Source organism: Chaetodon auriga, chromosome 13 (assembly GCF_051107435.1).
Source record: "Chaetodon auriga isolate fChaAug3 chromosome 13, fChaAug3.hap1, whole genome shotgun sequence".
Classification (NCBI taxonomy): domain Eukaryota; kingdom Metazoa; phylum Chordata; class Actinopteri; order Chaetodontiformes; family Chaetodontidae; genus Chaetodon; species Chaetodon auriga.
In genome coordinates this window covers 6,481,199-6,589,314 of record NC_135086.1, presented here as the reverse complement: position 1 = coordinate 6,589,314, position 108,116 = coordinate 6,481,199, and the positions used below count along the sequence as shown (strand labels likewise).

Sequence of the window (108,116 nt, the reverse complement as noted above, 5' to 3'; positions counted from 1 at the left end):
ACACACACACACACACACACACACACACACACACACACACACAGCCAGCCAGCCATTGAACCTGGTATACTGATAACAGCAACAACAGGCCTCTCTGCTCTGCAGGGAGAGACAGTCTCATTCATATGTATCGCTTGATGTGTTTGGGAATCTCTGTCACTTGTTGGACGGCTTGAAAAGACCAAGCTGACATTTGGAGGGTATATTTTAATACATCACTCGAGGAAGGCAAAGGGAAGCGCTGTGTCAATGCATTGGCAGCCGTGTTCACATTGTCTGTGGCGTGCGGCTGAGTTTTAGTGGGAGAATGACACCAGTGATCCTCTATGCTGAAACATAAAACACAGCAGCCCTGGTCCAACCAGGTTCACGTTTTCCTCTTGAGGTGAACGACTGTTGTGTCTTTAACTCAACAAAACGCTCAAAGTGAAATTGATTTTCTTGTGAATTGTCAGCAGCAGATACGATCACACAGAGCAGCATTAGCATTCATTTGGAGCTGTGTCTTTGTCCAACATTGCCTCTCCTCTCAGCTCTGAGGGGGTAGCTAAATGTTCACGCTAACTTAGCGTAGCGTACAGTGGGGTTTTTTTTAGAGCTTTTCCACTGAAACAGATTTCTGCTGTCGTCCCGCATCCAGCATGGAAACACATCAACCAGTGCAAAGTGAAGGCTTATACATGAAACTGTATGTCATGGTAAATTATTCCCTGAGTCACAGTGGTCAAACACAGCTACACCTCACACAGATGGTCCCTCCACCTTTTTAAACATGGTGGAGGGACCAGTAAGAAAACAAAGGTCTGCCTACTTTAAACATAAATGCAAATCTATAAGTAGAAGATTCCACCTTGTTTTATACAGAGGATGGACGAACAATATACACATACTTTGTGTGTAAGACAACCTCACCTGGCGCACGCACACACACACGCACACACACAAGAATGCATACAGTAGCCTACACACTCAGTGGCACAATGCAGCCCTTTAGGGATCAATTACTGCTCACTCACGTCTTTATCATCTCAAAGCCTTGACTATGAATATCTCCCCAAACCGACCAGATGCGCGCACACACACACACACTCTCTCTCACACTCTCTCTCACACACACACACACACACACACACACACCAAGGCTGTAAGCCCTTTTTGATAGTTGAGATGTATAAGCTTCTTTTCAAAGTGTCCTGTCAGAGAGCGCTATCTCCTGCAACAGCTACCCAAACGGCACAATAGCCTTTATTGTAATGACTGACAGAGAGAATCCCATCTGTATTGTGTGTGTGTGTGTGTGTGTGTGGTTTTCTTCTCCTCATACCGGTTTACCTGTTGAATTTTCAGGACCTCTCAATGCACCTGAGACCAGCTCTATGGAGGAGTGATCGAACCTTGAAGTGTGCACACACACACACACACACAGAGAGCCGCGTCTTCAGCTCTCTCTTTGTCTTCCTGTCCAGATGCTCCACCATTTGTTCGTCTTTCTCTGGATGAAACTTCATGAAGGCCAGTTTATTCAGCACCAAGCGCAAACTTCATCCACATCTGACAGTCAGAACAGAGCAAAGCAATGGAAACAGATGTGAGGGCAGGCGTGCAGTATGTTTTGTCAGCATCTGGATTTTACCCAGAATGTAACAACATGTTTTAATTAGGGACACAAAAAAGCTGCTTGATACAGGGACGTTTTTCCTCGTGTAGACTCAACAGATGAAAATGCATCTGATTTAAATTTACATCTCTGCATAACAATACTGACAAATCTGTTGGAAATGACTGCTCTCAGAACGCCACCATGGGTTTGACTATTGTACGGTTTACACAGTCCATGTTCATTCACCCCCAGAATGACCAATATCCTAACTGTGCAGAGGTTAGCTGTACGATAGCTAGCAAGAAATGAAACAACCATGTGTCTGTGTTTGTGTTCAGCAGCCTCTGACTGAACTCACCAGAAACTCCCGTTCTGCTGATATTTCCAGTCGTTTCTTCTCTTTTTCCTCTCGTGTTTGGACGTTTACAAAGCGCAAATCTTTCGCTCAAGCTTCGCCGTCTTTGCCTCAGTTCCCGGCATCTCCACCGGCCCCTTTAGTAAAACGCTCAACTTTACAGCAGAAAGACTTCACAGCCTGGTACAAACATTATTTTGGTCTCTACAGCCAATTTCCTGTTCATGACAACTGTACAGAGGAGCATTTCTGTAGAATTCACCTGTTTAAATTATATTAAGGCCTAAAGTTGTGCATAATTAAGGGCATGGTTATTTGGAGCTAGCTAGCTGCTTGGTTTCAGCAACCAGGCTTCACTCTAACACCTTGTCTGGTGTAAATAAACGCCAAATAACCTACAAAAGAGGTTTTGGAGTGTAACTATTAAGAGAACAAATGGACTTCAACTGGCACTACACTAACATTTTACCTTGTCTTTTGATCTTAGGGTTACATGATGACTAACGAGCTGATATATATTCGTCACTGTACATCTGCTTGTTCCTTACACCTTGATTTGATTGGATAGTGGGTCATCAGGCTATAAATTATGCTGATAGTTTAAAAAAAAGAATTACATTTGGTTTTCCGCCCAGCAGTCCTGATAAACTGAACAGAGGACATGTTATGTTTTCTTTTCGAGGGATCTGAACTGGTGACATCAGGGCACCGGCGCTGCGCCAGATCTCCATGAATCCACCCAGAGCTTTGAGCATGCTTAAGCAATCATGACCTGGCATAAGGTCCATGTACGTAATCAATTATTCATTTGGAAGGTGGGGGAAAGTCGGCCCATCTGCTGAGGGGAGCAGTCCTGGCTGAGTTATTGAGCTGTGGGCCGTCTGCTGTTTAATAATGGTCCAGCTATGCGTTGCTCTGCAGCAGGGACCAGTCGCACTCAATCAATTTCAAATCACTGCATTTTGAGACGTAAACCAATACGACAACTGACAAATAACAGCAGAGTCTTCGCTCGCTTCCACTCTGGTACCGACTGAAGATTTTCTAACATGATGCAATCCTGAGGAAAGTTTTTCTTTCTTTAAGGCAACGACCACAGAACTGTGGGCCAATCATGTGCTTTCAGAAGCTTTTCTCTCATCCCGCCTCGTTAATGAAGCAGCTGAAAAGATGATGGACGCTTAATTTAGGAAAAAGTTCTTCGAAGACGAGAACCGTGTGTTAGCATTACTCCTCATTTGTTCACTCTCACAAAAAACTGCAGTGACCTGCTGCTCATATCGCTCACACTGAATCTGATTAACAGGCTTTCCTGAGCCAGTGACACACTAATCTTGAACCTGGAGGTATCAGACTGTGATTTATAGACATGGAAAAGCACATCCAAGAGGAAATAATCACTGTGATCCTGTTTAAGTCGTTGATTGGGTTTGTGTAGAATTCTGAACAACATATCAGATAAGAAAATGATGATTCCATATGTTGATAAAATAAAATCTCTAGAGCAGATACACTCAGAGTAGAGTAGCATTATGCTGGTGCTGCTGGTGGTGGTACTGGTGGTGGTACTGGTGGTGGTACTGGTGCTGGTGGTGGTGGTGTTGTGTATGCTTTATCTCACCAGGTGATCAGCTACAGGCTGCTTTAACTCCTGGCCTGTTTAAAGAGGCTTTAAGGAGACCTGAGCACAACAGAAAGACCGTAAATAAACGAGCAAACACTTCATTTAACAGGTGAAAATCAAACATTTGACAGTGTGTCACAGAGCTTTACAATGTGTCGTACCTTCATTTTATATTCAAATTAACATTAGGACATAAATAGCTTCTATTTCATCAAGCACATGTACTTCCAGCCGTAAGGTGGAGATCTGAACTGGGGTCAGTGATGCAGGAGGAAAAGAGATCAGCTGCTCAACTCTTTGTCTACTCAAGTGTTAAAAATGGTACTGTGCTGCCATCCAGTGGTCAGTTGGCTAACATACACCAAAAGCTGTTATTAGCCGGGTAAAAGTGAATTTTTAAGACATATTAACGACACAGTTAGTCCACTCTCTAGGCTGAGACAGTGTCCTTTGGATGAACTCTTAGTGCTCCATACTGCTTCATGTATTTCATCCTTTAACTTGTGTATAATAGGATACTTGATGTCTCTGGTAACAAATTGGTCTTTTGACACTGATTATTTGTGAGCCCGTCAATTGTTTTGCTTTTTGTGGTTAAAACAAGGATTAGTAACTCAGAGAAAGCTGAATATGTAGACCAATGGAGTTCCTCATCAGTTCATTATTATATTACCTCCATAGCTCTTCACTGGCAAACACCATCACTTCCTGCTCTGTCAACACATCATTCAATATGCATGAAACATTTCAAGAATCGGTTTGATTACATACACTTAGTATTCGGTAGTGTTTCCTTTTACTTACTTGACTTTTACTCGTTTCTCATGAGGCCAAGACAGAGGAACAGAGTTTGAAAGTAGGTCTTAAAATACACCCACAGGCCCACCTCCTGTTGACTCAAATGACATCAATCAGAAGCTTTTACTGACATGAACTGTGACCGATGACCCACTGGAACTGTGATGAAGTGAATTATGAGTGAAATAATCAAAAAAAAAAAAAAAAAAGTTGGGAAAATGACAAAGTGGACGTCCTGACCGACTTTCCAACATTACCATGAAATCTGTGGAGCGGTCAAAAAATTAGCTTTAATGGTTTCAACCCAGCTGTCTGTAAACTTCAACTATAAGCAACACGCTTATGAAAACACTTCTGCTGAGTCAGCTGACGTCTCACACAGCGAGTGAATTTAAACAGGCCTGAAAAACCTGATGTTTTACCTCACGGTGATCCAGGTCATCGTTTCATAGCTGCTTTAATGGGACAAAGACCACATCTGGTCCACAGCAGCACAGCAGTAAATCAGATTGTCTAGTGTTGCAGAAATCCAGCTGTAACCACTGACCTCCTCAATTCAACCGCGGCCAACCAGTAAAGATGAATAAAAAACAATTGAATCCTACTGTAGCAAAGCTTTACTGAATCATGATCAGGTAGTCCAGAAAAATAATAAAAGTTTATATAAAATTGCATTTGAGACGTCACAATCTGTGTTTTTCCAGTTCGATCAGTAAAACGTTTCTTACTTCGTTTGTAATTAGAAAACACCTCAAAGCTGAAATCTCCTCAGAGTGTAGTAACAATACTGCCGACATACTTTTCAAAAAAATATATAGAAATCTACTTCATATCTACAGGCAGCTGATGCCATTATACTGACAACACATTACGACTGTGCGCTACAACACTTTTGGACAACATGTCATATCTGAACATTACACTGAGTAGTAGCATAAATAACCGTCACTGCTAAGAAGACATTGTAAAACAGTCTCGTTAAAGACCGAAAATGAAATCAACATCATTGTGAAAAAACTACAGATGTGTAGTGAGAACGTGTGTGAGGGTCCAGACTTAAAAAAAAAAAAAAAAGAAGATATACTTCATTAACAGCTCAGAAATGTTAGACTTAGGCCTCAATTTCACATGTACAAAATCAGCTTTTTAAGATATTTCACAAGCTTTCCTCCACTTATCAATCAGCAAATGTGAATTTAACTCTCAGGGATGTTTCATATGTGGCGTCTCCAGCATTCTCCGATGACACTAATTGAATACATTCATTTCCATAAGGCAGGGGAGTCACTACAGCATGTTAATTACAGGAGCCGTGTTCTGTAACAGGGTCAAATCACAGTCAGGTAATCCAAAAAATGGAGACAGCGGTCGTCTCCAGCTCACTTAAAAAGATTCAACAGCGCTGAGCTGCTTCTAGTTTTCCCTTTCACATTAAATCACCGATTTAGGAGCTAAGATTAATGTAAAAAAAGACTCGAGGGCCATGATGAGAGTTTAAAGAGGGGCAGAACACAGAGGATGCAAACTAACTTTCCCAATGATGCTGGTGCCAAAATGTGTCGATTCAAAAGAACTGAGACGGGAAATGAAAAAATCACAAGGAGCAGGATAATAAAAACACGAGTTGAAAACCCAAAGTGGTCCCCTCGATGAAAAGATCCTTTCAAGGTCCAGTGTTGAAAAGATAATCCAGCGTTTTCATCTCCAGTGGCTGCCAGTCGAGTGTCACATGTAGTATTGATCGAGTTTAAAAAAAGGTTTGTAGTGTGCTGCGAGGACAGAACAGCCTCATCGTGTTCAGAGTCCAGCTGTTTTTATCTCTCACAATCAACATTTTAAGTCAGTCTTTCTTTTATCTGCCTTTCCTGTTGATAGATCTTCCTTTCAGTCCTTCGTCCAGTGTTCTTCAGCAGCTCGACGTGCTGTGTGATCTGTGTGTGCAGAGAAGCTCAGGGCAGCAGGGATCCAGTGGTGTGAATTACCAGTGAGAAAACAGCAAGTGACAAAAAAAAAAAAAAAAAAAGAGGAGGAAAGCAGCACTAAAAGAGACAACCTACCCTTTAACGTCAGCGGTGGATGCTTTCACGCAACGTACCTTAACAGTGTCGTGAGATTTTAGTGCGTCAGCCCAGACTTCACCTCTGCAACGAGACTTTTCATCACTCTCCGTGTACGCAGAGGTGGTGCAGACGTTAGAGGCCGAGGTTTGGTTGACTGGATGGATGACGTGAATGGCAGGTGACTGACAGTGAGCTCAAACAGGAAGTTATGTGTTCCTAAAAATGTTAATGCTGGTGCTGTTTGACGAAAACTAGGCTGTGTCTGTGATCACGTTGCTACTATTTTCCTGTGCAGTTCAACCTGTTCGTGTGTACGTGGTGCTGCGTAAGCTGCCTCTTCCCTGGTTCCGCTTTCCTCTTAGCCCAGCTCGCTCGTGTGTGGATGGGTGAAGGGGGGTGGAGCGGTCAGGGAGACTCGCGCTGTGACGGCTGCTCCTCACGTCTCCATCAGAGCTCAGTGGTTAGGAGACCTCTGGGTTTGGCTCCATCCTCCGAGGCTGGCTGCTGAGCCACAGTGCTGCGGGACACAGGAGTGGCAAAATGACTGAGATAGAGACGCCTGAACTCACTGCACACTTTCACGCTGACTGAGAAGTTGTGAAATACACTGCTTTAAAAAGAATGAATTCTTTCAATCTGTAGTGACTAGCATTGTTTTGCAGAAACACTGTCGAAGCCTCAGAGCGAGTTCATGGCCGAGCAAGAATTACAAGCAGTTCACCTAAAACTCGTACTGGGATTTCAGCTAAAGGAGGCATTTTCCTGCTCGGCCAGCAGGGGTCAGTAGACGACCAGGCTCGCTTTGAAAACAACCTGGAAGTGCTTTGAGTTCTCAAGAAGTTTACCTGGTGGCGGTGATACGTGTGTGAGCGAGGTGGGGGAGGGCTGGGGTGAGAGCTGCCCCCCCATCTGCAGGGAGAACAGGGTTGACCTTAGCAGGGGTGTCAAGGTCGAGCAGGCCGTTAGTAAAGACGCCAGGAGGCTGCATTAGGAGGGGATGAGGGAGAAGGAAGGAGGTCAGTCTCTACGGAGCCTCTACATCAGCCGAGCTGAACAGCAGCTATGCAAGGGCAGAAGCCTTGCATCACCAGGACAGTGGACACATTAATTATAATACACATACATTTCATAAGGACCTGTGGGAAGAAAGTCAGACAGACAGACAGACAGACAGACAGACAGACAGCCAGCCAGCCAGCCAGCCAGCCAGACAGACAGAGACAGAGACAGACAGACAGACAGACAGACAGACAGACTGACTGACTGCTGACCAGGAGAGAGTCAGACACACTGATCACTCACAGCAGTTGTAGGAATGATCCAGCGAGGTGTGATGGCGGGTTTGGGCTGCTGCACTGGTGGTAGCTGGAAGACAATGAAGAAAATGTTGTTACACATAGATCAGACTAACTCCTGGAGGGGTGGGGGGGCATTCACCCGCCTTTGAGCCCAGAGTGCTGACACAGGTTTGCTTCCACAGACCACAGGGGGAGGCTTGTGACTGCAAGTCTAGTAAACACACCACTGCTTAACCAAAGTATTAAAGGACCAAACTAAGCTTCATTGTCACTTCATCTTCTCTCACATTAAACATTAAATTCCCATCTCTAATAGAAATGCCTGTATGCTAAATCCTGGCAGTATTGGAACCACGTTCACACTCGTTTTGGGCTCCAGACATGGGTTTGACGTCTGAGGGTGAGTCAGTGATGTACTGTTGCAGTCTAGTTGGGTGGTTGGAGTGAGTCTGTGTTGAGTCAAGGTTGGCGGTTTACTGTCTACAAAGGTCAACACTTCTTTCCCAGTGTTCTTCAGCAAGTCCATAAAGCCTGTACTTTAGTAAAAGTGCTTACAAAAAGACATTTTCAAGAGTTGACTAAATTCCAAAATGCCGCCGGAGGTCACCGTGTGCGGTCGACTGACACTTACAACAGGAGTTGGATCAGTGAAATCGATCAGGTTGTCGGACAGCGGCGCGATGGTTTTCAGGTCAGCTTCCTCTGATTTCACCTGCAGAATGACACAAACACTCTTTACCAGAACATACAAAGAAAGAAACCTGCACAAGTCCCCATCAGTCTCAGCAAATCAAGAGGAGCCACACATTTTTAATAAGCGCAAAGCTCTCAGGTTTGAGAGTTACTGTCCGTGATGGTGGAAAATCAAACAGAGCAACATTTGTTTTTGTGCCTTCAAACAACATCCAACACATTACACATGCAGATATTCCTTCCACGGTAACAAATGTAAATGCACCACAATAAGTCATTTAACTGTTAATAATCACGTTACCTTTGGTGGCATGCCTTCGCCAGCAGACTCCGAGTGCATCTTGGGAACAGAGGGGTTTAAATCTTCAGCTAGCCTCTCGGCACTGAAGAACGGAGCAAGGGAAAAAATAAATCCTCACACAGACATTAACAGGAATGTATTTCCAGCTCCTCGTCCTTGAAATAGAGCAGCGTAAAAAGCATATTTCACTGGTACATTTATTGGTCCATTTTCCTCATTCGCGATTCGAGGAATTCCTTTATTACCTCAGTCCTTCACACAGCCCAAGGTAGTCTCTTCAAATTGCTTGTTTTGTGCAACCGAGAACCCTCAAGGTATTTTTACATCCGTGTTAAACATAGAAAAGTTTGATTCTTGCTGGATGAGATTAGTTAAATTACTAATTGATGATCAAAATTGTTCTGGATTAATGTTTTGTGACTGATAGATGAGAAGGAAACCAGCCTGGATACGACGTGCATTTACTGCATCGATGAGCCTGAGGCCAGCTGTGTGGTCAAGCCTCTGCGTGTGCGTCTGTATGTTTGTCTCATCCTACTGTAAACACGTACAGAGCGAGGACGCCAGCAGTAACCAGGCAGAAGTCAAGTCATGTGACTCAACACACACACACACACACACACACACACACACACACACACACACACACACACACAGTTCAAATATGCCAACAGATGTCAGCAGAGACTACAAAGAACAAGCAACACCTTTACCTCCAGTGGATCACTGTGAAATGTGTGTGTGTGTGTGTGTGTGTGTGTGTGTATTTGTTTTATGTTCAGTTTGGGGGAATGTCGGCCTACGTAAGTGTTTGGAAGATGAAATGATTAATGAGGACAGAACTGCAGAGCTGAAGAACTGTGTGCACCCCTGTATTTACTCCCTAAACCCCATCTTTACACCCCTACTTTTAACCATCCTCCTTTACTCATTTCTTCTTCAGATCGGATTGGTCGAGGCCTGATCGTTCCTTCCTGCTCTCAGGATCCTCACAGCTGAAGTAGGTTAAGTAAACACTCATTACATAAGACGTGTTTAAAGTTAAAGGCACAGTGGACTACAATCGATTCACTGCACCCTAATCTGGGCAGTATGGTATCTGATCAGTTACAAAACTTCTGTTCGACTTAAATAACAGTATGTGAAGGAGTCCATGATGACGCACAGCCTTGTTTTGAATAAAATGTGGATAATTTTCAATAAATTCATCGTTTGAATTACAGAAATTCAAATTCTGCTGCTACTGTCAGACATTTCCTCCTCTGCTAATCCGTTCTCCCTCTTTCTCTCTCTGGTTCTCAGCCACAGTGGGAATAATGAACACACACAGAACCTCGTGGTGAAATTATAGTATGTGGTAAAAGTCAAAAGTACACAGGAAAGCACTGAGTTCACACAGACTGACCTGGCCCCTGCTGATGAGGCCAGTGAGGCCGGCTTGAGCAGGTCCCAGGAGTCCTGGATGTCAGGGCGAGTGCTAACGGACAGAGATGAGTTACTGCCCATTCGCCCAGTGCGAACCTTTAACCTGGAAACACACAGTTGGTTTTGTCCAAGTCAAAAGATATTGATATTATTAATATTTATTGTGAGAAACAGCATTAACCAGACCCAAGGTGGCTCATTCTCCCCTTATCATCCTCAACCACTGACCGCCTCTGACACGAGGCGGCGTCATGGGCGTGTCAATCTGTGACGCCTCGCTTGTAAGGATGAGCTGCAGGTGATGTAATGTTGTGAACTATGCTAATGCTCCTCATGAATATTCAAATAGTTAATCAGCTCTAGAGGCAGGGAGCGCTGCGACTGGCTGAGACAATGTGTTGACAGTTGGCATGACTCAGGAAGGAGGAGGAGGAGGGAAAAGACCCAATTTCAAGACAATGGAGCACGAGTGACAAGGTCTTTTCTCCTGTCTATGTCTGCTCACTGCTGACTGTTTAAACAGGACATATTAGCATTTTCGTTAGCATTTCTAACACTTCAGTTAGCACCTTAAAACACTGGTTATTACAGTGCGTGGTCATACCTGACAGAAGCATCCTGGACGTTACAGTTTTTATCTCCGACCACTACGACGTGTTCGTCCAGAGGTCCCTGCACAGCAGAACAGAGAGGTAAGCGGGGACTAACACAGCCATGCATCTGCATCTCATTTGATCCAGAATAACATCGCAACTGTGACATTAACATGGAAAAATTAATGCAGCTGAGACACTTTGAGTGATACGGTCTGGGGGTTAAATGAGCAGCTACACCTTTCAAAGTAAGAGCGCTAAACAGTCTGACTGAGGAGTGTCTTTGCACTTGCTTCTCTTCCCTCTTGTCCAGCTGTGTGTGTTCTGTTCCTCACCTTGAGGGCAGCAGCCTCGGCCTGTGCTTTCAGGATGTTGCTCTTCAGATCCTCTGGGGTGCGCAGTGGAGTGACAACTGGGCTACTACTGCCTGTGCTGCTCAGACCACACTTCTCTGTGAGCTTCACCATGTCCTCCTGTTGGAGCATCCAACATCACGTCCAACACTTTTAGAGTTATTACCACTCAACAAACTAGACCACATGCGAGGACACCCTGACTGCAATCTCTCTATGCTGAGGCAAATACTACATGTGTCTCCTGCTAAAAGTTTTCAATTGTTTTTCTTTTTTTAGGGTCTGGGGTAAAAGCAGAGATTTACAGGAGGACTGTATATGAACAATCACCCACCTGATTGTTTAAGGCCATATTGACATTGATGTTATTTCTTGGAGAAGCAAGAAGTGGACTGCTTTCCAACGCCAGCTGCTTCAGACGAGCCGCTGCTTCTGGAGAGACACAACGTTCAACTTAAATACACACCCACACACCTGCATTGTCATCCTTCAGTCCAGTACATGCATACATATTTAACAGTATAATTTTAAAGTGAGGTTTATTATGTGCCCCTTTTCAGTGTAATGCTCTTGAAATTCTCTTTTGTTTACTTGTCATGAGCAACATGAACCACATAATCAGCTCTGGGGGTTGACTGACGCAATGCAAGTGACACAATTGTTGGAAATCACTGGAAAATGAGAGCAGAGGCAGTGAAAATGTATATGATGTGAATAAGGAGAGTGAGTCTGAGTGGCTTGACACGCTGTCACCATACCGTATAAATCTGACAAATACACTTTCATGCATACTAGGGATATTTACACAAGCTTGATTCCACAAAAGTTGGGACGCTGTGTAAAACAAAATGAATCGTTTGCAAAGAAACTGTTTGTACCAACAACAATTTGAAAGTGTTCCTGAGCCTCTGTGGTAACATCCTTTACTCTTGGGGTGGGGAATCAGTGTTATGCAGACAAGTCTTGTGGTGAGCGAGCTGAGAGCTAAGAGGCTGAAACCTCATTCAGAAGGAGAGTTTGTGAAGGAGGAGCGTTTTGCTGCTGTGGAGATGCTAGCACTGGACAATGTAAAATTGTTCCAGAGTGTCAGTTTGTCTGTGTGATTTGATTCAATATATTGTCTCTGCGGTACGTTTGTTGGGTTTTCAGCAGCCTCACCATTGAGGCTGAGAGGGTCCTCCCCGCTGACACTGGGGGTGGCATAGGCGTTGCTGGGCCTGGCCTCGTCTGTAGCTGTGACCGTGGGAACGACAGGAGGCCTGAGGACATCATCGATGCAGGTCTCCATCAGGTCAGCAACCATAGGCATACTAGAGACAGAAGAGAAGAACATCAGATCAAGATGGGGTTTAAATGTAGTTCTGTGTCAAGATAAATACAAAAAGACACAATGGAGGAGATAATGAAGTGTTTAACCAAAATTACAGCAAAATGTAGGATTATACAGCTGTACAACTTACCTGTAGCATCCACAAGGTATGAATAGACTCTGCAAGGATGGCAAAACTGGCCCATGACGATATATCAGAAGACAATTTGTAATAATGTCTCATAAACAAGCAACACAATTACAATAAAACAAATAAAAAAAAATAAAACGCTACTGTATTCAGAAAAACACATCTGAAAATGGAAGATTTGTGGTTTATGTTTCTGCCAGATTGCTATGAGAGCTGTGTGTCCAAAGAGGGAAGCCCTAAAATAAATAACTTTGCTGAAAGGACTTCTCAAGTGGTAAAGAAGCATGTGGAAATAAGTCGTCAAAGCAAGCAATAACTTCTCTGGGAAATAATATCCTCTGAATCTGAAGCAACCTGAAGGAAAACCTCTGATACATGGATTTTGGGAGAAGCCTGTCCAGCAGCCTAGTAATTACCTCATATTACTGTAGCCTGAGGACACAGTCAAACATGTGAAGTATATATTACTATATGCTGCCTGGAGAGAACAGGAACCAAAGCACGACATACACAAAGACGTGAAGAGGAGAACAATGCTTAGCCTGAGGAGTCGCAAACAAAATGTATATAAACACTCCCACATGTTCAGTAATCCATGGAGGAAAAGGTGAGGGTGTATCCAACCTTTGTGTGGGCAATAAACATAAAGAGGAACGGACAAGAAGAGGAAATAAAGCTTAGACAGACACACCAAGGACGTACAGACTCTTGCCAACCAAACACTAAATAGCCATTAGATGCTCAGCTGTCTCATCTTGAGCATTTGCTGTTCAACTGCTCTGTTTTTTTATTTAACATGAGGAATGAATGCATTTCCATCAACACGCACAAAGAAAACTCCATCACACGCACAGCTGAAAGGTTTCATTGGGAAACCTCCAGTGATAAATACTTTCCCAGTGGTTAAAGCGTTAATATCTTGTCATGTTTAATCGTAAAAAGTGTGCACATTTCTTTTGTTACTGTGCTTCACATTCAGCAGCAACAACTTACCAACCCACGAGGTTGTGGCTAACGCTTTCAAATCAGATTTATTCTGTGTTCAGGAACGATGACAGCAAAAGAAGATCTCAGCAGAAATATCAGTACATTTTCTGTACTGAACAAGAGTCAGAATGTCATGGATACAGTGAATATACTGTAGTGTAAAAAACATAAACAAAACATAAAGCTACATACTCTTCTGTGTCAAAGAGGAATCCTGTATTTATTCTCTGAAATGATTCAGTTCAGAAAGGTAGACATCCTTTGGTCAGTTATGCTGTAAACATTTAACTAAGAAATAATATTACAGAATCATCTTCATTGGTTGAATTGTGCAAGACACAGTTGTACAGTGGCATAGTCTGAGGTGTAGGTTGATGGTTGGGTCATTTCAGAGTAACCCTCCCAAATGTGCACTAAAAGTGGACTAAAAACCAAAAATTTACATTCGATTTTGATTCAGTTTTAAACATTTAAATGGAATAATGCTTGTTTGATCAGTCAGTTGGATGAGAAGGTCACTATCAATTTACTTTGAGAGTATGAAGTCCAGGATGTGTTTGGTATTGCTCAACACTGGAAGCAGGGACAAACTGCTAACTTTCAACAAAAGGAAAAAATGCATCGGCGCTTTTAAAGATGTGTTCGACGCACAAGAAACAATGTGCACATATTTTTCTCCCGCTTCTATTTCTTTGTGCTGAGCTAGGCTAATGACCTCTGAGACAAATCTACAAAGCTGAAAAAGATACTGACCTTCTTAACCAACTACCTTTAATAGACAGACCAGCAGATGCATGAAATGTGCAGGGCAGATTAAATACAACACAGAGAAAATCATATTTTCTAATATAAAAATCATCTGATGGAATTCAAACTTAAGTAATACAGCAACAATGTTGGAGATATTATAAAAAACTAACATAAACATAAAACTATTTTTGAGAGACTGACAATGGGAGCAGAGGAGGACTTATTGAAACCCTGCAGGAACTATGTGACTTATTGTTTCCTTGCAGAGTCGAGAGTGGAACTGAATTCCTAAGCCTCACATTGATACCATCTCAGCCCAGCCGGCCAGTTTCACCTTGAGGTTAAGAGTGAGGCACGGAGGAAAGGGGAGAGCAGAGACTGAACAAGAGGGACAAAGTGAAACAAAAATGGAGAAACAGAAATGCAGGGACTGACTGAAACACTGAGAAGGAAAGGGCAGTATCGAGTGTGACAGCAAGCTTGGAGAGGTATCGGTCTGTGAGGGGAGGCACTTTGAGCGGTTTGTTTTAAGGAATGTTTCAGTTAATAAGGAATCTTTGCATTCACGACAAATGTGTCCTTCCAACACCGGACGGTTTTCATGGGCGAGTCCCTGCTGAGCCATTCCCATTTACTAGAGTGCTGTCAGCTCCTCGGATCTGTCCAGCTCTCTGTCGGGAGCTTTGATGAGACATGAGCAGGGAGGATGGAGGAAAGAGGAGACCTGGAGAGAACAGGGTGGAGGAGGGGATGGCGACAAACAGGAGGGGGATGTGAAGACATGGGAAGTGAGTGAGAGTGTAGGTAAACCAGACGCGAGACTGGAGGGGGACAGGAAGGGAAGCACTGAATGAAAACAGCAAGGAGGAGAGGGAGACTGTATGCAAACGCATGAGGGAGGGAAAGATAACAGCGAGAAACAGCTAGTTTAACACAAGTATAAAGAACAGCAGAGAAGGGAATTGAGGCAGCTCATAACAAGTCTGAAAGAGAGAGAGAGCTTAATTTGTTTAAACATAATTCACTGCATACGGCTGCACAGAGGCCAACTTTATGGTCTGCTCCTGCACGTATGAAAAACAGGGTTCCTTGAGGATTTTCTACAGTTGTGCTAAGAGCTCCATTTATCAGAGGACATTGTCTGTTCATTTTAAACTGCAGCCTGGCAAAGGAAATTATGCTGATCACAATAATGAAAATGTTATTTTAGTGCACATAAAAATAATAAAATAAGGGGTTTATGGTCGTGATGGGCCCGGCAGTGTCAGGATGCTGAATAAGCCATGTAACTTAGAGCTACACTGTACGCTAGCGTGCATTTAAGTGTCTATGACAAGTGTTGTGACACGAACACTTGAGTTAAGTGAAGTGGACTGGATGTCTCTGGAGCGTCAGTGACCTGGCTTTGCACCTCTAGCGACTGAGGTCTGATGGCTTATGTCAAATCCATGTTTATATATTCAGTCCTGGAGGTCCTGAGCCGGAAGCTTTTATTCATGGTGACAGCTCCACCGGGAGTATGAGAGGCAGGGGAGCATGCAGTTTCTCAGTGCCTCAGAAAAACAGTTACTAACTTTATGATCGTTGACTGTATTTTTCCATATACTCTCTTGTTAGCGAGGGAGAATGAAATGTGATGAATTCCAGTGGCACTGATCTAAGATTATCATCTACTCTCTCTTGTGATAATGTTACAGAGAAGTGGAGGAGCTTACAGGAAGGAGAGGCAAGGTTCAGGGAGAAGGCAACAGATACAGACGCTACACGACATCTTAAAAGAAGGGGAGAGAATACAGCTCTATGGCTGGGTAACATAGTAAAGGAACAATACAAGAACACGGCCATTACAGGAAACATGGCACTCTTAAAAATTAATAAATTCACTGACTTTTCTAAACTATCTGTCACTCATGCCAGTGATGAACATGTTAACATATGAAATTTGGATAATACTGTCACCATCAGGGCATCCAGTCATAACTTAACATGTATGGTCAAAAGGCTTAAGAAAATCCAGTACTCATTCTCTTGTGTGCTGCTAAAGCTGGAGGATGATGGACACAGAGGTAGAGTAGACTGACTGCTCATGTTATCAGGAGAACCGCTGAGGGTTAAAGTGCTCCATGCAAAATCAACAGAGACATCCTACTAAAAGCAAGGGAGTATGTGTGGGAGGCGAAAGGGAAGAGCACCAGGGATTAGTCTGAGGTATTAGTGATCCAGCAACGTCTCTTTCAAAGCATCTTCCTCATGTCCACTGAGTCAGTCCTAACTGTAAACTGTTGGTTTGACAGCAAAACAAGAACTCCGGGGTCATCTCAGTGTAACTTCTGTGCTGATAAAAAACACAAGAACCCGTCGAAAAAAAGCCTCAAGAACACTGAACTACCACAGAGCAATGGGGCCTGAACCTGGGAGGTCTTGTTTGTGAATCAAGCGTACACCCACAGTGACCCACTGGTTCATGGACTACCATTTTGAAGCCTCACGTTTGGCATTACGACCACCACTATCTTTGTTTTTTTGAGTCAGAAGTGACCATATTTGGACGAGAAGGTGGAGCTGGAGAGGATACGCATGGTAGTTTGCCACGACTCTATCCTGATTGGATCTGACTGAGAAGACAAGGTAGCCACGCCCTAAAGCATACCCTCCTTTATTGTCTATTTTATTCACTGTCAGACCCTGAAGCTGTCAATTCTGTATTATTCAGTCTATGTGGTGAATTTAATCTTGCTTAAACACATTTAAAATGGACACTAACTGAAAAGCAAAAATATCAAAAGGCCCTGCTGTAACGCGGAAAATGAATAGAGTGCATTTTAAAGGACATTGTGAAAAAATAATCAGTATTTGCATCCTTTAGGATTTCCCAGTCAACAGTCAGAAAGAGGATACAGTAAACTTAGTGTGATAGGTCATCGCTATCTACGTGCTGGCTCTAAGGTCATGTCTGTGCATCCTGTTTTAAAGTGAAACAGATGAGGAAAAAAAGAAAAGGGGCTTCCACTCTTCAGAAACGATGAGCAATCCTCTTATTACAACTGACCAGAAATTTACTGTAGAAACAGGATCAGCCTGAGCTGTAAATCTGAATGAGCTTTGTTCTCCGGAAGCCAGAGCAGGCAAGTAATGCTTTGTGTGTCACCACAAACAAATCTGTAATTTCCTTTGGTAACACTAAGTCTGTAGCATCACTACGAATGTTGGCTATTCGCTGATTGGCAAACAAACTTCCACTCATCTCTGAATATTCTTATTATATCTTATCAACTATTTTACCGTTTAGAGGATAAAAAAGGGTTTATAGAGGAGCAGGTGGTTCACAGGATGCACAGCACGACATTAGATGACTGAAAATGAAGACACCTAAGCACTAGTATGCACCAAAGCCTTGAGCAGAACAGATCCAGCTGAAATCATAGATGCCAAACACCACAAATCATCACATCATTTCCTGCACCGATTAGGTTGGCATTTCATGCTGCTCGAAAGTGGACAGACAGCGAATCACAGGAGACAATTCCATCGCAAGAAAACCCTTTTCCAAAGCCAAAATCAGAAAGCCTGCCGCTGCGCAGCGACTGATTGGTTAAAGCCAGGGCGATGGCAAAGTTCAGTGTTTGATCGTACCTACCTGGTCTGCCTCCACACAACACCAATTTGTCCTCAGTACATGTTAATACTGGAACACACAGGGGGACATTACAGGTTTATGGAGGAGGGTGCATATGTATTTGTATGCATGGGTAAATTTGCTTGTTCATTCACAAAAACAAGCCTGACGCAACAAATGAAAATGCATCCACAAATAAGAGATTCTATATAGAAAAAATACACACAGAACACATTTATAGACACGGCTCAGAGTTAGCAACTCAGACTGAGGAGCGAGAGGCAAAAAGTACAAAATGAAAGAGCAGAAATAAGCCTTGAGATACAAAACAAAAAAGAATACAAAGCTAATATGGGTGCTACTGCTAATACTCAACTGGAGCATTAGCAGTTTTTGTTCATGTCTGCCTCTTCATCTGTTTACTCTCTCTGCTGGCTATCCACTATTAGTCTGCTACTCGTCTAACTGCAGTCCATCTCTCTTCACTTTCAATCTGCCACTAGCCTGAATACTGTACTGCTGCTTTACAGTCTTGCGGTATGTGCTACACTCCACTAACCCACATAAGTAAATCTCTCTTTAAGGCCATCATGTTTCTAAGAACACCACCACGTATACATTACAAGTACATAACCTGTATTTTATGCACACTCACAAAACAGAGCAGGAACTTGAGAAAAGGGAAACAGACCAGCCAAACATGCAAAGGACATGCAGGCATAAATAGAAAAATGCACACAGAAATACTTTCTGTCTTCTTTCCTCCTTCTTTGCTGGCTTTCCTGCTCACAGCAAGCCAGGGTCAGTGGATAAGCCATGTTAAGCCACTCTCATGGCATTAGACCATGAAAAACACACTTAGCCATCCACCCACTTCTCTCAGCGGCCAACAGGGATCAGTCGGCCCGCCCCAGCCTTTCCTAACCTGGTCTCGTCTCCCTGATCATCAGTGAGCAGCTGTAAACCGACACTGGGATATAGCATGAAGAATGTAGGCAGAAAACTGAAATCATCCAGGTACCAACCTCCTCTTTTCACCTCCAGGACTCCTGGGCAGAGCCTCGATTTCCATTGGTGCACAGGCAGAGGCAGCTACTGGGCTGACCACAGGCACGGCAGTCCAGGCACCTCTACTAGAGGGAACCTGAAGGGGAAGAAAGAGAAATTATACGTTAGAGAGAAGGGATGGCAGAGGTGTAGAGACAGAAATGAGGAAGGATGAGATTGAATGGGATTCAGAATGTTGAGAAAAGGAAAACAATCACCTTTCTATCATTAAACTTTTCATTTTAAGACAGTTTTGTCAAAGTAATATACTGTAATATTCTAAGCCGTATCAAGTCATACAAATGAACTCTTTGTTTTCTATGGGAAAGAGCTGCTGGTCTTGTAATCTTGCCCAACTCTGACTTCAAGGACAGTGTAAGGTGTATTGTTTCCCTGCATAATGCAGGAGGGATTTACACACACACAGCTGTGTTGCTCCTCACCTTGTTGTCTTTGCCGGAGCTGACTCCGTTGCCTGAGGAAAGAACCCTGAGGAAAGAAATAAATTGAGATTTTATTCAAACAACAAACATCCTTTGAAGAATTCTTACTACTGTACATGGATTTATGCTGTAAGTAACTGAACTGGATTTCAGTGTCGCCTGAACACTTAAGAAATAAACCAGGGACCATTACAATCTCCCACAATGCTTTTCACAGAGCACATTACTCATGTAAATTTGGCTGAGCGGCCACCACGGTTGGCCAATTACACAAGGAAGTGTGTAATTTGTGTGACACATGAACCACATCTTGGGGCAATGCAGACGTACAATTTGGCTGAATTTATGACAATACTTTTTCCATTATGCTCTTTTTAAATCTGCCAGGTTATCCATGCGCCAATTCACAAATCCCCATCCCTGTTTAATACGACAATGCTACATCTTTTCAGCAAAGCTTTTAATACTTGCTTCAACAGAACCTGCACTGTCAGTGTCGGCCTGTCCAATCAGGTGTGCTTAAAAGTTGCAGGAGTGTTTGTCATCACCATGCTTCGAATCAACTGGTCCCATGACAGCTTAAAACTACGGCTGACATCATGTCTTGAGCCCACACACATATCCCTATAACAAAAGGCTACCTCTGTAACAAGATTACAGTCAAGGCTTACGAATGAATTAAGACTGTGTGTGTGTGTGTGTGTGTGTGTGTGTGTGTGTGTGTGTGTGTGTGAGTCACAGCTCTTTAAGCAACAGTGCCTGATAATTGTAGATACATATAAAATTAAGCGTTCTTCATTGCAAGCCCTTCGTTGTTGTTATTTATCACAAATGAGACACAAAGACACGATTTAAACAAAATTACACAACAGCAGTACTACAACAACTGAAACAACAAGAGCACAGATAAAGTAATTTCATCAGGCAACGGCACAATCGCATTGTTTAAATATCAGTGTACTCACTCCTGGGGATGAAAGTGTCCTGTAAGAACAAGAAGAAGAACAGACAGTAAGCGTTATGTTCAGATTCTGAAACATAAGCAAACACACAAAGAGTGCAAGGATGTGCACATGTTTACATCATGTAAGATGGCTGTATATTCACACGCGCCGTGTGACTGTGTGAGTGCCGTCCTCACCTCTGTTCTGCATGGTCCTTCTGGAGTAACGGCGGCTGGGCCTCCTCTCAAAGGAGGCTGACCTCCTTGCTTTATTGGCCTTGGTTGTCTGATACTCTGTCTTTCCACTGGTCACACAAACAAACACAAACACTTTTACACATGCAAGGCCCTGTATCTGTTTCCAGACTCTAAACAATGCTAACCTTGATCAACACAGGCCAAACTATTAAATACAATCTTGGATAAATCCCATTGTCCCAAAAACAAAAGGCACAGCGGTGACCCTCGCTGAACTCTGGATCCATTCAAGCGATAACCTTCTATTAACAACAAACCCTGTAACCTCCGTGTTAAACCAACATTACTGCCAATGCTTACCCAACTGGGTAATGTTTAAACACACATAGAAGGGAACTCGGTGGCTACTGCGGTATGTGGACACTGAGCGCCTGTCTTGTACCACTGCAAGTATCTGTGTGTACACATATGGGTTTTATGTATATACAGAATGATACAGTGCGTCAAACTAGGATTATCTCTGTTGATATGTTCACACACATGGCACAAAACAAACACATGGCTCTCTAAATTTGTTGCGCTTAACTCAGCAGCAGCAGCCCCTCCCCCAAAGTCTTCTTTTTAAGCAAGCCCAGCTGCATTTGTTCCCCAGACCCATTTCAACTGCCTTTCTCTTCCAGCTAGAAGTCTCTGGCGCTCAGGATGTGCAGCAAACAACACAATGGACACCGACATTTTATAAATTTTATATTTGTAGTTAATTTAGATAAAAATGAAGAGATTTGTTGATTTGTTTATCCTGTTAATTAGTGGGTTGAAAAAAATCATAATTTCGTCTAGTAAAAAAATCTATGCAGGGGTGAATATTTCTGTCGGCACTGTAAAAACCTTTACTTGTCCAGCACAGGACTTGGTCAAATGCTCTTACTGTTGCCATGGAAATTGCATGAAATATATTTTGCAAATCTGAAATTGCAATTACTACCCTTGTACATCACTCTCAAAGCATCCTCAAGCCTTTATTCTGCCAGCCGTCTGTTACCTGTATCTGAAGCGTGATCCCATGCGTATGAATCCAGAGCGAGAGGCGTTCTTCTGTACCGGTCCTCGCAGCCTAAAGAAAGCGTGGTGCTCCACAGCACACTTCCACAGGTGCTTACAGGCCTTGGGGTGGTCCATCCTGAACACAAAGGTGTGCTCCTGTTCTTTGCCCTGGGGAGGATCGGTCTGAGGTCAGAGGATAAGTTCTCAACACACTGATATTCAATATGCACTTTACAAAGTGGACAGGTCCTATCAGACCTATCAGAGTGTTTGTGCCATGCTTCATCCATTAGTTATCAAATTCAACTCTTTGTCATTCTGAAGTCTTGCTCCCAGCCAACATGTTTTCACAAAAACAAAGCTCATGTGCTAGTTCTTCACTGTGGAAGGAGACAAATATGTGAAGAATGAACGGCTGCTCTGCAGTGTGTGTAGATGCTGCCTCATTAATCTGATTTCTCATCGCGGCCTAGATGGAGGCCTGCCTGGCACCACAGCCGGATGAAAAACTTGGAGATTCTTTGGAGTTCTTTGCTCCGTTTCCGTCTTCTCATTGGTTTTCAGGCGTTCCTCTTCTACAGAGAGTACCATGCTCTAAGAGCACTGACAGTTTGCTGATGCAAACCTCTGATTTATTCAAAGTGCATGTGAAACGCTTGCATCTGTGATCTCATGCAATATAGCAAAACTCTTCAAAATCTCCCACGCTCTGATTGTTAGGGGGTTGGGTCTTCACCAAAATAGTAAAAACAACACACACATTTAACTCTCAAACAGAGAGACAGAAGCATGCACACGCTCACAGACGAACTGATTATTCTTGGAGTGACATTCAACTAAACACCTGTTTTTGGACATTTTGTTTAACAAATGATTGTGACTATTTCAGTTCCTCTGTCCTCTATTTTCAAAGCAATTACCCCTGATTCACAGCCAGCCAGCTCTTTGCTTTCATCTCTGATGCTCCTACTGTCTGTGTGTGTGTGTGTGTGTGTGTGTGTGTGTGCGTGTATGACAAACAAGCATCTCAATAGAGAATTCAGAATCCGAGTGCATACAGTTAACTCCTGTGGTGACAGAACAAGCCTACAGTATATAACTGTTTAGGACAGAGTTGAGAGGGGGAGAACTGTGTGTGTGTGTGTGTGTGTGTGTGTGTGTAGGAGAATGGTGCATACCAGAAATACCAGAGGGGGTGGGCTTCTTTATTAACCTCACTCACAGACCTCCAGGATGGACATAAACAGACTCTCTCATATACACTAGCCTCTGGGTAGTACTATACTAAGTCTTGTTTCATTTTGAGTTGGAACTAAACTCTTTTTGGGCTTGGGCACCACTTCAAACGAAGGTTTTAAGAGGAATATTTCTTGTTTGTACAATTTATTTTAAGAGATTTCGAAGAAATGGCTCTCATGATCTACTTGAGTTTGGAAATAATTCTGTTTTTTTTCTTGTCACCAAATGGCAGCATTAGGACCCCTTTATGATGGGGTCAGTTCATTTTAAAAGCTTTAACAATTTACAGTTTTAAATATCGAATATTTTGCACTTCAGACACACACGTTTAGGTTGGTTGTGGACGACAGATGCAAACAGCTTGCTGCACAATCAACACACTAAAGCTGTGTATTTAGAAATAATTTGCCATATTTTGCAAAGGATTGTGTGACTGGAACACAGTAAGCATGTAGACACATGTGAAGCTGACAGTGCGGTGGGGTTGATTTGAGACGTTTCTGTGCACATTTTAATACCTTTTTTTGCCATGAAACTGTTGCTTATTGGAATCCATTGTTGCCTGACTGCACCTGCAATCCTCCACAATGCTAGAGACTCAGAGTCTGGTATTTAGACTGGGTCAGTGATATAACTGTTATCGTGAGGATTCACGGTGGTGGAGAGAATGTGTGCTCTGCATTTTCAACATTCCACTGTATGGCAAGTATCTGAGTGCGTGTGCTCACCTGTTCATCATCCTCCACTACCACAAGGGTCAGTTTGCTCTTCTTGAAATCCAGACAAGTGATCTTAGGCCTACAACAGTTGAAAAAACAAAACAAACAAAAACACTCATGAGTAAATCCAACACAGACACACAAAGAGGAAGCAGTAATGAAAAGTCAAAGGTGGCGTTTAAGTAAATATCTCAGTGAATCAGGATATAGACAAACACACCAGAAGAAGAGCCCGATCTTGGTTTGTCCTTCGAACACCAGAACTCCAGTCGGTGTCAAACCCAGACTGTACTCATTACCATCTCTTGCCTGCGGGGGAGACATGGAAAGAAAGACCCTTCAACGTATTTATGTTCTTATGCACATTCCTTCCACTTTCACTTCCTATTCAGACTACATGGTATGTGCTACTGAGAGAGACGAGCGTCATTTACCTTGACCATATGCATGTCCACCCCGTACATTTCTAGCCACTTGGCTTTATTCAGGTAGTTAATTTCAGCTTGGGCTGGTGTCTGGCCTCTGAAGGAGATAAGGGAAAAAGGGAGGAGGAAGAGAAACAGAACAGAGAGAAGTGTTCTCATAATCAAAAACATAACTGCAGCTCCATGCTGAAACAAAAGAGATGAAAAAGGTGTATTGATGAAGTGTTGTCTGTAATGGTTCCACCAGAAGCCCACAAAGACAACAGGATGAAGCATATCCAAATATTTTCACAGGATATCTGTGGCCATTTTTAAATGCATTCTTCCTCATAGATATTCAGTTTAATACAAGCAGCAGAGTAGTTATGGTGAAATTCTTACCTGCACTCCTTCCATGCATTGTATATCGCCAGCTCCACCTCCTCTGTCTGGTTGGGGATGAAGCGAAATTCTGTTACCAGGTCCAGACTGTGGTCTAACGGGTCGCAATCACCGAGCTCAGCTGAAAACACACAGACACACAGACTCATGAGTTCATGCTGTGAGCGACACAGATTCACCAGACGGACTGCATGAAGCTGCACAGGTGTATCTAATAAACTGCTAATTCAGTGTACAGTTCAACTGAAGACTTAAAACGTTCTTAAAATACTACTTTAGGGTTCACTAAGACCTTGACCTACAACCCCTGGAAGAGAGCCTGGTGGTGTGGTTGCAGGTAACCCTAATGGACAAAATAACAAACAAACCCTCGGTCCATGCCCCAGCACACAAAACACTGAGGAGTGTTAGGTCAAGGACTGATGGGTATCTGACCTCCCTCTGGACAGGAGGTCACAGATTTTATCAGGTGAAAAAAAAGAAGATCAAGGCAGGAAAAAAAAGCAAATATCACTTAGTAAAAAAGTGACTACTCTGCTGAAAACAAGACAAGGTGGAAAAAAAGAAAAATCTTATCTCTGGCACTGTACAGAAATAGGACAGAGACTGAAAAGCCTTGGTTCTGATTACATTTTGCTGTGTTTGGGAGATAGGAGAATCTAGGCCTTCACTGTTCAGCTAGTCCAGCTGTGAGCAAAGCCTCAGGATATAAAGGAGAGAAAAGATAATCTTATCCTATCCCTATCCCAGTAAATGTCAGTGGACCAACAAAATATTTCTGAAAACGAGAAAATGAAGAGAGCAAGCTCCACTGAAGGAAAGAGAGAAAACAGAGAGGCTGCTGGATTAGGGGGCCCCTGAAGAGGATGGAACACTAATGAGCTGGCATTTACCCCACAGTGACTCTGTGTGTGTGATTGTGTGTGTGTGTCTGTGTGTCCATGGGTTTGTGCACGCAATCCCATCCCATAAACGTCTCTAATGACTCAGTCTTTGTTTGTCTGAAGCAGCACTCTTTACACTGCTCTTCCATTTTTAAGAATTAAAAACAATAATGTGTGTAGTTTAAAAACATATGGGCTCTTTGGCATTGAACATTTGATAGAGGAAAAAGGCCAATCAATTTCTTTTCTACTACTGTATGTCGCTATGGAAACATCAACTGCCCTGAAGTGGATGCCTATTGTAAACTGCCATGGCCATAGACAGGAAAAGAACACCACGTACACCTTTCCCCAACAGCATCCCTCAGCTTCTCCAGTTGCCCGCACCACCTCAGCTGGCTCCTCTTAATGCAGACGAGCAAAGGCTAAATTCAAGAGTTTTCTCCTGAATGTAGTAACGGCTACGTGTCTGCAATCTCATTCATTCTGCAGCTATCCAAAGCTGCACAGCTCGTTCTTCTGCAGTCTTATTGCGGTGGAGGGTTTATGTGCATCAGTGGGCATGGCAGCAATTTTGCCAGAGGCGTCACTCAAAGAAGATGGTGATTCGCAACGACAGCCATGACTGGTTCAAAAAGATCAATGAAAACTCTTCTGGACACAAGGTTCCACTCCTGCGGCCGGGCTTGTGAGTACGTGGTTCTGTCTGGTGAATGCCTTGTTGAGACACAACTCAACTGAGACGTGGGGACATTACTTTATGAGTTTACTAGTTAAAAGATAAGTTTAAGGACTGGGAGCAATGGCTGTTGGGAATTCGGGAGGGTTGTAATGGATTTAAGGTATTCACTGCAGATTGAACATGACCAGGCTTCTTGGTATGACAGTGTACTACGCTCCAGCCTACTTTTGCCATTTAAGCCTTGTGTGCATTGAACTCAATACTCAGCTCTGCAAAGCAGTGAGCACTGCAGGGCTGGACGGTTGGACTTTGGGGTACTTGCCTTGTAGCGAGAAGGCAGCCAACTCCACCGCTGTGTCAAATGGGCACTCTAACCTGAAAATACAAACATGTTAAGAGTCAGCCACAACAAAATCAATGAAGCTGTAACTCTGCCATAGATCACTAAAACCCGCCTACGCCCTTCACAGAGACCTGGTTTCTACCACCTCCTGTTATTATTCAAAAAATGGTCCTTTGTGGTAAAAACTTACTCTTAAATTCCCAGTCCACTTACTGACTGCTGGTAATAATTCTGTTCTGTTCACCAACATGTAATCCTGTAAGCCTCTTACAGTAACATGGCCATGACAACCAACACAACAAATGGATTCATGCTTGGAGGGTTAACAGGAAGGATGAGGAAAGGCAGAGCATTATACCGTCTTTGTCAAGAAACTTCAATGGTAGTGGGTGAAATAATAGGTTAAATAACAAGACAAGGACAATTTATCGTGACAAACACAGCACTCAACACTAAGCACTGTTAAGGGGCCGGTAAAATGCTGACCAGCAATGAGAGGGCAATGTGTCACTGGGGTGGGTGGGGGGGCTATGGGCCCCTTACGAGAAAAGGGTGAAACCATGTTTTTGGGAATTTTCTAGTAATGTAGATAAAGGCTGTTTGTTGTTAAAGGCTTCGATTATCCACTGGCAAACTGTTAACTGTCACAATATGTAACTGATAAGCCACCGACAGGTCTCTTTAATAATAACTAAACTATTAACTATCCGTCTGTCTGGCTTTCTCACTGGACATTTATTTGGACTACCAAGATTAATAGGACATAGCACAAGCATAGAACTCCATCAAGGTGGACAGCAGGTAAGTTAATTGCAGGAAAATGACTCACTTGCCACTGAGGATGTCTTGCTTTAACTGCAACACAAATAGATATCTGGAAGAAAAAACAAACAATATAGTTGAATATTGGTGATGAAACTTTGGCAGTTTTATGGAACATGATACAGAAACAAGCACTGATGCCAAACTGGGAGCATGATTCAGACCACAATGCTTTAAACCTTGATTTATGTGAGTGAGATAAAGTAACCCTGCAGGAACCCGTCAATTCTTGATTTTGTACATAAAACAGACAAATTTCCTCCAGCAGAAGACACAAGTTTCCTTGACTTTTCTTTGAGCTATATGAGATGAACAGATTTCCAAAACAAACCACCCTCACAGCTCCAGGGCACCGGGCAAAGTTCATGGCTTAACTCACCTGGTGAGCTCCTCGTGCAGGTTGTTCGGTTCTGATGAGTAAAACTTTACTCTCATGTGAAGGCAGTACGGTGGACCAACTGAAAGACAGATCAACATGACAGCTGAGTGAATGACATCAAGTTTAACAATGATCAAAATACAGGGGGATAATGTACTAAACTCAACGATGCACCACATTCACATCCTTACACTCATGCAAACACAGGGTTTCGTTCCTGACAAAAACAGAATTATAAATCAGTGCACTGTGTCAGAGTCTACAGGTCGTTTCTAAAGGATGTTTTGTAGTATGTATATGCAGGTTTGGTAGGAGGAAAGACATGGGAAGAGAGAGAGCCTCTGTATACTTACTTTTCACTTGCTTTTTGATACTTTTTGTAACATCAAGCCAGTGCTGAAACAACACAAAGGTGATAAATTAAAACACACAGCAGATTCAAGAATGTAGTGTTAAAAACAGATCAAAGCCAACAGCAATATGCTTTAAATACAGTCTTTTTCCTCCTTTCTGTGAGTTAATGAAAGGTTGAATGCTGGGAAGTCCTTTTGTCAAAACGCACACAGACACACAAACACTGAAGTGTGTGTTCTGCTCTGTGCTGTAATTCTTCTTGGAAGTTCAGGCTCTGTGAGGCATGAAAAATGTCAAGGAGAGGTGGTAGTGGTGTGTGTGCATGAGTAAGTTAGAGAGAGAGAGATAACAGAGGAACTCACAGCACTCTCTGGTCGCCTCTCCCCCACATTCCTTATTACAGCCCTCCCTCCCTCCCTCTGACGCTCTACCTCCACCCCTCTCCTCGGTGTCCCTCCCTTCAGTTACATCTTTCCTCTCCCTCCTTCCATGGCCTTCACAAAGTATCAGGCTGAAGGAACAGTGTCAGCGGCGGACCAATGACTTAAAACGGTTCGTCTCAGAGTGCAGTCTGACTCCCAGAGCTGACAAAAGTCCCATAACCAATCCCTTTAGCCCATTCACTGGAAGGGAAAAGTCCCAGCCTCAAGCCTTCCTGCAAATGTGTGAATAGTGATTTGGACTGGAATCTGACGCCTGGCTGTGAACAACAGCTGAGACGAAGACGCATAAAATTCAATGCAGTAGATATTGGGATTAATTACAACTGCTTGTATCAGCAATCGTATATTGTCATTAACTGTTTCCACATTGCAACCCACAGAATCGCACTGAAGCAAAACTTAAAAAGTCAAAATACTTAGAGACTACTGTCTGTCCCCATTCTTACCGGCACTTGCGCGGAGTCCATGAAGCGCAGTCCGAAGTAGTCTTTCTCAACGATGTCCAGATGGTACATGATCTGGTCAAACAGCTCGTCACCTTTGGCTTTTTTCTAATCAGGGAACAAAGACAGGGCTTACATATCTGAGTGACAAACTGTCTCACCTAGAATCACAAAGAAAACATCCTGTTGTGAACTACGTTCATACTCACAAGATAAGAAAGTAAAAGTGAGTCTCAGGATGATAAATACATCAAGAGTCCTGAAGAAACCGTCATTCAAACGCTCAGGTTTCATTACAACACAGGAATCTGCAAGTCAGTGTGACTATGTTTCTCATGCTGACAGCTGTGGATGCTTAATGTGTGGACTGGTCTTTACTCCCATCATGAATGAGGCCTTCCATAAGAACCCAAAATGTTTGGAAGCTCTATGTGTGAGGCTGCTGGTAACTTAAATTAAGTTGGGCTGCAACTAACAATGATTATTAACAATGAGGAATGATAAACAGTCCACAACCCAAAGATGTTTACCATAATGTATGACAAAGAAATGCATCAAATCCTCACACTGAAGAAGCTGGAACAAGCTAGTATTTTGGATTATAAAATGATGATTACTGATAATCAAACCAGTCTGTGCTGCTCTAAAATCTAGTCTTATGAAAGATATTCAGTTATTTTTAAGTATGCATCGGATTTTTCTGAAAAAGTTCACAGGACCAAAAGATCATTTTCTCCTCTCTTCTCTAAATATTGCCTGGTTTAAGTGTACATGATTTGTGTTTTCTGGATATGAATGCAGAGATATGAAAAGGCATTACCATGCAGTACTCCAGCTTTGAAATACTGTATGTTACCCTTTCTGACAAGGCCGTACCAGTTACTGCTTGTGTTCTGCCTGGGACTGGGAGATCTCTCTCTCACATGAACACACACACACACACACACACACACACACACACACACACACACACACACACACACACACACACACACACACACACACACACACACACACAGATCCAACTTCCAAACCCCACCGTGAGGCACAGCGACAGGGCTGCCATGGTAACGGGGGTTGAAGTGCCCCAGACGCTGAGGAGCTGAGTGAACTGGGGTGGCAGGATACATCATGTGATCAACTGGCTGTGGTCCTTCACTGTGTTAGGAAAAGACACCATCCAAGACCAGTCTGCAGCTGAATGTTTTGTTTTTTTTTTTGCTCCATCTTGTCTGTTCAAACAATAATTTCTTCATTTTCACCAGTCTTCATTTCCTCATAAGCATTAAAAGCACGTTACAGAGCCACCACATTTATAATATTACTGCCCCTTTGGGCTATTGTGTGAAACATCAACACGTCACCATATAGGATAGAGGTAAGTGAGCATGGCATTCATGTGACTGGTCTGTTAGTAGTCGAGTCCAAAAAGTCAGTAAATAACTGGGGTGTAAGGATCTTTTTTTCTTTACATTTAATGATACACAAACCATTGCAACAACTAACCACTGTAGCTCTTACAATGGCCATGCTGCCAGGTCAACAATGACAATTCTAATAACAACACTACAAACAAGTACCCAATCATTCAGCTCAGAGTCTTGTCTTAAACCTCAGAGGTTGATTTTACAACCAATGTACAAAACTGTACTGAAATCAGGGACAGATCACAGCGGTTAAAGAAGGAGAGGAGCAAGGGGGCTCTAGAAAATTCCCTGTCCCCCCTCACACACACCCCAAGAGAGCTCCTGGGCAGCTCAGGGAGGCTGGCCCCATGCTAGCTGGCAGAGCTGACAAGGCATACCGCACCCCTACAGTACCCAGGGAGAGAGTACAAAGGACTCATTGTGTGTGTGTGTGTGTGTGTGTGTGTGTGTGTGTGTGTGTGTGTGTGTGTGTGTGTGTGTGTGTTGCACCCAAGGCCTTGTTGTACTGCCTGCAGCATTGTTTGGCTGTTTGCAGTCTTTCTGCCTGCCTGTGAGCATACAGTTCTGTCTCTCAGATGCTGCCATAATGTTTAAGTTACAGCCGAGGTACTCAGTGGATGCTCTCATCTACAGCAGTTTGCATGTCCACTAAACTAAATGCCATAGTAATACAACCCTACTATGCTGCAATAGATAAGTAAAAGAAATCTGTCTGTCCTCAGTGATGCATCAATTTTTTTTGCCAATTAATGTAATGAAGTCACAGTAAAAGACAAAAAGTGCCCACATGTCCCAGAAGGTCATCAGCTCCACAGCTTGGTTTGAGTTATTGTAGACTGGCCAGAAGTTGAAAATGTTATGATGTTCGGTTCAGTATACTTCAGTAGGCCTGACTCCATCATGGCTGCACCGTGCACAGCAATGTCACATCTATCAATAAAAAAGTGCTGTTTGTATTTACCTGAAGTGTGAAAATTAGCAAGAGTTGCAAAGTTAAAAAAGGGATGAGGTATCTAAACATAACACAAAATAAAAACTGTGTCCTTCAAACTGTTATTCTATTACTGCATGTTATTTCCAACTTGCTGTACTATAACCAAAAGAAGGATTTACTTTGTGTAAATAAAGCACGCATGTGCTTAACTTCTTCTCTGGGCTACAAATCTACAGCGAGAGAAAAGGCAGTGGGAGGAGGTGACAGTGTGGGTGGCTGTAGGGTGGGGAGTGGGGGGTGAAAGATAAAGAGAAAAGACGGAGAAGTAAATACATTTAAAGGAAGGAATGTGAATCATAAGGCTGTGTGGAATTATGTATGGACATGGATGCTGCCAAACAGAGGTATCCCAAGGAGACAGCTTTGGGTGGCCTTACATACGAGGGACACACACACACAGCTGGAAGCCAGTAAAGCATGTGAATGAGCCCTATTCAGTTAGACTGTGGTTGTCTATTTACAACCACCTTTTCTAAACAGAAAAACAAACTGCGCCATTAAGCAGGGGGTCCCCCAAATATCTGTCAGCCGACAGTCTTTTTAAATGACGACCGAATTGTGTTAAACCTGCTTTATAGTTGCACTCATCAATTCCTGGAGGCTTTAACACCGTATGCTACGCTTAAAGCAAATAAAGACTTCCAGCAAAGGGCAGCAATGTGCTATGTTTAGCTTTTTCTCAGATTCTGTTTGACTAAACGATAAGTCTTGCTGCAACACAGATGGAGGGAAACTGTAATGTTCCCCTGCACACCTGCTCGGCTTGCTGCCTCACTTTCAGAGGGTTTGTCCGTGTCTATGTTCACATGTTCGTCCGCTAAAAGTTCAGTTTCCCGTGTTACCCAGCTAGCAGAGTATTTAGAAGATTTCAGACACAACAGCATAGCAAAAATGCCAGTTATTTCCCCAACTGGGCCCTGCTGCAAGGAGGCAAAAGCATTTCAATTTCCTAGAAACCAGCATCTCTTGTATTAAATCCTCTTCCCAACTCAGCATTATTACCTCTAAACTTTTAAAAGACATACTGTCCACTGTCAGTCCCTGCAGCTTATCAATTATTACCTGCTCCTTGGCCCCTTTTCCTTCTTATTTCAAACATGCAATCCTGCAATCCATTTTAAAGAAACCTAATCTTGACCTGCTCACCTTCAGCAATTAAAGTCCATTTCTAAAATATCTTTCTTACCTAAGGTGATACTGACATAGTACTGACATACAAAGTGCCAGTGACAAATGACTTAGTCCTTGCTGCACATAAAGGAGAAAGCTCCATTTTGGTCCAGCTAGACTTGGGTGTGGACTTGGACTTCTACAGCCTCTTGAAACCCTAACCCTAAACGTGTTGTTGGAAATTCCTCATCTTGTGTTTCCCATACTGCTGTTATGCTGACGACACCCTGTTTTGTGTCCTGTTACTGTCCACTAATCATAGCAGCTTAACCCAGGTTACCAATTTGCTATTTTGGATATTAACTGCTGGACTTCTCAAAACTTCCTCAAACTTAAAGATGACCAAACAGAAATTATGGTGTTTGCCACACCCACTTCTTTCAGTCAGTCAGTCAGTCAGTCTGCAATCTTCGAGCCCTGTCACATTACATTAAGCCAACTGCAAGAAATTTGGGTGTTTTATTGGGTTCCAAACATAAGAGAACAAGAGAGAGAAACAGCCCAAGCAGACAACATTCCACTAGAAGAAAGACTGAATGAGAATACGAGTCCAGCCTCTTTGGCATGGATTATATGTTAATGATTTGGCAGGCATTACACACGGACCCAAAAATGTGTGACATCACATGTGAGACAAGCTGAATTAAACACATTCATGCATTCTTGCTCAACAAGCTGATCAGGAATTCGAAATGCCTGACTCTCTAAGAAAAGAAGAAAGGAGAACTAAAAAGCAACAAAGAACTTTGTAGAAAGCCAACAAAATTTGAAATTCAAACTAACAAGACCCTCTTCAACAGGTCTTCCCTGTATGCCAGATGGCTAGATTTCAAGATAAGGTTGAGTCATACAGGACAGTTAGATACTAGACTGGCCTCACTGGAATGCTGCAGTTTGACAAATGGAATGTGAGTGGAAAGACAAAGTAGAAGAAATTGTGAGCCTGGCAAAATTTAAGATCCCATGGAGGGGAAACATCCAGTTATTCTTGCTCTCAGCTCTAAATTTATAGTCCCTAAATTGTTAAATTACACTAAAACATGATATTACATTTGTATTACGTTTCTCCCGGCAGATGGTGTTTGTCTAAAAGGAGCTGATGCAGAGAAACAAATAACATTGAAAGAAGAGAAAGAGAAAGAGAGGCAGGACAGAAAAGAGAGGAAGAAGTGGAGAGAGTGAAGCTCTGCTCTGTGTTGGTGACGAGCCCAACGTGTCATGTGATGCTGTCATGTGATTGTGTTCACCAGAGAGGATCATGGAATTACAGGTGATCAGCAACAGTACTCCACACACACGCACACACATACGCACACGCACGCACACACAAACACACATGCGCACACACACAGGCTTAAAATTACTGCTCTACTGACACAAGCACACAGTAGCCACTGGTGCATCGCTTTTCACATAAACACTGTTGGTTATAGTTAACGTCCATTTGACTGCGATTTGTAAGGAAGTCTAATCCATTTGCTAGGCACTAACTGTCCTCTTAACAACACCAGAGAAGTATGCACACTTGAGAAACCAGCAGAGACATCCATTAAAGGTTTACCTGCATGTTCAAAAAAATACCGTCTGGTTCAGGTGTGGTCTTTGTCTCTGTGTTTAACATAAAAATAAGTCTTGCTATTTAGAGTTATTAAGAGAGAGTTGGTGGGCATGACAATTTAAAACAAACAAACACAAAAAAACACCTGAAACATAACTCTTTTTCATTCTAATGCCCCATGCTTTCCCTTCTGTAAGACCACTGGTGTCAGCACTGGCCGAGGTCTTAGCCTTAGCCTTGACTGAATTCATTAAACTGTACACCTATATACTCCATCTTCTTGTACAGCTACAAAAAGTTCTACATGCTTTCTAAGGCGCTGCAACCCTCAGAGTTAAATGCTAATTCATAACTGTCCTTCCAAATGCTGTGACACCCCACTGCTCCCTACAATCAAGCATAGAAAAGTGCACAATTTCCAAAACGATGGCTGGAGGTCAACAAGCATCTGGTTGGTGAACATCCCTGCTACAGCACAATGAACACTCACAATCTGAAACACTCAAACTGTAGCGAGCCTCCTTACCGGCAGGTCGACACTGACGTCTGTCCCGTCCAGTAAGGAAACGCGGCAGGTGATGATGGACTTGGCGTCCCCGGCTGCAGGGATGTGTGTCGTGGCACGCTGGGCCTCCCTTAACCGGGTTTTCTCAGTATGTTTCCGGATGGAGCGTCGCCCCAGCGTCCTGCGCAGGAAACTCAGCATGATGGGGGAGGGGGAGGGTTACACTACCACACCTGTGAGAGAAGAGGTAGATAGTAACACACAAGAGATCAGTGTATTTCTAAACTGTATAGACCTTCAGAATTTAAAAATGGTGTCTTCCAATGAAGAATTTAAAGCGCAGGGTTGTCAGGGGGACAGCAGAAAGTGTTTTCCTGTGTCATAAACTGTCGTTATATTACATTGTTTTGTGCAGACTGCTGTAATGTGATCTGGCAGGATGCTAGTGTTCCACCATGAATATCTGACATTAACTGAAAACGGTGAGCCTGTGATCTGGCAGGTGCGCCATATTTGTTTGTATTATCATATATAATTGTAGTTAACAATAGCAAATAATGTTTCTAATATTCTAGGTCCAGACGAGGGAAATAGTTACTTCTTTTAAAACATTTGGTTATATTAACTAAATAACGATCGTTTGACTGGCAACGACCTGTCTGTAGGCAGACAGTTGACGTACAGGTGACTAAGTTAGCTAAATGTTGGCTAACAATGATAGCTTTCATCAGCTAGCAAGTCACAAATCGAATATAGCTACTTAGCTAGGTTACGTACACGGATATCACTTTTTACAAGATAATTCAACTGAGGAAAGGGAGAATTGATAACATTTATCCAGTTAACGCTGAATTATCGTTGTTATCTCAGTTACATTAGCAACAATAACGGTAAAGGTAACGGTTAGCTGTAGTTCTTTAACGTTAACGTTATTCGAAACAAGCTAACCCAACATCAAATACGGATAAAAATGTCTTAAAACGTCGGATAAAAATAATTATGTTACTGTGTGACGCTATTCAATGAAATAAAAGAAATGAATAAGAAATTTGAGATTGAACTTTCACATTAGCTAAATGAATTTGAAAAAGTTAACTTAAGCTAACGTGAGTCGCCTTTTAAATGTATAAAACTTGCTCGCTATTTGTGGTTTCGGGTCAGAAAACGAACCGCCGAGGTGGACCGGGCTGTCAAAACCCCTGACACAGTCTGAAATGTACAAACACGCTCGAAAATGTGCGAGACATCTGCTGAAATAACGTTGAGAAATTACAGGAATAATTTAACCCTTAGTCTCACAATTATAAACAGTTAAGGCCCGAAGTACCTGGGGTAAGCAAGAGCAACAGGTGTGCGCTTGTTAATCCTACAAGAGCTAGCCGTTAGCAACAAACGCACGCAATACAGAAGACTCCGACCTCACAAGCGTGCCTCTTACAGCAAAACAAACGCCGCCTTTAGCTCTGAAAGCTGGATCCGACATACACTTGCTCCGCAGCCACTTGTGGATCCGCGGAGGTCTGGATGAGGGGATACTTACAGAAACCTCCTCGTATGAATTCACGGTGAAAGCACGTCCGCTTGCATTGTAGACCACTAAACAGCAACCTCGCACACTCCCATGGTTTGTAACTTGTGTTTATTTCTTTTGTTTTTTTCCACCTCGCTACCACTGCGGGGTAATTTTCTCTCCCAGATCCCAACAAAAAGTAGGAGGCAAAGCTCTGCACCGGATGTGACGTCAGGATAAATCCCTAACAAAAACTTGATTAGCATTTTTAAAGCGACAAACCTATTATTATTTTGTTTAGCTGCCATACGTAAATTATTCTTTTTTTCCCCCCTAGTTTTCTTTTCATATCCAAAAGATCAATACTTAATCATAGTTGCATTTGCTGTTTATGTTCGAAAAATTCTACTTATTGTATCATTTGTTAATACAAGGCCAGAGAAAATAAGGCTGCTATGCTGTTTTACATTCACAATATGAAGTGAAATATACAAATAATCGTACACTGGTGAAATACTTTTGTCATTTAAAATTTCCAGTGTTAAGAGGACTGGCCTCCTCATTCATTTTCTGATTTCAAACCTTGCAGAGTGCTCCATCACTGTTTGGCAGCAGCACCCTCTGGTGGTTAGTTTGGGAATAATAGTTTACAAATGTGGCCAGAGACCAACAGACCTGTTTGACCCGTGGCTCATTTAGGGTACCGTGGTAGCACAGTGTGTACAGATGCAGTATTTAAGAGTAGTGAGCCTCCTGCTCATGTCAACAAGTATTTTAAATGCTTTAAGTGTTATTTTGAGGAACAGGGACGTTGCTTTCAAATTCATCCTGACCTCTCTCAACTTAATTTCAAAGATGAAATTCATCAAAATCTAAGATGTTTCACTGAAGCACATCACTGCTCCCAGTTCTTACAAAGCTTCGCCAACAATAAATCCCCAAATTTGATTCGTTATGGGTGCTACTGTTTCTATAAACAAGCCGTATATTTGTCTGCAGCAAGAATGGATTATCACTAAAACTGGCAAAGTGGCAGATACAGCGTGTATGAACTTTAACTCTGCAAACTGTCTGGTTGCACTGCCTCAAAAATGTGCCTACGCTGTGCCAAACGATACGAGTAATCTCATCCTAATGTAAACCTACCGTTTGCTGTTATAACCCAGCTGCACTCCACATCTATACACATGGACGCGTTCAAGCGGGCCTCCTTGAATAGTTGTAGACCTACAATGAGCACTGATATACCTCAGCAAGCACAGCGACTGCCTATAGATAAGCTTGAAATGTAGCATTTAAATCTTTTTCTTTTGATGCTGCAGTTACACCGGTTTTAAAACTGTGCTTTTGGTCCTTATCGTTACAGAAAGTACAGTAGATGCATCTTTGTTTCCACTTTGGGGCTTTTATGCGCAGTAATAGCTCCCATTGTGGCCCCTGTTTTGATAATATCATTATAAAAGGAGATGATTAGATACAAAGTACTTTATTCTATCAAATTATCTGGCATTATCATAAATCTTCAGAGCTGTTTATTCAGTGGTTTGTTTCCTTAGAAAATCCTTCCTGCAGTATTTTTTCTTCTTTGAAAGCTTCCTTAGTCTCAGTGTGGTTACAGATTTAGCAGTTTGGCTACCTCGTGTGACTAATGGCTTCACTCTGGTTAAATCATGAAAAATCCAAAAAAAAAACTAAAAATGAGTGATCCTTGTGGAGGTCTGGCACCGGTGCCGCCCTTTTCATCCGCTCACTCTAACATTGCCCAACCTCACTTTTACAGTGTGGAAAAGCAAAGGTGATCTGAAGCCACGTCTCCATGCTTTGACAGACAAGCTTTAATTGTTCACAATCAAGCTTATAGACATGTCCAAAGCACCGTAAAACCACGATACCAGAAAGAAACAAGCAACTGAGGACAAAGGTTTTTATAACACAGGTAGGAGTTAACCAAGGGTATGATACGGTAAAACATTTCTCATTGTCTTGTGTTTCATTATATATACACTCGCTGTTATAGATTGCGCTTCAAATAAAACAAAAGTTTTGAAATAGCAGTCTTGAAATACACACCATTTGTGTCACATTTGAATCATCCAAAAGGAGGGGGAAAAAAAATCAAAAATAAAATAAAAACAAAATCTTTCTGATCACAAATGATTTTCCCTTTTATTTTAAAGATTTTTTTTCATATACAACATTGTATTTACATGGTCTAGTATTATTTACACAAAATTAACAAGTGGCACTGTGTAGTTAGGAGTTCTTTTCTTTTTTCTTGTTCCCTACTGGTCTTATTTTTAAACAAAATAAAAATGACAAATTAAAAAAAAAAAAAAAAAAAAAAGAACAACTTATTTTAACAATGCTTTATGTCTCCAACTTTTTTTTTTTTCAGTAGCACTACCTGCCACTCAGCCTTCTACAAAGTGCTGTCCTTTCCCTACCCGACTAGAGCTGTTTTCATCTTTACAAAAATACAACTAACCCGAGCCCTCCCCGTGTCTGGTCCCCTCCAAACTACCTTTGATCAGTACCCTAAACGCACAGACAGTACCAATTATGTGTCAACAACGAAACGCTTTGAACGCACAGACAGCTCACTGCTGGACACTTTGTGCAGATGGAAACTCTGGCAGCCCTGATTGATCAATTATTAACTTTTCAGTGCAGGGCCCATGTTTTATTTTCTTGTTAGGAAATTGTCAAGGTTTTGTGAACTTGTCATTGACGCCACTTTATGAGGAGGCCTTAAGCGTTAATTAAGTTTGATTTGGTGGTAATTTGATGTGGCTGGCCCTGCTGCTGAATACAAAAACTGGTGATAAGAAGCCACTGGGGGGGCTGAATGGCGTTTTTGTTCTTCTGATTAGAAGCTCACGCATGCAGGGTCTGCAATGAATTTCTAACTGTCAATAAAACAAAGTTGAAACCACATATTCAGTCAGTCATTCACTGGCTAGATTCACTTTGTCCTACTGTGGAGAACGAGCTTGATACTGCACTACAGTGCCCATGGTACTCTGCTCAGATGTGTCATTTGCCTTGAGGCCATGCAGAGAGAGTGGGATCCATGTATAATGATCCAAAAGAGAGGCATCTGGGCAAGAACAATGAGAAGAATGGACTGTGGATGTTGCGTGGGCTCTGCTCAAATGACTGATGTTGCCTGAGAGAAGGATTTAGGCAGATTTTGGGAAAGGGCCGCAATACAGGAGAGATAAAAAAAAAAAAAAAGAAGAAGAAGAGAGTGAAGAGGAAAGCTGTTTCTAGGCTCTTCTTGATCCCACCTCTCCGTGTGGCTAAAGTATGACTCAGCTGAAATATTTCACAGGCAAAGATTCAGGAAAAAAAAAAAAAAAAAAACCTCTCCGAGAAGGCTCTATCTGCGTTTCTTCAGAAAAAACTTGAGATCAGGTTAGATTAGGTTTGTGGCTTTATGGCACAACCTTTCATTCCAGTTAATGGACAAGCAGGCTTCGACCAGACAGCTAACCAACTATATGTTAGAAATGGGGGGGGGAGAAAAAGACTGAAATCCGAGTACACACACACACTCTCACACACTCACAGCAGTAGGTTTTTTTCCAGCAGAATCCATGGAAGGAGCCAATGGCAGCAGGTACTGAAGCAGCCGATAAGAAAAATATTATGAAGAGGCTGCGCTTCATCCCGTGCCGCTAACGTAAGGAACAATGGCAGCTTAGCCTGTACCGAGACCAATAAACAAAGGGACTCAACAAGCAACCTGATGCTGGGTTTTGTGAATTAAAAATACAAGCCGTCACTTCGTCTCTCATCACGCGTTAACATGTCATCTTAAAATGAAGTACCACCGGGAAAGATCAGCTAAAAAAAAGGGAAAGTTGGTTGAATGTTCTGTTTGTGCTGCTTCTCTGAACTCTGAGCCGTGTTCTCTGGCAGCCAATCAGACAGATTCAGAGAGACAACGATACAGCAAAGGTTGGTTTAAAGCCCCGCTCCAGTGACCTCTGAACCCCACTGAAACTTTAAAAAACATAACGGACTAAATGAGGAAATTTATCACAAGTAACTAGTCTTACTGAGTTTGATGCCGGGTCATGCGATTGCTCAGACGAAGATCCGACGGTCTCAACTGAAAATGTGATCAGCTCCCGTTTAGAGGGCAGAAACGTGGGGAGGTCAGCGGAGGGAGCCTTCAAAGTTTCTACCATTCACACTAAAGGTCGAGATCAGCTCACTGTCAATTCGGCAAACAGTCTGTGTGTGAAACCTTGGGGAGAAACTGAACACTGATTGCATAAAAACTCCAGCAGCTTTCAACATCTCAACAACCAACGACCGACCTCTGACCACCATTTCTTTCTCAGGTTCGAACGCACCGACCTGTGTGAAGCAAGCAAGACACGTAAGGGTTGCACAAAGCTGATGGACATTTGCTTCAAGTTGTCCTGCTCAGGGGAGCCAATCTAAGGGGAGCCACAGTGCTTCACATGCAGCGGGGCTTTGTGGTCAGTGTCTGGCTCAAGGACACTTCAGCTGGGACCCTTCGCCGCCCGCTCCGTCAGCTGCAAGCGGCCTGCAGGTTTGACTCAACTATTAAATTAACTGCACATGAATTTGAAGGAAAAAAAATGAACTGACCTCCGCCTTGTTTCTTAGCTTCATCAGCCGTGACGGCTGGGAAATAGCTTAGATTGTAACTCAGTGAGGCCGTGTGTGTACTGGGGCCTCTTTCCATGACGCCGCATTCATTTCCCTGTGTCGAATTAATTCTGCAATGTTTGGTGTGAATCATCGCTCACTGCTCATCGTGTCTTACAGTGAGAGGTCTGCAGTCGTGGAGTAGTCGCAGAAGTGAAAGCGAGGTGCCCAGTAAACACAGGCCCTGAGGATTGTAAACCAGTTATGTTCTTCACCACGCCAAACAATGGCCGCTTCAGAGCGCGTGTGTCTGCAAGCTCAAAAACACAGCACAAAGCAGGATAAAGAATACAACTCGCCACAGCATTGAACAAGAGGTGAGACACAAAGTGCTTTCAGCCGTCCATCTGTCAGTCTGTGCTGTCAGACACGTAGACAAGAAAGCTGAGAAAGATAAAACCAAGTACAATAAATTAAATCACTGTTTTTTTTCCCCACAAAAAGCAAAAGAAATCAAGAAGTAGTTAGAAGAAGAGGAATCGCACTACTTGACTACCTAAGATTTAATCAGGAAAGCATGAAGCTCTAGATCCATACAAACAAACGTACAAGTTTTTTTTTGTTCAGTGGACAGGGTTCGACACAAACTAAAACACAATAAATACTCTTTCTGAGGAACAAAAGATAAGGTATATCTCTTTATCAGCTAAAAGGACACTAAAAAAAAGGCAGGTCCGTCTGGCAGACTCGCTCAGAAGGGGACAGGGCGACCCTTTGGGGGAAGTAAAACAGGGGGAAAAGCTTTCCATGGAGGGGGGCAGCCCTTCCCCTTCGTACTTATGGCACTACAGCAATTCCCCATCCACGTTTTATTCTCGCGTACTTTTATCTTTTCATTCTTTGAATACTTTTTTCTTTACCCTGAACATACAATATCCCCTAATGGTACCTATTCAACACAGCTGGATGTCTTTTTTTATTCTAGCTTGTCCATGATTTTCACGTTTGTTTGTTCGTTTGTCTTTTTTTCCGTTTTTTTGTTTGTTTTTTTTTGTCAGCATAAAGTGCAACAGTGCTTTTGTTCTCTTCTCCGGCCGCCTGGCCTCCTCCGGGCGACCCCTGACCACCCGTCAAAAGTCACGGGTTTGCGGGGTCGGGGTCAGGGTTCACGCTGGTCTCGCTGGTCACGCTGGTGGCGCTCGCGACGCTCGGCTCCTCCGCTTCCTCCTCCTCCTCCTCCTCCTCTTCGTCCTCTTCCTCTTCCTCCCCCTCTTCCGTCACTTCTCCCACATCCAGCACTTCCACCTCTTCGTCGTCATCGTCCTCTTCGTCCAGACCTCCCTCAAGCAACTCCACCACGGCCGCCTCCCCCTCCTCCATCGCCGCCGTCTCGCCTCCTTCACCTGCTTTCTGCTGCTCTTTCTTCTCCCCCTCCCGCTCCTCGTCCACCTTTTCTCTCTGCTGGTAGATGGCGGTCTTGAGTGGTTTGACCAGGCCCTCCTCGTAGACCTTCAGGATGGCCTCGCACACGAAGCGATACTGGCTCTGGTGGACAGATAGAGAGAGAGTTTAGAGGATGCTCTGAAGTGGCCGGCGCAGCTGGACAGACAGATCCGTGTGTTACGTACAGGCGTCTGGATCATCATGGCCCTCTGGTCTCTCATGGTCCTGACGATGTCTAGAGGATACACTGGCTGGCCGCACTCCATTAGACACAGCGCTGTCTCCATGGTGATCAGAACCCCTGTCCGACCAATCCCCGCACTGGAAACGATGGAAGAGTTTAGATAAACAACACACAGAGCAGCTGGGTTCACCAAACACTTCCCAGTAAGAGGAACCGTACCTGCAGTGTACCACCATGGGCTGGTCCTGTCCGGCCCGTTTGGTCCGAACCAGAGCCACGAAGTCCAGGAAGTCAGTGGAGTCATCGGGAACGCCGTGGTCTGGCCAGGCCAGGTACTGAATCTGGGTGAGCTCTCTCTGCTGCTCACTCTGAACACACACAGGAAGGGAAAAGAAGACATCTTTATCATTTAAGGCGTCAGGAACGAGTCACTCTCACCTCAGTCAAGACCTGAACTTCCTGAGTCATTAATTATTCTCAGATATCACTCAGAACCGGCTCAAAACAAGCTCTTGTGTTTCATGTGGGCGACCTGCTAGCATGTTTCATGGAGCTCTGTGTCCTCGGGGGAGACTGCACAGAGCCCTGTTTGTGTAATTGTGGCCTTTAAACATGTTATGAAACAGGTGGTGTGAATAACAAACAGCGGTCTTATTTCTTCCTCTCCGCTCGACCGCTTGGTATTTCACCTCGCTCGTTCCCATTTCATGAAACACCACAATATACTCTGTGGCCGTCCTACACAAACGTGAATTTTACGGCGCAGTCGAACTCTAAATTAAGACACGTCACACTTCCTCTTTTGTTCATTCAAAACGGAAAGAAAAGGCAGACACACGGGATGCTGCAGCGAGCTGATGTGATCAGAAAACAAGAGTCAGCGAGGTTTAAAGCCAGCAGGGACACGATGACAGCTCTCTCACACACACACACACACACACACACACACACACACACACACACACACACACACACACACACACATATTTTGGCTCCCTGCATCGCCATGGTAACACACCTATCTCCATAGCAACAATCACAGGCAGAGGAGAATGCTAATTGCCTCCTCCTACAGCCACAGAGGCCATGATACACGAGCAACACACAGAGAGAAAGTCATGAGGGAGCAGCAGCTGGTCCTCCATTTAAAGTTCACTTTCAGTGCCAGCGCGTCGGATGACCTTTCACACACGTCACAGCGGAAACACACGATGACATGGCAGCATTGTGCATCCGCAAACTAACAAAAAGCCTTCAGTTTGGGTGAAAATAAAAGTTGGTGTAAGTCCGACCGTGAGCATCGACACAGAAGACGACTCGCTCACACTCTCCTCCTCTATCATCGTCCCACTCTCCGCTCCTCTCTTCCTCTCTTCGGTGTCTCTGCTCTCGCTCTCTCGACTGACTGGGGTGGTTGGGGTTGTCATGGCAACCATATCCCAATACGCGGCCCGCATGCAGCGAGCGGGATCCAGAAAAAGAACAGCCCACACTGGTCACTATGGCAACACACCTCCTCGGGGTCCTCGGCGGCTCGTCCTTCCTGAGACGCTGGTCCCTCTGTTCCACTGGACCCAGCGTCTCTCTGTGCCTCCTCTCGAACCCGCTCTGGTTATCACACACTTTCTCTCTTTCACTGGCTTCACCTTCACTCTCCTGTTCCTGTTCTCTGTGTGTGTGTGTGTGTGTGTGTGTGTGTGTGTGTGTGTTTTTACCTGTGTGTGCATCAGAGTCATCTCCCGGACCAGGAAGGCGGAGTTGCCCTCTTCATTGTGGCACGTTACTGTGAAGTCCCCGTAGGTGGCGCTGCTGTCTGGATTGGGCCAGTACTGGTGACACTTCACCTACAAACACACACAAAAACTCTTACGTTCACTCCTGAACATCGGATTCTCAGGTCGGGGGTCAGAGGTCAGGCTCTGCGACGGGCTTCACTCTTAAGTTAGCCATCTGTTCTTTGCTACTAAGACACATACATACAATACATACATACATAGAACTCCTCTACTTACCCGCCCCCTCTCGACCTGTGTAGTCAGCATGACCACCATAGACGAGCCCTGCTCCCATGTCATTTGCCAGAAGTCCGGGCAGGTGTTGGGCAGCGGGCCCTGGCACGCTATGTAGCGGTTGATCAGACTGGAGGCTGGAATCTCCATCTACAGACAGAGAGACACCCACAGAGACGTCAGGCGGCAAGGACGCCACTTTACAGCTTCTCTTCCTTATTGATGTGCTTTATGTCTTTTCAGCCGTGCGGGGAGCTAAATGTTCGCAGGTTTTGCTAAAACACTTCAACTTACAAGGTCAGACACGGTAACATATCATAAGTTTCAAGTCGGAATCGAAAGCCATCACATAACAGCAACGCTACAGCAGCACAAGCTTAAATAAACAGAGGGATATATTAATCATGCATCTTGTTTCAACTTCCTAAGAGCACTGCTTTCAATAGAATTTTTTGTTGACACAAAAGAAAATCAGCTAACTTTAGGATGTCGAGGAGATTCTTCTCATGTCAATAAAAACATTTCCAGGGATACTTTTTTCCTCACAGTGGGACACAAAAGAGAGAAAACGCCTCAGAAATCTAATGTAATCACCAACAGACCATCAGTCTCTGGAAATTGTCATCAATGCCAAACGCTTGTGGGATGAATATCTGAACACTTCACATGCAGAGCAAACAGGAATGAACTGACACTGAAGGTCTCGTCATTTTTAGCAACCGTGGGTAATGTCACACTGACAATAGGCAGCAGGATGCGTTCAATCTAATAAAACGTCACATTCATGAGAAAATGTATTAGTGGATGTAAAGGGCTAATTAGACGAGTGAGAAGCGGGGGCGAGTGTCCTTCACACTCACAATTATCATTAATTAAACCGCAGAGATAAACGATCATTCAACTACAAAACACTTTTCTTCCTTCGTGTCATTATTTTCCAACTCGCTGATGTTTTCAGGGAGCGACTCGATCCGTAATGTTCAAAACAGCCATTACAGGGTATTTACATAACAAAGGCCTAAGCTAGACTTTCAAAGACGGAGGAGCCAGTCACGTTACGGGAGTCTCAAAAAGGGCTTAAACTATTAAAAAAGAAAGGTTCGCTCCAAAAAGCCCACCCTCCAAACATCCACACGCTCGCTTAACCAGCCCTGACTTTAACTCGGTGACCCAAGAACGAGCAAAACATTAACTCATAAATGTCATACGCTTGTAAAACTGACGTGGTTAATTCCTTATGGCCACCGCAGTGTTTCAACATGTGTTCTGATGGTTAGCAAAAGACCACCCACCACGCCTCAAATGAGGAAAACACAGAGATACTGATGCAGAGATGAAAGAGAGAAATGAGGAGGAACCAGCTCACATTGATGTAATTTGCATTGATGTAGTCATCTGTGCTTTTCAGAATGACCCGCGTGGCATCGTCTGCAGGGGGAGAGGAAACGACAACGAGAGGGAGTCAGATCACATTCAGACAAAGAGAGAGAATCATTGACAAAGCAAGGAAGGAAACATTTCGAAAGGGGGAGAGAAACAGGTTGAAGAGACAGAGAGTGTGTGTGTGACGGGGGGAACAAACGGTTAACGTTAGCACAACACACGAGCCGTGCGCGCTCACGTACAGGGAGAGATGTCTCTGTAGCGATTTTTGGAAACGTTCTGAGGTAATTTGGCACACAGCATGGTCATCCCCGGCCTCTTCCTGTACAGTTGCTGTAAGAAAACGAACACAAATTTCTATCAAAGTTGTGATAACAGGGAGAAGATCAGTCAATGCCTCTTTGTGTATGTAAATACGCAAATGTTTCAAATGCAGGAAAATACGCTGTGACTTTGTGTGCATTTATGTGTGTGTGTGTGTGTGTGTGCGTGTTTAAGATTCTTCTTCAGCACAAGCACAACACACAGCTTCAACAGGAAACTGTTAAGTGGTTACGATAAAGGACAGGAAGTTCAAGGAATGCGAAGGAGGAAAGAAATGTGTGACAAATGCTCAACACCCATCGATCAATCAAACACTCCTGACTGTAACCTGTAATTCCACAAGTTTGCGTGTGTGTCCGTGTGAGCAGAGAGGCGCAGTGTCTGTTCATGTGTGTGTTCTATTTCCCCTCACATCAAACTGTGCCAGTATGGCTCCACTGCTCAGGCTTTCCTTCAGTGCGACCATGGAGTCCCTCAAAGCATGCTGGTCTAGCTGGCCGGGGTCCTGAGGGGACTTCTCAGGGATGTACTGGAAATCTGGCTCCGAGTCCGCCTTCTCCTCCACCACGTCATAGATGGCTGGACGGGACGGGGAAGAAATATGTCACAGTTTACATACACACCAGCTGTTTATCTTTAGGTTAATTATGAAGAAAGAAAACATGCCACTGCACTGCACCATGGGAAAATATTATTCATCTATGTGCAAATGTTTATATGCCTACATTTCATAAAGACAGCACACTGGAACAATGGGGATTGACAGGCATTCAATACATTGATGCAATCTTATATCTGCTCTGATGTAACAGAGGATAGAATGCATAAATCCCTCTTTGACCCACTTAAAATTCCAAGAATTTCCATGTTTCATCATCTTTAAAAGCTCTCCTCCCACTTTGTCGACGCTGATTAAAAGGAAATGCTTTGCCATCTCTATTTTATGCACGGTGAATGCATACAGCTGAGACCTACGGAAAGCAAGACGTACGACTTCACACATGCGATCTGCTTTAAAATGATTAAAGCGAGAGAAAAGTAAGCAGCTCAGAAAAGAACAGACGAGAAGAAGCGAAACTGGAGACCAGATGTGTAGCTGTTAATCTTCAGGAGTGGGCGGCACCAGCTGTCTGAATGTTGTACTTCGCCTGGTTATCACTTAAGAGTTTGCTAAGTGGAGATTCATGCATCACTAAATTAAAACAGGTTGCACCACACAAAGCAGTTCTTACGTAAAGATTAGCCGTTATTAAAAATAGTTACACCCAGCAACTGCCAGATATAACTGTAACGGCTGAACCAACTGGCTCATATGACCTGATCCATGACAAACTTTCAGGCTAAAGTCACATGATGACAACTGAGCTATCTCCATGATAACAGAGCAAACCAGCTACGGCACCTAGCAAGGCAGCGGAGACCCGGCCTGCGTGCATGATGCTGTATTGAATGTCCAAAAAGCAGTTTCTATGTGTTTCTCCATTACAAAGCAAACCATTGTTTCACATTAACCCAGCTCTACAGACTGTATTCAAGCAGCCCTGTTATTCACACTTTATGATTTCTCTCATTTTTTATATACTGTGGGCTCGAGCATCATCATCTACAGTGACACACCTCACATCCTTACACCATCAGGCACTGAGAATAAGAGCCTGCCCGGTGTTTTTAAACGCAGTCTATCCTCCAGAGCCTCTTTCCTGATACAGACCAGACAGACTAATAACTAAGAGCACGGTCGATGGCAACTGTAAAACACCACATCGGAGATCTAAATTTGGACAATCGGCTCTCTCCATAGCTGGCTGTCAGCTCTGGAACACATTAACAAGTGAAATCAAATTAATTCCTCATGTAAAATCTTTTCCAACAAAGGCTAATCAAGTGCTGGCCAAAAGCAGGCCAAGAGCTGCACCATTTTTATCTAACTGTGTTCTACTTGCTAAGACTTTTTTCAGTGGTTTATTTTTTGGTTATTTCTGTACAATGCACCGTGTGTGTATTGGTGTACTGTGCTGTTTGTGTTTCCGTATTTGTAGTGTATTGTGATTTTATGATATTTCAATTTCACTGTACATAAAGCCTCTATAAAAAAATCTACATTTAGGATTCTCTGCTAAGTCTCATGCATTGCTTGGCCCCCTAAAACTGTTATTTCTGGAAGCTGTGTCTCAACTTGTGACACGACAGCGACTTCCTGTTTACACCATTGATTGCTCTTGATTGGACAGCACCAGAGATGTTTCCTGACAGCTGACTTCCACGAGGTCTCCAGCAGCAGAGACATTCCTCAGCATCCCAGCAATCCAACACAGTCTATCAATATCAGCAGTGAATATAACCCTCGGTGTGACTTTGGTCACACTTTCTTTGAAAGATAAGACTGACGCGACACTGTGTAACTATAACCATGACCAAATCTTTATAAAGGTTTACGACCGATGGGAACAACTCACCATTCGGCCTGACCAATAGGATGAGCTCCCCGGAGTGGCTCTCACAGCTGGCCTTGATGAACATGACCACCTGATCGTGGGTGTGGTCAGAGATGTCCCGTCCATTAATTAAGACCACCTGGTCGCCCTCGTTAAGGCGAGGCACACACAGGTCAGCCTGACGAGGGACAGACAGGCAGAGAAAGAAGAGAAGGAGAGATAAATGAGCGGGAGTTCTGAAAGTTTGGTAACAAAATGTTTCTAATGGGAGACAAAATGTCTAAAATAGTGGCCATTTGTGAAGCTGGGTTTGTTTTATTGTTGGAGGAAAGAACAGTTATAGTCATCTGCTGAGGATATGGAGCAGCTGTTGACTTACTGATGTTCCCGGAGCCACTCGAGACACAATGATGGGCATCTTCTGGTCCGCTCCACCCTGCAGACACACAGACATAAACGTAGGCAAGATCAGTTAGCAGCCCAAAGCTGGAGGGGTTAACCTTTGAGGAGTATCTCATGATGCATGCAGACTATTTGTGCCAAGAGTTTTGATCACTTGGCGTGACAAAAAAGGAAGAAAAGATGTATGAAGGATGAGCCAAGGGAAAAAAAAAGATAGGAATGTGAACAGACTTTTCCTCATTGTTATCAGCCCTAACCTTGACGTTGAAGCCGAAACGTCCGTGTTCGTCAGGCCTCATCTTGATCAGGACCAGATTATCGTGAGGGACGACTCCGTTTAGCTGTGACGGCAAAGTTGGACACAGATACATCAAATTCACCGCTTTGTTCACGGCGCGCTGTGTGTTTTTTCATGTTTGATAAGTATTGATTACTGAACACTCATTACTAATATACAGTGTTACTGTCTGGTGCTGCCATACTGACCGTGGTCTTATCAGCATTGACCGGAACATCGTACATCTCGTTGAGGTGGTTGTCCAGGAGGCTCTGCTGGGAGTGGGCCTGGATGATCTGGCTCAGGGTCTTCCTGCTCAGCTGCTTGGGGGGCAGGGCTGGAGGCTGGCTGTCTACCCCCTCTGGAGACCTGAGGGAGGCAAGGAGAGAGAGGGAGAGCCAGGGACAGAGAGAAGGAGACAGAAATAAAGAAAGGGGGTTAGGGTTAGGAGGTCAGAGTTAGGTTTCTGATGCAAAAAATGATGATGATATATTAACATTCTGCATAATCACACTTACACAGTAAAGAGCAAAACACTTCATTTCATTACAATTGCTATTTAACCTGGCCTTTTAACGATGGCGGGAAAACAAAGGCACAAAGCAAAAGACACAACAATGGCCAAGCTGAAGATTGTCCTGTTTGTTTGCTGGAAGAGGAAAATGAGACGAACGGGGAAAAACAGATAAAGGGAAGTGAGAGAGATAAAGATTGCAAGAGACAGAGAGGCTTAATAGCACTGTGTTAGTCACAATGCATTAACCTCAATAAAAGGGCTGCAAGAGGAAAGAAAACACCCACCCCCTCCCTCCATCATCCTGACAATAAAAGGCAGTCAGTGCGTACGAGGAAAAAACACGGTCAGTCAGGTAAGGCTTTCAGCAGCATCATGGCTCGCTCTCTGGGGGGTAAAGGCGAGTCATTTCACTCTATGCCTGTATCCATGAGTGTGTGTGTGTGAGGTTGTGTGCAGGCACTCCTTAGGGGCGAGAGCACCAGTCAAAGAGCATTTCCTTTGTTTTGGCTGCTGCTACTGGTGCCACTTTGTGTCTTAAATACACACACTGAAACTAACATTTATTATGGGTCAAAGCCAGGTCAGGCTTTCAGAAGGAGGGCAGAGCACAGCAGGCATGAGCCAAGACTGCACATCCTCCTACGTTACTGTGTTTCCTCAACACGACACAGATGAGTGAAATGGATACGCAAGTACCGTCAGACCTCACCACAACTTAGCTCGGGCCCTGGGATAAGGAGATTTAAACCTTGTCTGCACCGGACATAACTAAGCCCTGGTTTTCAGTTTGAAAGCCTGACAGAGGACAGAGCTAAATTAATGTGCGCAGTGACAGACGAATCGCATGTGGGCACACGAAAAGACCAAGTCTAAAAACAAGCTTCTGTAAACCACATATTCAGTGCACACCCCAGAGTTTTTTGAGCAAAATTATTTTTTCAAAGCCAGCTTTTGCTTTGCATGTGTGAAGAAACAGGCCTGATTATAGCATACAAAGTAATATATCATAACATACCATACTGTTGCATGCAATGTTGTGTTAAAGCATATTGTATAATTGTACCTCCTTGGTCCCTGACAGTGCTGTCAAGGAAATAAAGACACTGCATTTTAAAAACCACCACTGTAATGCATCGCGGTCAGCTAAACAGATCATTTTCACTCTACACAACTAAAAACAGAATATTATAGAGAGAGCATCCCAGGGGTTATGGCTTTGTTGTATGGCTTATGTGTGGAACTAACACAACATATAACTGCGGCCTGTGGGACAAAAAGCAGATTCTAATTTAGTTTTTATTGGAGGAAAATCTTGGGAGGAACATTGGGAAAATTTGGATTATGGGCCTGAGCAAAGTGATGGACCTGACAATACTGGAGGAGGCATTTCGGAGCAACTGAAGCTAAGAGAGATGATAGAAAACATGAGTTTATTTCTTTTCACAATAACTTAACTTTTAGAAATTGGAACCAGTCAACTATTTGCTGAATATTTGCAGCCCAGTGTTAATATCTGGGATTAGGATGGTCCAGCCAACACCCAGATCTGAGCTTGTGAGGGATTTCATTTCTCATCCTTGGCTTTTTCAAGGCCCAAATAAAGGATAAACTAATCTTCTCTATGGAGTGGTAAAATGATTTTGGCAAGAAAATTGGGAGACTGGGATCTTGGGACGCTGACATTTGCTGAAAAACTGACAAAACATTCACTTTCACCAAGTTTCCTCTATCTGCCATTGAGTGCTTGTGCAAACGAACTCTATTTACAGACAGCTATCAGCTCAAGACATCATGTACCAGTTTAATCTGACTCATCCCAACACTGTGGTGAATAGTATTTGTGCTAAAAGCTTAATGCAGTTTTGAGAGCAGCTGCATGTCGATGATCGACTGTACAATGATAACACGCACACATGAGGAGAATGATGCCATAACGCATCACATGTGCGCAAATTATGTAAAAACATTGTCAAAAGGTACTTCTGGTCAAACAAATCTGACAACAGGCTGACAGAGAAAAGGTGAAATGCTGAAAAAAACACCAAACTGCACACTCATATAAATACATATTTTAGTAGTTTTGCTTAAAAGTGAAAGTTCGTGGGTATTGAAAACATGACTGACACGATGCACAATAAATAATATGCATGGATAATGTGTGTGTTGTCTGAGGAAGAGAGAGCAGGTGATTATGTCATCTTTTGGCTTTGGAACAGAGCGATGAGCCAACAACTTGGCGTGCGCTTGTCTGTGGGTGTGTGTATATGTGTGTGTGTGTGTGTGTGTGTGTGTGTGTGTGTGTAGCTTTGTAGGCAGCGGAACTACCACTGTAATGTTACTTAACCACTCTGATCTCCAACTGAGAAATGTTCCATCCCTCCATCTCTATTCTCTCTCTCTTTCACACACACACACACACACACACACACACACACACACTCTTCTGCCTCAGTCAAATCACACACACTGAAGCACAAACCGATCCAGGCCAACAGCACATGTGTGCATCTTAGACTAATGGCTCATTTCCAGCTCGATATAGCAAAATCCTCCAGCTGGACAATCAAACATAATTCCATAATATTTTAAGCATTTATCAAGTGGCTTTAAGTTTGTTTATATATGTATATATACATTCAGGATTATCATTCAGAACAAACAGTCACTGACTGAACATTATTAGATCCTTTAGCATCGCGCTAGCTCGTCCACCAAGCACTGCTGAGCGAGTGAGCAAGAGGGCTAAGCACTTGGTTTGCAGTTCAAAAAGTATTTCCACCTTACATCCCACCAGGTTTATGATCAATTAGCAATCAAATACCAATGTGCTGAAGGCCGTGCTGTAACATTTTGGAAGTTGAGAATGTGTGAACTGAAGTTTAGTCAAAGACGGATTCCAAAAATCAGTGTTTTCTGCAGATACACAAACTCACAGGCTTTCAGGCCTCGAAACAGAAACGTGGAACTTTATTGTCGAAGTTAAAAGGAATTCACCATATAGTTTATAGTTTGTGACACACAGACGCACTAATTCCTAGTTCAGCCCTGTTGTACAAGCTCTCCGCCCTGCTACGCGCTATAAACACATTTTACAGGCTGTTTTTCAAAGGGTTCATCTCTTCAATGGGGCCGGCTAAGTGACACTGGGAGAGGGTGTGAACTGTTGGGAGAAGCCACAGACACAGACAGACATTTAAAAACCAGTCAACTCAGCAGCGGAGTCAGACAGAGTGGCACTAACACCGATGAGTAAAATTAAACTGCAAAATTAAAGGGCGGCTGTTTTGGAGCGGTGCTTTATTTATGAGGCAGTTCATTTACAGTGAAATCTATCTCCCTGCCACCGAGTCAAAGGTTGATCGTGTTTGTTTTTTTTTTTTTCCCCAAAGAGAAAGAGCTTTAAAAGAAGGAGGGCGGGACGTGTGTGCATCAAAAGCAAGAGTAAAGAAACGTTTCCATGACAGTCGGAGCGTCATCCAAGACTTACGGCGTGGAGTCCAAGCTGATGCTGTTGGCCTGTGTGGACGATGCTGACTTGTGATTGGAGGAGAAGACGGGGAGGCTGGGTGAAGCGTGGATCACGTGATCGACCAGGTGGCCAACAGACGACGGGCGTAGTCGCGTGCCCTCTTGTACAAACAGCGAGTTCCTGATGAGCACACGCAAAGACACTTAATGTTAACGGGCTGGGAATCAAACCTCAAATGTTCCGGGGAGAACTGAAATGTGTGCAGTTCATTTGCTGTCAATACAGTAATTTTAACATCCCTCACCGTCTTGATTATCATTACATTTACATTTCCACTGCCTTCATTGAAATGAAGCTGAACTGAATCTCAGCCTGGTGTGAAGCCTGACTCACTGATTGGGCGTCCCGGGCGGCGAGCGAGTGGGCAGGCTCTGGGTCTCCAGTCTCTCATCTGATAGGCTGTTCCTGCTGACTGACTCCCAGTCAGTTCCACCCAGCAACTTCCTGGCCAAGGGCTTGCTGGGAGATCTGCGCAGACCAAAGCATTAATTGGACTGTGGCCAGAATAAAAACAATACAACATTAAAGTTCCCTTGGAGGCTCGTAATGGTTAGATTCAACCTAACCCAGGAAGACACGGCGATTACCTGGCAAATACTCTGTCCTTGATGCCTTTCTCCTTTCCATACTGCACAGACTGCACCTCCGTCCGCCCGCTACAGACAGAGAAAACACAAACAACAGTCAGCTGACTGTCTTAAACTTTAACTGAAATGAAACAGGCTGAAAATCTTTAACTTTAGCAAGGTTTCACTCGGCATGAAGTGACACACTGGAATGGAATAACAGGAATGTACAGTTTGTTCTTGAATAAAAGAGCTATTTCTCTTAAATCTTTCTGAAAAAGTCTCCCTTAAAAAGAAGAAATCAGTTAAAAATAACAACAGTATTAAGAGTTAGGCATGTGCCAGCCAGTAACAAGTGCATACCAATATATTCAATATGGATATTTCATCAGCTGGTACACTGCTAATTACATGTTAACAACAGAAACTCACAATTCATAACTGTATCCTTATTGGAAGTCAGTCAGTATCTTACAGAAAGGGCGATAACACCCCCCCCCCCCCCCCCACACACACACACACACCATCAAGCCAAACATCAGATCAAAGCTCACTCACGTTGCATCACTGCTGCTCAATAATACATCACAAGACCTCAGACTCTCAGTTCATCTCTCACTCATATTTCAGAGAAAAGGGAAATAAAAAAGTTCCAAGTGAAGTGACACTAAGCTGTCACAAGACAATGGCATAATATAGTACTGGGTAAAATCTTTGTAGAAGTCATTGTATTTCAATATGTCAATCCTCTTTCCGACTCTAAAGCACGAGGTTCTGAATGTAAAGAATATCACCAATGAACCGGCGTCTGTGACTTGCACATGGACATAAACACACAAAGTATTCCTTCAAAACTCAAAAGAATGGCTGCAAGGCCAAACACAACAGTTGTTTTTTCCCTCTTTTTATGAGGTAAACCCTGAATAATTAAACTGTGGTGTTCTTTGGGAAGGTAGCACGAGAGGCACCCGCTAGCCTTCCAGTTTTTCGGCCTCTTAACCCAAAATGAAACAACTGCATCGACATCCAAACAAACCTCTGCTTCTGTTGATGTTTGAAGTATGACTACTGCTGAGAGTCAGAGAAGGAAATACAGACAACGCATCAACAAGTCTGACCAACGAGTGAGTGTACGTGTGTGTACAGAGATTCCCTGTGTGCTCTGTGGGTTCTCTCCACGTTCCTCTGAGTCTGTATCTGTGTCTGCGTTCTCTTGTTCTCACCAGTATCTGAATTTTGAGCCCAGAGTGAAGTAGTGAGCGAAGAAGTTCTTCTGCGGTGGGATGGGCCGCTCCAGCCTGAAGAAGGTGTGGTGCTCCACACAGGCCTTCCACAGGTTTTTACAGGCCCGATAGTTCACCATGTTGAAACCCAGCAGCGTTTCCCGGGTCTCAGTCTGTTCACAGAGAGGAGAAAACGGTTAGTGGGCCACTGAATAACACGTTGGTATTCAGCATGAGAGGTCACAGTGGGTGACCAGTAGGCGGTCAGTTTCTAAATTCAGCAGTGATGAAAGTAAAGATAGATACATGCAGTAAAGACAGGCAGTGGGTACATTTATCCAAATGATAGTAAAATATAATAAACCACAACATTTTTTGTCAGATGAACTCAAGATAGCTATTTCAATTGTTTGTCCGTTACTTTTAGCTAACTGTTTCAAATGTCTATCCGTTACCTTTAGCTAAATGTTTATCTGTTACCTTTAGCTAACTGTTTTACCTTTAGCTAACTGTTTCAACTGTTTATCTGTTACCTGTAGGTAACTGTTTTAACTGTTTGTTACCTTTAACTAACTGTTTATCCATTACCTTTAGCCAGCTGTTTTAACTGTTTATCCGTTACCTTTAGCTAACTGTTTTAACTGTTTATCCGTTACCTGTAGCTAACTGTTTTAACTGTTTAATTGTTACCTTTAGCTAACTGTTTTAACTGTTTATCTGTTACCTGTAGCTAACTGTTTTAACTGTTTATCTGTTACCTGTAGCTAACTGTTTTAACTGTTTATCTGTTACCTGTAGCTAACTGTTTTAACTGTTTATCTGTTACCTGTAGCTAACTGTTTTATCTGTTTATTCTACTATTTAACCAGTACTTTTAGCCAACAATTTGAACAGTTAATTTATTACGTTTTATCATCTATTTCAACCATTTATCCATTACCCATTGGCTACCTGTTCAGATTTACCTGCTTGCAATTAACAAGTTTTGATATATTTTCTTATATAAATAATGAAGGCTTCAATTCTAAGAGCACTGCAAGGTGGAATAACATAAATAAACATCAAGCTGGCTGTGACAGTACACAGATCCAAATGTCTATAGAGCATTTAGGTGCATTTAGAAGAGAAAGAGATGCATGTGTCAAACAAGGGATGTAGGACACCGTGAGGGATTAAAGCAGAGTCAACCAGGACACAGACAGCAGGGGGTTAATCTCACACTGATTGCACACACATATTCAGACAGAGCTCAGTTAACCTCTACAGGGCATCCACAGTAGAAAAACGCACACGTATACACAGACACTGGCTAAGCTACTTGATTTGGTCATAAACACAGTAGGAGGGTGGTTAGGGATAAGAAGTGTGTGTGTGTGTGTGTGTGTGTGTGTGTGTGTGTGTGTGTGTGTGTGTGTGTGTGTACCTACCACCTCTCTTCTCAGCTGAATGAAGAACTGTTTGCACTTGAAGGAGATTTTCACTATTTTCAACCTGGAAGTAGGAAAAGACAGACAATCCAAAACAGAAGTTAGTGTCTCCACAACCTCCCCTCACCTGTACTGAGACACTGATGTTACAGTCGTATTCGCAAAAAGTAGAAAACATGCCCCAACACAAAACAGTGTAACAATCTTGAACACTGAAAATTTTCAATGATAAAAATGAATAAACCATGAAGGTATTTAATTATCTGAAAACCATAACACAGAAGAATGTTTCACACTAGTAGCACAAACAAAATCTACTAATAATGTGCTGAAGAAAATAGTACGTGCTGTGCAACTGAGTCAAACAGTGTCATGCCTGCCTGATGAGTCACATTATGATCACTGCTTTTTAATTTCATTATGTTTGCTAAATGGTGCTTCTCCTAATGACCATGGCCAGCTATTAATAGGGATGCTATGTGATGATTACTGCTCTAGTACAAACCTGTAACAGTAAACATTAATGTTTTGCATTATTTTGCTTGCAATTCAGGCTAATAAAAATAATAAAGTGTCATGATACTGTGATTCTACCTGTCCAACTCCTAAATCTCATTATTCCACACTGGCCCATCCTTGTTCCAGTGCTGAAGATGAAGCTGAGTGAAATAATCAAACCCAAAATCAAAATTTGCTAATCTGGCTATGCTGACACAAAATGTCGATATTCCTGATCAGTTTTAATTGGTCGACTGCTTCTCCAACATACAGACAGACCCATCGATGGGCACAACACCAGACCTATTGAAATCACTAAAACAAAAATAATAATAATCTGAGATGTGGACGTCTATTCAGAGGACTGGAACCGGGCCTGGCACATTTGGTATCTTTGGAAACTAGTTGGAAAGGTGAAAATAAAAAATAAATAATTTTCTTCATTTTACTATGCACAAGTTAAAGCTCAGTCATACTCCAGCATATTCTAAGCAGCATGCAGGTGAGCTGACTGGCAACGTGGACAGAAGCACAACAGGTACATCTCTCAATGAATCGCCTGTTCTGACCAGGGTGTCACATCCCAGCTCTTCGTGTAACCTCTGACCTCCTTCCATAGCTGGAAGAAATGGGTTATAAGAGTACAAACGCACTGGAGTCTCCTGGCGGTTCAATGATGCACCTTTACTCAAAAATCAGTCTATTTTGTAGTCATGCGTCTAAAGAGGAAGAAACGGTATAAAATAATGTTGGAATCAGAAGACCACACACGCCCGGCCACAGTAAGTGGTCTGCTGATGAGCAGCAGAGTAACATAATCCCTCCCCAGAGCTCCGTTGCTGCTGTGACTCATCACTCCCTGCTAAATATATTTTACATACTTACTCACACACACACACACACACACACACACACACTTACATGGACAAACACACACATGCTTAGGCAGAATGTGAGTCATGCCCCATCGAAGTGTGGCTCATTTGTCAGGCTGCAGTGGACAGTAGGAAAGAGGCGAGTCTAAATGTTTCTCTCTCCCTTCCTCACTGTATCTCAGAGTTAAATTTACGACAAGAAAGAGGAAAAATGACGAGAGGAGACACCGCGAGAGGTGACAGGACTGAAGCAGATGTAGAAACACTGAGCCTCTGTTAAAGAGACGATGAAGAGGGAGAAAAAATTCAGTGAGTATCGGGTTGAGAGACTCTGTTGACTATGACGTCTCTGTCTTTCACACACATGGTAGTGGACAGCTGCTGGGGACACCAGAGTTGGTCTCTAAATTTAGCTCAACTGACTGGATACGCACACACACACATGCGTGCACACACTTCCCCACTTAGGAGGCCTTTGCATTGATTTATGTTCATTCCACGCAGAGTTAACCTAAGCCTGACCAAAAACCAAGTCTTTACCTTAAAAATTTCATGGCTCGGCTTTCGGTTCCCAAATGTTCGGCGGCTCCCCAGATTTATGCCGTGGGTCCCAAAAATGTCAGTGATACAAAATCCTACCTGAACACACACTCAAGCTCGTCTTCCCGCAGACATACATTACTCTTGTCAGGCATTCAGTGATGTTCACACACATGAACACACACACACCAGCTGCTATGTGCATTTGGTCAGGGTGGGTGTGTGTGTTAAGCCTACACACAAGTGAATTATCTTCCGGAGTTACAGGGATTTGAGTAGTTACTCTCCCACCCCCGGCACCCATTAACATTTAGCCTCCCACAGTGCAGCAGCAGAGTATGGGAGATTTCCAAGAATCAATGCTTTGGAGGGAGAACAAGAGCAAGAGACATAAAGTGATGAGAGTAACTGAATTAGACTGAGAGAGGTGAATGGAGGATAAAAGGAGAGGGAGAGCGAGCAGATTTAATGTCTATAATATTTCCAGGAAAACCAGTTTAACATGAAGTCCTCCCCCTCCAAAAATCTGGTAGAATCATCTGCATAATTCTCGAAAAGATCAGGCTTAAACATTAATACGCCAGGTCATAATCACTATGTGAGAGGTTACCAAAATATTACGCAGCACATTTCTAGCAAAAAGGGTCCCTGGAGGCGGATCAAGTGGAGCTGGCAGCAGACTGACGGACAGAGAGGTGGGCTTGCGACAAGAATATCCACAGTTTGACTCCCTTCATCAGAGGAAATCTGGCTCTGTAGTCTTGTTAGCAATTACTGCTGGAACCACAGAAAGCAACGCAGCAAAGATTCAACTGTTCCAGTGGAGCCACTCGTGGTGACTCTGCTTTTAATATGAAAATATCAATGGAGGAAGCTTGTTTTTCTTTCCAGCACTGTTCTATTTTCTGTCCACAGCTCCACTCATTCACACCTGAGAGCTGCCAGGTTTTGGCCGCAGAGTAGCTTCACTCTAACAGTTAGTTTTCAGCAGCCTTGCTTGTGGGCTTCCAGCAGGTGTAACTGAAACTGTTGTATGCATGTGTGCTTTATGTTTTATCTCTTTCTGGTGATATTTTGCCCTCCAACAATCAGGGAGGAATTTTCCAACTTGCTTCCTAACTGGAAACACAGATGGAAATTCTGCATTAAAAACCTGATGAAGCATTAACAGCAGCACCTCCTCCTCCACTGTTCACTTCCAAGGCATCCCGCAGGGTTCAGTACTCGGTCCTCTCCTGTCCATCCTCTACCTGCTCCCCCTCTGTGATTTCATCTGTTTTCACGGTCTCCACTACCACTGCTAAGCTGATGATTACATATCCGCTAAATCCATTGCCACTGCAACTCAACTCCACCCTGACCAACTGCCTGACTTAAATTAAATCATGGATGCAAGCCAGCTTTCTAAAACTGAACTGTGACAAATCTGATACGATCATCACTGGTCCCAAAGTTCTCACCAACACCACCCACAACATCTGCTTCTCCTCACACTTTGAAAGCAACGTCTCGCAGGAGCACCGTGCAAATCCCATCACAAAAACTGCTTTCCTCACTTGTTTGCTTCTGTTTTTCCACTTTTTGGTTCTTAGGTTTTCAAGGCTTCTTACTCGACCCCCGCACCTAATGCAACATGCGCTTTTATGTTTCGTGTGTGTGTCACTCACCATGGGAAATAGTTGATCCGTACCCTGTTCTTGTAAATCACAATGCCGGCGGACATCACCCCAATAAGAATCTCTGTGTTGCTCTGGTCCTGGAGAGAGGAGAACAGTGTGTGTGACGGAGCGTGTGTGTGGAGAAGATGGAGGCAGAGTCGAACAAACTCACAGAGGACGACAAGAAAAAAAAAAAAAGAGAGAGGACATCTTTTTAGGCTTCCTCACTGCTACCAAACAAGCAGAGGTTGCTGAAAACAGAGCACCTGCCTCAAACTAAGAGCTGAGGTTAATGAGACCCTGAAGAAACCCACACAGATGAAAACTAGAATTACCGCCTCGTGGTTGTTTGCCTTCGCCAACCATATTGCAGTTTACATCCATGTCTGTCCAGACTTAAATAATATATGTAGTGACGACTACGAAGAAGTTTAATAAAAAGTATTATGTGTATTTTTTGGGCATTTTTTAAGAGAAGTTACCACTAGATTGTTATGTATGATTTCCAGAGGAGCACAGAGGGCTGACAGAGAGCTTCTTCACACGGTGAAGAGACAATCACCTGAAGCTCAATATCAGCAAAACCAATAAGCTTGCTGTGGACTACAATGCTTCAAATGTGGACGTTACTGCAAAGAAGCTACAAATCTTAAAATCTTTCACACACATCTTCGAGCAGCACAGCACAGAAGATCACAGTTTCAAGGTGGACACTGAAGATTAGTGTCACCAATTCAGTACCTGACCAAATGTGAAATATGGTCACAATCTCCCCTTCTGTTCCTGAGTTATGGTGTGGAATAATGGCCAGAGATGACATCACAGTCAAGTCGAACTTTGACCTTTTGGATATAAAATGTCATCATTGCATCAGTTTATCCTATGAGTGACCTTTGGCCATCAAGATCTAATTTCTCATCCTTGAGTCCGAGTCAATGTTCGTGCCAAATTTAAAGAAATCCCTCCTGGCGCTCACGAGAATGGGACGGATGTACGGAAAACACAACGTCTCTGACGACGGCTGAGGCCCGGCACAGAGTCATTATAAGAATCTGATCTGTGTGGGACAAGAACAGAGTTCGTGTGGACGGGTTCAGGTCAGGGTCTAATAAACATCCACAGTAAATTCGAGAGGATCTTCCAACATGTTTCGACTTCTGTCCTAATTGATTATCTAATTTAGAAATGTAATTTTATACAGTATGAGGTGGACATCCTGCGTGTGCAACGTGATCCTGATGATGACAGCGCTGAATAAATGTCTGTCTTGTGCTGCTTCATGGAGACAACAGCATTGATTTTCTTAAAGTTCTGATGCACCGTTTACAATCGATAATCATGCAGCACCTAAACTGGAAAACCAGCCTGGAGACTATAAGCCACCTCAGATTCACACAATGTGTTCAAGATGATGATGATGATGATGATGATGATGATGATGATGATGATGATGATTTCTAGCTGGTTGCCTCATTTAAGGAACACTCTCCATGTTTCTTTCTTGACTGCTGCTGATGCTAACGTTCAAAAATATACTGCTTATAAATGATTAGCCTTTTACCTCTCGAAAACATATCATTAAACATAAAAGCAAGACAACTCCCCAACCTAATGATGCAAGCAATGGTTATTTAATTGCCTCCTCAAAATAATCAGTACCAAATCACTTTCTGAACTGAAGAAAATAAAAAAAAATCACCTCCTGACATGTGAGTAGTAGCTCAAGGTCAGCGAGTTTGAGGGCTGTTAAAGCTTGTTTACGCTTGAAACCAAATTAAAGTCCAAATCCATGAGTTTTAACACAATTCCCAGAGCAGCCAGAGAAGATCGGACACGTAATAACTGAGATTCATGTCATGTTTTCTGCATAGCTATCCAACAGAAATCCATAACACCAACACCAGTCTAAATAATGACTTGGCTACCCTGCTACTATCTGTTGCTGTTTCAGTGAGAGCTGAACGCCAATGTGTGGCATCAACACCAACTGTACACACTGCAGCTCCTCCAACCTGTTCTCACTGCTCCTCAGCTGCTGCAGAGATGACAGCAGCGTTGGATCAACAATGTGTAAGAGAGCGGAGCAGATTGGGACTTTATGATGGAGATGCTGATGGTCGGCGGTTGATATGTACCAAATTATCCTGTGCTGCTCAGGGTTTTTATGGAGGAGGGACGCAGCTAGAGTGAGCTCACAGATATGATCATGTTCAGCAGGTCACGGGGCTTTTGCTGAGGCACAAGGCAAACATTATCTTAGAAACACAAACTGTATATGTCTGTGACTGTATGTCTTCAACAAACACACACAGCAAAGCAGAAGAGCGCTAACAGCCGCAGAGTAAAACCTTACTTACCCTTGCATAGTGCAGCTCTACCCCGTAGAGCTCCAGCGTGCGTGCTGTGTTCAGATAATTAAACTCTGACTGGGCAGGAGATAGACCACTGAGAGAGAGAGAGAGAGAGGAGAGAGATGAGGGGGTAAGGAGAGAGAGAGGGGGTGTGTTAAAGAGACATATGGAGAAGGAGAGAGAGAGAGGGATGGGCGCAAAAACAAACAAGGTAAGCTGTGGCACTAAAGTCGTGTGAGTGTCTGTGTGCATCTGCATGTTAACCATGAAGGATGTAAAGCAGTGAGTTTTCTTACATATTCTCAGTTTAAGAAAAACATGTTACAGTTACATGAATTAAATACTTTTACTGCAACAAATGGTGTCCTTATAACAATATTTGACGTGACAGTGGCACGAACAGCCTCTTTATCTGGACACGCAGGCATCGTTTCAAGGTCATTTTTGAGTGATTTTCCAGGTCACATGCACAGGTTATGTGTTATCAGCTCCTTTGTGTTTGTACTTGCATTTGCACAGGCTGAATGTAAGTACATTTACTCTACTTTAGAACAAATTCGAGGTACTTCTACTTAATTTTGGTATCTTCTTTTTGTACTTTCACTTCATTACATTTATTTGACAGCATTAGTTACTACTTACTTTTTAAATAAAACATATGAAGAGCTTATAAAATCCAGTGTGACACTTTCTTATAAATTGATCTACTGTACCTTTTAACAATACATACATAGACTATAAATACATACACACACACATAATACCAAATATAGATAGACTGAAATATAATACAGAAGATGGTAACTATTTTGATCATCTTTCACCTAAAAATCAAAAATATTTCCTGGCTCCAGCTTTTCACATGTGATGCTTTGCATTTATGAAAATTAGTCGCACCTCAACCAACAACAATAGTGAAATCCTGCTTTTACATCAATGCATGGGTGATAATAATATGATATATCACGGCTTTACAGTCACAGGAGACATTTATACACTTTAAGTACATTCTGATGATTGAATTTAAAAACAATGCAGGACTCTTATTTGTACCAGAGTATTTTCACAGTGTGGTATCAGTACTTTTAAGTGAAGGATCAGAATACTTCCTCCACCACGGGGCATCTGAACGCGCTCGCTTGTGTATCTGAGTGTACCTGTGCTGCTGGTGATGTTTGGAGACCTCCTTGTGGAAGTCTTGCGGGGGGTTGGAGATGAAGCAGTACTCCGACAGATATCCTGCTGTATGCTCCGTTTCATTGTAGTCCCCCAGCTCAGCTACAGAGAGAGAGATTGATATAATGTCAATACATCAACGCCCTCTCAATTTAACACGCAGGGATGAGGAAAGACACAGATACGCTTCATAATTATCTCTTTAGAGAAATTACTGCGACAGGATTGTCATAAATAGATTTTTCGTGTGATGGTGGATGCTATGCTAGAGTGAATGCACCTTGTGCTGAGGGATTGGCTGGAAATGTTACCATACATTCATACTTATCATACATCCAGTAACAACATCTGCCCTTCACCATCACCACCATCTTCAGTTCAGTATGCAGTATGACCACAGGCACACACAGGGTGGACAATGAATGTACTTGGTGTTTAAGTGTAAACTGAGAGACTGAACTCATTTAGTGCAATAAGGCAACAACAACCCTGTCAGAACTGTGTTATCGGAGCAGCTACCCCTCAGTGTACATGAAGCTGGTCCAAGCTGATCCAAAAACTGTGTGCCACTATTACAGCCAATGTAAAGAACGTGCCAGAAGCTAAATGACAAATACAGATCAATTAGGAGTGAACAACTGTGTTTTGTGTCTGTTTCTGATGAATTCACTTCATATAGACACAGAGCCAGAGGCATTTAACAGTGGCTCAAGATAACAAAGGACGGCAGAATCAAAAAGACTGTTTTTTTTTTTTGTTTTTTTTTTCAAGCAAAGATGAAGAAAGGAGTGATTGCAGATAAAAGCCAGAGAGCAATGATTCCCATCTCTCTCGTAGCCTTCAGAGAGAAGCAGCTCAGAGCGAATCCCCGAAGCCATTAGCTCACAAGCTGGCGGCTGAAGCTCAAACGCATCAATTCACTCAAGTAGTCCCTGGACTAACCTACTAGCCGGTAGCCTAAGCATATTGACCAACGAATCAATTCAAGCTCACCCGCATATTGATGTCCGCACAGCTCCAGGGAGAAATATATGTACGGTCAATACTTTACATCTGAGAACAGTGGGCAAGTGGTGGTTTTATTTTATGCTGCAGTTATTACTTTAACAAGGTTCAATATTAGGGCCAATGAAGCTCACACACTCACTGACAAGCTGATCTCTATTCATATTTTGATGTGAAATCCATACTCAGCTGTACCTTGGCTCAAAGTGGAAAGACGAGCTTGAGATCAGGCTCCTTATAATGATGCTACCGACTCACAAAGCACAAACAAGACATTCATCTCCCCATTTGTGATGATGGATTTACATGCATTGTGGGTAACTGTGTGCAAGTGTGTGTATGCTTTAACTTAATTAACAGGTAGCACTGACAGAAAACCTGTCTGCACGTTTACCACCACTGTCAATGTGAATAAATTAACAAACGCAACACAATGCAGCTCAGTGGAAACCAATGCAGCATTTTTGTAGATAAGAAAAGCTGCATTACACAAGCCCTCATCTCCGGCTTTAAAATACGCAAAAGCGTGCTAATTCAAGATTTCTTTTACCAAAATGTGCTATTTCTGAGGAGGGGGCTGCTGTGGCTTTCAGACAGTTGGTCAATTTTAAACAAGAATTTAGGTCTACTGGGTGGGATTTGTGGTTTTGAGAATGCGAGCTTTAGTGTGGGATTTGGAGTGATCAGTGCTGGCACTCGGGGCGAGCTAACTGAATTAGCAGCATAGCAGCTGCTTCAAGCCGTTTTTCCCAAAGCAAACATTTATCTTCATAATCTGGGCTGGCACTGAGCGAAGTGACAACATGGACCTAGCTAGAGAGCGTGTGTGTGTGTGGGGGGGGGGAGTAAAAGCAGTAGTATCATGGTGTTGGTAGTCTAGGCCAAATCTCTTCTCTGACCTATATACTGTAGCACTGCAAATTCCCCCCAAAATATGCCAGAGAGGTGGGAGACAGAAAGAGGGCGAGAGCAGTGGGAAGGGGGGTGAGAGAGGGGGGTTTATGAGTGCTACATAAAAAGAAAGGGATAAGCAGAGAGGGATGAAAAAGACTAAACAGAGATAAAAGAAAGAAACAGACAGAAGGCAAAAACAGGCTGCACGGAAACAATGAGCAGCAATAAAAGAGAAAGATCGAGTGAGACAGACAGACAGACCGGTGTGTCAGGAGTCATTATTCTGATGACAGAGGGGCCCAGTCAGCATTTAACCCAAACACTAAAACACAACAGCGGACGAGGGCGAGCGGCCACTGGCACTGACTGCTCTGTAGGTCTGAAGAGATGTTTTTTTTTTTTTTTTTTTTAAACCAGTGGTTTTGGAAAAATGTAGGCCATGAGGTGTTGGAAGAGCGTTGTAAGCAAGGACCAACAAACAGGGAAGCAGTGGGTGCTGTATAATTCATGGAGTTGCCTGTAGCAAAATCTGGGTTTCTGAAATGAAAGTGTTGATAGTGTTTGCAACAATATCGTCTGGATCGAGTAAACTGAACCGGACATTACACCTAAAGCATTTATTCGTCCTTTACTCAATGAACAGAGATGAAATGAAGAATAATGCACAGTCGCTATTGCTTTTCCATTTTGCCACTGTTGCTCATTTGACTATTGTTTTTGACGAGTCCCAATTGTAAAAACCGAGCCCCAATCGCAATGAATATTCATATCACTGCAAATACCATCAGATATCACCACACAGCTTAATTGAATCATAATGGCTTCAGAGCACTAGCTATAAATGCACTGGAGCAACCGCAGTCATTACGTTTAACAGTGTGTGTAGCTAAAGAGAGGCCTAATGAATTGCCTTTGGTCGTTATGAAGAGTGGATGCATCCAGGGAGCTTTAGGAGCTACTTACATTGAACGGCATAGGACGCCAGCAGTGCGGCCGTGTTGTGTGGACAGGGCAATCTGGAAGCCACAGGAACAGACACACACCAACACAGACATTCAGCCTTGGATCAATACAAAGTTCTCTTTGATTATAACAGTAAAACAGAAAAAAACAACATGGGTTCTTTTTATGTGGAGAAACAAAGAGAGAAGCAGCAGTACGAGCGCGCTGGCTGTGTTTGTACATCTGCCCAGTGAGCCTGTATGTCTGCGCATGTATAGAAATTCATAATTCCTGCAGTCATACAACTCTTTAAACCCACCAACGCTCTCTAATGCAATGAGAATAATTCTATTACAGCAGCTCTTTATGAGGTAGGACTGTCCACTCTTATGTATGCAGAAACAAAGACAGACTCACCTTCCAGTTAATATATCCTGCTTGATCTGAAGAAAATATTGGTACCTGAGGGGGGAAACAACACAGTGCATTAGGATAAGAGACCAGCCAATATATACACTGATGTAAGTAAAGACAGTTACACAGTTGATGTGTGATACACCGTTAGCATCTAAATATAGTCTAGGAGCGTCTTTTGGTTGACTTGAATTTACACTACAGCAGATCAGCTCGTCAGATCCGAGGCTCACTATTCACTGTTACAAGCTCCACGCAAAGTGTTGATGAGGCCATGGCTGAGAGGCTGAAATAAACACCAGGCAGAGAAGGCGATATGGCGTTGTGACGCCTCCTCTGCACGTTGTTCATGTACAACTCAGTGCTGCAGACCTTATGGTCGCAGAACTGTGGGTTGGCGTCGAAAACACAGAGGTTTTCTTTTTTTTTGGGCTGAACGAGGACCAGAGAACGATCGTCCTGGGACTGTTGTCATTCAACATTTTTTATATTTACCTACACAGAGGACATACCTTTACTATTCATACACATAGTACACACAAAGGCCCTTTTGCCGCTCACCGCTCTCCATTTCTGAACCAAACAACATACTATAAATACGCTGACTGCACGGCGTTAGCAGTCTTATGTTGTGTAGCGAAACAGGTCTGACCTTTCCTCCATCGCTTGCATCACAAATTGAATGAAACCATGTAAACACAGGTACTCTAGGAGATATAATTAAAGTGCGATAAAACCTGATCTTGGATGATGCACCGGTCCAGAGTTGTACTGGCGATCACCCAAAATCAAACACTGAACTATAAATCAAAATTTATACCACTGTTATCTATGTCAGGACCCCCGTTAAACCCGTGCATGAAGCATAAATCCAGCTTAGCAGCTTTCCAAAATACCCTAACCCCCATCCATCAGATAACACTGAGCATGCATGTGGGTGATAATCAGCATGTCTTACCGTGTGTATTCTTCCTGAAGTTTACTGGGGTCTGTCACAAAGAATTTGACTCTGAAGCTCAAGTTATGGGGAGACCCTCCTGGAAAAAATGACGCACAGTTAGAGGGGAAAACGCAACCTGGCAGATCTGACAGTCAAATGCCTGACTTGAGATATGCTGCATCTATTTATCCAGGCACTTAAATGCTAATCTGAGCATGTGTGTTCGTTTTTATTAAGATAATGTAGAAGGTTGACTTCAGGAAATAGGAAGCCAAAAGTGATACTGACTGATGTACTGGTATTATTTATGTAGCTTACACACTTATTTATCTTTTTTCAGCTGTCACAGGATATAAACAAGCAGAATAAAAATAACACTTCTGCTAGTAGCAGTAGTAGTAGTAGTAATAAAAATAATAATAATAATATTCCAAGTGTAAAATGAGCAAGCCTCCGTTTATACAAACACGTCAGTTTAACTGCATGCACGGTGTAAAATATGAAATCCTGTGGTTATTCCTCAATGAATCAAACACTCAGCAGAAAAACAGAGTTGAAACACAGTTCAATCAACGCTGGAGGAGGACTGCATTTCTCACCAGAGCTACTTCTTAATTATTCTACATGTTACGAATTCTAATACTCATTATCAAAAAAAAAAAAAAGAGTGGAGTTGAAATGCGGTTTAATCGTTGCTGGAGGCAGATTCAGAGTATTAAACCGCGCTCAGTGGAGACTTTTGCTCGAGGTGGAGCGTGGACCGTCACTGAGGCCGGACTTCAGCCAATTAAGACGGACTGTGGCGACCTGTCCCGCCTTTACGGCTTTCAGTCGATTCCTGAAAAAGACGTGTGTTTAGTTAAGGTGGTGTGCTGCGGGTTTCACCTACTTTTTAACTGTTTCCTGATGGGCTTGTTGGGATCGAGCCAGCGCTGTAAAATATTGATTGAGAGACACTTAGAGACACCAGAACGCTTCCCCAGCATGAACACACACAGCCTAAATTATTCAACACCGGCCACACACACATATCACACCTGACAGAAATCCCCAAACACTCTGCGCATGGACACGAACAGCAGCTGCAGCCTGGATAGTTATTTACACACAGTCCTGATCTATCATCCTGTGACATTCACACACATTTTCTCCTGTAGATCAAAAACGTCATACTGACTGGCGAATCTAAGGAGTCATCAGCCAAGTGCAGGCCAAAGTAGTCTCTCTCAGTCAGCTCCAGGTGCTTAAAGACAGCATCCAGCAACACCTGGCCATGATCCGACTTCTGCAGGAGAGACAGAAAAAACACAGAGTTAGAATCTGTCGCTCGATTTCCACCGCGAAGAAGAGGGAAGGAGGAACGGGACAAGCGCTGCTTTGCACAAAGATCTGTGAATCACGTCCTCGTGCGAAAGGTCACGGCGGAGACAGCGAGGCCACGTGAACGAGGGAGGAACTGATTGGGCCGCATCCTGTGCTGTGCTGCAGAGGGCTGAAGCACAGTGCTGGGACCGCTCGCTCAAAGAAATCCCTGTTCACTCCGCTAAATAATTCAAACGCTCGCACTGCTCCAGAAAACGTTTCACCGAGTCAAGATTCATGTGCGATTCATGCATGTTCCGCCACATCTAATATCTTCCCAACCACACGAGGAAGAACATGAATGAATTAAGCCGACGTGTGGGCTATTGTCGTGTATTTTGCCGTATGGTGACCGCTCAGCCACACCATCTCACAAAGAAAGATCAACACAACATTTAACATATATATCAATCACTGACGCTTCAGCTACTTGTGTGTGTGTGTGTGTGTATCCATTAACATATCGACATAATTACATATCGGCTTGTTTGAATGTGATCTCTGTTTCCACATTCACCAGCTGTCTAAAGGAAAACAGTAACATTTGGTGACTTGGCTTGTTGGGTAAGCATCTGATCTCACCATACACCCGGTTATGTTCACAAGGAAAACCACTGATTAAACAATATGAATGTGTCAATCACATACAGAAACACTAGCGATGACCTAGACCGACCAATGAGAAGAGACCTGACGTGTGAGCACGGCATGCAGTTAGACAGCGGCAGATACAGAAGAGTCAGAGGTTTGCTGAGGAAGACTTCGCTGAAATAAGAAAGCGCAGCACTGTGCTGAAAAGAATAAAGACTGGCAGAGTTCACAGTGAAACCACCGTCTGTCTGCGGTCAATCTTGCATAAAGGAGAGACGTGGAAAGAGGAACGTTTTGAGAAAGAGGCCGAGAGTTCAGTGAAATAATTAAATGTGCTTTAACACGGTTAAGTAACTTTAAATCTACAAGTTCTGCTTTCAGAAGGCTTTAGACAGGAAGTGCTCAGCGCGGTTTCAAGCTATATATATTTTCCTCTTTTACAATCTTGATAGCTCATGACTTGGTCATTTTGCTCAAAACTTCGATTGGTGTTGTGTTTTTACTCACTTGGAAATGCAGCTAAAGCACAAGAAGCAGCTTTACGATCAGCCTTACACTGCACACAACCAGCAAAAAGTCCAGTTTACTCCAGTTACGAGAACCACTTTTCGAGAAGAGGAATTGAAGATGAAAGCTAACCTGGACCTTCAGTTCAGTGTACAATGCAATCCTTTAATTTCACTTTCAAAACAAATGGACTGATGTCGCAGCCTTGTGATCGAACCAGCGGGTAAAATGTGAGAATGACGTGCGAACAAAAACGGCATTTCCCTTTCACATGCGGAGCCGCTGAGAAAGACAGGAAAGACGGAGGGAAAAGAGGGCGAGCGGGATGAAAGGCTGAAAAAAAAAAAGAAGTGAGCAATAATTTTTTAAACAGATCATAAATATCACATCGTTTCATGAGAGAGTAGGAAGGGCGAGAGGATAAACTGTGGGACCACAAGTGGAGCAGAAATTCACACCTGATCCTGCTGCGACTTTGAGAGAGAGGGAGCGCGAGTGTGTGACTCCATCAGAGCTCCCATGGGAGAACAGAGACACACACACACACACACACACACATTCGCGCACGCATACACACACAGTCGCCCACCTCTCCCCTTTACCCTGGTGACACACTTTTACAGCCTGCATGTGTGGAGAGAACGAACGGAATGATAGTTGACAGATGACATGTTGACATGGCAGCCCTCTAGGATCACCGGCAGTCTTTTAACGCTCTGCGTGTGTGCGTGTGTGTGTGTGTGTGTGTGTGTGTGTGTGTGCGCGCTCGCTAGCAATCTAATGCTGTCAAAGCCTTGTTAAGTGTGAGTCAACGCTGATGCTGCTTCTTCCCTTCTTGCTCGCTCCCCTCCAGCTCTGCTATCATGGTTGAACGGTAAACGGAGTAAACTGTTAAAAACATGCACATCTCGGTACAAAACCCTCACACTGCTGTCTGCTGGGAGTGTTGGCGAGGTCATTTCGCTATATCTGATCAAAGGGCTTTTCTCTGAACATCGAGCCGGCTGAATCTGAGGAAGCTGGCGACTAAAAAAAATACCGTCTGATTCCAGTCACCGGCCAAACGATCGGTGCGTCTCTAACGTGGACAGACGAGTTGTCTACAGACATTCTGACTGACTGGTTGACAGGATACACGTACATTATAAAACATCACGCACACACTCAGAGACAATCAAGCTGCATCATTAACAGGCTGCTGAATTAACAAAGTAACAGAAAAGTCTTTAAAAGATTTAACCAAGAGAGCGAGGTCCAAAAAAAAAAACCCATGTAAGCCTTTAATATGATGTTTCCCCAAGTAAGGCTATTCATAGACATGTCTGAGAGACTGTGTGTGTGTGTGTGTGTGTGTGTGTGTGTGTGTGTGTGTGTGTGTGTGTCCACTACTTCCCCTTTGTATGAAGCGGCTTTTCAAGCTGAATGTGGGAGCCCTCTGTGCACTTTTTATACTGTGCTCCCAGGAAACCCATCACCACTCTGTGTGTGTGTGTGTGTGTGTGTGTGTGTGTACATGTGTTTATATGTGTGTGTGTGTGTGTGTGTGTCCATGTTTTTGGGAGTGTGTGTCTGTGTTAGCCTCTTCTGGTATTCTAAAAGCATGCGAGCCGAATGTGCAATAGCTGCCACTGCAGAAGCAAACAGCCATACATTGTTAGAAGTGAGTCGGGAACATGCACACAGGCAAGCATGTACACACACACACACACACACACACATATAGACACATATAGACTCCATACTGTGGCTAACTCATGCTCAAGATACTCAGTGACAGAAAGAGTCTCAAAGACAGAAAGACACACACTGAAGGAGAGAGCAATAAAGACAAGAGAGGGAGAAAGAGAGCGCGATGGGGGGAACAACAGACGACTGAGAGAAAGTAAGAGGAAGACAGAGAGTCACAGAGACACAGAGAGAGAAACAGAGCGAGCGGGCAGGCAGACAGAGAAAAAGAGTGATTGACGATGCGGTCGTGTGAGACAAACGCTCTTTGTGTTGATCTTCATCAGTCCAGCAGCACCACTGACTGAAATAGTGTCTGTGTGCGTGAGAGCGAGGAGAGAGGAGGGAGACGCGGTGACAGAGCGATCAGAGCACAAGAGGCTGGCTGAGAGAGGGAGTGATGCTGCGATAAGTCTTTCACCCGGAGGGTCTGCCTGAAGTGTTGAAGGGGAAGAGACCCCAAGCATCTGAAGTAAGTGGACTGAAGGAAAACGGCTGGATTTTCTTACTGCAGGTTGACAAACAACAAAAGAAGTGACGCGTACATATTATTTCCCCCCTTATTTCTTTTCCTTCCACAGGAAACAGCTGAATGTGTGTACGTGTTTGTGCTAAAGAATGATGGAAATTCAGGAATGTGTGAGGCAGCTTGTCCAGACAGGAAGGGAACGACGTGGAGGGGGAGTCGCCTCTCGCTCTCTTTCTGTGTCTGAAACACACACGAAACTCTGCAGCAAACTCCGACAAACAAGGACGTTAACTCGAACAGGAAGCAAACTCGCCATCTAAATATCCACCCGTGTGACTGCTTTATACGAATCCACCAATTTGAACATTTACTGAGGTCAAATTAGACTAAAGAGAAAGAGAAAAGAAAACACCCCCTGTGTCCCACAGCCTTCTTCGCTGTGAATGAGCTGAAGGCTGAGCTGACAATCAGAGCTCGCTCACAGCGAGTGGACACTCTCAAGGCTGCTAAATATTAGTATCACTCATCTACAATTACATCCTCGCCAGCTCAGTGATATTTGTAACCAGGGACTGGAGCTGGAAAAAAGTTCATGGTTCAATCTCACGACAAGCTCTGTTTAGTGGCAGTTCAGGAGCTTTCAATCACATCTCAAGATTAAATGACGGACAAATTGCAGTGATCTCCTGACGGTCATGATATGATCAAAAGACCCCCAAACAGCTACTAAATAGACCCTGTGGTCAAGAGTCCACTTTAAGGATTAAATCCTCTCTTTAGACTTAAAAGAGGCCATAATCTTTACATATTTAGACCAAAAAAAAAAGGAGGAAATAACTTAAGAGTCACACGTTCACTGTATTCCACCCGCACACACCTCCACATTAAGGAGCAAAGCAAGCAAAAAGCTCCCCCAGCCACACCCATCCTTCAACACAAACACAAACACGCTGAGCCACCCTCCACACAAACGTCTAACTCTGACACGCTTAGAAAACGAAGTAATATTTTACACAAACAGAGCAGCTGTGGTCACAGAGGCAGGAGCATGAGATATCTGCGCTACAAGAGTTCAAACAATGCATCGCCTCGCTCTTTACACTGCTAAGAGGGCTTATTTCTTGCATGACGTTTTAGTTTAATTAAAGCTTCCCCTCTAACGTGTCATCCCTAACATGGTTGGTTTGCTTATGAATAACCATGGGTCACAGCGCGTGCACAAATGGCTGTAAAGTCGCTAAAATAGGAATTACACTGATATTCAACCTGCACGGGCAAATACCGCTCACCAAAAACATTTATCCGAAAAGTATCTGGAAAATATTCACTGTTTATGTTTACTTGGGCTCTCTGCAATCTCTGGCAACCAAAGCATGATTAAGACTTTTATGGTTATGTTAGGGCCATTCAAAGCACTTGGTTAGGGAGAGAGCACGGCCTCCATTTTAAATCACGCAGTCGTGCGTTTGTCTTTCATTCAGAGGCCTCATTCAGCACTAAATTACAGCCGTTTTGCAGGATTATTTATCCTTTGCCTCTTGCTGCTCTTACTCGCTCATTATTAAGAGCTACTTGATTACCAACAGCTCCTGCAGACGGCTGAATGCTTATGCGGCGCAAAGTGTTTACTATGGTTACCGCTGCATGTCACTTCGCTCTGAATAAATCCTGCTTCTGACCTCGCTCTGGGTGGGTCGGGAGTGGGCCGGGCTTTTTAATGTCTCGTCATCTGTTAAACTTGAAAACGACACCAGATTATGCTTTACACTTTCAGCCAAAGACTTCCCCTCTGTAAGATCATCAACACCAGCCCTCACGCCCCCCCCCCCCCCCTCCACCCGACCCCCACCCGCGCCACAAACGCTCCGGTTCCCATGACAGTAAGTGACTGCTTCTGGATTTTCACTTTCCGCTGGAATCAAGGCCAGTCGGCCAGGGAGAGGATCAATAGACGTATTGTTGCTCTGAGGATGGCTTGTCTTTCCAGGAAGTTACTGCTGCTGCAGGGGTCTGATCAATGACACTGACAGAGAGACTGACAGAGACCGAGTCATTCATTCAGAAGGAGGCGAGGAGGGGGGAACAGGGGGAGTCTGGAGCAGGAAGCAGAGTGGGAGAGAGGGAGAAATGTAAAGACAGAAGGAGGAGAAGGGAGGTTTTATACAAGAGACACAATTAGGACTAAAATAATAATCCTGATTATTGTGTGCTCTCACTGATCTACAGTCTCTGTAATACTGCTTATACAAATCAATTTGTCTTTTATTTTGTCTGGACTTCATTCAAGACCACATTTCAGAGGAGGCTGTTACACCATGAAGGGAATGATGCAATATGCAAGATGTCTGATGCAAATTCAAGCGAACTGGGCTTTTGCTTGAATCGACGTGGGTTTGATAATGCAGCACTGAAACCAGAAATTCCTCCCCGTGTATATCTCAAGTCCTTTTGATGATACGAGTAGAGCAGAACAGCAAGAGTGTCAGGAAGTGAGGGACACACCAGCTACAAGCTAACTGGCAAAAATGGGGTGTTCCTCACGACTAATTTCACTGATGATTAAACAAAAGGTTAAATTTACAGTAGTCGGCAAGCCTAAAAGTAAGAAAACACAAATACTACATATATTATAAAAGCCATTTTAAACCATTTATCACGTTCCTCAATGACCAAATTACATTTTAAATGCCACTGAAATGTGTTTCACATGTGGTGGAAGATTTCAGTGTCCCAGACAAATGGGAGAAATTAGATTTATGGACCTCATTTTCCACTGTGTGTAAGCGACTGCAGCACTGAACGACTGCGCTGCTCTCTGCGAGTGTTTGCGCACCGTTAATGTACGTCCGCTAAACGTGCCTCATTTTGCCACTGACAGGCTCGGATTGCGATTGTAAGTGTTTGACAACATTATGGAAAGGATCCCTTTTTGTTCAAGAGTAAAACCCTTTTTTGTTGAGCCAGAAACAGCCGCTGTATCGCTCTCGCCAAAGCCACCAGACTCCATTTACAGAAACAGTAATTTTATCATCATAAAACACACTTCACTCAAACTTGACAGAAACAAAATAAAACTCAATGAAAACTTCTTGGTTTGTCTTTCCACTGTTCTAACGATCACCACCAACTCTGGTCTGGTTGAAATAAACCCTTAATTCAGCCAACTGGGAGGGGAGCGAGAGAGAGGGCGAACGTCAGAGAAGAAGCGAGGGAAACGACGCGCAGAGCCGAGTATTTGCATGGAACATTTTGACTGGAGGAACTTAAATATGTCGGACTTAAACAGACTTTCCTTAGTTGAGGTTTACATCCATCCAGACTCATTTATGTTGTGAAGACTTTATGGTGCAATGGAAGTTCTGATGATGATGTGTGATTCTAGTTAATGATGTGACAGTGATGCTAACCTTTGACCTTTGAGGTATCACTTTATCTTTTATCCTATGAGGCATACGTGCAAAGTTTTGTTGAGTTATGGACAAAAATATGGTGACAGTACCTCAGACGCAGGATCTTAAAATCTGTGTTGTGAGTGGCACAGTCATAACAGACATATTGGTGTATTTCTCTCGATATATAAGCATGCATAGACGTGTTCTCATGTTCACATCCGTGAGCTGCACTCACACACACACTTGAACACCAACAGGATGTGATTTGTCAGAGGGGATGTTATTAAAGGAATTGTACTTTCTGAGTCATAAAGGGAATTTCCCTACATAAATCTGATCAAACACGTGGTGTCAGACGGAGACATAAAGAAAGGCACAAAGACAGAGAGAGAAAAGGAAATGTGTTATCACATGAAGTGACAGACGGCCGTGATGTCAGTCACAAGCCAACTCGTCACACACACGCACACGCACACGCACACACACACACACACACACACATTTTCATTTCCCTTCCCCTGAAGGTGTGACTGCATGTGACTGAAAGCTTGTAAAAAAAAAAAATAAAAAAAAAAATGTGTGTCTGATCAACCAATGAACGCAAAGCCAGAGTCAGAAAAGACATTTTAACCTTTTAGTTTAATCAGAATACAGCAGATGTGGGACGCGCAGAGACACACAGAGGCCTTTCCCCACCAACTCTCAGGTTAATTTGAGGTGGGCTTGAGGGGAAATTTACGGTAATGGGAGAAGTGGAGGGAGGAAGGGTTATGAGAGGGAGGAGGAGGTTAAATATTGGTTTTTCTATTTTGGAGTTTGCTCGTACTATTTGAGGGCTCACTCATTCTGCTTCTCACCGCACGGCTTAATGAGCATCCAGTTATTGTCTTGTTTGAATTTCTACTTTTTTAATTGACGATAATCACATGAATTTGATGGGTTTTCTTCAGGGTGAAGTAAATCAATGGGTTTCTAAGTCTCCAAAAGAAAAATAAAATCAATCAGCTCATGATAATAACATTAAGCTGATGAGTACATATTAATGTCTATTGAGCAAGTTGATTCTATTACAGGACATACTCCCTTCAAACCAAAATAAAGCAACAACGGGCAAATATTTGTACATGAATGGACAGAGGAGAGGGCCAGTGCTGCAGGAATATAACAACAAAGTTAGCTGTGGGTTACGACACAAGCCTGTATTTGTTCATATACTTTAAAAGTATGCTGAATTAGCAATTAGCAGCTCCTGTTTATAATTACCCCTGAACGTACAGATAGCTGTCACCGGTTGACTTTAAAAATGTGATGATTATCAGGCAAGTTCTGGAGTTACGAGGAGCATCTCCGTCTTCAGGATAATCATAAGCACGGGAGGTCTAAGTTACTCTGAATCTAAAAATATATGCATCGTGTCTGACTGACTTATTGCTCCCATAACACCTCATGTCTCTCCGTCCGCGTCCCCTCTTTGACTCCTGCCCCATGAGAGACGGTCTAACAAGAAGATCACCACATCCAAAGTGTCACAGTTTTTACCATATAAGTTATTTTAAACCTCGAGGGTGTATGTTTAGTGTATAGAGTATATTTGTGTAGTTTCTTTTTGGACAGCATAGTAAAATTCCTTCTTCAGACAAGCTGTTTTTGAGAAGCTTTGTGAAACTTGGGATGAGACAGAGCGGTACTTACGCTGACTTTGAACGCCTGGACGGTGTTGTCCAGCAGCAGTACGTTGCACACAACCTGTGTGTGCTGCCTGTCTCGCTCCAGCTCCGTCGCCCGGACATTGTAGGATCTGCCAGCAGGCAAGCGGAAGCGCGCGCTCATCACGCTCCTACCAGGGTCTGCAACGAGCAAACACACAGCAGAGAGGAGAAAACGATGAGTAAGTGAACCAGCGTGGGACATAAAAACAAGTGGAGCATCAAGCACACCAATGCCTGTGATGTACACATACTATATGACTACACAGGTGCTCTAAGGCCAGAAAACAGCCATCGGGAAAGTGGGACAGCAAAGAAAACAATAAGCAAATGTACAGTGCAACATGATATACTTAGTCAAGGCAGCCACACAACGGGGCAAGCCCGTACAAGCCGGGCGAAGCAGCGAAGACCGAGTGCTTCATGAGAAAAGAATGTCAATGAGAAGGCAAGCTGCGCGTTCCCGAGCAGGGGATGTGGAGACACTCACAAGCTCCGTTAAAACAAAACCACTGAGCAGAAGAGCCTCAAACATCTACAACGCTCCGTGTTTCTTCATTTCAAAACGTGACTGTGTTTGAACAACAGTTCATCATCAACATGCCTGAACTGGAGCGCCTCCAGTGATTGCGCTGCTGCCGTCGTTTACGAACAAAACAGTGACTGAAGGACGCCTGTCTGCTCATCAGTGGGAATAAATAACAATAATTCAATCTGGAGCTGCTCCATTTAGAACACAGCCGAGCCTGTGATTACCAGGGCCGCGTCTGACTGCTCGCCTCGTCTTTGTAGACTGCAAACTGGTCGCGTGTGGCCTCAGTCCAAGTTTACATACATTAAAAAATGGCAGGATATCATCACTCTGCTGCCTAAGAATGAATAATGAAGAATTCTCTTTTATTTAACCCGATATTTCCCGATTTTGACTCATCACAAATATGCTGGTATTGCCAAATTAACATTCAACATTTAACATTTTTTACATTTGCTATTTACTTGCACTCATTTTTACCTGATTCCAGTTTGATTAATTTATGTTGTGGCCAATCTATTGACGGACACTGCAGATTAGCTTCGGCTGTAAATGCTGTGCAGTGTGGAATCCATTCAAGAGAGCCGTTTCCCCTTTGTCCAGTCTTTGTGCTAAGCTATGCTAACCAGCTGCTGGCAGTGGTTTCATATTTAGCATACACAAACGAGAGCGGTATCAATCTTCTCATTCTACTCAGCAAAAAAGCGAATAAGCATTCTTTCCAAAATGTCTGACTACTCCTTGAAAATAATTTACGTCCAGTGACGTTAAGCAGCTGCAAAGTCTCCAGCTAATATGTTTATTCTACTTAATGTTAATGTTACAATTATTACTGGCTAATACGCTGTCATCATCAAAGCTGCCCATCAATGGTGAACTCATAAATGCTAAATTATTGTTTGTAAAAGGACTGACTGTCCGCTTACGCTCAATAAAACAAGCTGAGAGTGACAAAACGCTCCATCTGTAGATAAATGCAGTGAGAGTTTCACATGCCAGCACTCTGTTTTTGTGTAGTTGCAGCAATGTTTTCATTTTTTTTTTCATATTTTGTTGGGGAACATATGCCATTGCAGTGGGATCTGTGCCCTTCCTTTTCCGCCTCCTGCTTTTTTTATTCTTTGGTGATCCATCTTGACAGGAGACATAATAACCCCACATGGGTCATGGCCCCGTCATCAAGAGCAGCTGTATTTGTAACGATGGCTCTGTGTGAGCATATTTGTGTGTGTATATAGTATATATGGAGGGCCCTCTGCGTGTCTGAGCTGCTTGTCACTATACATCAGCACAACCCCCCATGACCACCGGCAGATGGTGTGCACACTGTGTACGTACACACACACACACACACACACACACACACACACAAATCTATACTTGAGGCCAGCACTAACAGCAGCGACGGCCTCCATCTCATCTCCAGACATTCAGGATACACTCAAAAACATGAGACGATTACATCTAACGGGTGGCTTTGGTGTGCTCACTGTATAACTGATTGTACATGTTGTGTGATGGCATCTTAAACACGTTATTCTCACTCAACACCTCGGTCACATGACAGGAGTTCAATGTCTGACACGGTCATGTGCATCACATGACACCCAAATATTCCACTAATACCAGCAATAACTGTTATCCCTGTCAGCACATAATCAATGAGCCACCATTATTGGTGTGACCCATTCAGGGGAGAATTAGCCCATATACCAGTAAGTTCTCTTTAAAAGGAGCATCGAACCAGTTTTACACATCATGCTAAGTTTTATATAAGGGCAGCACTTCTTCGCATGTGAGAACAGTTGAACATCTGTGGCCCCCGGAGAAGTCTGGAAAACTAATCCCTGATGATGTCACCAGGGTTATCTCAGGTGGGGCTCGCAGGCTACAGCTTTTACTGGAAAGTCTGCAGTGTTTTTCACAGTGGCACACCGCCTCGCCTGAAATTAACGACCTCCCCCACTCGCGTTAGAAGAGATTCTTACGCTGTTATGAAATTCAGCATTAGCCTGCAGAAGAAAAGAGCCAAGGGGCTACGTTACACAGCAAGTGATGAGCGAGGGAACTGTTTGTGTCGTCATTTAGGAGCTAAACTGATCACAGTGTGAGATGCATCAGTATCTGTCTGATCAGCTCAGTAGGTTAACAGTGCTTTCCACCTACTCTAACAAACTGCCTGGGGGACACCCTGGCCTGAGCGCCACACTGGGCGTGTGGAGTTTGAAGGATGTGGGGGTTTATCAGGCAGAGAGAGTCTAACAAAGACATGCTACTGAGCTGCAATACAGGAAGCGTAGGACCCAGCAGCTGACAGCAAACAGGTAATATCCAACCAGGCGTGACTCCGGTCATGCTGTAGGTCAACCCGGTGAGATCAATATATCCTGACCACCAGCAGAACGCAGAATGATGCCAGCACCGTCAGCGAGGGAAACAGAGCGAATGGACCGGCGAGAGAGGAATGCAGAGATGAAGCCATGCAGAAGGAAGGAGGGAAGGAGGGAAGGAGGGACAGAGGGACGCTCTCCTCTCGCTGGCTCACACTGTGGAAGAGCAACGGGAGACGCAGATGATGAGGTCTGACACACAGACTCTCTCCACAGGCCGCCTCATCCTCCCTGCTCTCTTCCTGTCCCAACATTTTTCTGCCATCCAGCTGAAGACGATTTAAAGACCACAGCCTGCACTGCCGGATCGTCTCTGTCATGTGCAACCCCCCCCAAATCCCTCTGTATATGACTGCAAATGATCTGAATTCAAAAAAAACAAATCCGGTGTAAATATATATACTGTTACACTGTTGTTATCACCAGTTTTGGTCAAATATATTGTAATATTTGATTCTGTGAAAGTAGCCGAGGCTTCCTGTTAAGCCTGCAGCAAACTCATGAATTGGTCTACACATCTACAAGCAAAGAATGGGATTATTTTTGGTTCAAACACTTTCTTCTCTGTTGTTTTGTCCTGATTAAATTTTTACACCAACTATTTCAGTTTTCACTTTGCTTTTGTTCAGCTACTCAATCCTCTCCAGTGTACAGTGTTTGCTCTATCCTTCCACACCCCGACGCGCTCTGTTTTCTCGTTTATATTCTGTCTCGTTCATCATTAAATTTAAGCTCTGTTTTGCTGTATTTGGCTTTCATTCTGCTCTGTTGTGTTTTCAGTTTTGCTCTGCTGAGCTGGACAGGGCAGCCACGCTCCCCCGAGAGAAGCCTCCGGATCTCCGGAAGCACGCTAACATTATTGCTTCCTGCAGTCGGCAGAGCTTACAAACAGGCAGGAGTGTGAGTGTGAGTGTGAGTGCGTGTGTGTGTGTGTGTGTGTGTCTTGACCCTAAAGCTTCCCTCAGTGGTGGGCTCCTCTGGCTCTGTCAGCTTATTGCAAACACAGACGGTCCTGGAGCCTTCCTGTCTGTACACAGGAACACACGCCTCTCATATAAACACATGTATGACACACCTCCGCTGCAACACATGCACATACACACAGAGACACGCGCCTTATCTGACATCAAAAATCAGGCTGTGCAGAGCTCAACTCAATCCGGATACACACCGACAGAAGCACAACAATAAAAGTTATCCGAACATTACCTACTGAACTGTGATTCCCCCACCTCTAATTTCTTATTTATACCAACAGAACAAAAGTCTTCAAAGGAGAAAAGTTACAAAGCGTGCAATGTCCTTTCCCAGTTCCAATATAGGCCGACTGCTGAACTTCATTTGCCCCATACAATTCTATTTATACCCCCAATTTCTTCAAAAGAAACTCAAAAGATGTGCTACACACGCTTTTTCTGTCCCTTTGTGATGCTTTGGAACAATTGAAATGAGAGCCTAGCAGTTAGGAATCCCAGAGGAATCGTACATTGCACCGTGTTTCATAATGCGTAAACTAGGCCACAGACAAACAGGTGGTCAATTACAGATGTGTGCCAGTGCGTGTGTGTGTGTGTGTATTTGCAGAATTCTTGTGAGTTTTCAGAAAAGATGATAGAAAAAAAACAACTTTAAAGCCCTCACAGATCTCTCTCCCTCTGTGTACGACAATGAAATAAGAACATGGAAATGAAACGTGCACTGTGAGTGGAGGTCTGCATTGACCTGACATACACTGTATGTGAGCAATGCAAACATCTGCTCTTCAAAGAATGACTTGTTCCCGGTATTTCCTTCCTTTACAGCCACTGAACACAGTCAGCCATCCTCTTTCTACCTGTCCCTGTTTAGACCCAAACACCCGCCCTCAATGACCTTCACCCAGTTTCCGCCACCCCTTCCCTCCCAGTCGAACACCCCTACCGCATCCCACAAACCCCATGATCCCTTTACTTGTACAGATTTTATGTAGGGCAACGACAGCAGCAGAAAGAGTGCTGTTTCATGTCTGTGTCATTTGTTCATTGGCCGATTCAGACAAAGCGTTTAAAATGTGTGTGTGCGGGGGAGGTGGAGGGGCCAGGGAAGTTGCAGCTTAAGGAATGTGGGCAGCGAATGACCTCTGACCCCCTTTAGGGATAGCCATATGTGGCCCTGGCTGATGGTAAAGCAATACAGTGCAGCTTGTAATCTGATTGCTAAAGTCTCTTTGAAGAGAAGAGAAGAGAAGAGAAGAAGGACAAGAAGAAGAAGAAGAGAAGAAGAAGAAAAGAGAAGAAGAAGAGCCACTGTTACCCTCGCAGTATAATACACATGGCAAGAATGTAACTATTTTTAAAACTTATGAGAAGTAAGTTGATTTTTCTCTGAATTATTGAAAAAACATTTTTTATGTCGGTGCTGTTTCTAAACTTGCCGTTTTCGTCTCTCTGCCAAACCAGCACATGGATAAAAAAGGACAACGCCGGCAGAGGAGGCAGCAGGACACCTTCAGCTCTGACATTAACCACCGTGAAACCGAAAGCGTGCACAAAGAATGTGCCATCACATGAAGGACGTGTTCTGACAGCATGTTTGACTGTTAATGAGTTTGACGTAACACTAACACTGCACTGTTTTTCATCAAACAGACGGCCTCCGCGTGCAGCTACAACACACCCCATTTTTATACGCTGCATCCTCCTTTTGACAATTTCGGCGATACGCTGCATTTTACAGTTGATTCCACTTTTATAATTAATACATTTTACAATCATTCATGCAAAAAACATGACTTGGAAAAACACTTTTTCTAATCTTTAAGTGTGGTTGAATTGAAACCTTCCCAGTCTGTATTATCATTCAAAACTTGCATCGTAAGCATCCATAAGAGCTACTTTCTGAGCTACTTCCTAGTTCAAGTTTGAATTCCTGCACATGAACCCAATTTCAATTAAGTGGTATTAAGAGCTATTGTAATTAAGTCAATTGTACTGATTCTTATGAGAGTGTCTCCTTAAGCTGGTCAGTGAGTCTCACTCACAGAGTTGCAAACGTCTGCAAACCTCTGCTTGAACCTCGCTGAACCCTTATGGAATAAGCCTCTTGAAGAGCATGAATGAAAAGCCTGAGTCAGCGTTCCCGACCTCATTGATTAGAAAAGTTAGACAGTCCAATCCAGCACCCAGCTGCTTACTTACTTCAGCGTAACGCAGAACAGCGGATCGGATCTCTCCTTTAACTCTGAGTGTTTGTCAGTTTTGTATTTATTTTCGAGCTGTAAAACAGGACATGAGGTTGGCGACCTCCTCACAAGTCAGAGCTGTTGGTAGATTTTAACGATGAGCCGGATTTTAGCAACAGCAGCTTTAACTGAAATGAAACTGCATGTTTCGTTTTATGCATCAGAGCCCAGTGTGCTTCATAAATAACGAGTCCTCCACAAGAATGGGACAAAACGTTGCATTTCATGGGTTTTATTTCACGACACGTCTGTTTACGTTCCCGTCAAATGCCACATCTGTATAGAGCCATTTTCTATGAAGCAGCAACATCCACCCGTCCTTCATTACATGACGCTGAATAACAGCCCAAGACACGACACAAAGACAGCCGCAGACTTTCTCGCTATTGTCTCCTCATCTACAAACACGAACACGTCTTATTTGACACTGAATCGAAAAGTCACTTCGACACATTTGCTGGCGTGCAAAGAGGATCGACTTGTGTTTTCAGTTAAAGGCTGTTTTGCTGATACACAAATGTAAACAAAACTCCACAAGGTACATTTAAGATGACATGCTCCATCTGTACATTTGTACATTTGTTCTGTTTGGCAACAAACATGCAACATGGGAAAAGGAAGAAGGGAGTCAGACAGTGTGTCCTGAGTAAAACGCTGTGTGCAGCTTCTCATACTGACGTCTGACCTCCAACATCTATGAATAATGTGACTTTATACATTTATGTCAACCTCAACTTCAACTGCTGTTAGATATTGTTCTCATCCAGTCCTGAGACTGATTTTAGACATTCACTAAAAGAGTGTTTTTATATTGAAACTGTCACGTCTTCTCAGTCACTTTCAGTATCATAAAAACTGAAATTAAATCGTTAATTTGTGCCAGCGTTTCTTTGCTGGTGAGGGGGGTAACTGGTTAATAACTAAAACCTGCAGACCATCATTTTCGTTAGAGTTTGAAAAACTTAATTTGCTTACAACAGCGCTGAACCGCTGGGTTTCCTGTGGTTTTCACAGGTCCAACACCACTGCAAGTAAAACACACTCACAGTAAACATTATTCAAGTGAACGCCGCGAGGGTCAAACTAGGTGAGTCACTCAGCCAGCTGACAAGGTGAAGGCTTCACATGTGTGCAGCATGGATCAAATGTATTCCAGCGTGTCAGTCAAGTGGCTCACACACTCCTCCTATCGTGTTCAAAGAAACGCTCTTTATTTCACACATGAAAACATGAACTTCAGGGTATTTCCCCGCCACATCAGGAGAAACATAGTGGAAACAAAAGGAGGATTGTATCGCTGCAAAATGAACGGCGTGTTTCCTTTCACCCCTGTTAAAAACTCTTATCATCAGAGCGCTGTTTGTTTCTTTCTACCAGACGTTTTAACTTGTCGTAGCAGAAAAAGCACATGTGGAACTAATAACGTTAACAAAAGCTCTGGCCCAGCAGTTATTGCAGTGCAATGCAGCGATTAATTATGTTATTAGTTACACCCGTGTTTGACGAGGCTAAATGTCTGTTGTGAAAAAGGTCGGGGCGAGCAGACATGGAAAAGGATAGCTGGCTTAGTAGAAAGAGAACAGAATAATCTCTCAACCCCACCAGTGCATCCTAATTTTGTGAAATTAGAGGATTTAAAAAGCGTTATCAGATCTGACTTTGACTGGACGGCAGCCCTTCTAAACTTTCCTTGATCACGACTTTCCTTGAAACTCGCCTTTTTTTCCCTCTCCCTTTGTTTTTCCCTCTCCTCTCGTCCCTGTCTTTAACTGTCAGTATGGCCTGTGAGTCCATTATGCAAATTACAGTCATCAGTGCCAGGCAGCAGCCATTTACTTCCACACTCACACACACACACACACACAGAGCCATTCATAAAACCCCACACCTGTCACAGAGATTCCCACTGAATCAAAGATGCAGATAATGGAGACTGTCAGGCATTTTCAGCAGTCGCTCTTTTCAGCTCCTCCTGGACAAAGTCGCTGCAGTGGAGGCATCTCACATGTACTCCAACCTGACCATCATAATATCCTCATAATATCAGCCAATCCACATCCACCTCTCTCACTTTGCCCTCGTTAGCCTTTATGTTCTTCTATTCTTCAATCCTGAGCTTCTGCTACACGTCTGCCTGCACCTTTTCCTCCTTCACACCTGCTGGTTAGCCACTTCCCTCTTTTCATTTTAAAATAAGCCTGTCATGTGCTTATAGAAGCGTGGCATTTCCACTCATGTGTCCCTCATGTCAGCAATAATCTGAGCAAGAAAATGGTCGACTTTCACGTAAACAGCTCTGTCTGATTGCGTCAACAGTGTCAACCACTGGAAGAAACCCACAGTTAACACGCAGCTCGGTTTGTCCTCAGGGCATGTAAACATAGGTTGACTTCACTTGATGTTTTCAATGTACATATGGAGCAAATGTCACCGTGATGGCTGTCGAGCACTGGCACAGAAAGGGCACATTTTCAGGTTTCATTTTTGCCTTCAGCTAACGTTGCAAATAACAAATTGCTCATCCAGCGTAAACGTGTTAACACAGAACACAACAAACGCGAAAATAAAAATCCAATCGAGGTGTATTTTTGTGGAGGTCTTTAAAGGCGCTACCACAGATCTGTCTGAGCACAGACCACCAGAGTTTGTTTGTCATCATCATGTAACATCCAGCTATTACATTCAAAATTACTCATTCACAGTGAAAAGCAAAATCAACCAACTACTGAAACAAACATGACACAAAGAGCACACAGCTGGTTCAACAATCGATTGAATTCACAGCACACACACTGCTGCTTTTGCATTTCTCTGAATCATCTCCCAAAGCTTTATTCCTCCAAACCTGCACACACCTCCCACAGAGAGCAGTGTAGTGGGTTAGTTGGAGAAGAATAAAATAATATCATCGCTCGTCAGAGTGGAGAGTCAGTTTTTAAACATACGGACTATTATCTAACACCACTGCAGTGTAGTGGGAAAAAACTGAAGGAAATTCAAATGAAAAGCTAAACTGCACACAAAGATTGGAAACATAAGAGGGCCGGGACAGTGCTGCCTCATTTATATAACAAGAGGCCCTCTACTCGACAGTAATGTGGGCGCACACGCCGATGCACACACAGGAAAACAGAGCAGAGAAACAGAGATGCAGGTTTGATTAAAGCAGCACATTCCCCTGATTTTTGCTTTTCCTGCTGACGCCGGCACCTTTAAATGTTACCAGGGGTCGTGTTCTGAGCACGCTGCAAATTTCCACCCGCATCCACCTCAACCCCGCACATTCCTGCCCCACCAGCAGGGAGGCCAGGTGTTCTGAACCCAGCGCGCCACCACCCCCGCCCCCGCTGCTCGACAGTCATGCTGCCAGGCCGGGTTATTCAGATACATGGCTGAGGACTACAGCCATGTCTACACCTGACAGAGACAGTAATGTACGTACGTGTAACTACACATTTGACCTGATGTCATTTCTATTTGGTGCATAAAGTGCGACAAAGGATTGCTGAAATGAGACTCTCTCATCCTTTTCAAAAATCCAAGCGACGAGCTGGCTTGACCGGGTTTTTTGCAGACGACGGCTCAGCTGACCGCAGTGAGCTGAACTAAACACGCCACAGCCTGGCTGAGAGAGAGTCTGGGCTTTTAGGGAGGGGTGAAAGCACCTCTAAAGAAAATAGGTGGGCTGGATTTATAACACAAGACAAAACAAAAGCATCATTGCGAAACAGAATGCCTCGCAATGATCGTTTCATCTCGATTATCTCGTTTTCATAACTGTTGGGAGCCAAAATTGAAAATTACGTTCTTCTAATTTTGATAAAAGATCTCGAAGACTCTCTGCGAGTGTGTGAGTGTGTAGGTGTGTAGATCAATGAGCACTAAGTTAATGAGCCTCTCTTCACTGGAGCGTGAAAGCTGCCTTGACACCACACACTGTAAAGAAAAAACAACACGCACCTACGTGCAAGCAAATACACACACATTCGTGTGTGTGAGAGCTGATTTTGGCTCTTTTGCATTTCAGTTGTTAAAGCTTATTCGAAGTGTGTGTTCATGTGTGAATATCTACAATGAACCAGGTGACTTTCACACATACACATATTAAGAATATTATATGAGCTCTGAAATGATATTTCTTGGTATGAAATTATATTTCCTGTAATACATTTTCGCAGGATGAAAATCAACCTCCGCACCAGAACACATGCACATGCGTCCAGCTGTGTCGTGCACTTTAACTTAAGGATTTTCACATGACGAGACTTGCTGCCTTCAGGCACTTACTCTTTGTCAAACTAGGTCAAAGTTTAAAGTCTGAGCATCAGGGTGCAGCGATTTTGTTGAGCAGTTGCTGAGTCGGGGCGTCAACACTCCCGACATTAGAAATAAGAACAGAATTACACAGCGTTAAGCACTTTGATGCGGATCATGTGAAAGAAGCTCTAGCTCTTTGCCTGAATGCACCGCGGCGCTCGCACAGGCCTTACAGTGAGAGAACCCAACTGCCATGAACTGTGAAACTATTCCAACAGGCTATTCTGCCCGATGTTCAGTGGCGTGGAGAGCACGGGGTCATCAAGACAAAACTAGTGGCAAATAGCTTGTAAATAGCACTGGTGAAACAGCAGACCAGGCCAAGCTTAATGTAAATATCCTCACATTAAAGCCTGATTTATGGTCCTAAAATCAGCGAGTCCCTCAGGAAAGGACAGAGAGGATAGCATGTGATAATGTCATGATGACTACAAGACTTATTTAATCCACTGCACCCTCAGGATGATCCTGTTTCCCTATTCTTAGAAGCTATAGCTGTTCGGGCCATGACACTCAAACACTAAACCAATCAGAACTCATCTCATCAAATTTCAACCCATCTCGTTCATTGCCCGTCTCCCCTCGCACTACTCGAGCCTTATTTCTAAGTAGTCTTAGATCTTCTATTCTTGCTCTTTGCTGAGAAATAGAATTAAAGTGGGCTTGACATTTAAAATGAGAGATAGGCAGCAGGTAGTTGAGGAAAGAGTACTCGGAAAAGGCTTTTGTCATCAGCCTAATCCCTTAGAGGCAATACAACAGTCATTTTCCTGGAAGCTCTGCACATCCTGCTGCTGATTGAGGTTTTACTAAAATGTGTTCATATTATCAATGCCTCCAAAAGGTCACTTGCTCAGGCACTGGAAAGAGATTGCCTGATTTACTTTTTTTTTTAACCCACTTTTAACAATGAGTCATGGTCTCTCAGAAAAATGACAATGCAGCCTAATTTCCAGGTTTATGTATATTACAGACACTTAGCAAACTTGAAATTAAGAATAGATTAAATGGGATTATATGATACAGAAAAGAAATTGAAAATATATACAGACACTACAACAGGACAGGAAACTTTAATTTCCCACCTGGATGCGTGCAGACGGTTCCTACCTTGGCCTACAAACGCACAGTGACCTATGTGACCGTAACATGTGCACACACAAGTTTGCGATATTACTCAACGGTCTAAAAGTACACTTTGCAAAAATGCCCCTCGAAAGTTGAGTGTTAAACCCACAACACCTCACCACCCTGTGGGGACGGGGAAATCGCTTCTTCATGACCAAAACCTCACACATATATACGAAAGTATACACACACTTACACCCACAAGCTCACATCGCCACACATACCAACTCATGCACAACACTTGCTGCTTTCAAATATCTGAAAAGAAATTGTATATGTGCCTTCAGCAGCAAAGTTCAATTCAGAGAGAAGCACTTCTTGCCTTCAGTGTGTTTTTATTTATTTATTTATTTATTTTTTACAAAGCTGTACCTGGTGTGGCCGGTCTGTGCCTGTGGGCCCACAGACTGCACACACTGTGGGCTTACACAGTCTGCTCTACTCTGCTGATGAAAGGGATTCTGCTCGATGCATAATTCAGGAAACTTGAAGCTCTATGTAAGTTTTACACTGGGCCTCTCTCTCTCTCTCTCCATCTATATTATTTTGTGATGACAGCCATCTTTTAAAGTCAAAACTGCTTCAAGAGTAATATCTTAGACAGAAACGATGGTCTGCTTGCGGCTTCTTTCAGAAAACCCACCGTTTATGTTGGGTGTGGCTGGATGTTCGATTGCTGCTGCTCTGTCTGTGCACTCTCTCTTACACACACACACACACACACACACACATACACATACACATACACACACACACACACACACACACACACTCACACTCACACTCACACACATTCAACATGTGTTTCATCCGTGCTAGATTATGGCAAAAAAAATCCTAATCATTGAAACTTCATCCAATTACTGTATTTCTTAAGAAAAACAGTGGATTTCCTTGATTTTTAAATAAAATTAAACTGAAAAACAAAGTAATGTCTTAAAATTATTCCATAATAGTGGTATTTTAACGTGTACAATAAAAATAAAGACATATTTTACACATGATGTGCATTATGATGTTGCTTTTATTTGGTATATAGAATGTGAGAAAGGATTGCTGAAATCCTTTTTGGTCACTCCAAGCACCCGTAACGTGACATGCATCCAAAATCCAAGCAGCAGCTCACTTGACCACCGTTAGCTTCCCTAAAGATTTCACTGCCTGGCTGAGGGGGAGTTTGGGCTTTGAGGGAGGGGTGAGAGGAGCACGATGTGAAGGAGAGAGGTGTGATTTTTAACCAAAGACAAACTGAGAGCATCACTGTGAAACACAATGCAGCACAATGATCTGAGTATCTTGTTTTCATAAGTGTGGGAAGCCAAAATAAAATTTCACTAATGGCCCAACCCCATGATCCACCATGTTGCTTTTTATGGCACATTTACTAGTCAGACGGGAGAGCGGTTCTGACCCTCCAGTACTGTGATTCAACCCTAGAATTTCTGTAGGTGGGGGGAAAAACAGGTGTAACTTTGCCAACACACAGGGGACATGGCTGGTAGTGCTATGAACGCTCAAGATACAAGACCTTGAAAGCATCCAAATATAAAATCAATAAACTTAACATGCTTAAAGTGGATAAACTGCAAACCATAAACCCACAAAGCTAAACAGCCAGAGGCCCTGCTGCAACACAGGCAATTGATGATTAATCAGCTTGTTTGAATGCATCATATAGCTCATATAACAAGAAGCATGTGAGTGGGAGAGGTGTCAGGGGATGTCTCTATACCACTGGCTGTATGAAGAGGTGAAGATGAAGAGATGGAGGTAGGTGGAACACATTGTGGTTGGTAAACACGGCCAAAACAGGAAAGCGTGGGCCCACCTGACAATCACCTCACAGCCTGTACAATGTTTCCACGCTGCAGAAAATAAGGTTTGCTGCTGGGGAAAAATACTGAGACAGCGATTAGTTGCTTTTTTTGCAGGTCCCAAGGTTAAAGGCAGAAATGTGTGCCTGGATTAATCCCTTTCAAGGCCACAGTTTGCTTCATACAAAACACCGAGGTGCATGCTCGAGCAGCTGATACGAATCCCCCGCCATCAGGCTTTTTAAGTGACGTTTTATTTCTGCTACCATCACTCAACACAGCGCACTGTCGAAGCCCTGACACAGTAATGACGGCCTTTTTCCTCATACAACCTGTGCAGCTTTGATACAGGGTACCGAGCCACAATAACGTGCCATGGTTTGCCAAACTGTAACTGGTCTGCCTGAATGCAGCCAGAGAGGCTCGAGTGTTAATGAGAATCAGGTTAAATATTGCTGTTTGTGCAGAAGTTGTGCATCATGTCGTCGTTTAAATATTGATAATGTCTTTTGTAGTCTACGCGTTCACCACATAACAAAACACCCGGCGTCTTGCGCTAACATATAATCAGTTGAGGTGAGCCACACGAGTATGTACAAATATATCAAACATAAGCCATGAAAAACTGTTGGAATTTGCAAAGTATTTGCATTTGCTATTTGGTTGATTCTATGTATACTGCAGAATTTTGCATGTTTACTGTGAAATTACACTGGTAATGTACATATACTACATGCTCTTTGTAGCTTTATAAATGTTATATATCTAGGCCATCACAGGTTGTGTATTTGTGATAGTGTTACTAAGCAGATGGCATTTGCTCTGCAGCCTTGACCTGATATACAACCTCAAACCGGGTTTCACAAACATGGGTTAAACAGTGCTTGATTTAGCCTGTTCTGCATTAATCTGATTTTACAAAAGAAGATTAGTGCAACCCCAGACCTAAGTGAGGGCTTAAATGAACCAATGAAACACATTCAGCTTCAGAGTAATGCTGTTATATAGCAGCATGCGGTATAAAGTAACGCATATAGACTAGAAATGTTGAGAAAATGGAGAGGAAGCAAACACACGCTGACATTTTGTTGTTGTAATGTTTGGCTGCATAGCAACATTTATCATCTGACCACATTACGGACTTAATCCAGGTGAGCACCTGCTCTTGTTATAATCTAAACTCTTTCCGTGAAATCCCTCTAAATGCTTTTGTTTTGGTCCAATTGTACATAAACACAACAGTTGATTAATGAGTTGATCAATGAAAGAGCGCATTTGTTACATTCACACTGACAATTTATCACCTCCTCTAAAAATCTATATACTGTAATTACATTGAAACACAGCTGGTCACATTGCAAGATATTTAGTATCTAAATAAGAGCCAGTCCTCAACTGCAGCATCTGAAACTGGGCCTCATTCGGCCTGAGGAACGAACTGTTAAGTAAAATTACTGCCACTGCTCATAGTGGTGGCTTAGCTCAGTGTTAATCAGTTGCTAGGTTAATGCTTGAGCAAGAGGTGTTGAAATATGCACAGACTCCTAGTCCTGTAATTAATGCGTCTTAGATTAAAGTGCCCAACAAATGTCATGTATTGTGTCCTCTTGCTAGTAGCTTCCATGCTGGGATAGCGCAGCCGTGAGTCAGCCAGAGCCGGCCCCCTGCCTCATGCTGAAATCAGAGAAACCACAAGAATGTAACAGCTTCTGTTATTATCCCTCCCTGCTGCCTCGCTGCCTGATAGCCTGCCCTAGAAAATAGTGGCGAGGCTGCCTGTTTCTCCCTCTCTTTCTCTGACACACACATACACACACACACACACACACACAAAATCTTGTTCTCATGTTCTCTCTGTCCTCTAGTTCTCATCTCTGACACACACACGCACGCACACGCACGCGCGCACACACACAGATTCTCTCAGGGTATGGCTGTCCATTTTGCTTATGTTCTTTCTGCACGCACAGATACTGTACATAAGCTCATACACACAAACACACATGAGCGTGCACACACACACACACGCTCAGACACACAGGATCTGACAGTGCAAAATCACATAAACTGCAATTTGTTTTTCCTACTGAGAATTGCTGCAAACCCAGGGCAGTCAGACATGTAGAAACATCTAGACAAATGCCCACAGAAAAATCAAGCTGCTGCAGTACAGAACAAGCCAGCAGACACACAATGAAAGAGACTGAAAGACTGACGATTTGACAGACCATCCGATGTTTTGTTCTAAGATTCAGCAACTCAGGGCTCCAGAGTAACATGTTGGCATGTACTTACATTTTATTATACAGTATCAGTCAGCACAACACCTTCATAAACCTTTATCGGTGTTACTATTTTTATAACACAACAGATAAGCACATTTTAACAATCCAGTGTGTTAGCTTGTATGCCAACCACTTTTTAACCTACATCATGTCACATTTCAGCTGTAAATTCATCCATCAATAGCTACAAACTCAATCTAGTTTATGCAATCAATGCCAAGCTAACATTCAGTGAGAGTCCTTATTTAACTCGCCACACCAAACAGCTATATTTGTGTTAGCAAGTCATAAAGCAATATAAGACAACTAACATTAGCTTGCTATGGTTAGCTAACTTTTTATGCTAAGGTTACCGCAGCTGTGCCAGCTGCAACACAGTCTTACTGTGGTGGTCTGATTTCCTTCTTGCAGGTGAAATGAAGCCTAACGTTACTAATTTTAAAGCGTGCTTATTCAAATGCTTCATTAAATTTTACATCATGCAGATCATACATTGAGTCACTGCTCTCTCAAATCTTGAACCTCCACTGAATCCCTGTTTTCCCGGTAAGACGAACATGTTTGAGATAAACCCTTTCCAGACATTTCTGGCTTCATCTATCTGTTAAAGTGATGGCCTTTTGGCATTTAAAGACAGGCATCATCACATCAATGTTCTGTAAGGGTTCTATTCAATCATTTATTTGCCATACTGTGATATAAATCCATTTGGGGTAAATTATCCTCACTAATACTGTGATATTAATTTCAACCGATGGCCCAGCCCGCAAAACAGAAACACTCCAGATCTCTCTCTCCCTCCTGACATCAACTATTGAACTGGGGGGAAAATAAATAAGCAAAGGACACTTCTGCAGGATGTTATAAAATCTATTTGTGCTGTCTTGAAGCATGTTTGCAAAATGCCATTTAAGGGTCGATGGAGGCATGATTTACTGTGAAAAAGTCAGCTAGAGGAAAGGATCAGTCCTATCCTCAGGCTGAATAAAAGCTGAAGAAGGTTGGGCCCAGATGTCAACAAAAGAGCACAGGAGGGTGATCCAAGTTCACGTGGGTGGACACACCCTCCTAAAAAGCATGCCCATCAGCCTTTGAAACCAGATCTCCCTGCGCATGTTGCCTGTCCCTTCCCTCTTGCTTTCCTCACTGAGAGATGATGGACATATTCACAGTCCCCACCTACATTCAGCACATGTCTGTTGACCATACAGGAGAAATTATGGAGAAACATAAATTGCAAACTGCTTTGTTTTGAGAAAGGTGTTCATGGAGAGTGTAGGGTGAAAGACCAGAGAAGATAAAAAGCAATGGATGGATAGAAAACGAGGCCAACAGTGAGAGGAGAGACTGGAAGCAGTATGAAATTGAATCAGCAGCACTAATGTCCAGTGTTTGCAGACTGCTCTTTATGGTCTTGTTTGAGTTGGACGTGGAAACGTATTGCGCTTCCTCCACTTATCTCCAAGCAAAACAAGTGGTGGATAAAACAAGGTTTTACCACGTAAACTGTTGACGTTCCAGAAATAACCTTGTCAAGTGTCACACAAAAACACGCCGCATGTCTGAAAAAGAAGGCAGGAAACTGGATGTTTAGAAACAATGTAAGAGCCCCGGCTTCTGGTTTTTTAATGAACGACAGAACCAAAATGTAAATCATTTACTGTCACTGCTCGTTGGTAAAAGCAGGCCTAGTTCTGACTGGGACAAAAGGATTATTTCATGTTGGAAATACTTCTATAACCACTAATGTCACCACTTTTTAGCTACATGATTGCAGTTATTTAATCTAGTTAAACTCAGGAAAAAAAAACCTTTGTAAACCAGCGCTTCTCTGTAACCCCAACAGGCCACATTTCGTCTCGATCTGAGATCAGAAAAGATGAAACCTTGGTAATTTCTCAAGAGGGGGGCACAGCAGAATAAGGCAAGCAATCCATTTTTGGCTCTGACCCCCTGTTCTTAAGCAACTGTGTCCTTTGACCTCTTGAGGTATTCAAGGCTCTTTAAGCAGCTGTTTCAAAGGCAGACCTGAGGCTCTGAAGCTGACAGACACACACACACACACACACACACACACACACACACACACACACTAAGCTCAGGTTGCACAAGCAGCAGATTATAATAGGCACATGGCAATAGATCTACAACTCTTTGCTGAGCGTATCACAATACACCATATGGAAATGGGGTGTCAGTGGATGTGTAAATGTGCGTAGAAGAGCGCGGATTGCTGTGTTTCTGTGTACAGTATATGCATTTTGGGGTATGTGGGGAGGAGGATAGTGAAGGAAAGGACAGGCCAAAACACGCAGTGGAGCATAACTCTTGAGTGAAGAGTTAAGAGCCAGCTGTACTCACATACCTGAGGAATGTAAAGGTGGAGGTGGGGCTGCACCGGAGAGGAGTCCTCGTTTTCAGAAGAGAAATGTTTAAGCATGATCATATCATCCAGTGGTTATTCTATAATAATATAATGATATGGAGCAGTGGTGGCCAGGAAGGACTGATCTCATCATCTTACCCCAAATGACAGTCTGAGGGCAGTTTGCATCTGAAAGACTCGCTCTTGTTTAAGACGCTTGACCAAGATCGATTCACTAATTCCCAACATTTGCGCATTACTTTTATCTAACTGCATTTCTAGTATGTGTTTAGATTCAAATAAACCAAACCCTGTGCCCGAATTCAACAGACGGCTTCCCTGAAAAGTCAAACACGATCATATCACTCTCCAAGCAGCTTGCCAACACAAGAAAATCCACAACACCACAAACTGTTGGCACATTGTCCCATTGTCCCCAAACATCTACTACTGTCTCGCCCATTCTACCCCCCCCCCCCCATTGGTGCCAACCAGTTACCCCTGTCCCCTTCTCTTTGCACGCCCCCCTTTTCACCCATTCCTCCATTTACATGAAGGTCATCTCTGTTTCCATCCATCTCATATCCAGTGATCATCAATGATCATGTTAATCCTTTAATGACTTTATGTTGCACTGTCTTAATCCAACCTCTGCAAGGCTAGCTAAATCTATCTCACAGCCTCTAAATTATAATCTAGCTATCTTTATCTCCTGGCTCCATTGGCATAATCTAGCCCTGCATTTTTCAGAAACTGGGTTAGAACACACAAGTGACTCATAATAGGGCTGATACAGATGATGAATTACAACAGATATCTGGAGCCTCTATTTATGTCGCCAAGGCCTACAGGCTTGTGTGCTAGTGGAGTAAAAAGTCAATTTCACTGAATAAATCAGAGCGTTTTTGAGTCATTTTGTAGATGTAGGTCCAGGAAAATATGTACCCAGTGGTCTTTAGAAAAACCAAACACAGAGGTGGAAAGAGCCCATGGAAGAAATGTGAACGTGATATGCTCTACAACTTTTAGCACACCTGAGTAAGAAATAGGAGGTCTGTCTCTAGCTCCTCTTTCTGGCTGGATAACGTGCTGTTTCAGCTAATCAAACCATTATGACTGCCAACTAACTGAGAACACCATTACCATAATGTGCAGCTTCATCTGATTAGTTCAGCATGATCCAGATATGCCAGAGAGAGAGAGAGAGAGAGAGAGAGAGAGAGAGAGAGAGAGAGAGAGAGAGAGAGAGAGAGAGAGAGAGAGAGAGAGAGAGAGAGAAGGGGAAGGAATGGAAGAGGTGACCCTGATCTGACAGTAACACATCTAAAATAAAATCTTAAAAAGGAACAGAGAGAGGAGAACTAAAACCGCTACGAGCTCACGTTCCATGAAACGGTGTTCCTGAGTGATTTACTGGTTTTCATAGAAATGGCCCTTAGTCACAAGCCTCACAACATTCTTATACAGGCATGAAGAATCACTGTGATTAAATATGTAAACATGTGAATCTTCGCCTCCATTTCCTGAATAATATTGTGACCACTGGTTCTAAAAGCCTGACAGATGCAAACACATGAAACTGTTGTTCTATGCTACCAATTGAAACCCAAGTGTCAGTATTAATATGGCATGACTTGCTTTCAATTTTGGAAGTCTAGATCTGTCAAGGCACCTTCATCCTGGCATTCTGTCGCTGTGGTATCTTGCACAGAATAAACACAGCTGTGTTTGGGGCTTGGGAGATGATTTTCGCTAAAGAGTTGTGCCATATCCGCCCCAGCAACAGACCACTAACTAGCTGCCTTTCTGAGAGCTATCTGGCTGGATATTTATCTGAATGGAGGGCTTTTCACTTGTAGACTGCCAGTCAGTCAGACAGAAAGTGCTGGAGTTCAGGACAATGGTGGTGATCTGAGAGTGCTACCAGCCTGTGCCACGTAAGGCACAATTGTACTGTGCCAAATTAATTATATTTGCAAATATATGGTCACTATTTTGCCTCACATTTCAGAATAATGAATAATTTCCCGTCATGTAATTACTGATGCAAGATGCACAACATTCGAGGAGTAAGCTCGGTAACAGCGGAGTTGGTGTGCAACCACAGTTCACTGAAATGGCTGAAGTCTGTCTATCAAGCGATCTGCATACTGCGCAAACAGGACTGTGAGCTTTCCAAAGGGTTACGGGCAGGCAGCTGGTCCTCTTGGTTAAACATGAACAGGCTGCTCTTTGACAGGGCTGTCACCTACAGTCAGCACAGCATAGTCAGCCTGGTCTCACTCGGATAAAAACTCAATGTGAAACATGCAAAAGTGTGATTCTTAATAATTAAGCCATTCATTTGTATATGGGGTCAAAAGCACTACATTTATAGAGAATAAAAAACTATGCTATGCTGCTATGGTGACAGAAGTGAAAGTTAATTAATACCAACAGGTTTTCTTTTCATAGCTCTTCTGGCAATCGAGCCTACTAAAGCAAGATACGCAAATGCAAGCATCTTTGAAGCCTGATAATATATCTTGCCTGCAGCACCCAGCCAGCAGACTTCTCACCAACGCTGTCAGTTAACACCAATACTAAGCTGTCAGCACTACTGAGCACCATGCTGAGGGTGTGCCTTTTCAACGTCGACACAAACCAGACATAAGGTGTCAGGCAAAGATAGAGAGAAAAGAGGAAGAGTAGACAAGTCAAAGCAAAGAGGTGAGAAGAAGGCGAGAAAGGAAGACGCTGAAGCTCAGGGTGCATAAAGATGACATCCTGCTGGACTGACGCAATTATGAGACTAAAGACAATTTCAAAATATCTTACATACATCAGGAAATGGTATTTTGTCTCATGGCTTTGTCCATTCATTTTGCACAGGCCCGACTAAACACTGGCTTCTTGTTTGAAACAGAGAGGCAGAATATAAGCCAATAATGTTCCACACATTCTCTAACGCTCTGTGCTCCCACAGTGTACACACATCTCTGCCTTTCAAACCGGCAAGAACAATGGCTGACCTTTGACTTCTTTGCTATGTGGGCTGGTTTTATGATGTTTAAGCAGGAAGCTGTCATCTTTATGCATCTTCGCTACAGGCGCCGGCCAAACTTGTGAAGACACATCTGCATGAGGGTAAATTGATGGTGAGAGGTCTAAGGACATCAAAGTGGACATGAATTTGCCGGACCTCCTTCCTGACCACATTAATACTAATAAAAACAGCCTAAAGCTTGCACCCATCAACCAAAGCATTACAGATGTAGTGCTAGCAGTAAAACAGAATTATTCAACACTGTTCCTCACTTAACAGCTTTTTCAGCTCCGACTGAAACAACAGAATATCATCGAGTGAAGGATCAGGGAGAAAGTTCTCACAAAAACTCTAAAGATAACCTTATTTTTGCCTTTGGTGTCAAGCTTAAGGCAATGTTGACCAACAGTTTCTCAAACAGTTGTGCACATAAAGTATTACAGGCCTTCAGGCTACGCTCCAAGACCGAGAATAATTTCAACTAAAGTGAGGACAATTGGCAGAAATGATCAGCCAGTCAGTTTTTGGCAACTGTTAAACAACACAATTCTGAGGTTGACTAAGAATTGTCAAGAAAAAAAAAAAGAATGGGTAAATTACAATTTGCCTCCGCACCAAATCCACAGTTAAATTTGCGCAAGCTGTCCTGGGATCTGATGATACTACCAATTCCCAACTTGCTCCCGTGAGATCTCCCTGACCCCTGCTACCAGGTGCAGTTTATCCCCATTACCCCTGCCACACCTGTGCCCCCTCTGTCTTCCAGCATCCATCCTCTCCTCACTTCTTCCCCTCACTTTTTCCTGTCTGTTCTCTCTCTGTGTCTCTCCCTCTCTCTCTCTCTCTCTCACACACACACACACTTCTGCTGTACACCATGGGGATGGCAGGTTCAGGTGTGCTGCTCAAGTAAACCAGGGCCATTGCCATAGGCAATTTAATCTTCACCAGCTGAGTCCATCCACTCTTAACTCAGGACTTGTTCATGTTTGGGCATAGCAGAAGCAAATAAATGTAAAGTTCACTCCAGGATTCTCCTCAGTTCACCATCTATGAATTCAGAGTATGCACTGACATAAAAACAGTCAGGCCGCGTCTCACAAATCCATGAAAACAAACTCCGCTCTGCATTATTTAGTCATGTTCTGCCAACAATCTGCCAACAGCACCACAACACCATCAGAGATGCAATGTGCAGGATTGTGCCATTAAAGAAACCGAGTGTCTGACTCTCCTATCTTTACTCTGGCTTAGCTCAAAATCCACTGTTGCAAAATAATCCTTACTACCACAGCTTTAATATATAATATGGTGGCAATCAACAGCCTGGAATGGTGTCCCAAATAAAAATGTGCAACATGGCAGGCCTAATTCCCAAGATAAGTAGTTCAGCTTCAGCAACCATCAGCCTCAGACAGGGATTCCCAAAAGTATTCAGGTCAAGACCAACCACAAACATTAGGTCAAACACACCCATTTTCAGGACCCCCATCTGTTTAGTTGGATGCTACTGACAAAACAGTTGCTACTGTGCAATCTTACAGATTAAAGAAAAAAGTAAAATCAGAAAATACACAGTATGTTGGGGGCATGGGCGCTCCTGGTGCCCCCATCACGGATCCCTGGGGGTCCCAATCCTAATCACAATTTTGGAGTTGCTGATTCAGAGACTACTTGGCAAACTGAAACCCAGCTCCTGGATTTCATTCACAATTCCCTCCTCTGCTGAGATCCCATTCAGAACCAGCTGTGTCTCCAAGCCATGCCTCCAAAGCCACCGTGCAGTTTAGATCGAGGAAAAGACAAGAAGGAGCCGGGAGGGGAGAGACAGGGGCCAGACAAACAGGACAGAGCAGGGTCCATATGATCTCAGCAGCGGCAGCAGACTGGCAAGCAGCAGGCAGCAGAGGAGCCGACTGCGACCCAAAAGATGTGGCACGGATGGTGGAGGATTACGTCATCGACAAAAAGGAGGACGCCTCATCACAGCAAACGCTCACATCCATTACTTAACACCACATAGTTCACAGCTTCTTGGTCAGCAGACATGAGTCCTTTTCTCTCAATTACTTTGCAAAAAAAAAAAAAAGAACAATTTCTGAAGGCTGGTCAAGCAGAAGCAGGGTCGCAGTAAGCGGCTTATCCATACGGGCCCTCCCGCGTGACATTTTTAGGATGTGACACGTTCATGAGAAGGCTCGTAACGACCGGCGCTTCACCAATTATTGAGCAATGAATGACAAAAGCCCTCACCAGCTTTATCTGAGGGCTCTGTATTCGCTGTGTCTACTCGCCGCTGGTGCTATGTGGTGAAAGAAGCACATTAGCTCGGTCAACCAACACCGAACCACGACAACTCAAATCACTCGATAATCACTAATTAATGGTTCTTTCATTTGATCAAGGGATGTCATCTTTAAAGCCACATACGTAACACAACTGGCGCCGCACTGGTCCCATTGAACGCCAACTGGACTCTGTCATTAAAGGGCTTATTGTACACTGTATACTGAATTTTCTAGTGACGGCCTATTTAACTTAATGAGAAATGTTGACTTGAGGGAGGTCGAACAAAGTTTTATTAATTCAATAAACCTTTAAACGCATACCAGTACTGCGCACACTGGATTAGCTGTTTCGCTACGAGGTATTGAATGGGCTGGGAAGCAGCTAGCTAACAAGCAAGCTACACAAACCCCTAGTTATTAAGGTTAGGGAATAAAATGTATATCCAAGGTTTCTCTTTCTTCTAGTGAGATCCCACTCGAACGGACATAACTGTAAAAACAAAACATGCCTTTTGGATAAGCGTTATCCAAATGTTATTTCGCAACATTAGCCTTTTTAGCTGTGCGGGGAGCAACTTGGGTAAAAGTGACAGCGCTAAGCTAGCTAGCTAGCTAACGTCAGCTGGCTGTGAAAACTGGTGGCCTGTGAATGAGTCTTTTCTTACCGTCATAAACTGCTCCAGGGGCGTCCAGTTTTTAAGGAATATATTTTTTGTTGTATGAGGAAATGGTTTGTGTGGGGGCGATATAGCCCGAACATCCAAGATCAGTTCACCCGCTGCCGATGAAACCCAAGCATCATCATTATCACCGTCTTCATCAGTACTCGGAGTCCGGCGCTGCTTCACACACATCCATCCAGCAGAGCGGGGCCTCCTCCGGGCTCGACCATGCAACTGGCTCGGCGACGACGGATAATCCACAAGACGGGAGCCCCCGCAGTAACCATTGGCTAGACACGGCGACTAGCAGTCATTTCAGGTCGAGAGAATGAAAATATATTCCCACACAAGCGTAAAAATAAAGACACGTGATCAGCAAAAAGGTTACAAGTGAAAATATTTGAATATCAAATCACAGAATCGGCAAATGTCGCGTTTCTGACTTTCCCAACATGAGCCTGTCCGTTGTACTCAGCCTTCCCTGGTCTCTCTGCAGCTGCTTTGCCTGCCTGCCTTGCAGCACAGCAGCGATCAGCATAGCGACGTAATGGCGCAAACCGTGCGCACAGGGGCGGGGCCAGGGAGCGGGAGGCGCGCAGTTTGTTTTCGAGCGCACCTAAACAGAACCGCTCCAGGCAAACTATAATCTTAAATATTCCACACTTAGCTGCACTGTAACCCTTATAAAGACCACAGTGACAGTATGTATAATGTATTGCATAGTGTACAAATATGCAAGATAACGGAAAAGAAACACGTACATTAGTATGCACACCACCTGAATAATATTAAATTAGGTTCTGAGTTGATAAAGCAGTTTGCATGTATTCTGACATGCATTGTTAAACTGTTCTGCATACCTTACACGTATTTGGATGCTCTATTTTTCTGTATAGGTCAAACACATTACAGGATAATAAAATAAATAAAACTGAATTCAATTTTAAAAAAAGAAAATAAACTTTCTCAACTTTGTTTTCTTCACTGTTAGCAGTGGGACTTCATCATGCCATATTGTTTCATTAACAGTAATGCAAACGCACACACTTGGATTTTAACTGTAGTACATAATTAACTTGAATTTCACTTTGCAACAAGCCCTGTCCTTACATGAGTCTGAATTTCAGAATGAATACCAGTGTGACTTTTCTCTTTCACGTCAAGTCCAATCCTGTCCATTCAGACTGAACGAGTCTGCAGCCCTGTCATTCATTGACACAGTTAAGGTAGTCACAAATTGTGAGCGGTAATGTGGACTGTACTGACCTCAAGTGGCTCAAAAAAGAAACAGCCTCTATACGACTAACAAAGGACCATTGTACAGTTACTGTGTTTGGCATACAATGAAGTAAGCAGATGAAGCGGAGTGGTGAGAACGAGACAATAAGCCCAGTGTTGTTGATATGCATATCCCAAAAGCCACTTTGTAGTCGGGGAAATGATGGAGTAGACCTAAAAATTCAGTCACAGCTCTTCTCTTTCACTGAAACATTCCTCATCAGTTACATATGTATTTATATTTTCCTCTGTGTTGTCAATATAGTATGACCCTGGCAATAAAGGGACTATTTTGGTACAACATAAATATTTAGTTCACATACTGGGGAAGGCATTTCTTGATGGAGAGTGCAGGGTGTCAAAGCTCACAATCTGCTGCATAACCATGGATCTTGAGCAAATTCAGCATCTTGCTCAAGGGCATTAATGTAAAAAGCATGCATCTTGCTCACGGGCACTAGTGTAGAAAGGATGCTTGCTGTCAGAGAACACTGAACCCAAGCTGTCCTGATTAAGAACAGGCCCTCTGCTCCACCCGTTGGGCCATCTGCAAGCTTTTTACGTCCAGATTTTATCAGGACATGTGTCTTCTAGCTTTGATCCTACTGATCTGTTAAGAGGAAAAAATACAAATGGATTCTGGATTCTACTTAGCAGCTACCTCTATGACATGGTCCACCTGAGGACAATAATGTTAAATGTCAGTGTATTTCTATCTGCAATACTATTAATTACATGCTTCTATATTTAGTTCAGTCCACAGGGTACAAGATTGGAAATGTAATTAAAACACCATATCTGAACCTTGTTAATATGCAGACAGACGACTTGAGGGAACGTGGGGGCTATACGATGAGCTCTGAGTCACAATAAGCTGCATATTAAGATTATTATGATTAAACAAATTAGCTAGGGTCATGCAAATGATGTGTGGGTGCGTAGAGTGTAACTCTCCTTAAAGGTTATGGGAAACCCGGCATGAGGGGAACAAAGGGACGCTGCTGTTCGTTATCTCAATTAGATGATATTCATATAAGAACAAACAGATGAGCGTAGATAAGAAGAGCACGGGGGAAACAAAAAGATGACAGGGCTTCTTCTTATGGATGGTTTGAAAATGCTGCATTAATCAGTTCCATACAACATACTTCACGTGTGCGCATACAGATGGCACATAAAACTGTTCATTTCTTTATGGCTCACATTTCAACATTTACAACACCAAAACACTACAGTATAGAGATTATCAGTGCTGGTGCATTCCAGAACAATCCAGCACATTTTCCTCCATAATAGTTTTATCTGCCTTTCTTTGAGTGGTAACACACCTGAAGATACTGACACAACAACGAATGGCCATTTTTCTGCAGGCAGTTACAGAGGAGCATTCAGCTGAGCAACCGAACACTTAAAATTCAAGGTCAAACCCTTGAGTGTGTTTGGATGTTTGGGCCCTCGCTGAAGATCTGCAACAGGAAACCTCGCCAGTGTTGCATGGCCATTATCCTATCTCCATCGCTTTCCATTTCTGATAACTGATCAATGATTCTGCAGGGAGAAGACATTACATTGAATTTTTCAGGGCTGTGATAAAACACCAGAAAATTTAAATTCGCCCTGATTGTAATGAGACTGCAGAAGAAATCTTATAATGGATATCTCAAAACTTGGCAAATAAAAGCAGAACTATGTATGCATGTGCCAATAACTGTATGTAAGGAGATAAGTTTTTGGGAACTTGGGTGAACAGACGTGTGAAAATGAGTGTTTTCCAACACCGGTCATTCTTAGCAAGTTATACATGTAACATCGAGAGCAAAAATATGATAACAGTTAATTCTGCATGACAAAGACCATTCAGCCATGTCTATTCACCAACATCCATTTCATCACAGGCTCTGAACAGGCTTCAGAAATGTTTATTTGTACACCAGATCCAGAATAAACCATCTAAAGTTTGTCTTTGCAGCATAAAAAACAGGTGAATCTTGTAGTTTGAACCGCTCCTCACATCATAAAATATTCCACAAAATATCCATCAGCACATGTGAGATGACATGTTTCTATGATTCATTTGGACAGTTGGGGTTTTTTTTTGCAGCTAAAAGAAATTCAGGAACCCTCCCTCCCTGCTATTTTTCCACAGTCTATTCAGAGTTATTCAGAACATACAGTGGATCATCACATGTTCAGGTGAGGCCCAGTGACATCTATCTTAACTCTCAACACACAATTTCTTTTCAAACTTTCTCCTTTTCCAGCAGAGTGAGGATCCCATCCCTCCTCAATGTGTATGGTGTGTGTTTCAGCTGAAGGAGGTGAGCAGGAAACAAGTTCCCGCTGGGAGCATACATGTCCTCTCCTTTCTGTCCCATCAGGGAGCGCAGGGTCTTGTTTCTGGACAGGATCTTATCATAAAACTCTACCCCTCCTTTGGCATAATCACGGGACACCCCCGCTGCACGCTGGTCTGACCTTAAGTCAGTCCACTGACCGACAGCGTCCGAGGTGAGGAAGTAGGACACGGCACCGAGCCCCAGCGCCACAAGGTTCGCGATCCCGCGAAACAGCGCAGGCCCGGCATGGAGCCCCATCACCTGCTTCAGAACCACACTGTACACCCAAACCCCACCCAGAGAGAGCGGGGCAACAGCAGCACTCAGAACAGGTCCTCCGGACTGCAGACGGGCCACCTCTCTTGCTATGGCAAATTTCTGCGCCTCGAGGGAAAACACCAGCGCCTCCTTGAGAGCAGAGCCAGCATCACTGTTCCAGTCCACCATTTTGCCGTTGATGAAAATGGTACGATTGGTGATTCCGCTCAAGTCGTCGGGCGTGCTGTTAAAGTTTGCTGGGATGCCGATTTGGGCCCCTGCAGGAAGCCAAGGGACACCAGCACCAACCGGATGGAACCCAAAGGAGGCGAAGGCAGAGAAATTCTTTGGTGAGCTGAAACCATAATCCTTCAGCACCTACAAATGACGACAACAGTGAATTTGGATTTTGTCACTTTTTTGACTGCACACTGCTGTTTCTCTTCCATGAACTATGAATTAATTGTTCTGTGAATGAAATTTTTGTGAGTGCTGTACTTATTAAATGAAAAGGTCTGTATCCTTTTATGCACCTTTCTTCTTAGTTCAACTACTGTGAAAAGGCCGTGCACGGATATAATTCCAACAACCCTGACATAACTGACTGCTCAAATACAATGCTTTTCAATAGTCCAATATTTGGCAATGAAGTTCATTTCTGGGTGTCATGTCCTTTGGGTGCTTTATCTCACCTTCACCATCTACAAGCAATTGTACAAATCTAACTTACGTGACAAAAACTGTGATTAAATGTAACCTTGAGAGGAGAAAGGAGGAGAGGAAAAGAGCTCAACTGAAACTTCTGCATATACACACAGTCTACCTGCTGGAAAACATCCTCGAGCTTCTCAGACAGCGTGACTGGCTGTCCTTTGTACCAGGCCTGATAGAGTGGACGGTAGGACACGTCAGGGAAAACGTGGTAGAACAAGTTGGCTGCAAAGACCCCGCCACAGCTCGCAAATACCAGCGGAGTTCGGTACTTCTGAAGAAGCACTGAGTACTTGAGGAAGCTAGACGCCATGTCACGTTTTTCTTTTCAATTGCTTTGGTGTCAGTGAGGTGCTGCAGACTTCAGTAGGTGGCATCTGTGAAGGAGGCAGACAACACGTTCATGACTATACCAACAGGCCTGCATGTCACAGAAAAGCAGAGCGAATTCAGTAAAAACATGACATATTGTAGATATCTGTTGTAAAATTCTCTCCCTTTCACCAGAGATTAAATAGGCTTCTCAAGAACACTTCAGGCAGGGGTTTGAACCTTTGCTGTCCAGTTGAAGGGATATGCTCTTCAACCACAAGGCCTCCGTAACATCTCCTTCATCACAGACAATATTCACTTAGCCTCAGGCATACACAATAACGCCTGGTCAAGATGTCATTACAGTTAACACAGAAAACACCAGATGGGAAGATAATAGTTGACACAACTAATGCATCATATATGGTCCAGTCCCCAGATAAAGCTCATGTATAGGAAAATAGCATATCTCACTACAAATGAGCAACAACTGTGGAAGCTGGAGTCAGAAAATGTTGACTTTTTCCTTAAAAGATTACTCAAACTGATTAATTCGATTATCAAAACAGTTGGCGACCAATTTAATAGTTGACAAGCGCTGCAGCTCTAGCTTGAGGGTTGCATTCAGGTTACGCTGGGAAATCTATCGACTCAACAGACCATAATTTGATACGAGGCTAACTACAGGGATTTTGCCTCATTTCATCGGTGACAAAGTAGGGTGCTGGTTTACGTAACATCATGGTAAACTTTAAATGTAGTCTTTTCCAGGTCTTGAAGACAAATTTTCTTATCTGGCACTGTCGGCTCAATACAATCTACATATTCACTTAGCATGACAGTACCGTGTCAAAATGCAGCATTTTCCCAGTGTTGCCGAAATGAAGTTAGCCAAAAGCACTCATTATCTACAGACATTCATGACACTAAAACACTATATAACGACGTTAAAATGTCCTACATGTCCCGTTAACTAACTCCACCGATACAAACGGATGAAGTGAGCTTGTAGATAGTATTTCATTACATGCTATCTACATTATACAGTGACCTTAAGCTAACTGACCGAGTAAGGAAACGCCATTACCATTACCTCAATGAATTCAAACACGAGGAGGCTAAAACAAACAATAAACACTGTCATCAAAGGGAGCAAACATGTTTTGAACTCACATATTCTCCACATCTTTACAAGGACATCGGCACAGGTCGGAACAGTTATATGACAAAACCAGAGAAGTTTTAAACGTAAAGCGACTTAGCTGTCGCCGTGGTGTTGCACGACAGTTTTACGACAGTAGGCTGTAAAGTAGCACGTCTGTTTCGTTTGGTGTTTTCAGGTGAACGTATTCAAAGCCTTTATATGATGGAAATCATTTATGTGAAATAAATTTAGGAGCAGAAAACGCAGCATTCTTGAGATGTTAAGCAGAAAAACACATTAATTAAATTGCAAAAGTTCATCCTGACGTTGTTGGTATGTTTATTAGCATGAAAAGCATTAGCATTAGTATTTATCATGCGTTAGACACGACTGACAAGATGAAGAATAAACCGGGATTAAAATATGAAAAATACCTACCAATTAGCATGATTAATAAGCATAACTGGAAGTGCAGTGACAGAATTCACCTGTTTAGCAGTTTCTCTTCACACAGCCTGATCACATATTCCTCACTCTTTTCTGCGAAGTGTTTTATTGATTTTATGTAGCAAACTATACATTATTATAACTTTATACTTACAGAAATGGCTCCATTTAAACATATTCCTACAAATGTGGAATTAACAGGACAACGGAAAAAAAAAAAAGGAAAGACACTTTCAATCAGTAGAAAACGTTGAACACTACAGCATGTGTCCACCACTGTGCAAAATAGTGCAAAGTGTAAGATACAGAAAAATACAGCAAAGTGACAAAGTTCAAAGTAACTCCCTGCTA

At 43.3% G+C, this 108,116-nt stretch overlaps 4 protein-coding genes across 9 annotated transcripts in view; all 4 read right to left on the bottom strand.

The window, feature by feature from the left end:
* Window positions 1–4,976: 4,976 nt before the first annotated feature.
* Window positions 4,977–36,073, bottom strand: epb41l5 (erythrocyte membrane protein band 4.1 like 5). Of its 4 annotated transcripts, none has more exons than XM_076746901.1 (26): window positions 35,897–36,073; window positions 34,378–34,589; window positions 28,706–28,810; window positions 27,816–27,858; window positions 27,463–27,541; window positions 27,091–27,135; window positions 26,241–26,293; window positions 24,353–24,473; window positions 23,981–24,068; window positions 23,767–23,855; window positions 23,556–23,625; window positions 21,587–21,771; window positions 20,545–20,651; window positions 20,369–20,387; window positions 19,404–19,449; window positions 18,939–19,057; window positions 12,259–12,410; window positions 11,435–11,532; window positions 11,083–11,220; window positions 10,759–10,826; window positions 10,135–10,257; window positions 8,730–8,811; window positions 8,367–8,447; window positions 7,740–7,802; window positions 7,283–7,419; window positions 4,977–6,954 (listed from the first exon to the last, which is right to left on the bottom strand). In XM_076746901.1, the coding sequence occupies exons 2-26, from the start codon at window positions 34,555–34,557 to the stop codon at window positions 6,885–6,887; spliced, it is 2,361 nt and encodes a 786-aa protein (XP_076603016.1). In that variant the 5' UTR covers window positions 34,558–34,589; window positions 35,897–36,073; the 3' UTR covers window positions 4,977–6,884. The 4 variants fall into 4 exon arrangements, with proteins under 4 accessions (XP_076603016.1, XP_076603017.1, XP_076603018.1 ...); XM_076746902.1 differs by having other exon boundaries at window positions 11,435–11,529; XM_076746903.1 differs by having other exon boundaries at window positions 21,587–21,756.
* Window positions 36,074–41,456: 5,383 nt separating this feature from the next.
* ptpn4a (protein tyrosine phosphatase non-receptor type 4a) lies at window positions 41,457–101,802 on the bottom strand. Its single transcript, XM_076747445.1, has 27 exons — window positions 101,283–101,802; window positions 77,240–77,394; window positions 68,679–68,786; window positions 68,391–68,433; window positions 67,520–67,598; window positions 66,565–66,609; window positions 66,169–66,221; window positions 63,288–63,408; window positions 62,137–62,224; window positions 59,789–59,877; window positions 56,209–56,272; window positions 54,782–54,954; window positions 53,580–53,648; window positions 53,326–53,460; window positions 52,951–53,112; window positions 49,156–49,315; window positions 48,927–49,010; window positions 48,647–48,703; window positions 48,289–48,445; window positions 46,245–46,411; window positions 45,751–45,841; window positions 45,492–45,553; window positions 44,129–44,275; window positions 43,832–43,960; window positions 42,336–42,484; window positions 42,118–42,253; window positions 41,457–42,034 (listed from the first exon to the last, which is right to left on the bottom strand). Exons 2-27 carry the CDS (start codon window positions 77,375–77,377, stop codon window positions 41,627–41,629), a joined length of 3,114 nt encoding a protein of 1,037 aa, XP_076603560.1. The 5' UTR covers window positions 77,378–77,394; window positions 101,283–101,802; the 3' UTR covers window positions 41,457–41,626.
* A 2,657-nt stretch (window positions 101,803–104,459) lies between these two features.
* Window positions 104,460–107,467, bottom strand: tmem177 (transmembrane protein 177). Of its 3 annotated transcripts, none has more exons than XM_076747478.1 (3): window positions 107,348–107,467; window positions 105,975–106,239; window positions 104,460–105,529 (listed from the first exon to the last, which is right to left on the bottom strand). In XM_076747478.1, exons 2-3 carry the CDS (start codon window positions 106,173–106,175, stop codon window positions 104,798–104,800), a joined length of 933 nt encoding a protein of 310 aa, XP_076603593.1. In that variant the 5' UTR covers window positions 106,176–106,239; window positions 107,348–107,467; the 3' UTR covers window positions 104,460–104,797. The 3 variants fall into 3 exon arrangements, with proteins under 3 accessions (XP_076603593.1, XP_076603596.1, XP_076603594.1); XM_076747481.1 differs by having other exon boundaries at window positions 105,975–106,216; window positions 107,344–107,417; XM_076747479.1 differs by lacking the exon at window positions 107,348–107,467 and adding an exon at window positions 107,020–107,255.
* Window positions 107,468–107,707: 240 nt separating this feature from the next.
* Window positions 107,708–108,116, bottom strand: part of LOC143330731 (nuclear factor 7, brain-like) — a 1,991-nt gene continuing 1,582 nt past the window's right edge. The window contains exon 1 of the mRNA XM_076747476.1: window positions 107,708–108,116. This exon is cut by the window's right edge and continues 1,582 nt beyond it. The gene's annotated coding sequence lies outside the window, so the exon portion shown is untranslated.

Coding starts and splice junctions, on each gene's coding strand:
- tmem177 (XM_076747478.1), bottom strand. CDS start 106,175: ATGGCGTCTAGCTTCCTCAAGTACTCAGTGCTTCTTCAGAAGTACCGA. Junction 105,530..105,974: donor TCGAGGATGTTTTCCAGCAG/GTAGACTGTGTG, acceptor CGTCATTTGTAG/GTGCTGAAGGATTATGGTTT.
- epb41l5 (XM_076746901.1), bottom strand. CDS start 34,557: ATGCTGAGTTTCCTGCGCAGGACGCTGGGGCGACGCTCCATCCGGAAA. Junction 27,136..27,462: donor CTGCACGAGGAGCTCACCAG/GTGAGTTAAGCC, acceptor TTTTTCTTCCAG/ATATCTATTTGTGTTGCAGT. Junction 7,803..8,366: donor TCACTGATCCAACTCCTGTT/GTAAGTGTCAGT, acceptor ATTGTCTTCCAG/CTACCACCAGTGCAGCAGCC.
- ptpn4a (XM_076747445.1), bottom strand. CDS start 77,377: ATGAGCGCGCGCTTCCGCTTGCCTGCTGGCAGATCCTACAATGTCCGG. Junction 63,409..66,168: donor GGCGTCCTATGCCGTTCAAT/GTAAGTAGCTCC, acceptor CTCTCTCTGTAG/CTGAGCTGGGGGACTACAAT. Junction 53,649..54,781: donor GGCTCAAAATTCAGATACTG/GTGAGAACAAGA, acceptor CTCTGTCTGTAG/CGGGCGGACGGAGGTGCAGT.